General features: G+C 46.8%; 1 protein-coding gene across 1 annotated transcript; it reads right to left on the reverse strand.

The window, feature by feature from the left end:
* Nucleotides 1-7740: 7740 nt before the first annotated feature.
* On the reverse strand, nucleotides 7741-115607 carry ITGB3 (integrin subunit beta 3). The gene is made up of 15 exons (XM_075350291.1): nucleotides 115482-115607; nucleotides 107582-107664; nucleotides 88313-88511; nucleotides 87360-87612; nucleotides 82565-82727; nucleotides 82323-82484; nucleotides 82137-82232; nucleotides 80296-80385; nucleotides 79639-79773; nucleotides 68879-69308; nucleotides 29721-29943; nucleotides 28530-28633; nucleotides 26673-26792; nucleotides 14564-14730; nucleotides 7741-10389 (listed from the first exon to the last, which is right to left on the reverse strand). The coding sequence occupies exons 1-15, from the start codon at nucleotides 115552-115554 to the stop codon at nucleotides 10318-10320; spliced, it is 2370 nt and encodes a 789-aa protein (XP_075206406.1). The 5' UTR covers nucleotides 115555-115607; the 3' UTR covers nucleotides 7741-10317.
* Nucleotides 115608-144179: the final 28572 nt, after the last annotated feature.

Consider the following 144179-nt stretch of genomic DNA (forward strand, 5'->3'; position numbering starts at 1 on the left):
GCGGAACATACACACACATAACAGCACACACACACACACATACACACAAATCAGATCACACTCACACACACCTCACACATCACATCGCACCCAAATACTCACAACATCCTGGGATATCGCTTGCTTCTCGGCCTCGATACTGTGCTGTTGTGAGCTTCCAGGACCTGCCGGGGGATCACATGGCCAGAAGCATGTGATATCCCCGGATGTTGTGAGTATCAGCGCGTATGTGCAATATCGTCAGTGTCTGTGTGTCTTTGTGTGTGAGTGTATGCGATCGGGTGTGTGTGAGTGTATGCGATCGGGTGTGTGTGAGTGTATGCGATCGGGTGTGTGTGAGTGTATGCGATCGGGTGGGTGTGAGTGTATGCGATCGGGTGGGTGTGTGTGGGTGTGTGTGAGTGTATGCGATCGGATCTGTGAGTGTCGGCAGAGGAGCACGGCGTGCTGGAGGAGGCTGATCCTGGGGAAGGCTGGGATATGGAGGCTGGGGACAGAGAGGCTGATGCTGGGGACAGAGAGGCTGATGCTGGGAGGAGAGAGGCTGATGCTGCAGGTAGAGAGGCTGATGCTGGCGCAGCATGGCGGATGGAGCACGTTTGGGAGTGCGCAGCATGGCGGATGGAGCACCTTTGGGAGTGCGCAGCATGGCGGATGGAGCACGTTTGGGAGTGCGCAGCATGGCGGATGGAGCACCTTTGGGAGTGCGCAGCATGGCGGATGGAGCACGTTTGGCAGTGCGCAGCATGGGAGATGGAGCACGATGGGGAGTGCGCAGCATGGCGGATGGAGCACGTTTGGGAGTGCGCAGCATGGCGGATGGAGCACGTTTGGGAGTGCGCAGCATAGCGGATGGAGCACGTTTGGGAGTGCGCAGGATGGGAGATGGAGCACGATGGGGGGTGCGCAGCATACGGGATGGAGCACGATGGGGAGTGCGCTGCATGGGGGATGGAGCACGATGGGAAGTGCACACCTCCCCCCAACACACACACACATACGCGCGTGCGCGCACTGCACAACACACCACACCACACACACACACTGGGAACCACAAACAACTGCCCTACACAGACACCCACACACACAGACAACGCTGCACACACAAATATATGCACATACCGCACAACACGCACATTGCACAAAACATACCTCCCCCCAAAACACACCACACACACACAAACTGCGCAACACACACAACGCTACAGACACACAGCGCTCCACAAACAACGCAACACACAAACAACACCGCTCTCACCCCCCATCACACCCAGACAACACCCAGAACATGTACAGCGCCTACACAAACACTTGGTAACTACACACAACAACATCTATAGATATAGATATAGATATATATAGATATATATATATATATATATATATAAAACAAAAATCATACATGAACTACACAATACGTAAATTCTAGAATACCCGATGCGTAGAATCGGGCCACCTTCTAGTATGTATATATATATATATATATATATATATATATATATATATATATATATATTTGTACACAGTTCGTGAGAGAAACATGCAGATGTGTCTTTTTAGATACAAAAACCCTGCAGCAAAAACGCACAGCGTGAACATAGTCTAAATGGGTTTGGTAACTAAAATTTATTTTTTAAGCTCTCAGCAGGATATCCCAGGGTTAAACGTTCAGTCCATGCATGAATCCATCTGGGGTTATTGTTCTTGTTATTTCCTTAACTAAACGGAACTTGCTGGGATGTGCAAGTATGGGACAGAGCTGATGAGCTGAGTAGATTGATAGATCATTCTTTTGGGTTAGAGATTCAGTATATTCTGTATTTAATTTATTAAAATTCCTCATCTTGTTTATGGAGTCCAGTAGGAGGTCCCATAGCTATCAATGTATGTAGAGTCTTGCAGGGAAGGGTCCCAATCACTAATTAGGACCGCCCAGAGGACTCCTTAGAATAAGCAGTGATATAAAGAAATGAAATTCAAGAATCTTTTCCCAGAAAACTAATTATTCATCTCCTCCTATTCTGAAACACAATACTTGCAATTAAGACATCAAAGTCAAAGGGATATGTTCCCCTTAAGTCAGTATAGCACCAGGATGTGCTGCCAATTTTTAATATTGCAATGGGTAGGAGAAGCAATTTTTTTTTTTTACATAGGAGAAAATCACAAATGGAAAGACAAAAACAGCAGAGGCTAATGAAAATTAGATTCAAAACACTTTTCAAGATCACATTTTATTTTGCATGTGAAAAAAATAACATGTCTGATTGAGGCATTAGGCTCATATATGAAGTTAGCTTTGGCCAGCTCTTCCACAGCAAGAAGACTCCTTGTTTGTGGGTTATATGAAACCTGTCCTTACATGACATGTGAAAAGCTGGACCCCCTCCCACACTGCGGCTGTACGACATGTGTGGTGGACTGCTGCTGCTGTCACGTTCTTGACCCTGAAGACACCAGTCGCGTTGTGTAGTCTAATGTGAATAATGTCTTGCGTCTTTTGTAAGTATTGTAATATGTGAACTATTATGATAATGTGTGGATTGTAATGTACTGTGATGTATAGTAATGTATAGTGCAACCTGTGATATATAGTGTAGATAGTGTGTAATGTGAAGTATGTCATAGCACTTGGCAGCAAGTAACCATACCATAGGGTAAGCAACAGTTAAGTGTTGGGACTAGCCCACAATGGGAACAATTAGTGTTCATTCTGGAAAAGTCAGTTCAGTCGAGTCAAGATCTAGTTTTGACAGTTACGGACGGATAGTCTGTAGGTCGCGTGGTTGCATGCAGTGGGTGACTTGTGACAGCAATGGAAGAAAGAAGAGTGGAGACAAGATGGCTTGAATCTTGAAAGCTGACTGAAACACGGTGTGTGAACAGCGTTGAAATGACAGACCGATCCTTGAATGGGCGGCCCTAGATGACAGGAGCTGGAGAACAGGCTTCTAATGGCCAGGCCCATTACTGTAATGTGTTTATCCTAACTGGCCTATGTCTGAAGTTGGCTTATCGATGCAGATTCTCCCTGAGCATCTGAGAGTTCAAGGCTCTACTCTGACCATGGTGATTGGACCCCTGATCCTCAACTCCATAAGGAGACATGACGTAGAGCTACTGCAAGAGTTAATGACTGTCAAGAGCTGTACTGTAACACTGGGCTGGGACTCACAGGACCAGTAATATCTGAAACAAATCAGAAGAAACTTAGACTGCATCTGAATATGCCTTGTAGAACTGTAATGTGCCAGAAGATATGTGCCCACTAATGGAAGTGTAAAGTTGTTGCAGAGAATGAACAGTTAAGTAAAGTGTTGATTGAAACAAACTGTTGGTCTACTTGTAAGTATGAGTTGTCATCTCGTCCTGGCCAATTGACGTCAGCCGAAGTATGCGGCCTACATGGGCGAATGGCCCACATGACACAAGTCCACACACCCAGCTATAACTGTGTATTCCGTGTAGCATTCCGGGGAGTCTGGAGTCAATCCCTCACCGATGACTACCTACACATGGTCCAGACATCTAGCAGCACATGCAGTGGATTATTGTGACACCCTGGCCTATCAGGTCATCACAGGATATTGTGCAATCTGCCCTTCTGCACGGTATGCACCCTCCTTGGTTACGAATCCTGGCCCTTTGGTGTTGCTAACAGCTTAGCCAATCAAAATCCTAGGAACACTTCCCACTTTAACCTACCAGACACACCATTGGGGGGCCTGAAGGGAATAGGGCCGCTCACATGGGGGGTTGGTGAGGGGAAAGTGAGGAATGTGACAGTTGAGCTGGGGAGTGGAGTTTGGAGAGTGGAAGGAGAAGGAGGTGAAGGGACTCTCTGAGAGGGAGAAGTCACGGAACAGGGCTCCTGAGTACTAGGTGGCAGAAGTTGGTCTGGGCCTGGTAGGAGCTGGAACCCCGGTCGCAGGGGACAATGTCAAGGGGCACGGACTGCCGAGGAGGGCGGCTGGCGGCCTTGAGCTATCACCGGGCAGGGGCCAGGGCACGACTGGGTACATGGACCCCAGGCCGGAAAGTAGCTTCACGCGTTCCGGTAATTTACCCGACGAGGGTAAAGACATCAAGATTCTTCCCCAACCCTCTCCAAAATCGGGGTACTAGCGCACCGATGGGATAGGACTTTCCCAATACAGTCCAAAGAAATCCTACGAGTGAACCCTGAGAGCAAGCTCACTCCGTTAGCCAAACGGGTGAGCGGGACCTTAAGAGTTTTATACCCATGGGTCCAACAGAGACAGAGGTGCCAAGAAAAGGGCCACAGGCTAACAGCAACACCAAGGGCACGAACCCAAGCGTGCTCCCTACAAGCTGCAGTGGTGCTCAGAATTCTGGTTTACAAGCTGTCGGTGTTGTTATTCCTGGACTGAGTGAGTACATTGCAATACCCCTGTTCCTACCCCAACGGCATCCAATCACCTACCATCCGACGGGCCTCGGGACACAAACCCCCTACCCACGGAGGGGTTAAACATCAGGCTGCCACACCATCGTCACCGGGCTCCCCAACCGCAGCGGTGGTCCCTCACATTACCACGCACCGTGGGTGGCATCACAAACTTTCCAAAAAAAAACCCTGTACATAAGCCCCCTTTAATCGAGTGGCCGTGTGACCCAGGGGTCCGGAGACCCCTCGAGCCACCGCGGATCCGGATCCGAGCAGCAGCCCGGCTGCTGGCACGGGGGCGGCACATTATCACAAGTATGTGAGATTAGATAGGTACAGGTTCCCCCTTGCCCAATCAAGTCTTCATGTTATATGTTGGGACAGCTCATAGAGTCACACGGCTTTCAGTATCATCTTTATGCCGATGATACGCAGATTTACCTATCTGGACCCGACATCTCCTCCCTACTAACCAAAATCCCAGACTGTCTCGCTGCTATTTCATTCTTCATCTCTACGTGACTTCTAAAACTTAACATGGACAAACTGAATTAATTATCTTTCCTCCTCTTCTCTCAACTCACTCAGCAAGCCTATCCATCAAAGTTGGTGGCTGCTCACTATCCCCAGTCTTGCAAGCTTGTTGCCTCGGAGTAACCCTTGACTCTGCTCTATCCTTCAAGCCACACATCCAAGCCCTCTTCACTTCCTGCCGACTACAACTCAAAAATATCTCCTGGATTCATGCATTCCTTAACCAAGAATCAGCAAAAACATTAGTGCATGCCCTCATCATCTCCCGCCTCGACTACTGCAAACCTCCTCCTCTCTGGCCTCCCTTCTAACACTCTTGCACCCATCCAATCTATCCTAAACTCTGAGGCCCGATTAATCCACCTCTCCCCCCACTATTACCTGGCCCCTCCTCTCTGCCAATCCCTTCACTGGCTTCCCATTGCCCAAAGACTCCAGTTCAAAACACTAACCATGGCATACAAAGCAATCCACAACCTGTCTCCTCCATACATCTGTGACCTAGTCTTCCTGTACCTATCTGCACACAACCTCCGATCCTCACAAGTTCTCCTTCTCCACTCTTCTCATCTCCTCTTCCCACAATCACGTAAAAGATTTCACCCACGCCTCCCCAATACTCTACCCCAGCGTATCAGACTCTCGCTTATCGTGGAACGCTTCAAAAGAAACCTGAAGACCCACTTCTTCCGACAAGCCTACATCCTGCAGTAACCCTCAGTCCACTGCACCATTGCACAACCAGCTCTGTCCTCACCTACTGTACCCTCACCCATGACCTGCAGACTGCGAGCCCTCGCAAGCAGGGTCCTCCCTCCTACTGTACCAGTCTGTGCCTTTGTTTTTTTTGGGGGGGGGGGGGTGTTGCATTTTTTTGCATGGTTTACTTATTGCTTTTGTGACTTTTTTTACTCATTTTCTGGACGTTTTCTTTTTAACTTCATTGAATAATAAATAAACCTCTAGCCTTTTTATTTCAAGCAAAAACGATGGTGGAATGTTAAAAAAAATACACAGGCATCTTCTAGGTGTCTTTTGAGTTTCCCCTTTGACTTGTATTGTAAAGATCAGAGCTTCTTCCAAGCAGAACAAGCCAGAAGAATGGTCGGGTCACGTCTTGTAACCCCTTGGCGTTTTTTAGAAATTTGAAGAGCTTGAAAGAGGTTCCAAAGCCTGAACTTAGCACAGCAAGTTGTCTTTACATAGGAATGCTTACATTCTTTCTTTACAGCTTTATTTTTTTTATTATTTTTTTTTTTTAAACCGCCTGTAAAAAACTAACTAAAAAAAAAAACAAAAAAAAAAAAACATTGTGTGCTTATACCCAGGGCACTTTATTTAATGTAATAGGACTTTTAATAATTGAATGACTCTCTTTAAAGTATTGTAACGTTATGTTGGTTCTGTATTAAGGTTTTTGTCCCAGATTCCTATTGTGGAAAAAAAAATTGCAAATTTGGGGACACGTAATTTTTTTTCCCCCAAAATTCTGTCACTCACTGTTTTCTATTTTCGAAAAGTGGCAATGGTTAATTATGCAAATAAGCTTTAACCTAGACTTATGAATTGCTATTTTTTTTTTTTTATAAAGTCGCAAACTAAGGGGGATGGCATAAAAAGAAGAGTAACATTTTTGGATAGAAGTGTGCGCTCAACTAATCAAACATTGCAAGGAACATTGACTTTAAAAATTCACCCCATTATCTTTATCCATGGCGTTGCAGACTGCACATACTGATGTGTATGCATTTAGGTAGAAATACAGCATATCTTAACGTCACAAACAGTTGCAAATTTTCCATGTGGAAGAGATTGTCTGCAAATTGTCCACTGGGTGGCAGCACAACCAAAGGCAGGATATCCTCTCACTAGTAAAGCTTCCTGTTCACTATTACCCGGCAGAAGCCGCTAGTGCGGAGGTATTATATTATTCAGTCTTGATATGCATAAGAAAAACCTGAGTAACTTTTCACAGAAAACAGTTTATCATTAGACATCAGAAATAAACTGGTACAGTGAAAATGAACTTTTGAGTGATAAGGAAGCATGGAGGAGCTGACCGATCACCAGAGCAGAATAGCCGTAAGATGACACTCACTAAGGCTAAGTTCACATTTCCGCTAAAATGTATCAGTCACAATCCGCTGCTCTTGTAAACAACGGAATCCGTTTAGCGGATTCCGTTGCTCCCATAGACTCGTATGAGCAGCGGATTGTGACTGATGATGCTGCGTTGCACCCTCCGCCCGACTGATCAGTCGTGGAACGACTGACCGCCGGGCGGGAGGAACGCAGCATGTAACATTTTTTGAGCAGCGCGATCCGTCAGATTTCGCTGCGCATGCTCTCTGGCTCCCTGCACACGTCACCAGCTTTGGTTGGTTACCCGATATTTACCCTGGTTACGGTGCAAGGAGCCAGCGCTAAGCGGTGTAGGCCCGTAACCAAGGTAAATATCGGGTAACCAAGGTAAACATCGGGTGCTTTGCTACCCGATATTTAGTCTGGTTACGTGTGCAGGGAGGCCGACACTTCCCCGCTCGGCCCCGCCCCCTCCCGCACTCCGCACATGTGTGTACACACACACACTCACCTGTCCCCAGCTATGCAGACCGCAGCACTGCCACTGACATCCTCAGCGCCTGGCCCCCGCCCCCCACTCGGCTCCGCCCCCTCCTGCATTCAGCATGTGTATACATACACACACACACACACACACACCTGTCCTGCAGTCCCTGCGGCACTGACGTCCTCAGTGCCACGGCCCCGCTCGGCTCCCCCCCCCCCCCGAACTCCGCTCCCCGCACACAACGGAATCCGACAAAGAATTCTGTTCTTTGTCATCCGTTGTACAGCGTTGAACAGCGCATCAGTCACATGCGTCAAGCGACGCATGTGACTGATACAAAACAACGGAAATGTGAACTTAGCCTAAGGGTGAATCCACACTAGCCGTTCTCTTTATGATGCCTTGACATGTAAGCAATGGTTCTAACCATATATCTTGGATATACAGTTGTCAGCTATGGATATATGACACAGCTCATTGCTATATGTCAAGATTGTTGCTATGGCAAAATTACTGTTTTATGAAAGGAGGTAGCTCATTAGGCGCTTGTTCCTTAAAAAAAAAAAAAATTTTTTTTTTTGTTTTACAGATCTGATGTGCCAGTCATGACAAATCTATCATAGAAGACAAATAAAAGTCAGGCACTGGGGGCATGTAAGAGCAATTGGAAGAAGCCATCTAAGTGCACTGACACGCCCCTGTGCACTTCCAGCCTGATTTGTATATGGCATATATTGATGATTTCTTATGATTGGTACATACAAAAAGCTATTCTTTTATCCATTATTGGGGGGACAAGCGCCTGCCTATACAGCCGTACCACTATTTTTTTTAAAATGTGCTGGTATGTTCCATTTAAAGGGAACCGGTCACCAGGTTTTTCTATTATAAGATGAGGAAACCACCAGTGAGCCCTTATATACAGTATTCTAGAATACAATATAAGAGCCCAGGCCACACTGTATAACATAAAAAAGACCTTTATAATACTCACCTAGGGCGCGGTCCGGTACGATGGTCATCAATGCTCTCGGTCCAGTGTCTCCTCTATCTTGTGCAAACATGGCCCTCCTACCCAGCCCCGTGTGCATGATTTGTTCTGAGTCATTCTCAGAGAGGTCTTTACTGCGTCCCTGCGCATGGGCACTTTGATCTGCCCTGCTGAGGCAGAGCAAAGTACTGTAATGTGCAGGTGCAAGAAAAGGTCAAAGACCACCCGCGCATGCGCACTACCATACTTTGCTGTGCCCTCAACCGGGCAGATCAAAGTGGGAATACACAGGAGTGCAATGGAGACCTCTGTATCCATGACAAAGGACATGTAATGCACACGGGGCTGAGCAGGAGGACGGCGGTCGCACAAGTTGGAGGAGGTGCCGGACTGACAGCGACACCCATAGGACCGGACCGCCCCCCTAGGTGAGTATTATAAAGGTGTTTTTTACATTATTGAGCGCGGGCTGGGCCCTTATATACTGTATTCTAGAATCCTATATGTAAGAGCTCACTGGCGGTGGCCGCAGGTCAAAACCTGGTGACAGGTTCCCTTTAGGAAAATTACAGAAGGCAAGGGAGACTTATATAACACTGAGAAAACTGTTCATCAATTATCTGTACAAGTAGTAAAATAGAATATTACCCCCATAGATCTAGTCAGTGGCAGGAGTGTAACTATAAGCGGTTGCAATTGCACCTGGGTCCTGGAGTTTACGAGGGACACAAAAAGTTCCTTTGGCCAATATGACACGACCAACACTATTTACCCTTATTGTTTTTATTTTTATTACTTAAATGCATGTAATTTTAGCTTAAAATAATTTTTGTAACTGGGTTTCATTAACAATTTTGCATTGTTGCTGATTGAAGAAGGCGTTAACTGACACTATCAGTGAGTTTGTTCTGATGGTCCAATGTGAGAGTTTTTAGAGCTTTTATCTATCTTTTTCTGAGCTTCTTTCAAGCTTACATTAATTAGTAAAAGCCAAATAGTGCAAAATCTTTAATGAAACTTAATGGTAAAAATGATTTTTAGCCACAAATGCATGCTTTAAAGTAAGAAAAAAAAAAGTGACCCCCAGAGGGGGACAACCCCTTTATAGGCCCCCGATAGTTAGGAGCCCCACTGGAGTATTTGGATTGGGTCCTGCTTTTAGTTACACCACTGGTCAATGACTTTTGGTACCTTCTTGTTCTCGGCCTCTATTGATGCACATCAAGTTTACATCCTAAGGATACTTCCACTTTAATAGGTAAAATGTCGGAACTCTGTAGCTTCATAGAAACCAACTTAAACAATACGGGATACGCCATATATTGGTGAATCCAATGTGAGTGGACATTTTACAAATTCTATGTCCCATTCAAAGTTTGTTCTTTTAGCTAAGATATGAAAGATGTAACAGTTCGTTATTCCGTTGATAAGTCTTATGGGTGGAGTGAATACGAGTTTCGTCCTGTTTGGGCAGGGGTCTGCCGTGTGCTGCGAGGTTGGCATTCCTGAGATACCTGTTGGATTTAGCTACAAAAAAAAAATCATCTTCTGATCTTGCTGAAACAAATAACGTTTTAGTGCTCAGAGCTGGGATGTGTCAGCTACTCAGGGCCTCTGACGTATAGACACAATCAGATTTGTGCAGGGATGTAACATTTCCAGCAGAGCCCTTTATATATGGTACAATGGTAGAAGCAGTGCAGAGGAGCACATGGCGGTGGCACCTGCTCCATAGTAGCCCGTGCATGTATGGGCTTCACAGTAGGGGCTCTTGTCCTTTTCCAAATTAGTCCATTCATTCTTCAGTGACTTTGATCACTCCGGGTTCCCGCGATATGTTATGTTGGTGAAGGTGGACGTGGCACCCTTGTATAGCGGGTTGTGAGCCTGAAACAAGAAAACTGTTAGTAGGCGGTAACTAGCTCTTTCAGTTATGTGGTACATATCATAGACGACCTCTAAACTCTCCTTAGGCTATGTTCTCACTGAAAAATTTGAGGCATTTAAAAAATAAAAACATTGAGTTTTTAAAGGAGAAACTGCTTCAGAAAATGCACTATTTTTGTGAGTTTTTGGAAAAGTTTCTTCTCCTGAAATATTTTGAAAGAGTTATTTTTCCTAACAAAACCCAAGAAATAAAAAAATAATATGGACATACACCCTGCTGTAGACAAGTAAAAAGCAATAGTGCATATAAATAAGCTTAGTAAGCACTATTTTTGATAAAAAAAAAAGTGTAAAGACATCCCACCGCAACGATGTGTACCCAAATCAGGACGGTACCTACCCTATCTAGTATTAAACCTTACCATGTGTCAGAACAGACCTCAATCTGAATAAGGGCAGAGTTTCAAGAGTTATTTTTCTTGTAGTGTTTGCAGCCTTTTGATTGGCCAGTACCTAATTTGGAGCGGATTCTAACAGTAGCCACTTTAAATAAGTGACATACCCTTTCTTTTTCTTCCATTAAATGTTTTTCAAAACCTCAGAAAAAACTAAGCTCAATAATTGAATGAATGCGGGTCCATTAGAATTATCAGCATCCCTGGAGGTGCTTCTGATTTGTTGACCTGACCACGTCAATCGTGTGTTAATGGTGAAACAATAAAATTGGGCCAAGCCTACTAATCAAAAAAAGCACTTGTGATCTCGACAAGTAGGAGGAGATACACAGGCGCCTCTGATCACTACCAAAGTGATAATTGGACTAGGGTCCAGTGAATCTTTTTTCTCAACTCTAAACTGTATCCAAATATAGAAGACAGAAGTGATAATAAACCTCTCCTGTCTTCTCTTTGTTGTCCCTGGTTCTGTCTGATAGCTGGATACTTGACCTGCTCCTGTTAGGCTGCTTTCACACCTCCGGTTTCTGCAATGCGGCACACTCCGGCACTTTGCAGGAAAATCGCAACCGTTTTTTTTTTGCTGCCGGTTGCGATTTTCCTGCATAGACTTTAATTAGTGCCGCATTGTGCCGCATGGCCTTGCGTTCCATCCGGTTTTTACCGCATGCGGCAGATTTAGCCGATGCGGCGGCCGGATGGAACGTTGCCTGGCACGTTTTTTCGTGCGGCAAAAAAAAACCGCATCGCGCTGCATTCGGCCGATGCGGCGCATTTTTCAATGCATGCCTATGGCGGCCGGATGCGGCGCGATGCGGCAATAACCGCATCCGGCCGCCGCATGCGGTTTTTGCCACTGCGCATGCTCAGTAGCATGCCGCAAGCGGCAAAAACCGGACGGGCCGCAAAGGAAAAACTTATGCAAAGGATGCGGTGTTTTCACCGCATCCGTTGCATAGCTTCCACAGCCGGATTGAGCCGCAGAGCTCAAGCCGGATGTGTGAAAGCAGCCTTACATGGCAGGAGCTTTAATCCTGTGTCATAAATTCACAATGGCAAGTGATTAAAGCCCTTCACTGGTCGTTATCAGGTTAGTAAATACTTATATTCTTCCTACTAATCTGTATTGTGCTATATCCATGTTATTCTTCCTGGAAAGGTAAGAATACATTGACAACTAGGTTTTACTACCTCCCTTGACAAAGAGGTGTGTTTCTACACAGTCTGACATGCTGAACATTGATTAGACAGTATCAGTTTGTATACAAACACATACGGATTTGCTGGAAGCTAAGGGGTACTTCACACACAGCGAGATCGCTACTGAGATCGCTGCTGAGTCACGTTTTTTGTGACCTCATTAGCGATCTAGCTGTGTGTGACACTGAGCAGTGATCTGGCCCCTGCTGTGAGATCGCTGCTCGTTACACACAGTGCTGGTTCGTTTTTTTATTGTTGCTCTCCCGCTGATAAGCACACATCGCTGTGTGTGACAGCGAGAGAGCAACAATCCTGAATGTGCAGGGAGCAGGAGCCGGCATCTGACAGCCTGCGGTAAGCTGTAACCAAGGTAAACATCGGGTAACCAAGGTGGTTACCCGATATTTACCTTTGTTACCTTGCTCCTCAGCTCTCACACTGCCAGTGCTGGCTCCTGCTCCCTGCACACGCTAAGCTAAGCGGTGTGAGCTGGTAACTAAGGTAAACATCGGGTAACCATACCCGATGTTTACCTTAGTTACCAGTGTCCGCAGCTTCCAGACGCCGGCTCCGTGCAAGCGCAGCGTCGCTTGCACGTCGCTGCTGGCTGGGGGCTGGTCACTGGTCGCTGGTGAGATCTGCCTGTTTGACAGCTCACCAGCGACCATGTAGTGACGCAGCAGCGATCCTGACCAGGTCAGATCGCTGGTGCGTCGCTAAAGTGTGACGGTACCCTAAGGAAATATGTGACCCCCCAGCGATCAGCTGTAATCTGTAAATTTATCAACAAGTGTTTAATTCCTTCACAGCACTCCTATAGGAGAAATGAGGCATTACACAGTTTAAATCAATAGGCTATCCATATAATGCATGGACACACTGAGTTCTCCAATTTGAGATATCCTCTTTTTATCTGCCATTCATTCTGGCTATTAGATAAGGGACCTAAGCTGGGGACCCTCCTCTATTAACTCAAAATTTCTTACTACGGTATTAGGTAATGGCTTTAATAATGCAGGAGACCCTTTTAATGTTGTGCTTTGGGACTATTAGTAATACCCCACATGATAATATGGTACCCCCAGGAATGTAAGAAGGGCACTCAGAATTATTTAATTACATCTGATGTGCCAATCATCCTGGTACATTTATTAGGTAGTAAATCCAACATGTCTGATGACAAAGAAGCGTATGCAAAATTTCCAATTTCTTAAAGGGATTTTCCCATAAAGTTTTTTTTCATTTAAGCCCTAGCAGGAATTTTCACCTTTTCCAGACTACAGCTTAAATATAAGCCCTACCCCGAAAATAAGTCCTAATTGCGGTTCAACAACAAAGTGTCCGTGCAGAAAAAAAAATTAAAGAATACTGCATGACATTTCATTAAAGAAAGCAAACAACCCCAAAAGAAGACAGACCCTGCAATTATACTTACCAGACCCCGAACAGGAGGCTGTGGAACAGGAGGACCTGCGGTGGAACATGCACACACGCACGCGCACCCAGATACTGTGCTGCTCTGGGTACCTGGGACACAGTGGCACGCGAGGCCCTGCGGTGGAATGCATTGAGGACATGCAGTGGAATGTATCGATGCGTTCCACCACAGGTCCTCGTGTGCCACTGAGCTGCTGGCTGGCAGCAGTATGGTACTAGTAGATCTTTCTGTGTGTATGATGTTCCTGCAATCTGAAGTGTGTCTGTGTGAGTGCTGGCTGGAAGCGGGGGAGAACCGCTTTGAAGCACACAAGGACCTGCTGGGAATGCCTGCTGTGGACTGCAGGAGGATTGCAGAAAGACCTGGGAGCGACGCAGATATCTGAGGTCTAATAAGTATCATTCTCTTGGGAGGGGTCTGCCTTTTTTTGGGCTTAAACTTACTTCCAACCCGTGTTTCCCCAGAACTAAGTCCTAGCACATTTTTCAGGGCAAAAAATATTATAAGACACAGTGTCTTATCTTCAAGGGAAACAGGGTAGTCATATGACTGCTGCAGTCAATCACAGGCTGGAGTGGTATCATGTCTTCCGAACATAGCAGGCATCACTTTAGCTGGGGGAGCCTCCAGAGCAGACTGCGCTGGATCCATAGGGGCGCCGGTAGGTTTTACTTTAAGTGTATATAAGCCTTAAAAAATTTTTTTGTGCATCAGACATTCCCTTTAAATGTCAATATTGACTAGAGAGCTAAAATTACCGTACGTGCCTAACTTTCTGGAGAATTTTCCCTTGAAAAATCTTAATGATCTTAATTAGCAGCATAAAGGACATTTCCAAGTAACGGCAGGAAGTCTTTATACCCCAAGGGCTGAGCCCTGACCTTACGTTTCCCAGTTCATCTCTCTTCAGAAAATGTGCTTCTGCCACCCAAGAGCATTTGCAGAAGAAAATCCCATCATACTGCGCTATTTGCACAGATTCATTGTTACAAAGCTGCCGCTGTTATCAGACTATGCCTGCCATATAGGTTTTTTTTTTTAACCATCAATTATTTATTATCAGTAAGGTTCCCATTCTCACCGTGTCCCACTTAGCTTTCGACCTCTCCTCTTCAAATTTGGCAAATTCACGACGGTCATGGATGGTAATGAGCAGCTTCCAAATAAGCAGCGCCACCAGTCCCACAAGCAATATGGCACCCATGACAGACATTAAAACCACCAGGATGTCAGGACCCTGAGGACATTCTGTGGGGAATAAAAGTGATAATACATTTCATATTTTGCATATTTAATATCTTATCATTGCTACACAGACGCTTTACCTTCCTTATGAAATGTATATAAAGAGGAATAAAAAATTGTTTAAAAGAACTGAAGTCCTCAGTGGTTGATACCTTTTAATGGCTAACTGAAAAGATGGTAATAATAGCAAGCTTTCAAGGCTACATAGGTCTCTTCTTCAGGCTCAATATAGCACAAAATCTGAAGAGTCACATATTTATACACAACAGGACATAGAATGCGGTAGTAAATAAAACAAGTTATGCGAAGCAGAACTATCACTATGGCAAGAGGACAAACTGTTGTGGCCATAAATATTGCTGCAGTTCAAAGATAAGTAGTGTGAAAGATTTATTGTCCTCTGATTAGGGTCTGGTCCAGAGCTGTGATGCCCCCAGATGGTCTGAGGAGCACATCTCTTAATTGATGAAAAAGACATGGATTCATGTCTTTTTACATCAATTAAGAGATGTGCTCCTCAGAGCATCCGGGGGCATCACAGCTCTGGACCAGACCCTAATTAGAGGACAATAAAACTTTCACACTGCTTATCTTTGAACTGCAGCAATATTTAGGCTATGTGCCCACGTAGCGTATTTTCATGCAGTTACGCTGCACTCTGCACCGCAGCGTAACTGCATGCGTCCTGCGTCCCCAGTACAATCTATGAAGATTGCGCGTAATCCATGCCCATGTGGCGTATTAGAACACAGCGCGTCGGCTACAGCCGAAGTGCTGCGTTTTAAAAAGCAACATGTCACTTCTTTCATGCGCTTTGGATGCAGGTCCCGATCTGTCTATGGGAGAGGCTGCATCCAGAGCGCATGAAATCGGCTTTTCATTCCGGACTGTTTCTGCAGCGATTTGAAGTGCACATGTGCTGTTCAAATCGCCGCAGAAATTTCTGCAGGGACAGAACGCAACGTGGGCACATAGCCTTATGGGCACAACAGTTTGTCCTCTTGCCATAGTGATAGTTCTGCTTCACATAACTTGTTTTATTTACTGCCCCATTCTATGTCCTGTTGTGTATAAATATGTGACTCTTCAGATTTTGTGTTATATTGAGCCTGAAGAAGAGACCTGAGTAGTCTCGAAAGCTTGCTATTATTACCATCTTTTCAGTTAGCCATTAAAAGGTATCAACCACTGAGGACTTCAGTTCTTTTAAACATTTTTTATCTCTACTGGCTAACACGGTACAAAGATATACTTCACCTGCTTTAAAAAGGAATGTAACTTTTTTTTTTTCTTTTAATACATTTGCATGGAAACTTGTGAAACTTTGAGAATCACTGCATTGGAGTGAATCTGTCAGCAGGTTTTTGCTCCCCCATCTGAGCACAGCATAATGTAGAGACAGAGACCCGGATTCCAGAAATGTGTCACTTACTGAGCGGTTTGCTATCATTTTGATAAAATCAATGTTTTCTCTGCTGCAGACTTAACAGTTATACAGAACTCATGAATATGCTGGACTACCTGCAGCACGCCAAGTAGTATTCTAATGATAAAATCACTGATTAATCAGCAGTAGATTATCAAAATTACACTAAGCAGCCCAGTAAGTGACACATTGCTGGAATCAGGATATCTGCCCCTACATTATGCTGCTTTCATATTACGTGGCAAAAACACTAGTGACAGATTCCTTTTAATACCAGAATGTTTTCATGTAGCAAACATGGTGAACCCCTGTGTGTCAGTAAGGGCTCGTTGACCAGACCTATCTTGGATCACAACAACTTCATGGAAATATATGAAAATGTCACGCTCGGGTTGGAGAGCTGTGACCAGTCCGTGCATTTTGATCCAACATTGTATCAAATTACATGGCTGTGTGAAAAAGCCTAATTCTGGGAATAAGCTGCTGCAGGAGTCTGTTCTGATGAGCCCAACACTCAGAGGATAAGACAGCTGCTGATCCTTCACTGCCATCATCTGTACTCCAAATCAGTAAGTTCTACTATCAATGTAGGTAAAGGCAGGCAAAGAGACCTGGGAATAGCAGGGATTTGGAAGTCACTTACAGGAATGAAGTCAAATTTTTGCCTAATAAAGTTATTTGAAAAGTTTCATAAAGTTCCATACTGGACAAATATATATTGAAGAAAAAAAATAAAGATTAGTTGATTCTGAAAATAGCCAAACTATATTGTGATTGCAGTGATGTGTTGGTAGCATCTTAAAGGGTCACTCCACACGATTAGGAATAATGTTCTGATTGTGGAGGTTTTGATTACTGAGACCCCACCATATCCCTCTGATTTGGACTGAAGCTGCGGCTGAGAATGCACACCTCTGACCAGATTCATTCTCTATGGGCCTGCGGTTAATAGTTAATAGCCTTATTTCAACAAGAATCTTATTCTCTGCGGTTAAATATGAAGAATTTAAATCTTGTCCGCACTTTTTCCTGCCTTGTTACAGCTTCACCCATACTAGTATAGTTCTAACAGATCTCCCATATGAGCCAATCTCTTTCAGCAGGTCAAGGGTTAAAAATCTCTGCCTCTGGATTTTAGTTGCAGCCCATTAGAAGGGGCAGGATAAATTCCAGTAAAGTTTGTTTTTCTCACGCACCTCCCTCCCAGCATCTGGGACATGTAAGAGAATGCGGCAGTGGGTGGGAATTAGAAATTAAGCAGGAAATTAATTCTGAGTGAAAATCCTTTACAACATCGCCAGCCCCCTGCTAGTTGGATATTTATAGGAGCTCTCCGGTGATTTTTATTTTTTTCCCTTTATTAGCAATCTTGGATGTGTAATGAGTCCAGTAATAGGGTACGTGCCCACGATCAGGACCCGCTGCATCCTGGACGTGGCTGGTTCTGACCTGTGGTGCTACGAGCCTCTTCCGTAGGAGACCGCAACCGTCTATGCCCACGATCAGGATTTGGGGCGCTGCAGTCTCTCGCTTGTGTTCTCCTTATGGAGGACGCTTGCGACTTTGCAGCAAAAAAACTGACATGGTTACTGTCGCAGGCGGGGAGGACGCCGTCGCTGCTGCGCTCTCGCTAACGCTCGGGTCCGGCGCTGCTGCGGCTGCTCGGTGGATCGAGCGGTGGGCCGGATCCGGGGACTCTAGCGGCGCTCCTCGCCCGTGAGTGAAAGGGGTGGTTGGTTTGGGGGATTTAGTCCGTGACGCCACCCACGGGTCGTGGTGAAGATAGGCAACACCGCTGCTGATGACGGGGATCCCGGGAGCGATGGTAAGGAGCAGCTGGGATGTTGTTTTCCCCCTCCGTGGGTAGGGGGTCGGTGGTCCCGGGGCCCGATGATGTGACGGGGAAGCAGGGTCGGTGAGGTGCAGGGTTGCAGGGACAGCGCGGCGCGGTGCCGGATGGCACGGGTGTACTCACTCAGCAAGAAAGGTACAAAGTCCTCGGTAAACCAAACGGCTGGATGGACGAGTCCCGCAGCCGGCTGCAGTGCTTCTCCCCGGACAGGTGATGGCGGCTGTCTTTCCCTGCACCTTAATGTTCTCTTTCTGACTACTATGGATTCCAACGGTAGTCCGCTCCCCGGTGTATGGGTACCGGAGGAGCCCGTTTGCCCGCAGACGCTGGCACTTGGGTCTCTAGCCTTATGCGGTAGCTGTATACCCTCACGGTGTGGGCTGTTGCCTTCAATCGGGACTTTTCCTGTTGTGAAACCCCTGGGGTTCCAGTCACATTCGGATTTGACTATTGTCGGCGGCTCCAAGCCTGGTCGGGGTCCGATGGCCCTGCCTGTGTGTGCTGGCTTCACTTCGCTCCCCGGTCGGTAACGGCGGGCCGTTGCCCATCCCCGGTCCTACGGTTCCGCGTTGCTCCACCACTCCTGCAGACGGCCACCACCGTATGCCAACCTTGCTGTCAGTGCCTGGGCCACAAACCCAGACACCCAAGTGCTTGTTCCTTTCACTTCAACTCCTAAAACTCAACTGTCACTTTTCCTGCCTCCAGGCCTGTGAACTCCTCGGTGGGTGGAGCCAACCGCTTAGCTCCGCCCCACCTGGTGTGGACATCAGACACTGGAGGGAGGCAACAAGGATTTTTGTTTGGCTGGTGTCCCTGTCTAATGGGGGTGGGGGTGTTTGAGTGTTATCTGTGACTACCTGGCTAGGCCAGGGCGCCACATTACGACTCGGAAAGTCGCACCACAGGTCAATTTTCGCTGCGGGCAGTACACGCACAGGGAACATGGAATTTCTAGAAATCCCATCCACTATGCTTGTACTGTCTATCTAGGAGGCCGCATGGCACATGAAATACATAACATAGAGTAGGACCCCCTATTGAGATTTGCCATGACGTGGCAGGGGTGGCTCAAAGAATTGATCAATTATTTGCTAAAAATCTAATTTTGTATTTTGGTACAGTTGTAATAAATCTGTGAATTTGCACTTTTATATGATGCTGGCCACTCTCAGATCGTGCTGGCTCCCCTTTCTATGCTTGTACTGTACAACGCAGTGTTTTGGACATAGTGGAAACACGCTACATAAAAAATGCTGTAAATACTGATCGTGGGCATGCACTCATATACTCACTAGTGACTGTCTTCTGCTGTTTTTAGCTGCACTCTGGTCCGTACCAGCACCACGTGACTGCATTTGTGGCCTGCCGGATCACACAGTATCTGCTGTGTGGAGCCATCGTTACTTACTCAATGGAAGTCTATGAGACTGAGAACAGGGTCTATAGCCGCGTTATGATTCTTTTTAGGTTTGCATCAAGAATATTTAAAAAGTGACATTCACTCTACCCAGCAGGTCACAAATGTGGTCATGTGATGCTGCAACGGACCAGAGTGCCGCTGAAAACTACAGAAAATGGGCAGCACAGTGGCTCAGTGGTTAGCACTGCAGTCTTGCAGAGTTGGGATCCTGAATTCCAAACCCACCAAGGACACAATCTGCAAGGAGTTTCTGTGTTCTCCCATGACTGCGCGAGTTTCCTCCAGGTTCTCAGAGTTCCTCCCACACTCCAAAGACAATGATAGGGAATATATATTGTTTGCCCCAATGAGGACAGTGATGACCACATCTGTAAAGTGCTGTGGAATTGATAGCACTATATACCGTATTTTTCGCTTTATAAGACGCACCTAGGTTTTAGAGGAGGAAAATTTAAAAAAAAAATTGAGCCAAATAGTGTGCTAAAACATTTTAGTGAAATAAAAAAAAACCATTATTTTAACAATTTAGACTCAACAGGAGGGTCTGTTATGGGGGGATCTGTGGATGATGCACTGCTGTGGGGAACCTGTGGATAACGCACTGCTATGGGGGACCTGTGGATGACACTGCTATGGGGGACCTGTGGATGACACTGCTATGGGGAACCTGTGGATGGCGCACTGTTATGGGGAACCTGAGGATGATGCACTATTATTGGGGACCTGTGGATGACACTGCTGTGGGGGGATCTGTGGATAACGCACTGCTATGGGGGACCTGTGAATGACGCACTGCTATGGGGGACCTGTGGATGACGCACTGCTATGGGGGACCTGTGGATGACGCACTATTATGGGGGAAATGTGGATGACGCATTGCTATGAGGGACCTGTGGATGACGCACTATTATGGGGGACCTGTGGATGACGCACTATTATGGGGGACCTGTGGATGACGCACTATTATGGGGACCTGTGGATGATGCACTGTTATGTGGGATCCGTGGATGACACGGCTATGGGGGACCTGCATGATGCACTTTTATGGGGATCTGGGACTACCACCCCCCTCATCCTTAGGAATACACCCATGTACTGTATACCATACATGGCTGTATTCTGAAAGATGAGGGGGGTGATAGTCACATTTACACTTTGGCCACTACATTAGTCTCTCCCTGGAGTGTTTACACTAAAGGACTACAGCCCCCATCATCCTTCAGAATACACCGATTGATACAGTATATTCTGAAGGCTGACGATGGGGGTTGTGTTCCCCTTCAGTGTTTTTTGCTCACCTATTAGGACCCTTCGTTCAACTGATAACATTTGTCAGGCTCAGATCACTGATTGGTGGAGGCAGCTCTGCAGAAGTTGTCTCCACCAATCAGCATCCAGCCCTAGCGAGGAGAGGGAGAATCGTTCTTCTCTCTCTCTCCTCTTTCTTATGATAGTCTCAGTCTGCTGTGGAGATCTAACATGGAGCCCGCGCATGCGCAGATCGCGATCTTCGAGAGCCGCGATCTCTATCTGCGCGATGGACTTCAGGAAAATGGCTACGGAAGGCAGCGCATGCGCAGATGGAGATCTCGCTTCTCCGAGATCTCCATCTGCGCCTGCGTCACCTCCGTAGCCATATTCCGGAAGTCGCGTTGGAGGCAGCGCAGGCGCAGATAAAGATTTCGGCTATGGTGACCGCCACCGCAGCCGATTGCCGGGGGATCCATGGCGGCCGCCACCGCAGCCGATTGCCGGGGGATCCATGGCGGCCGCCACCGCAGCCGATTGCCTGGGGATCCATGGCGGCCGCACCAGCCTCCTGTGACTCACTCCACCGCCGCATTACTGCCCGGTAAGTTACATTCACTTTCTAAGACGCACCCCTGTTTCCCCCACAATTTTGGGGGAAAAAAAGTGCGTCTTATAAAGCGAAAAATACAGTAAGTGAGTAATACAAGTAAAAAAATAAAACAAAAAACAAATATGGTGACCAGAAGGCAGAAGTTATGTCACAAGCTCTCAATGTAACTCTATGAATGCCAGAAAGAGGCTCTTATAGACTCCATGAAACACTGGAGCCGCCCGTAGGTTACAAATTGCCAGATACTGACCGGAGCAACATTGTAAATGGATGAAGACGGTGGCAGGTGAGTATAAGACAGAAGGCAGGGGACTTCTATCCAAACACTTTTCCAATGGTGAAATAGAAAAAAAAACAACTTGAGTGGTGCTTTAACAATGTATCCATTAAAAATAGATGAAACACTGAAGTACAAAGTCTATCTCTGTGTTATCCAGTTTACCAGAGAGTAGTAGAGAATGGGTTTCACAGCCGCGCCAAAAGACTACTGGATTCTTCTCAGATTAATGTTTCTTTTATTTCATAACAGGTCAAGTCTACGCGTTTCAGAAGGACACAGCTCCCTTCTTCAGGACAAACCAGCAAAGAATCATCAAATCTGATCAAAAATTTGAGATTTGATGATTCTTTGCTGGTTTGTCCTGAAGAAGGGAGCTGTGTCCTTCTGAAACGCGTAGACTTGACCTGTTATGAAATAAAAGAAACATTAATCTGAGAAGAATCCAGTAGTCTTTTGGCGCGGCTGTGAAACCCATTCTCTACTACTCTCTGTTATCTGCCTCTTGGGGACCGCTGCCGGGACTTGGTGTTACATGCTGCTATAGGTGTTGTGACTGTCACAACCCGAATTGGTGAGTAGGATTATTCTTTGCTTCACCCTATATATATTGGGGTAAGACCCTATTGCGCTTTCTTTTTCCACAGTTTTCACTTATCCAGTTTACCGGCTCCTCATAGACTGTAAAGGGGTTGGCCAATGAAGACAAGTTATCAGTTAACCACAGGATAGGTTATAACTTGTTGATCAGTGGGGATCCCAGTGCTGGGACCCGCATCAGTAGGCATCATGGAGCACGTTTATCCCCATTAGGCCAAAGTCACACTTGCGAGTGACTTGGTGATTCTCGCATTGGCATCACCCGGCACGGTCACACACTCTCCGGATAGGAGCGTCTCAGCTGCATAGAAATATACAGCCTCCTGTCAGGAGAGTGTGCGGCCGTGCCAGTTGATACCGATGCGAGACTCGCCAAGTCACTCGCAAGTGTGACTCTGGCCTTAGAGTGTATTGCACTGCACATGCTCGATTGCTCCTCCCTTCATTCCCTGTAGGATTGAGGTGTGCTTTCCGGCGACCCCACAGAGAAGGAATGGAGCAAGGCCTGGAAGTCCGACCTCTCATTCTGTTTTGTAATAGAGATAAAAGTTCCCACTTCTGCCAATCGGTGCAGTTTCCAGTGGTGGGACACCAATCAGCAAGTTATTACCTATCCCATGGATAGGTAATAACTTGTTTTCAACGGAAAACCTCTACTATGGCCAGTTCTGCTTCTCACGGAATGGAGCACTCAATCACGGAATGGAGACATGGATCCATTTTTAAAACTGATGTGTGTACGGATCAATGAAACTCTGTGTGTCCATGTTCTGCTCAAGAAAAAAAATGGACAGTATGAATGTAGCTTAATATGTACAGGGGCTTTAAGTAATAAATGTCACTACAATAAAAAATAATTTTGGAGAAATTTTAAAACCAAACCCTATTTAGTGATATTCCTCTCTTATTCCTCCTGGTAGTACAAGATTAAACAAGTCATGATATGACAGTCAAGTGTGGCGCCCTGGACAAGCCAGGGGCCACAGGTAACAACACACACACACACACACACCCCCACCCTCAGCAGTGCACAGCAGTCATCCCCAGTGAGACCTGATTTCTTCCTCGGGTTCAGACAGACACACCAGGTGGGCGGAGTCAGGCAGATGGGCACGCCCACCGAGGAGTTTAGCTGGCCTGAGGCAGGAAACAAGCCAGACAAGTCCAGGCAGAGGAAGAGAGAGGAGGTCTGCAGAGAGGCAGACGCAGACTGGGGCCTAGGTTGGAGCCTAGGGCCCTCGTGTAGCAGTCAGGCAGACGGTAGTGGCCGTCTGCGAGAGCCGGGAAGACAGTCTGGTGGAACCGTAGGTAGCCGGGGCTGGGCGGTGGCCCACCGGTACTGCATCGGGGAGCCGGAGCGTACGGAAGGTGCAGGAAAGGACTTACATTACCAACCTGGGGTCAGGGGAAAAACATCGCAGCCGTCTGTGGTACCTGTCCATCCAGCCGTTTGTTTCATCAGAGACTCCGTGTGTGTTACTGGCTGAGTGAGTACCACCGTGCCGTGCGGCACAGCGCTGCTCCTGCGACCCTGCACCTCACCAGGCCCCGTAACCCTCCTGCCATCCATCCCTACCTCATCACCGGGCACCGGGACAACCAACTTCCCTACCCACGGAGGGGAGAATTAACATCCAGGCTGCTCCCTGTCATTGCTCCCGGGATCCCCGTCCAGAGCAGCGGTGGTGTAACCAATCTCACCACAACCGTGGGTGGCGTCACGGACAATATCAAATCCCCACAATCAAAGCCCCTTTTCACTCACAGGTGAGGAACGCCGCTCGAGTCCCCGGGATCCGGCCCACCGCTCGAGCCACTACCGAGCAGCAGCAGCCGGACCCGAGCAGTGGGAGAGCGCAGCGTCCCCTCCTCCGCCCGCGACAACTTGGCGTCACGAACAGGATCTTACCGCTCTGCCGTTTGGTAGAGGTGCGCCTTGTGACCGCCGGAGGTGTCCTGCCGAAAAACTTGAGAAGCCGCCATTTTGGGTGCGAAAAGTCCCCGCTCGAGCGTCTTCCCGAGAAGTGGAGGCGCGAAAGCCAAAACCCCGCCCCTGTAGAGGAGGTGCCAAAGAGACACTAAGGGGGGGGCGGATGGCGTCCGGCCGCATGTGAACCGCGGCTGTGAAAGCAGGGACGCCAGGACTCTGCCAGTATTTGGTTCCTGGAACACCGCTGCGCGAGATGTCCCGTCCGTCCGGCACCGCTGATGACGACGGCTCCGGCAGTCCGCCCGGCCACAACGGCAGCGAAGCACCCATCCCGTTAAGGAATCTGGGCCCGTTCTTGGACTGGGGTCAAGGGGTGCTGCCCACTTCTTAGGGGCAGCATCAGGGCCAGGTTGTTTGGGTGGGTGACTGAAGGACCCGTTCCGTTGCCGTTATTAAAAGTCTTATGCCTCCCGTAAGGGCAGTTGTATAAAAAAAAAAAAAATGCATGCGTGAAAATGTTTTAAAATGTTTTATCTTTTTCAGTTTGTGAAAATAAAACCGGTGATGGACGGGCAGCCCGCGGACGGTCTGTATTTTACTAAGGGGGAATGTGGCGCCCTGGACAAGCCAGGGGCCACAGGTAACAACACACACACACACCCCCACCCTCAGCAGTGAACAGCAGTCATCCCCAGTGAGACCTGATTTCTTCCTCGGGTTCAGACAGACACACCAGGTGGGCGGAGTCAGGCAGATGGGCACGCCCACCGAGGAGTTTAGCTGGCCTGAGGCAGGAAACAAGCCAGACAAGTCCAGGCAGAGGAAGAGAGAGGAGGTCTGCAGAGAGGCAGACGCAGACTGGGGCCTAGGTTGGAGCCTAGGGCCCTCGTGTAGCAGTCAGGCAGATGGTAGTAGCCGTCTGCGAGAGCCGGGAAGACAGTCTGGTGGAACCGTAGGTAGCCGGGGCTGGGCGGTGGCCCACCGGTACTGAACCGGGGAGCCAGCTGGAAACCGGAGCGCAGGAGAAGCGTACGGAAGGTGCAGGAAAGGACTTACATTACCAACCTGGGGTCAGGAGAAAAACATCGCAGCCTTCTGTGGTACCCGTCCATCCAGCCGTTTGTTTCATCAGAGACTCAGTGTGTGTTACTGGCTGAGTGAGTACCACCGTGCCGTGCGGCACAGCGCTGACCCCGCGACCCTGCACCTCACCAGGCCCCGTAACCCGCCTGCCATCCATCCCTACCTCATCACCGGGCCCCGGGACAACCAACCCCCCTACCCACGGAGGGGAGAATTAACATCCAGGCTGCTCCCTGTCATCGCTCCCGGGATCCCCGTCCAGAGCAGCGGTGGTGTCACCAATCTCACCACAACCGTGGGTGGCGTCACGTGGGTGGCGTCACGGACAATATCAAATCCCCACAATCAAAGCCCCTTTTCACTCACGGGTGAGGAACGCCGCTCGAGTCCCCGGGATCCGGCCCACCGCTCGAGCCACCACCGAGCAGCAGCAGCCGGACCGAGCAGTGGGAGAGCGCAGCGTCCCCTCCCCTGCCCGCGACACAAGCGTTACCATTCCCCATATCAATAGGGCAGGGATCACCGACCTTTGGCTTTCCAGCTGTTGTATAACTACAGCTCCCAACACCCTTTTTTTATGCTCTGCCACGTTGCCACGTTGTTGTTTGTTGTCACCTATTCACCATTTCCAACTTTCAAAAATCACAATTCCCCCGCCCCCCCCGCAGATGTACTCCACTCCCCCCCTGGCATATTTTTTGTAGTATTTTTGTTTTCAACAGTTTAATATTACAGTGCAGCATTTTAAAGGATTATGTGACTTTTTACTCTAAAAAGTGGCCAAACAAGCAACAGAGTTAAAAAACTTAAAATTTTTGAATTAGCACAAAATTTACATTTCAGGCCATTTCAATTAATTTGGCATAAAATCAACCAGCGCAAAAAGAAAGACAAGACAGAAAAGTGACTAAGAAAAACCACAAAAGATCAATTGGGGCCAAAGATTTAGATTTTACCAATCCAACAACTTTTCTAAGGACACCTAACTTAGTTGACGAGAACTCTACTTTGTACTGATGAGGAGCAAAAACTCAGAAACACTGCTGTCTATTTTTTCGATTAATATCACAAGTTGTGTTTTCAGCATTTTCTTTGGTCGGACATAGACTTACAGGGTGGCTACCTATATGTTGCACTAGAGAGACAATTTTCTTTTTTCTTTAGAAGATCTAATTTGACTTGTTTTCCCAAGGAGCATTGCCTTCCACACCTCCCTACATCAGCTGGATCTTCTCAAGTAAAACCGTACTTTCCAAAAGTAGATTTTACCCACAAGACTGTCACACATGTGAAGACCACCCAATGTCTGACTATAATAAACAACATAATTTGTTTGCTGGACAGCAACATGAAAAACATGCCAAGGTCGTCACGTCCAACTGTAGGTCAGTGCATTATTAATTATTATGTTGTTATCTTCCGATGCTCAAGGTCAAATATGGCTGTTCTGAAGGACATTTGTGGAAAACGCTTACTAGCTCTCACATGCTTACCTGCTTCATTAATAACATACAATACGGACTTCCCACTGGAGTCCTCATGGTACTGGAACCTGACCACGCAGTCATCCTCGTCCTTATAGGTGCAGTTTACTGCATTCTTCCCATTGTCAACTGAAAAGGAAAAAGGAAAAAACTAAACACCAAAAAACACGTGTCTGCAAAAGGAGTTTCTGATTTGGCTTCTTATACTAAGTCATGTGGCAATATCCTTTAAAGGGTCGATCTTGACTTTTAGAATTACTTCCTGGAATAGGTGGTACTAGAGTTTTTGACTTCTTCCTCTCTGAAGAAGTTATTTGCATATTTAAATTACCATAGGACCATCGTATGGCCTATAAGTCTCTGTACGCCAGTGTGGTGCTTTCCACAAGGAGATCCCAGTCAGAGGTTTCTCATCCATCCAATTCAGATGTCCTGCTTTTCCCTGATGAGGGACAAACATCCCAAAACCAGTCTGCAAACTGAGTTTCTGGTTTGGCTTCTTCTCTCATGTGGAAAAGCTTATTAAAAGTTCAACATTGACTTTTAGGATTGATACATCCAATAGGCGGCATTTGAGTTCTGTCCTCTTTAAAGAGGCAATATGCTTGGAAGGGAAAAAAAAACATTCAGCTTTGAGCTGTATATCCAACTTTGGGTCTAAACCCTGCGCGAGTAGTTTACAGTTCTATACAGATAGGAACCCCCATCTTAACATCAATCATGCTGTAGCTGGACCTTACTTAACGGGTTTTCCAAGATAAGAAAAAAAGTTTGGCTGTACAGTTTTGTCTATTTGTAGTGCTAGGTCAGCTTTAATCAAGAGAAATGGGCTAAGCGTAAATACAAGATATGGACCATGGGCATGAGTGGTGCTGTTTCTGTGAAAATAAATCAACTATAAATTTCTAATGCCATCTATATAGATTACACCCCTTAGGTGGCACACAATTTACTTCTAACAACATAACCCCTGTACTATGACCCCTGTACTAAAAGGTAACCTGTCACCAGGATTTTCCCTCATGAGCTGTGGCCACCAGCAGTGAGTCCTTATGTACAGCATTCTAGAGTACTGTATATAAGAGCTGATACCGCACTATAGAATGTAAAAAAACACCTTTATTATACTCACCTAGGGGGCGGTCCGGTTCGATGGGTGCCGCTGCTCATGGTCTGGTGCCTTCTCCATCATGTGCAGTCACCGTCCCCCTTCCCAGTCTCGTGTCAATGACGCATCCTGCATCATCCACACAGAGTCCGCGATTGCGATCCTGCGCACTTTGATCTGCCTTGCTGAGGACAGCACAAAGTACTGAAATGCGCAGGCGCGAGGAAAGGTCAAAGACCGCTCATGCATGCGCACTACAATACTTTGATCAGCCCTCTGCAGGGCAGATCAAAGTGTGCATGTGCATGAGCACAATGGGTGACTCTGCGTGAATGAGGCAGGGCACGTCATGCACACGGGGCTGGGAAGGAGGATGGTGATTGCACAGGAGGTGACGGACCGAGAGCAGCGACACCCATCTGACCTGACCGCCATGCAGGTGAGTATAACAAAGGTGGGTTTTTACGTTATACAGAGAGGCCTGGGCTCTTATATACCGCATTTCAGAATGCGGTATATAAGGGCTCACTGGTGTGGTGGTCGTGGCTCATAAAGGAAAAACCTGGTGACTGGTTCCCTTTAAGATAGGTTTTTGTATACTGGGTAAATGAAAGGGAACCCAACAGCTGATTCAGCCTGCCAAAGTCATGCAGCATAAATCAGCTGTCTGGCTCCATTCAACGCGACAGTATATCTTTATGTCATTATAATGGGGATATCAACATTTCTTCTGAATTCTGAAAGCACAAATTACTTACCTAGCTCTGTCACAGATACGATCTCATCACGGCATATTCTCTTGCACATCGATTCATCCTCAAACCAGGGACCACGCTCAAACTTCTTGCATTCCACACAACCCCTGATTTACAATGGTAGATATCAGTGACATATAATATAAATACTACATAGGATATCACTCAAAATAAATAATAATTGTCTGTGTCAACTCCTTTGTGGATTAATAGTACCATTCAGTTAGCCCTCACCATACACATAGAACTGTGTGAAGCATTTCATAAAAGTGAGTGTAATGTACGAAAGATAATTGATAAAGTTTTGTATGCCTGCAGCTGCCACTAGAGGGAGCACAGGAACTTATTGCATACTCCTTATACAGTATGGAACGAGCGCCATAACTCCTCTTAGTGGTGAAAACATGCAGCCAGAATTTTATATTCCATTTCTTTGGATATAAATAAGGCTTAATTGAGTTAATTCGCTATAAACATTTGTTATGAAATTCATCATAACAAAATATTTGCTCTATTTTGTTCTTAGTTCAAGGCTGGACATTCCCTTTAAGGCTATGTGTCCATGGGACAACGAACTCGCAGATATTTCCGCAGGTTTGTCAGCAGATTTCCCGCAGCTGATCCCCGGAATCCGCAGCTGATCCCCGGAATCCACAGCTATCCATTGCTGTGGGTTTCGAGCTTTTTTGCTGCGGTAAACCTGCGGGACAAGTGCGGAAATACCTGTGGAAGTCCAGTCTTCTATGTCCATAGTGGAAAGGCAGGAATTCCGAAGATATTTCCGCATGAATAATTGACATGCAGTTACCTGCGGCTGCAGTACATCTGCAGCATATTCCGCAGCCGCACATACAGCAGCATTGATACAGCACTACCCAAATCCCATAGGATAACATGGGGAGTGTCTGTACTTGCTCAAACCTGCGGCTTTATCTAGAAAATCTAGATAAATTTGCAGTTTTCCGAGGCAAAATCCGTGGGTACGTTGTCCCGTGGACACATAGCCTAAGGAACCAAACTAGTTAATATGAGTAATGAATAGGAGCGGCAATACTCTTCTTTCCTAGAGGCACTAATATGTGATTTATATCTGCACGCCAGTGAAAAATTGCATCACTGATAAGGAGTGGGAAGATGCTAGGGGGAATAGTTATGTAAACTGTTTACCAAGAGGGTGCAAGAGCTAAAACTCACTTTTTAAAGGTACAGGCATCTGGACAAGTTGGACATTTTTCACAAGTGTCTCCATATGAACCAGGCTGGGTGCAGTCGCATTTCCCGCAAACACATTGTCCCCTTCCGCTGCACAGGAGCCCACTGCTGGACATACACATGTCTGTGCGGGTGGTGCAGTTACAGTAATCCCCCGTCCAGTCAGACTCACAAATACAATCCCCGCAGTTACACTGTCCATGTCCTGGAAGGTAGAAAAAAAGACAAACAAGAATGTATGGGCAGTCCGATATAGGGGAAGGAGTGAGACATGCGAGCATCACATGAACGCTACAAAATGACTTCCAGAATGACATTTGTTTAGCTCAAATTCATGGTCTACACTCTATGTTATAAGTATCACTATTAAAGGGGTTTGTCCGGTCTAAATCCATAAATCTGTAACTAGAGACTTACGAATCCTCACATCGTGCACACTGCAAGTGTATTGAACAGTATTGAACTGGCCCCTCCAGTCAGATTCTGGCCTACAGTATGTATATTGCTTATTCCCAGCCACATGACTGCCGTTGCCAGCTCTGAAACCGGCGAATCTTCACAGTGCACAATGTGCACAATGTGAGGATTCACAAGTTTGCAGTCACATAGCATGACACTGATTGACTGCAGACTGATGGATGTAGACTGGACAACCACTTTAAAGCTAAATGAAGAATTTGAGACATTACTAAAATAACAACAACCCAACTTTTGTATTTTTCTCTGTATCTTTGTCCATTGTCTTTTCAAGCAGAAGACACCTCACAATTCCCTCCTTTTTTTTCTGAAGTTTTGTAATCCTGAAGTATCTTTTTTCTTGATTGTTTACTGAACACTTTTTCTACACATTTTTTGTCAACTTTTTAAAATAGTTTTCAGAGGTTTTCTTGTCTTTTTATTGGTGATTTCCAGATTTTTTTTTAAACCCCATTAAATTCTGAAAATAACTCGTATTTTTTACTGAAAAAATATTGACATAACGCTAAAAAGCCCCGTGGTCGTTTTAGACTTCCCTATGATTTCTATTGGACACTACTGTCTTATTAGTGGATATCCCAACGGATGGGCTTTTGGCATCTTTTTAATGCCTAAAGTGTTTAACCCCTTAACGACCGCGGGCCGTAAAATTACGTCCTAAATGACATAATCTTACTGCCCGCGGTCCTCCGGCGGCAGCATGCCGCGATCGGCACACATCTCAGCTGATTTTCACAGCTGAGATGTGTGCCTGCTAGGCACGAGCAGAATCGTTATCTGCTCGTGCCGATTAACCCCTTATATGGCGCTGTCAATACATGACAGCGCCATTATAAGCGCGATTGCGGTAAGCATTTACTTACCGCCCGAAACCGGAAGTCACGTGACGCGATCACGTGACTCCCGATAGTTGTCATGGTAGCACAGGGTCATGTGATGACTCCTGTACTACACATGACTTGGTTTCACTTTCGCTGTGCCCGGGGCACAGCAAAAGAGAAAGACAGCGTATCTGCTGTTTACAGCCTTCCAGCTGTGATCAGCAGATACTGCAGAGCGATCGGAATGCTGATCGCAATAGCCCCCTAGGGGGACTAGTAAAATAAAAAAAAAAAGTTAAAAAATAAGTTTTAAAAAATTAAAAAAAAACAAAAAAACCTAAAAGTTCAAATCACCCCCCATTCGCCCCATTGAAAATTAAAGGGTTAAAAAAATAAAAAATATACACACATTTGGTATCGCCGCGTTCAGAAACGCCCGATCTATCAAAATATAAAATCAATTAATCTGATCAGTAAACGGCGTAGCGGCAAAAAAATTCCAAACGCCAAAACGACGTTTTTTTGTCGCCACAACTTTTGCGCAAAATGCAATAAGAGGCGATCAAAACGTAGCATCTGCGCAAAAATGGTACCGTTAAAAACGTCAGCTCGAGACGCAAAAAATAAGCTGTCATTGAGCCTAAGATCCCGAAAAATGAGAACGCTACGGGTCACGGAATATGGCGTAAAACGTGCGCCACTTTTTTCGGACAAACTTCCGATTTTTTTTTAACCCCTTATATAAAAGTAAACCTATACATGTTTGGTGTCTACGAACTCGCACTGACCTGAGGCATTACACCCACACATCAGTTTTACCATATAGTGAACACAGTGAATAAAATATCTCAAAAACCATAGTGCTATCGCACTTTTTTTGCAATTTTTCAGCATTTGGAATTTTTTTGCCATTTTCTAGTACACAATATGGTAAAACTGATGGTTTCATTTAAAAGTACAGCTCGTTCCGCAAAAAATGAGCCCTCACATGACCATATTGACTGAAAAATAAAAAAGTTACGTCTCTCAGAAAAAGAATGGCGAAAAAAAAAAACGGAAAGCGAAAAATCGGCCGGTCGTGAAGGGGTTAAAAGATGTTTAAAAGCTGAACATATGAACAGCAAGTCATTTTCCCATACAAATTAATAGAAACATTCTTTTGATTATTTTGTTAGTGCTTTTTCCAACATATTTTTAAAGGGAATCTGTCACCGTTTTGCGTTCTCTAGTTATTAATATGGGCATACAGGTGGCACAGAGGTGAAATAAGGCATACCTGTATGCCTCCTGGTCGTTTTGGAAAATTCCTCTTTTAGATCTTTTATCTTCCGGGCTATGGGGCGTGCACTGCCTGGAAGATAAGCCTGCCTCCAGTGCTCATTATACAAGATTCTTCCTCCCTTCTTTTCCCTGGTGTCCTTGTGACGTCAGGTGTGCAGCTGGAAATATCACGCCTGCACATTATGCCTGCCCTCCCTCCCTGCACTGTTTCGCCTTTCTGTGGGCACAAGCTTCAATTTTGATTTTTGCAGGCGTTGGGGAGTCACTGCAGCTTCACAGTGCAGGAGAGAGAAAGCAAGCAGAATGTGCAGGATTTCTGGCCGCGCACCTGACGTCACAGTACTCTGAAGAGAAGGAGAGGAAAGACCGGAGGCTGGCTTATCATAGCCCAGAAGATAGAACATATGAAGGAGGATTCTTGCCAAATAACCCCTCATCCAGGAGGCATACAGATATGGCTAATTTCACCTGTTTTCCATCTCTATGCTCATATTAATATTTTAAAAAAAAATGCAAAAGGGTGACAGATTCTCTTTAAGTGGACTCACTCAACAAAGGCGGAAAAAGTCACCATATGATCATACCCTTCCTTAATACATGTAGGATTGTGGCAAATATTAGGTCTCCCTCTACATAAATATGTGACGCCCCTGGACTAGTCATGGCATCACAGGGTACTGCACTTTCTATTCTTTAGTGCAGGGCTCAATCCCCCATGGTTCTGGGTTCCCAACCTATGGTACTGCCTCCATCAGCATCCAAATCCCAACCACACCTCACACCACACCCTGTCAGAAACACCAGTGGGCTTCTGAGCTGGAAAAGGGCCGCTCACCTAGGGGTCAGGCAGACTGGTGGGAGGGAAGTAGAACAGAAGAGTGTTAGCCCTCGAGAAGTGAGGAGCTAGGGGAGTGTGTGGCTCCCTGGGTTTTAGAGGTTAGGTCGCAGAAGGTGGTCTGGGCCCCGAGGAGTCGCAAGGTATTGAGGCTGGGTGCTTAGACCTGGTCTTAGAGGACGGTCAGCAGCTCGAGTCTAATAACCGGTCGGGACTGAAAGCACGGCGGGGTACTGGACCCTAGGTCGGGGAGTAGCTTCAGGCAACCCGGCAATTAACCTGCGGAGGATAGTGACTTTATGGACTGTCCCCAAGAAGCTCAGAGATCAGGGGCACTAGCGCAACAAGGGGGATAGGGCTTTCCAACCCACGCAGCCCACAGAAATCCCAAGCGTAAGCCCTTGAGAGCACAGCTCCACTACCAACAAGTAGGGAGCGGGGCCTGGACAGCTTTATGCCAACGGGCTACCAGACCACTTCTAATTTGTGCACAGAGGCAGGCTCCGGACCACCCGGTAGTACTATATGGGACGGATACCCGCACGAGCTCCCTCAAGAGGGCAGTGGCACCCAGTGACTTGGTTTACCTTGTTGTCAGAGTCTGCTTTGCGGTCACATCATCACCAACAATGCCTGAGTAAGGACATGGTCCTCTCCTGCTCCCAACCAGCTCTGCACTCCCCTACACCAGCATTCCCACCATCCAGAGTCTCAGGGCCTCCCCTACCCGTGGAGGGAACGTCATCTGGCTGCCCCACTCCTTCTCCCCCGGGTACTCCCATCGGCAGCAGCGGTGCTCCCCTTACCGTGAACCAAGGGTGGCTTCACAAACTCTTATCCCCTGTAAATAGTCCCCTTTACATTTGACGTGGCCGCGAGCCACCGGGTCCGGAGACCCTTGAGCCACAGCAAACCCCGGATCCAAGTGGTTCGACCGCTGCAGTGGCGGCTCCTGTGAAGCTCTAGTGATATCCATGCCCAAGAGAGTAAAGGCAGTGCTTGAAAAGAATGGTGAGCACACAAAATATTGGACACTTTGAGCACAATTTGCCAATTTTACTTAGGGGTGTACTCACTTCTGTTGTCAGCGGTTTAGACATTAATGGCTGTGTGATGAGTTATTTAGAGGACACCAAATTTACACTGGTATACAAGCTACTACGTTACATTGTATCAAAGTGTCATATCTTCAGTGTCGTCCCATGAAAAGATATACCGTAATAAAATACAGTATTTACAAAAAAGTGAGGGGTGTACTCACTTTAGTGACATACTGTAGGATATTCTTGGAGCGGGAGGGAGATGAGGAAACGATAATAGAAATTTTTATGTGTTTGCCTCTTTTGATGAGAATATTTGCTGTCCGGTCAAACATGAAATTCTGCCCAGTGTACAGTATAAATTGGGATCACAGGAGTCATAGCAGTGTACATATTGGATCACCTTGGTTTGACAATGTAACAATTGTAATAAGTACCAGTATATACAGGGGGACAGAGATGTCTGCCCGGTGCACGATTCATTGTACTATGAAAATTGTTGCATGATAGATCCAAATACAATTTTGGCAATGGAAGCAAATATAATGTTTATAGACGAGCAGTAAAACAATTTCAGTGGTTTAACCTTCCCACATATCCCACACAGTCTGCCTGCTACATCCTGTTTTAAAGCCAAAAATTACACTCTTGTCCTTTACACATCCAATTATATTATATTATTCAATTTAAGAAAGAAAATCCCCAAACATCTCCCTTGTACATTCTACTAAATCAGTAATATCTTTCCCCTGTATCTCTTATTACTGCATATAAACTCCCCTGTATTATTATTATTATTATTATTTAATTTATAGAGCACCATTAATTTCATGGTGCTGTACATGAGAAGGGGGTTACATACAGAATACATATACAAGTTACAGTAGACAGACTAGTACAGACGGAAGAGGGCCCTACCCTTGCGGGCTTACATTCTATAGGATTATAGGGAGGAGATAGTAGGTGGGGTGTAGATTGGGCGGCAGCTCCGCACAGTGGTCGGGCGGCAGCTCCGCACGGTGGTCGGGCGGCAGAGAGTTCATTGTAGATTGTAGGCATTTCTGAACAGGTGGGTTTTCAGGTTCCGTTTGAAGTTTGCAAGGGTAGGGGATAGTCTGACGTGTTGAGGCAGCGAGTTCCAGGAGACTGGGGATGCTCGGGATAAGTCTTGGAGTCGGTTGCGTGAGGAGCGAATGAGAGAGGAAGATCTTGGGAGGACCGGAGGTGACGTGTTGGAGTGTAGTGGGAGATTAGTTCGGAGATATACGGAGGAGAGAGATTATGCACAGCTTTGTAGGTCAGTGTTAGTAGTTTGAATTGGATACGGTGGAAGATTGGGAGCCAGTGGAGGGACATGCAGAGGGGAGAAGCGGGGTGGTATTGAGGAGAGAGGTGGATTAGTCGGGCAGCAGAGTTAAGGATGAACTGGAGAGGGGCGAGCGTGTTGGCAGGGAGGCCACAGAGGAGGATATTACAGTAGTTGAGGCGGGAGATTATGAGGGCATGCACTGGCATTTTAGTATCTCCTCCTATTACTATATCCTCTCCATAACTCCTTGTATTATTCCATAAATACTCCCATATATCTCCTCCAATTACTCCATATATCTCCTCCTATTACTCCATATAACCTCCTTACACCTCCTACTATTATTCCATATATCCACCCCTATTTCTCCTCCTATTACTTCATATAACCTCCCCTATATCTCCTCCGATTACTCCATATAACCTCCCTATATCTCCTCCGATTACTCCATATACCCTCCCCTATATCTCCTCCTATTACTCCATATAACCTCCCTAGATCTTCTCCTATTAATCCAGATTACCTTCCTGTATCTCCTCCTATTACTCCATATAACTTCCCCTATATCTCCTCCTATTACTCCATATAACCTCCATATATCTAATCCTATTACTCCATATAACCTCCCCTATATCTCCTCCTTTTACTCCATATAACCTCCCTATATCTCCTCCTATTACTCCATATAACCTCCCCTGTTACACGTCGTGGCTCTCTTATTGCAAGGAATGAGGTGGTCCCCCATTCCTTGTCTGCCACGAGCCCTCCTGCTCAGCAGCGCCAAAGGTCTGGGAGACTGCAGGAGTTGCCTTCTCAGAGACACAGCAGAAGGGTGACACCTAGTGGTTCTCCCCTTGCAAGGAATGGAGCGGTCTCCCATCCCTTGCCTGCCACGAGCTCTCCTGCTCAGCATCACGGAGGCTCTGGGAGGTTGCGCAGTGTGCAAAGAATAGATGCTCAGGGAAGCAGCAAGACTTCCCATGTCTCTGCACATTGTGAAACCGGGGACCCCGCCTTTATGACCCAGAGGCAGGAAGATGAGCATGTGCTCCACGTGACGTCTTCTGATTCGCTCACTGATATCACACGGCCCGATGACGAGGCTGGTGATGTGCTGAATCCTGACTGGCTGTGCCAGGACGTCACAAATCCTGATTGGGTCACGCCCGTCTCGCGCCCGCCCTCGGGTGGAGCTACACCTCCTTAAAAGCTCCCCCTGCCATCATGGCGGTGCGCGACCGTCCTTCTATGTTTGGATGTCAGGCAGCGTGCTGCCACGCCACTGCTCAGGCATCATTGTCTTTTGTGGGCTTGGCCCTTGCTGCTTAGGCAGCACCTGGTTTGCAGGCCATGTTCCTGCCTTGCTGCTCCGGCAGTATCTCCTTCAGCAGGCCGTGTTCCTGCCTTGCTGCTCCGGCAGTATCTCCTTCGACAGGCCGTGTCCCTGTCCCAGGTGAGCTCCTCGAGTCTCCACCGGACTCACCTGGTTATTGAAAGCACACGTGCGTGGGCACCTCTGTGCTACCCTCGTGCCATATCTTGTGACTCCCGCTGGCACACGTGCGTAGGCACCTCTGTGCGTCCCCGTGCAACAGGTACACCGATCGAGAAGCCCCGAGCCATACAACCCTCACGGGTTAGGGCGGACTGGTGTACATAGATCGTCTGTGACATTCCAGACGATCACTAGTAGCAACCCGCTCACTCTTTCCTGACCATAGCAGCGGTCCCTTACACCGCACAGTGGACCTTGACCGGCGGAAGCTGTCCATTTCCCATCTTGGCACGCTTCCCCGGGTCCCCCTCGTAACATTACGGTCGCGCCAAAGGTCTGGCTATGGCGGAAGAGCAGCAGCAGTTGCTGCGTTATGTGCAGCAGTTGGAGTCACGATTGGCAGCAGTGGAGCGGTCTTCCCCCGATAAGGCTGCTCTAGCAACAGTCGCCACCCAGGCGGCTACTCAGGCTGTGGAATTGTGCGGAAGGTCGCCTCGCCTTGCGCTCCCAGAGCGCTTCAGCGGGGACAGCTCTGAGTGCCGTCGTTTCATAAACCAGGTTACCACCTACTTGGAGTTGTCCGCGACTGATTACGCTACTGAGAAGGCGAAGGTAGCCTTCGTCCAGTCCCTGCTCACAGGGAAAGCGCTAAAATGGTCCACTCCGCTGTGGGAGCGCGGAGATCGGGTAGTGAATCACCTTCCAGTTTATCTTGAGGCCATGAGAAAGGTGTTCCTTGGGCCTCAAGTCACCCACGACTCCGCGCTGCGGCTCCTACGTCTTCGGCAAAGTTCCACTTCAGTCGGGGACTTTGCAGTACAATTCAGGACACTCGCCGCAGAGCTGGACTGGCCAGATAAAGTCCTGGGAGGGTCTGGCAGGGTTCGTCAAAGACGCACTGGCCACGCGTGACGTGCCGACCACCTTAGAGTCCTTGATTCGGCTTGCCTCTCGCATGGACATCCGCCACGCGGAGCGGAGGCTCGAGGTCTCTTCGGCACCCACGTCTACCTGGTCTATAGAGCCTCTGACTCCCCTTCCCCACCAGACCGGTCTCCCAGCCAGCTCTGTTGATGACTCTGTGGAGCCAATGGAAGTCTCCAAAGTGGTCTCCTCTACCACAGGTTCTCGGCCGTCGGCCATTTGCTTTGCCTGTGGGCAGGAGGGACATGTAGCTACCCGATATTTGAAACCTTCGGAAGAAAGTCAGTGTCTTGTTTCACCTTCAATCAGCGTGAGGAGGGTCATTTCCACTTCCCAAGACCAGGTGCCACCTGGTAAGACCCTCACTTCCTCTGACTCACGGAACGGTGTGCTGTCATGGGATCAGGCCTCCAAAGTTGGGGCCCACTTCGGGGTCGACAGGACCAGAGACCTAGGGGTCAGGCATTATTGGGGGCCGGCGGTAGCCCAGGATGTACAGAAGAATATGGGAGTCCGTACGTCGTGTGCGTATAATAAACCGTTCAGGCCGAGACCTGCGGGTCTTCTTCACTCTGCGCCATCTTTCGCACCTGGGGACCTAGTGTGGCTGTCTTCTAAACATATCTACCTTCCGGTACAGACAGTCGAGTTCGCTCCTAGGTACCTGGGTCAGTTTACAGTAATAGAGCGGGTAACCCCGGCGGTATATCGACTCCAGCTCCCTCCATGCTGGGCTATTTCTAATACTTTTCATGTATCTCTTCTGAAACCCGTACGACCTAAAACCTCGGGGTCTCTGCTGTCCTAGGTTGGCTTCTCGTCCGACGACCCTGAAGTAGCGAAGCTAGTAAGAACAAAAATTGTACAGGGCAAGAGGTACTTCCTCGTGGAGTGGGTCGGTCGTGGCCCGGAGCATAGGTCCTGGGAATTGGAGGAGCATGTCCACGCCCCCGGTTTGGTGGCGGCCTTCAGGTGCAGGAGAGGGGGGGACCCTAGACGGGGGGGGTAATGTTACACGTCGTGGCTCTCTTATTGCAAGGAATGAGGTGGTCCCCCATTCCTTGTCTGCCACGAGCCCTCCTGCGCAGCAGCACCAAAGGTCTGGGAGACTGCAGGAGTTGCCTTCCCAGAGACACAGCAGAAGGGTGACACCTAGTGGTTCTCCCCTTGCAAGGAATGGAGCGGTCTCCCATCCCTTGCCTGCCACGAGCTCTCCTGCTCAGCATCACGGAGGCTCTGGGAGGTTGCGCAGTGTGCAAAGAATAGATGCTCAGGGAAGCAGCAAGACTTCCCATGTCTCTGCACATTGTGAAACCGGGGACCCCGCCTTTATGACTCAGAGGCAGGAAGATGAGCATGTGCTCCACGTGACGTCTTCTGATTCGCTCACTGATATCACACGGCCCGATGACGAGGCTGGTGATGTGCTGAATCCTGACTGGGTCACGCCCGTCTCGCGCCCGCCCTCGGGTGGAGCTACACCTCCTTAAAAGCTCCCCCTGCCATCATGGCGGCGCGCGACCGTCCTTCTATGTTTGGATGTCAGGCAGCGTGCTGCCACGCCACTGCTCAGGCATCATTGTCTTTTGTGGGCTTGGCCCTTGCTGCTTAGGCAGCACCTGGTTTGCAGGCCGTGTTCCTGCCTTGCTGCTCCGGCAGTATCTCCTTCGACAGGCCGTGTCCCTGTCCCAGGTGAGCTCCTCGAGTCTCCACCGGACTCACCTGGTTATTGAAAGCACACGTGCGTGGGCACCTCTGTGCTACCCTCGTGCCATATCTTGTGACTCCCGCTGGCAAACGTGCGTAGGCACCTCTGTGCATCCCCGTGCAACAGGTACACCGATCGAGAAGCCCCGAGCCATACAACCCTCACGGGTTAGGGCGGACTGGTGTACATAGATCGTCTGTGACATTCCAGACGATCACTAGTAGCAACCCGCTCACTCTTTCCTGACCATAGCAGCGGTCCCTTACACCGCACAGTGGACCTTGACCGGCGGAAGCTGTCCATTTCCCATCTTGGCACGCTTCCCCGGGTCCCCCTCGTAACACTCCCCTATATCTCCTCCTTTTACTCCATATATCCTCCCTATATCTCCTCCTATTACTCCATATAACCTCCATATATTTAATCCTATTACTCCATATAACCTCCCTATATCTCCTCCTATTACTCCATATAACCTCCCTATATCTCCTCCTATTACTCCATATAACCTCCCTATATCTCCTCCTATTACTCCATATAACCTCCATATATTTAATCCTATTACTCCATATAACCTCCCTATTACTCCACCTATTACTCCATATAACCTTCCTATATCTCCTCCTATTACTCCATATAACCTCCCTATATCTCCTCCTATTACTCCATATAACCTCCATATATTTAATCCTATTACTCCATATAACCTCCCTATATCTCCACCTATTACTCCATATAACCTTCCTATATCTCCTCCTATTACTCCATATAACCTCCCTATATCTCCACCTATTACTCCATATAACCTTCCTATATCTCCTCCTATTACTCCATATAACCTCCCTATATCTCCTCCTATTACTCCATATAACCTCCCTATATCTCCTCCTATTACTCCATATATCCTCCCTATATCTCCTCCTATTACTCCATATAACCTCCATATATTTAATCCTATTACTCCATATAACCTCCCTATATCTCCACCTATTACTCCATATAACCTTCCTATATCTCCTCCTATTACTCCATATAACCTCCCTATATCTCCACCTATTACTCCATATAACCTTCCTATATCTCCTCCTATTACTCCATATAATCTCCCTATATCCCCTCCTATTACTCCATATAACCTCCCTATATCTCCTCCTATTACTCCATATAACCTCCCTATATCCTCCCTGTATCTCCTCCTATTACTCCATATAACCTCCCTATATCTATAGCTTGGTCCTTCTGTAAAATAATAATGATATTACTGTGAACTTTATACTCAATGTTATCAGGAGGTGCGGTTTGCTCCACCATTTCTAAACATTTCTTTCATTGTGTGGCATATTTCAGTGACTGGTTATACTGAGATTTCCTCTCTAATTTGTCTATTAGAGTGGTGCCAGCCATTCATTTACACATGAATCTAAGATCCCAAACTGATACCGATCTATGCTCAAAAATGAATGTTAATTTGGCTGAGAAGTCTTCTAGTTCTATCACTTTGCTGTTTTTTTCTTTATTAACCATTTATGCTCCTGAGCCCTGAGCTCGTGGGATTCTCACATTATTAGATTACGTTTTACTCTATGGTATGTATAAATGACATGTAATATTCCGGGGTTTTTTTTTGTTAAATGTAGTGATGAGTTGAGTGATCAAAATTTCTATTATATATTAATAGTAAAATGTCAGGATCTTCAAGGGAGAAGCTAAACTCGTCCTTATCTGACTAATTAATGTCTGACTAATGTACATGAATGTGTCCATTCTCAAAAATTCCCAGTGGAACAACAATTTTGCGTTGGAACAAAACTTACTGCAATTTGGAAAAACTTAGTCATTTCCAGCCTATAATTAAGATTAGTTCTTAAATTTACTTAAAAGTCGTAGTACAAAGAAAACCAGTGAACAGTAGTAAAATAAATCCAGAGAGTAGATTTTAGAGAACATAACATCTCCATTATTAGTGATGAGTGTGGACACCAGGGCCCTTGTGTTTCCCTCCTGCTCACCCTTTCTATGATGGTTAAATTCACCACCCCTTTGTTTTCTGTAGTTCATCCATAGAGAAAAGCCCTGTGTAGACACACTCCAACAGCAAAAAGGATAGGACCAACCAAAACTCCAAGAGTTGTGAAGCCTTTGCAAATCAGTTTGTAAACTATGGTAAAATGCCTATGATAACCCCTTAAAGATGCGGCAAACTTTAGTTTCTCTACTCTTAGGTTAGTTTCACACTTGCGTTGTGCGGCATCCGTCGCATTGCGTTGTGTGACGGATGTAACGGACGCATTGCATATAGTGGCACAACTGATGCGACGGATGCTGCAAAACGGAATCCGTTGTAGCCTTTTTTTTTTCAACAATTACTCAATTGAGCATGCTCAGTTGAGTAAAAACGGATGCCTCACAGGAATCTGTCAAATGACGGATTCCGCCACCATAGGCTTCATTATAAAAATGACGGATGTCGACGGAATCCAGCACATTGCGTTTTTTTGACGCTCTGGAAAGCGCAGAAAAACGTTACATGCTGCGTTCTTTCCGCCCGGAAGATGCAACGCAGCGTCGGCCGGCGGATGCAACGCAGGACCATTGGTCACAATGCGTCGTCCATACAAGTCTATGGGAAGCAGCGGAATCCGTTAACTGATTCCGCCGTTTTCCAAAACGGCGGATTGCAACTGAAAGAAAAAAACGCAAGTGTGAAGCTAGCCTTAGGCTTTTCTTCCTAGAACGGTAACATTTTTATTTTTCCGCTAACACAGCTATATGAGGACCTGCTTTTTGTGGCTGAGTTATTGTTTGGAATGACACTATTCATTTTACCATATCAGTTGCTGAAGAATGAACAAAAAATGAAATATTGTTATTGGTTTTTGAGTTTAGTTTTTACATCATTCATTGTCCTGTACAAATGAAGGGGCAACATGGTTCGTCAATTCAGTATGATTATGGCGATACCAATTTAGATCAATTTTTGTTATTATTATTAATATTATCACTATTGGTGGTTTAAATAAATTAGAACTGTACAAGAAGAAAATAAATTTGTTTTTTGTCACCACTTTGTGAGGTCCATCATTTCTTTAAATTTCTCCATTAAATGAGCTTTGTGAGGGCTTGCTTTTTGGGTGTGCCAAGCTACAATTTTAGTAGTACAAATTTGAAGTTTTGATTGCATTTTTTAGAATAGGTGCGGCGACCAAAAAAGCATTCTGGCATTTATATTTTTTCTTTCTCTACATCTTATACCGGTAGTTTAGTTTAACAGGAGTTGCGATGGGGGCCCTCAGCCAGGCATTGACTGTAATGGTAGCCCATAGGCACCCCACAATCACATTGTGTGAGGGTGATGGGCACGCAAACTAACATCCCACCAGAATTGCTCCACACCATATATAGGGTTATTACATAAATATCCCACATTTACATGTTAAAAATAAAATCTGTAGGCACAGACTGTTACCAGGAATCTAAGGATGATCCATCGGCCTCTTTGGCTTTAGATGGTAGATTTTGCCTCGTTCTTCAGCAATATACAGATTTACATCATCTTAGGTTTTGTCTCTTAAGCGGGCTTTACACGCTACGATATATCTAACGAGATGTCGGCGGGGGTCACGTCGTAAGTGACGCACATCTGACCTAGTTAGTGATATTGTAGCGTGTGACAGCTATTAACGAGCAGAAATACTCACCTTATCGTTCATCGCTGACACGTCGCTCATTTTCTAAAAATCGAACGTCCTGTTATTCATTGTTCCCGAGGCAGCACACATCGCTCCGTGTGACACCCCGGGAACGATGAACACAGCTTACTTGCGTCCCGCCAGCAATGCTGAAGGAAGGAGGTGGGAGGGATGTTTACGCCACGCTCATCTCCGCTCCTCCGCTTCTATTGGCCGGCCGCTGTGTGACGTCGATGTGACGCCGAACGTCCCTCCCCCTTCAGGAAGTGGATGTTTGCCGCCCACAGCGAGGTCGTTTGGAAGGTAAGTACGTGTGACGGGTGGTTACAGCATTGTGCGACACGGGCAATTTGCCCGTGCCATACAAACGATGGGGTCGGGTGCGATCGCAAATGCGATGGCACGATTAATTGAAGCATGTAAAGCAGCCCTTAGAGTTCAGCAGTTCCAGTTTCCAATGTCGTAAATAAATGTTACGCTACATTTCAGATGTAGACTTGGTTGTGGTAGCAATAATGTCTGGTGGCAAATTTTACTCCAGGCAAAACGGTGCTAATGTGCCCCAAGTACTGGACGCTAAGGCTACTTTCACACATCAGTGTTTTGCCATCAGGCACAATCCGATTTGTGCCTGATGCGACAGATCCATTGCAGATTGTGGCAAAATTGATGCAACGGATCCAGTAAAAAAAAAACAAAAAGAAAAACGGATCAGTCTCATTTTTTCCCTTTAGGCCAAAGGACACTTTTTGTTACCAGAAGTGAATTTACACAACGTCTGGGCATACCGAGAAACAAAAAACAGATCTGTCACCTGATTCCATCATTTGACGGATGACGACGGATCCGGCACCCATAGGTTTCAATTGTAAAAAAAACGGACAGTGCCGGATCTGTCGCCTTACGTTCTTTTGCCGGTTACAAAAAACATTCCTTTGGACATTGCTTCCGGCGGGCGCACAGACAATTTTTGCCGGATCCAGCGCACACCGAAGGAAACGCAAGGCCATGCAGCACAATCCGGCGCTAATACAAGTCTATAAGGAAAAAAATTGATCCGGCAGCATCAGACGCCGGATCAGTTTTACCCGCAATTTGCCGGAAGGCAAAAAATTGATGAGTGAAAGAGGCCTTACATGCCACCCTGATTGAACTGGGTATAACAATACAGAGCTAGGGCAGGGTGCTGATTTGTTTCCCAGCGTGAAGAAAAGCCTACCTACAACTATATCTATGTCTTAGGTCGCCCTGCTCTGCTGGATCTGTTGCAGGAAGGACACCGAAGGAGCCAGAAAGACACCAATGACTTGTAATCGGTTCAGTGTCCATTACTTTTGCAGAAAAGACATCACTGCATGCTATACTATATATCCTGTAAAATGTGGGTAGTTAGGATAGTTAGTTTTTTCAGAAGTGATGATGGGGGAAGAGTGGGGAGAGCCGCTGACTTGCAAAATTGCGAGCACAGGGTCAGTCCGGTCATCCTACTATTACACCATCTCTTGTTTGCATTATAAACTTTTCCTCTAATCAGTCACTGAGGAAATTCCACTAGAAAATTGCTTCTTGTTAGTTCACAAACACCATAAGAGGTGCCAACAACGTAACACAAGAAAACAGTCCACAACATTCCCAAATAGAGAGTGGGTAGGAGGCTTTGCTCGACTGCAGATGCAATGTGGATTTGTGAATCTGGACAGAACCTGAAATCCCTGCAGAAGTCTATAACTGCACATCAAAGTGACTTTCATCATTCATGAAGCCCGATTTAAAGGGAAGAGATCATCATAAAATAACTACCGTAATTGTTTAAAAGTATTTTTTAAATATTTTTGTCAATTTTTTTTTTTTATTTCTCACGGTCTGTGTTAAAAAGAAAAAAGGTGTTCAGTTTTTACATTGGGTCATTTTTAGACTCTATCTTCCTGTTTCAGGAAACAACACATGGACGTAGCCACAATGGTCACCACACAACCCCATCATTTGTACTGAAGCATCTAATGAGCCTCTGCGAATGGAGTTGGAGCAGGGGGAGCGAGGACATCACCTAGTGTGATTTGTGGATCCTGTGCAATCAGAGGTGTTACCGGTCATTCTAATCCTATATCTGCGTGGAAATTCCAAGATTACACTTTTATAATTTTGTTTTTCTCTTTCATAAAGATTGTGATATGAAAGGAAAATAAAACATTGTCAACTTAAATACATGTAAAAACCCGATTTAAAAATAAAGTATTTTTTTTGATGATAGCCTCCATTTAAAGGGTAACTGTACTGTCAAGTCATTTTGCAAAATAGGTTATCCTGTTTGAGCATGAGGAATAACACTATATCTGGCCATTATATGACTTGTTTCCAGCATTTTTAAGGATTTTTCCACTCTGAGTGCTCAATCTCTTTATTTGCATTTGATTCTAAACCTATGAGAAGAGTCTAGCTGCAATGTATGCTCATATGCACAGCACAGCACACAGAGGGATTCCTGTTCTTTTGCTCCTATTTAGCACACATACAAAGGGGGCAGTAGAGAGGGCAATATACAGCAGTACTAAGCAGTGTGAATGTGAATCCAGCTCTAGGCTTTAGGCAAAAGACTTGTCAGCACAATCTTTTTATGTCTCCATCTGCCTATTTTCTCACATTAATCCTCACGCCTACTCCTTTTCACCTCTCCATAGAGCATAATAGGAGGTTTAACCTGACAGCATACAGTCTATTTTGTCTTGAGCAAAACTGAGTTGAGCTGCTATTTTTTTCCAGAATGAGTGACAAGCTCAGGAGGCAGATGAAGTGGCTCATAAGGGGAGAAAGAACCAAAATTCTCTGATAAAACATATCGCAAAAGTCTCTTGTATTGACCTGTACTAGTGATTTATGCAAAGTCTGTGGAAAGAAAGCACAGCTACCTTTTAATTTTTTTAAGTGATATCACAGAGAAATAGCCTATGTGTGCACGTTGAGTATTTGGTGCAGAAATTTTCTGCATCAAATCTGCTCCTTCTGGCAGAAAAAGGCACCAAGAAACGCAAGTGCCCGGCTGGAACCTCCACCCCCTCCCCAGGGGGTAGGTGGAGGACGGCATGACGTGGCTAGGGGGAATAGGGTGAAGGAGAAGAGGGGTGGGGGTATAGGGACCGTTAGGGCAAGCTAGAGGGGAAAGGAGCCATTGCTGCGGCTGAAGTGATTGTGCACAGCGAGCACAATCCACACGAAAAAAAAAAAAAAAATCTTTTCTTTGCCTTACCATGGACGGTCTCATGGAGGAGCTGCGGGAGGCAGCCCGGCGCCACCCCTCCGGCTGGGTAGAGGAGCAGCTGCGGGCGGTATTGGCCGGTGGCGTGGTGTCGGGCGCGTCTGCCCCAGCTAGGCCCCAGGCGCGGCCCGCCCGTTGCGGTCTGCGGTCGGGGGGAGGCTCCGGGGGCGGCCGCGGAGGTCTCTCCTGTGACTAGGGGACGGCCATACCGCAGGTCCAGGCCTCCAGAGCGTCTCTCTCCTGGCGGATCCGGGCGGGCAACGGGGCAGGCACGGCCTGCACTCAGGCCGCGGCTGGAGCCGGGGCGGTCCGGTGCAGTGCCTGCGGGACCTCAGCGGCAGCGGGGAAGCCCCGTAAGGGACCCTCCGGCAGTGGGGTAGGTGTCCAGCCTTGGGAGCCCCCTCCACGCCGGGAGGAATTAAATAATAATTTAATTTTATTCATTTATATAGTGCTATTAATTCCACAGCGCTTTACATACATTGGCAACACTGTCCCTATTGGGGCTCACAATCTAGAGTCCCTATCTGTATGTCTTTGGAGTGTGGGAGGAAACCGGAGTACCCGGAGGAAACCCACGCAAACACGGGGAGAACATACAAACTCCTTGCAGATGGTGTCCTTGGTGGGATTTCAACCCAGGACCCCAGCGCTGCAAGGCTGCAGTGCTAACCACTGAGCCACCGTGCCGCGGCTGAGGTCGGCGGTGATTAGTAGGCCTCAGCCCGTTAGGGGGGAGGGGCCTACTGCTGCCTGTCATCTGGAGGATCTGGAGGCTGCGGCAGGCCGCGTTGGCGAGGTCCCTGTCTGGCGGCCTGGCTTGACTGCAGATGAAGCACAGGACGGACAGCGGGATCCCTAGTAGGAGGTTGGCGGGCTGGGGCAGGACGGCTCTGGGTCTCAGTGGCAGCCTGGTGGTCGGGAGACAGGAGCGGCGGTTTCTGGGCCGCCTGGATGGGGTTCGGGACTGACCAATCCGAGGTTACCATGGCCAATCGGACGAGTGGAGTACTACAGGCATGAGAGGTACACGGCGCCAGTGGCGGCGGCTGGACAGCAGGATTCCGGATTGACGGCTGGCGGGATCACAGCTCCTGCGCAGTTCGGTGAGTACAGTTCTGTGTTTTGTTCGTCTCCTTTTGCTAATGATGTTCCGGGTAGTGTAGTGGGTCCGGCGGGGGCTGGGATGGGGGCTCAGGGACAGGCGGCTCCGCCGGGGTTAGTAGGGGTTGGGGAGGTTTTGTCGGAAGTCAGGCAGTTGTTGGCGCGCCTGGAGTGGAGCAGGAGTGCAGGAGGTTGTGCTTCAGCGTGGGTGGGATCGGGGGTCCCGAGTGTTGGGGTGGTGGCGGCGAGTACGGCGGGGGTACGACGGGGGTCCGAGCCAGTGTCGGTTTCCGTGCAGACGGAGAAAGACAAGGACCGCATTCACTTGGATGATAAGGCGAGGGGGGAGGTTTACGTGTGTTTTGAGGGGCCGCTGGGGTCAAATTTAAAGAAGGAGGTTAGGGAGAAGATTTGGAGGGATGAATATGTGGAAATCTTCTCTTTGTTGCCGTTAGAGAAATTTAATTTGGACAAGCTCACGAAAGACGACAACAAAAAAGAAGATGAGGAGAAGCGGCGATGGCGGCTGATCCCTCAGACATTTACAAACTGTCTGCAAGCGTTTGCAATTTTAGCCAGTGTGATAGGGGAGAAGGCACCGGACAATTGTTCGCACCTTTTCTGCTATTTGGATTCCATAGGGGAAGCCTATAGGGTGTACGGGGGGCAGGCCTGGTTGCGGTATGACGAACAGTTTCATCAGAGGAAAGCTATTTGGCCGTCTATAAGATGGGACCAGAAGGACATTGGGCTCTGGTTGCGGGTCATGGCACCGACTCAGTATAGGCAATCTTTTCCAGGGGCGGCCGGGGCAGCAGGCTGGCGGGGGAGCTGGAGGTCAGTCAGGATCCCAAAAATTAGGGCTTTGCTGGCTCTTCAATGAGGGCCAGTGCAAGTTTGGGGAGCAGTGTAAGTTTAAACACCACTGCTCACACTGTAGTGGCACCAATCACGGGGCGGCGAAGTGTTTCCGGCGTAGCAAGGTCAAAGGGGGGCCTGGTAATTCAAAAGGGGGAGACTCCAGTGAATCTTCAAGAGATGCTCCCTTATCTAAATAGGTTCCCAAGGAGGGAGGAGGCAGAGTTGCTAGCGAGGGGTTTTGAATTCGGTTTTTGTATTCCTTCGGGAGCGGGTCCGTGGCAGGGGCATTTTAAGAACTTACAGTCGGCAAGCCAGCATCCGGAGGTGGTTCGGGAGAAGTTGGCAAAAGAGGTGTCGTTGGGGCGTATGGCGGGGCCTTTTCGGTCCCCGCCTTTTCCGGATCTGGTGGTTTCGCCGCTGGGGATGGTGCCGAAGAAGGAGGCGAATAAGTTTCGGCTTATTCACCACTTGTCTTACCTGTGGGGGGGGGGATTGGTGAATGACGGTATAGATCCTGAGTCATGCTCGGTGGTGTATATGTCTTTGACGAAGAGGCGAATTGGGTGCGGCGGTGTGGACAGGGGCCCTGATGGCTAAGACGGATGTCAAATCGGCATGTCGGTTGTTGCCGGTTCATCCGGACAGTGTACGCTTGCTCGGCTGTTTTTGGGAGGGGAATTATTTTGTTGATAGATGCCTGCCCATGGGATGCTCGTTGTCTTGTTCATTGTTTGAGGCGTTTAGTTATTTTTTGGAGTGGGTGGTTAGGGATGTTTCGGGTTTGCAGTCTGTTATTCACTATTTAGACGATTTTTTCTGCGTTGGTCCAGGGGACTCGGTGGTTTGCCAGAATTTGCTTGCGACGATGGAGTGGGTGGCTCAGCGTTTTGGGATCCCTTTGGTGCCGGGGAAGACGGAGGGTCCGGCAACATGTATTTCTTTCCTTGGGATTGTTATTGACTCGGACAGTTGGGAGTTTCGGTTACCGGCGGACAAGGTGGTGGCCCTCAGGGAGGAGGTGGCAAGGGCGATGAGGGTCAAAAAACGTATCCTGAGGGAGGTGCGATTGTTGCTGGGCAAACTCGATTTTGCGTGTCGGGTGATGCCAATGGGGTAGATTTTTTCACGGCGGCTTGTGATGGCCACTGTGGGGGTGCTAGCACCTCATTATTTCGTGCGTCTGTCGGCCGACGTTAAGGCGGATTTGGAGGTTTGGGGACAATTTTTGGCGGACTACAACGGGCGGTCCCTGTTTATGGAGCCTCTGGTGGGTAATTCAGAGTTAGACCTGTTTACCGATGCGTCTGGGGGTCAGGGCTTCGGGGCCTATCTTGGAGGGGAGTGGTGTGCGGAACGATGGCCGGAGGTTTGGCGTTTGGCGGGGCTGGTGAAGAATTTGGCGCTGTTGGAAATTTTTCCGATTTTGGTGGTGGTGACGCTGTGGCGAGAGCATTTTCGGAACAGACGGGTGAGGTTTTACTGTGATAACATGGGGGTCGTGTTAGCGATTAACAATATCTCGGCTAATTCCCCTCCGGTGATTAGGGTCTTGCGGAGATTAGTGTTGGCCTGTTTGTCCATCAATGCTTGTGTATCTTCGTCGCACGTGATGGGGGTGCTGAATTCTATTGCTGACGCTCTCTCGTTTCCAGTGGGACCGCTTCAGGGAATTGGCTCCGGGGGCGATGGCCGTGGAATTGAAGTGCCCTTCCAAACTCTGGAGTGTGGTATGAGGGCCGTTGGACATTTAATCAAAGAATCGTTGGCTGAGGCGACTTGGCTTATCAGCAGGCTTGGCAACAATGGGAGGCTTGGGTTCAGTCTTTTGGTTTGATTCGGTCGGTGAAGGATCAGGTAGGCATGTTGCTCTTGTGGGTCGGGCGGTGGTCTACATGGGGTTGGTCCCAGGCGAAGGTAGGTCGGGTGGTAGCGGGCCTGGCCTTTGTGTTTAAGTTGCGTAACAGGCCAGATTTGACGAATACCTTTTTGGTGCGGCAGGCGTCGAGGGGTTTTCGCCGGGGGCGGAGTAGTCTAGATAGGAGGAGGCCAGTGTCCTTTGCTCTTTTGGAGCGAGTGGGGGCCCACCTGAGTATGGTGTGTTCATCGGTTTTTGAGGTTATTTTGTTTCGTCTGGCATTTTCTTTTGCGTTTTTTGGAGCGGTCCAGATTGGGGAGTTGGTGGCGGTTAGTCGGCAAGGTTATGGGGGGATCCAGGCGCGGGACGTGCTTTTATTCGACACTAGTGTGTAATTTTGGCTTCGGAGGTCCAAGACGGATCAAGCCGGCAGAGGACGGCGTGTGGTGCTGGGTATGGTAGCTGAGTTGGTAATGTGTCCGGTGCAGTGTTTGCGGGAGTTTAGGGGGTTGGGACCACGGGTCGATAGCCGTTGCTTTGTCACGAGGATGGTTCGTTCTTGTCGAATTATCAGTTTCGGACAATTTTTTGGAGGTGTGTGGAGAGTCTTGGCCTGGATCCTGGTTGTTATGCGCCTCATTCTTTTAGGATTGGAGCGGCGATAGAGGCGGCTGTGTGCGGGTTGAGTCCGGAAGTAGTACGGAGGATAGGTCGGTGGGAATCCAGGAGATATTTGAGTTATGTGCGCCCTTAGTATCGTTTGCATAATGGGGAGTTGTTGGATCTGTTGGGTTATGTTATGGTACTGTGATGTTTTGTTGTCTTCTTTTGCAGGGAACCTTTCCCGTTTGGTCTGGATATTGGGCCACTCCTTTGTGCACTGGACAGCGATCCGGGCGGACATTCGTTTGGATGGGCATCAGCTGGGCTTTGCACAAAGTGCGGTGGTAATCAGGTGGTTGGGTTTCCGGGGCATGCAGTGGATGCGGGTGTTGCCCGAGGTTCACAGGGCGATGCAACTGGATCGGGCGCCAGATATTCTGGTCTTGCATGTTGGGGGGAATGATGGCAGGCCGGGAGTTGATCAGGGATATCAAACATGATTTACTTCGGCTGTGGGTTTCTGTGACAGGACTTCGGATGGTCTGGTCAGAGATTGTCCCGAGACGGACGTGGCGTAGGACCCGGTCAGTGGAAAGGTTGAACAAGACCAGTATAAAAATCAATCGGGCTATTTCGGCCTTTGTGGTGTGGAATGGGGGTGTGGCGGTCCGTCACTTTGACTTAGAGGCGGTGGATCAGGATTATTGGTTGGCGGAATGCAGTAGGAACGGATTTATGGTCTTTGGGGATTCAGGAGAGTAGTGAGCGGGCCATGGCATTGTCCATGGGGGAGGGTCTCGAGCTTTTGAGGGGGTCAAAGCGTTATCCTTGTGGCAGTTGGGGTAGGGTCCTCGAAGTTGGTGAAAATTGGATTGGGGCGGTCCCAATGGAGGTGGAACCCCCCGTTAATTTACTGGTTTGGGGAGTGGTCTGGTGATCATGGGGGAACGTCGGCTTGGTGGGGGTGGGGTCAGTTCCCTTGTTTGGTGTTTTAACCCTTCCCCCTCATATTTGTTTGATACTCGCGAGTTGGTGGTTGTGGCTGGGAGTAATGGGGTTTAGGGGGAAGGTAAGATTGGAGTATTGGGTGATCACCAGATTGTTTGAGCTTAGAGGACCACAACCCCCCTTTTTTATAAATGTTATTGTAAGTTATGTTTAAATAAAGGCTGCTGTGGCCATTTCATCCATTTTTGTATCTGTGGTCATTCCAATAAGGGGTTAAGCTATTGGGGGTGGGGGTATGGTAGCAGTATAAGGGGTCACTGGGACTCCACTATGCCAACGTCAAGTGCCCGGCTGGAACCCCCACCCCCCCCTCCCCAGGGGGTAGGTGGAGGCCAGCATGACATGGCTAGGGGGGATAGGGTGAAGGATTAGAGGGGTGGGGGTATAGGGACCGTTAGGGCAAGCTAGAGGGGAATGGAGCCATTGCTGCGGCTGCAGTTGAAGTGATTGTCCCGCCACCCTCCCCTTTTTTGTTTTGTTTCGGGTCATAGTGGCAGAGGCGGTTGGGGTGGGGTCCTCGAAGTTGGTGAAAATTGGATTGGGGGGTCCCAATGGAGGTGGAACCCCCTGTTAATTTACTGGTTTGGGCAGTGGTCTGGTGTCAATGGGGGAACGTCGGCTTGGTGGGGTCAGTTCCCGTGTTTGGTGTTTTAACCCTTCCCCCTCATATTTATTTGGTGCTCCCGAGTTGGTGGTTGAGGCTGGGAGTAATGGGGTTCAGGGGGAAGGTAAGATCGGAGTATTGGGTGATCACCAGATTGTTTGAGCTTCGAGGACCACAACCCCCTTTTTTATAAATGTTATTGTAAGTTATGTTTAAATAAAGGCTGCTGTGGCCATTTTATCCATTTATGTGTCTGTGGTCATTCCAATAAGAGGTTAATCTATTGGGGGTGGCGGTATGGTAACAGTATAAGGGGTCACTGGGACTCCACTATGCCAACGTCATGTGTTTTTCTTAATAAAGTCTCTGGGTGGAAAGGTTAAAAAACGCACCAAGTATTGACCTGCTGCAGATTATTTTCTGCAAGGAAAAAATAAGCAACGTGTGCACAGCACTTCAGAATTCTCATTGACTTTGCTGGCATAAAGAAAGGCATGAAGATTTGTGACAAATCTGCATCAAAAACGCACTGTACGCACACACCTTTAAAAGGGAACCTGTCAGGTCCCTGACGCCACAGAATTGCCCCCAGCACAATGTTAAAAGTGAATATCAGCTTCCCAATAATGTCTCTGATACCTGAGCTCAAAGTGGTTACAAAAAATAAATAAATACAATTTTAATGCCATATTGGCAAATAAATGCTTTGCGCATACTGGGAGTGACTGACATCCTCCTTCTTGCTGTCTGTTCCTCTGCACTTAAGATCTTGCCCTTACGAGCAATGTATATGTGGCGCCCCTGACCTGGTCAGGCACCACTGAGTACTGCACCCATGCTGGGGACAGTACAAGACAGGTAATCCAGAAGGCTGACCGGGGTGTGGAACACAGGCGCATAGTGATCAGGTCTCACACATGTACCCATGAGAGGACCCCTGGGGAACCCAGGAGGGGGAAAAGCCTTCACCTTCACTGGAATAGTGGAGGGGGCCAAAAGCCTCCATCTCCTCTCAAGGGGTGTGGTAAGAGAGTCTGGTTGCTAGGTGACGTAGGCAGGCACAAAAGGGAAAAGAGAAGGAGGAGTAAACAGTCTAGAGTCTGCAGCAGAGTGTGGAGGAGTGAGGAGCAGGAAAGTGAGGCTCTGACAGGAGCAGCAGTGAAGGTCCCAGATGTGAGCCGGTTCAGGGCAGAGTCCAGGGAGCTCCGAGGAGAGCTGACCCCTTCCCCTGGGCTGCTGGAGTCTGACAGCGTCCGCGCAGTGGCTACCGACGGGGGAGAACGGTCAACTAGGAGTGCTACCCGAAACCCATCTCAGCTAGAGAGAAGAGCACGGAGTGGGAAGTAAGGAGACTGCTGGAGAGTACCAGGCCCAAACGGGCGGCAGATCCCGAAGCGGAGATAGATCCAGCTTTCTTTTGCTAAACCTGCCGGTGTGGGGCTCTCAAAGCCCACGCCACAACACCACAAAAGCCGCAGCCACGTAGCCACAGTTAGGGCCCATAGGTCACAGGAGGCAAGAAGCTGGAGTGGCCTGGCCCAGGCGACAAGCACACGGCAAACGAAGGGGAGAGAGGCTTCAGCATCTTCCCTGGGTGACCCCCATAGGGACTAAAAGTCGGGGTTACCCCAAACCACCAAGGGCTAAGGAAGGCGAGTTAGTAGTCACCCTCACAAGTCAGCCTGAAGGATACCTGGTTCCCACTTGGTCCATCCCAGCTACGCCCGGGTTACTCACCCTGCCACCTGAAGTGAGTAAAAACCCTGAAAGACATTCTGCGTGTGTGGAGTTATTCTGCGCCTTGTGGTACTACGCACCTACACAGGGCCCTGGGGCTTGCCTCACTCTCAGGAGGCTATTCCAACTAACTGCACATATCATCAGCCCCAGGCGTCCCTTAATCTGCAGTGGCGGTCCCCACTGACCGCAATTCTGAGAGTGGCGTCACGACAAGAAGAAGAACTCCTACCTGTGACCAGATCCAGCCGAGTGGAGTCCCTGAAGGTAATGCACCGACACAACACCTGTGGGGCTTCACATATATGCCATATCTCAAGCTTCAGAGATTTGAAAGGTTCCCTTTAAATGCTATTTTATGTTGTAAATTTTGCAGAATTATGAGGTGGAAAGTCACATTTTAAGGCTGGAAACACATCTATGCGAGTAAAATCGGTCCGACTGGGCTGAAAACTACTCGGCTGATTTTAGTTCACGTTAGGTGCGAGTGCAACGCAAGTGCGATGCTTTTTGCTCGCGTGTGTGTTGCGATTGCGATGCTAGTTTCATGCAACATCTTAATTAGATAAAAGCTATTACACATGTGTCATTTAATTAACCTATGGGAATGTGATGTCACATTCATCTGTTGATGATTTATTGAGCGAAGTTACTGCCACACTCGCAAATGTGAACGCTGGTGCGCGTGTGTGATGCTACTTTTAATCCCATTCCATAGGAAATCATTGGGACAAATGGTGCGAGAAACTCGCAAAAAAGCAGCATGCTGCGATTTTTTTCTCAGTCCGATTTGGACTGAGAAAAAAAAAAAAAAAAAAAAAAAAAATCGCAGATGAGAGCTGAATCATTCACTAACGTGTGCGATTCCAATGCGAGTTTTTCTCGCATTGCTCTACTGCGAGAAACTCGCAAGTGAGAAGCAGCCCTAAAGGTCAAAGTAGAAAGTCTGCAATATTCTGTATCACTTTCAGTATATGTGCAAGTCCATGCAAGCTGTAAATTCTTCAAATAGTCAGGAGATATACATGATAGATATCCTGCGGAAACGCCTAGCTGAACTGAATCCCTGAAATGATCCTGTATAACCCTTGATTGGTTTGTGATACTGGCAGCAGACGATATTACGTGCAACCTCTTCTCAGATCAATGCCGTGCGACATAAAGACACAGCAAGAGTTCACTGTACTAGGTAGTATTAAGGCCACATGCACACGTTGAGTATTTGGGGAGTTTTTCACCAGTATTTGTAAGGTCACATACACACTAAAGCCTGCTTTACACGCTACAATTTCGCATACGATATCGTATGCGATGTGTCCCGCCCCCATCGTATGTGCGACACATTCAATTTGTTGAACGTGTCGCACAAACGATTAATTGCTGTCACACGTACTTACCTTTCCATACGACCTCGATGTGGGCGGCGAACATCCACTTCCTGGAGTGGGAGGGACGTTTGGCGTCACAGCGACGTCACGCGGCAGCCGGCCAATAGAAGCGGAGATGAGCGGGACGTAAACATCCCGCCCACCTCCTTCATACCGTATTGCCGGCGGGAGCTGCGGGACGCAGGTAAGCTGCAGTTCATCATTCCCGGGGTGTCACACACTGCGATGTGTGCTACCTCGGGAACATTGAACAACCTCACATTCAATTTTTAGTAATTGAACGACGTGTATGCGATCAACAATTTAACGTTCAATCGCAATCGCATGTAGCTGTCACTTGTTACAATGTACCTTACAATGCCGGATGTGCGTCACTTACGATGTGACCCCGCCGACACATCGTAAGATATATTGTAGCGTGTAAAGCCCGCTTAAGTATTTTACCTCAGCATTTGTAAGTCCATGTGCACACATTTAGTATTTTACTTCAGGATTTGTAAGGCCATGTGTACACGTTTAGTATTTGGTAAGTATTTTACCTCAGTATTTGTAAAGCCATGTTCACATGTTGAGTATTTGGTCAGTATTTTATCTCAGTATTTATAAACCAAAACCAAGAGTGGGACAATCAGAGGTAAAGTATAAGGCTATGTGCCCACGCTGCGGATTTTGCGCAGATTTTGCGCGGATTTTGCCGCGGATTTGCCGCGGATTTCCCGAAAATCTGCAGCAGCGGCACTTCCAAGCCATTTCAATGGCATTTTGGAAATGCTGTGTCCATGCTGCGGATTTTTCCGCTGCGGATTTGCCGCGGATTTTGATCCGGAAAAATCTGCAGCATGTCAATTGTTTGGTGCAGATTTGGTGCGGATTTTTGGTTTTGAATGGGGAAAAAAAAAAAAAAAAAATCCGCATCAAAATCCGCGGCAAATCCGCGGTAAATCCGCGGCAAATCCGCGGGTGCGGATTTGCCGCGAAAGTCGCGGATTTTCAGGCAGAAAAATCCGCAGGTACATTCTACCGTGGACACATAGCCTAATAGAAACACGTCAGCACTTCTGTATTTATCACCCACTGCTGGTTTTGGCAACAAATACTGAGGTAATAAAAAATCTCACCAAATACTAAACATGTGCATGTGGCTGAAAGGAAATAACCTTTTTAAATATAATTAATTATGCCCTCAAAAAAGTAAAAATGTCTTCGACATGTCGACAAAATGTAATAATACCATATGGATGCCCAGTTCTAGCAACGCTACTATTAATAATAATAATAATAATAATAATATTTATTCATTTATATAGCGCTATTAATTCCACAGCGCTTTACATACATTGGCAGCTCTGTCCCCATTGGGGCTCACAATCTAAATTCCCTATCTGTATGTCTTTGGAGTGTGGGAGGAAACCGGAGTACCCGGAGGAAACCCACACAAACATGGGGAGAACATACAAACTCCTTGCAGATAGTGTCCTTGGTGGGATTTGAACCCAGGACCTCAGCGCTGCAAGACTGCAGTGCTAACCACTGAGCCACCGTGCCGCCAGTTTCATGTGATGATTGGTAAAATACACACCTTTGAATGAGTATATGAGCAAAACATTAAGGTTATGTTCACACAGGACTTTTTCGCACTGTTTTTCTCTGACCAAAACCTGATCTTGTCGAAGGATGTCTCCTGGGAGTTGTGTGTGGTTTTAGTGTGGTTTTTGCAGCGGTTATACAGCAGTTTTTCTATACAGTGGGTGGTTTTTAGTGCAAAACCATTGCAAACTGGATGCAAAGAATTGTCATGCTCATTCTTTGAAAAACGCTGCAAAAACCAAGTAGGTTGACAAAATAGTCAGGAAAAATCCGGAGGTGATTTGTGTGTGTGCGTGCATGAGATTTCTGAAATCTCAGACTTTGCCGGGCAGCATTTCATTAGCATGGATTTGCACATAACCGAGGCATAAACCATGCTAAAAAAAAGCTGCAAAATGCCCTGTGTGAAAATAGCCTAAGGCTGTGAGCCCACAATGAGTTTTTAGTGCTTTGTATTTTCGATGTCTCAAAAACGCAATGTCTTACAGTTCCAGCACAGTGGATGGGATTTATAGAAGTCTCCTACGCACTGTGCGTCTTTTTACTTAGTGTAAAGTGACCTGCGGTGTGAGTTTAAAATCCGCTACATGTCAGTTTCTCTTGCGGGTACACTGAGTTATGTCTATTTTCCTCATAGACTTGCATTAGAAGCAGAAGATCCGCAGGTAAGAAACGTGTTTTCACTGTGTTTCCATTGCAGAAATGCATAAAAAAAAACCGCATGTAATCCGCACATGACTGTATAAATGTTTTGTCAAAGCCAAATGCCAGGGAGTATTAAACACAAAGCAGCTTTAATTTAATATAGGACATACCAAAGAGACAAAAAACGCAGTGCCAAAAATGCAATAAAAAAACGCAAGTAACCTAATTTACATAATAGGCGCAGAAATACTGCAACATCAAAAACTCACCAAAGCTCATCACGGGACCAAGGCCTAAAACGGTTGCCCAGCGAAATCAATTATCCAAGGGATAGGTGACAACTTGCTGGTCAATTGGAGAGTGACCCGCCGATGGGACCAACACCAATTGGCAGATCAGTACACCTTTATCTCCATTACAAGATGGTGCAACAGATCAGATGCTGACCACTGATCCATTAATTCTCTATGTGGTTGCCGAAAAAAAAATCCAAGTGGAGCGTTCGGTGTCCCCATGGTGAATTAATGGAGAAGGGGTTAAGCATGTTCACTATTGCTCCATTCTAAAGGGGGGTAAAGGTTCCCTGCTCTGCTGAGTGGTCGGACCCCCGCCCTCACTTATCCATGAACCCCTTGCCCTCCACCAACTAACAGGTCTCAACTTTTTTTTTGCTCCTATCCACAGTTCATTTAAATTGTTAATCTTGTCTGCGATTTTGTGTTTTGTCTAATTGCTGTAATTACTCTATTTACACCCTGATCTAATATATTAATTATCTCACACATTAATATCTTTGTTGATCTCTTCTTTTTAGGAGATATCCTGTTTTGACAGCATGTTTTAGGATTGTGGGTCCTTGAGTCCAGCATTTAACTGGGGTCCTAGTTGGCTGGAGAGGGGGCCAATGCTTGGTGAACTTCTGAGTAAGGGACCACTAATGCAAGTCAACCATGGCCGTTAAACAACTGCTAATCACTACATGTAAGCTGATTGGTTAGATTTTAATTAGACCGGTCATTCATATGCTACATGATCATTCTATGTACATAAAACAGCATTTTAAATCGCCAGCACGTCTTGTTTACATAGGACGATGTGCTCCCAAAAGCAATAAATTCAAAATGAGCCTAAAAGTTGATGGCCTGACAAGATAATAATTGGGAAACAAGTTTTCTTATTATGGCTGTTCCTGATTATTGTCCCATCTAAGTGGGCCCTAAGGGGCACTTTGCACACTGCGACATCGCAGGTGCGATGTCGGTGGGGTCAAATTGAAAATGACGCACTTCCGGCATCGCAGGCGACATCGCAGTGTGTAAAGGCTGGATGATACGATTAACGAGCGCAAAAGCGTCGTAATCGTATCATCGGTGCAGCGTCGGCGTAATCCATGATTACGCTGACGCGACGGTCCGATGTTGTTCCTCGCTCCTGCGGCAGCACACATCGCTGTGTGTGAAGTCGCAGGAGCGAGGAACGTCTCCTACCGGCCTCACTGCGGCTTCCGTAGGATATGCGGAAGGAAGGAGGTGGGCAGGATGTTTACATCCTGCTCATCTCCGCCCCTCCGCTCTGATTGGCCGGCTGCCGTGTGACGTCGCAGTGACGCCGCACGACCCGCCCCCTTAACAAGGAGGCGGGTCGCCGGCCACAGGGACGTCGCACGGCAGGTGAGTGTGTGTGTGAAGCTGGCGTAGCGATAACGTTCGCTACGCCAGCTATCACCACATATCGCTGCTGCGACGGGGGCGGGCACTATCGCACTCGGCATCGCAGCATCGGCCTGCGATGTCGTAGTGTGCAAAGCCCGCCTAAGCCTTCATTTACAACCAGAGCATTACATAGCGTCTCCTGATTTCACATAACCAAGGTGGTCTTCGTGGGCCACCTTGGTTATGTGAAATCAGGAGACGCTATTCGTGGGCCAAAAACAGCAATTGGGGACCCCTATTATGGGCTTAGTGTGATATAATGAAAGAGACAGATTCATTATACTAATAGACTGCTAGCAATGACTCGGGCATTGGTTGCCACCATATGTTACCACACTGGTGAATCTTCAAACTTGCTAGTCAGTAGTATGGCAAACCTCGAGGAAAACCAACTTGGAAGCTAAAAAACTAGACATGCTAGGAAAATTGAACTAATCATCTTTCCTCCATCTCATCTACACTCTCTACCTGATCTATCTATTACAATAAACAACATCACGCTCTCCCCAGTACCCAAAGTTCGGTGCCTCGGAGTGACCTTTAACTCTGCCTTGTCCTTCATACCACACATCCAATCTCTCATCACCTCCTGCCGTCTTCAACTCAAAAATATTTTGCAGAATCCGTCCTTTCCTTAATTCTCAATCTACAAAAATGCTAGTGCAAGCCCACATAATCTCCCACCTCGATTACTGCAACATCCTCCTCTGTGGACTCCCTGCTATCACGCTTGCCCCTCTCCAGTCCATCCTTAATTCTGCTACCTGACTGATCCACCTCTCTCCTCAATACCACCCCGCTTCTCCTCTCTGCAAGTCCCGCCACTGGCTCCCACTCTTCCACCGTATCCAATTCAAACTACTAACACTGACCTACAAAGCCATCCATTATCTGTCTCCTCCATATATCTCTGAACTAATCTCTCGCTACACTCCTAAACGTAAATTTCCGGTCCTCCCAAGATCTCCTTCTCTCCTCCTCTCTCATTCGATCCTCATGCAACTACCTCCAAGGCTTCTCCCGAGCATCCCCAGTCTCCTGGAACTCGCTGCCTCAACACGTCAGACTATCTGCTACACTTGCAAGCTTCAAACGGAACTTGAAAACTCATCTGTTCAGAAATGGCTATAATCTACAATGACCTCACTGCTTCACCACCACTATCACAGCTGCAGCCTGACCCCCATGCAGGAGCTGCCGCCTGACCACCGTGCGGGAGCTGCCGCCCAACCTACACCCCACCTATTGTCTCCTCCCCAAAATCCTATAGAATGTAAGCCTGCAAGGGCAGGGCCCTCTTCCCTCTGTACTAGTCTGTCTACTGTAACTTGTATGTGTATTGTGTATGTAACCCCCTTCTCATGTACAGCACCATGGAATTAATGGTGCTCTATAAATTAAATAATAATAATAATAATAATGCTTTTAATGAAATGACTGAATGAAGGTGAAGAGAGCAACGACTAGAAAGACAATCATCAGCAACGCCGAGGGGCAGTGAAAGCGTCACAAGTCTTGTAAAAGCTTTTAGTAAGAGGGTATGGGATAATAAGTACGTGGTTCTTTATGACTTTTGGGCAGGTATTTCCTCGTTAACGCTTCTTTTATCAAACATCCAGTTAATCATAAATTCTCAGACTTCTCATCCATTTCCTAAGTCGCTCTGATATCAGGAGCGGTCAGCAGCGAATCTGTCATCTACTGTTTAGTTGACATTTGTAGATCAGCATTTATGATGAAAGGTGAGCTGTGAACCGGGCGGCAAGAATCCAAACCCTGCAGCAATAAATACCTGACACAACACCGCAATGATTAGTGAAATGTGGGTGATGGCAGTCATAGAGCTGGTGAATCAGGATCAGACTCACCGTGTTGTGTGCTAAACAATAGAAGAAATCCTGTGTCTCAGACAAATGTGATTATGGAGTTAACTATTATTACACAACACCACCACTTCCGACCTATGTTCATAAAAACAAATGGCACCACTCCCATCGCAGCCCGGGCAACACATGGAGTCCGGTATGTGCAATGAATGTACAGAGTTGCGCCATTTCCTCCAGAAAAAGCTGGAAAAACAGCAAAGAACCAACAAAAGATCAACCCTACAGATGAGGAACAAGGGTATCATAGACGCCTAAAAGGGGTTGTTCAAGTTTTAGATAAATACAACTTAAAGGGAGTTTTCTCAGAGTGGTCAGGTAATATGTGTCAGATCTACAGGGGACCTGTGGTTGGGACAGGCACGGACCATGAAAATAGTGGTTCAAGCATGGCCATTGAACGTCTAGAAACTGATTGAGATACCCAAGCTCTGTGAATTTGTGACCGGTGTCAATTCTTAAAAATGCCCTTTTAGAGCTCATTGAGACATCTGTGATTTTTCTTGAATGTAACAATATGAACTGTTGTTGATATGATTTTCATCAGTGTTTGGTCACCTTTTACAATCAGAGTTTTATCAGTGATTTCCACATATGAAAAAAATGAATAAATAAATTGAAAATCTTTTCCTATATATTACAATGTTAAAAGGAGTTGTCCAGTCTAAATCCACAAGTGTGAAGTCACTCTGTGTCGCTCTATGTGTCTGCAGACTTGTGCATCCTCACATTGTGCGCACTGTGAGGATTCAGCGGTGTCAGAGCCGGGAACGGCGGTCAGGTGGCCAAGAGTATGCTACGGGTAATTTTGATCCGTGACTCAAATCAAAAAAGGACATGTCGCTGTGAAATTTTGCAAACTACTTAGGCCTAAGTCACCATATAAAGTTACACAAATCACTAAACTATCTAAAATACTTTGTGTTTCTGTCGCGCCCAGGGTATGGGGTACTTGGTCCCAGGCAGTGTATATCTTGGGAATGTCACTTTGGTGGCCGTTGCCCGTTTCCGTGCCCTGGGCCCTTTTTGTAAAGGGGAAGTATTTACAGGGGATTAAAATAGGTGTTCACACGTGACGCCACTTACGATGTTGCGGCTATGTGTATGGAGCCGCCGCTGCACAATGTCGACTACTGGTGCTGCTGTTAAGGGTACTTTGCACGCTGCAATAATCGGTACCGATATCGCTAGTGAGAGTACCTGCCCCCGTCGGTAGTGCATCACAGGCAAATCGCTGCCCGTGGCGCACAACATCGCTAACACCCGTCACACAGACTTACCTTCCCTGCGACGTCGCTCTGGCTGGCGATCCGCCTCCATTCTAAGGGGGCGGTTCGTGCGGCGTCACAGCGACGTTACACGGCAGCCGTCCAATAGCAGAGGAGGGGCGGAGATGAGCGGCCGGAACATGCCGCCCACCTCCTTACGTCCTCATTGCCGCTGGACGCAGGTAAGGAGATGTTCGTTGTTCCTGCGGTGTCACACATAGCAATGTGTGCTGCCGTAGGAACGACGAACAACATCGTACCTGCAGCAGCAACGATATTTGGAAAAGGAGCGACGTGTCAACGAGCAACGATTTTCACATTTTTGTGCTCGTTCATAGTCGCTCCTTGGTGTCACACCCTGCGATGTCGCTAACGGCGCCGCATGTGCGTCACTAGCGACGTGACCCCGACGATATATGGTTAGCGATGTCGCAGCATGTAAAGCAACCTTTAATGGCAGCCTGGATGGTAGGCCCTTCGCAAGCAGGGCAGGGCCCCAGAGGGTAGGTGATGTGACGGGTGTCGGAAGAAGGTAGTCCACACAAGGCTTCAATGCAACTGGGTTTTTACTCACTTTCTGGTAGTAACTGGTCTCCTGAGGCCGGCTGGTTTCACCTTTGGGTCCCCTTTGTCCCAGTGCCAGTTTTGTAATCTGGTACCTTCTACCCCTGCACCTGTCTCTGGTTGGTGGGTCCCCGTAGCGTAGAGCAACTGGGGGTCCCCATCCAGTGGTGTTTCCACTGCTGTCTGCCTGATGGTAGCTTGAACCCTGTGGAGTTGGAGTCTCTGGTCCTGTCCCCGGCTCTCCCTTTGCTACGGAGTCTCGGATTCTTAGGGTCAGCAAGGTCCTTGATGGTCCCCTTGCTGTGCAGGTGTTAACAGGTATGCCTGGAGCTTCTGCCTGTCCAAGGGTCCTATACCCCGTTGGTGCGTTGTTCCGGGAGTACTCCACCGGCAACTACCCCTCCTGAGCACTAGGTTACTGTCAACTCCTTCTCAGTCCGTGTCTCCTCCTGTCCACCTTCACTGCTCGACTCCTGAGTGTCTGTCCTCAGTCCGCCCCTCCCACCCGGTCAACTAGTGGACTGGACTGGCTCCACCTCTAGGCGGCCAGCCATTGGTCCGACCCTACCCCTGTACCATTGTATGGGAGATTGTTGGGGAAAAATGGGATTACCTGGAGTTTTTGTGTGTGACTGGCACTGGTCTTCTGGGGACCTAAGGGTAAGGCCCTGCACCCTGGTGAGAATGCAGAACCTTGTAGCTCCCTGATGGCTTCAGGGGCGCTACATTTCCATGCCTCATTATTTTCAAATCTTATCTGAGGATACGGAGTTGGGATTCTTCCCCCAAAGCTTACAGCTGCCACTTTATTCATATTCACCTACCTGATCTGATATTTCCCTATATGGGCTCCCTGCTTGGGAACAGCAATATGGTAGACATATACCTGGTCTGTACATTTTGATATGAGCCTGTCTGACATCTGGAAGTCCTATATAAATAAAGGACGCATAAAAAAAAAAAAAGTCTCATATGAGTTTATGGTATTTATGTTTGTTAAGAAGAACGTCTCTTGTAGTATATGATTATGCCCTTTGTATTATTTGGTCTAAGGGGATTTATCTGATATATGTCTTAGACTAGCACCCTTCTCTAGGTATATTTAGATATAGGGCTAACTAGGGCAAGAAAAGGGAGAGCCACCATAGAGCGGGGGACCTGCATAACAGTAGGGGGGCCTCCGCTGGTAGGCAGGATCTATGGTAGATTGTGATAGGGGAAGATAATACTCCCACTCATAACATACTAACAATTCTATTCTATGGCTGGCATAATTTAATATTGTGTGTCGCAATTTTGTTTGTATGTTTTTTGTAATAAATAAAGAATATTTTATATCTTAATAATTGGGGTAATATTTTTCTTTCCAATATACGCTTTTTGATGGCCCCGATGGCAATATCTTATACAGTAGTAATACCCAGTGTGTACATTGTAGCAAGTGTTTGATCTAAGTCTGCGGCCATGCTGCTTCCTAAATGTTCCAGTGGCTTTCTCCATCATTAGAAATTAATTGATAATTACTTACCTATAGTTATCAATAGCCTAACAGCAATTAATTTCTATTAATGCAGCTTAAGGCAACATGTGCATGCTGCAGTTTTGTTGTCACAAAAAAAAAAACTACACCTTTGAGACATCAAAACTGCACCTGGTCACAGAAAGCCTGGAAATGTAAAAAAAAAAAAAAAAAAAAAAAAAAAAGCTTGTAATGATGGTGCGTTTTCAGTGTGTTATTGGCAATTCTGACTTGATGCATTTTTTCTGAAAAATAGTTATAGGTGGATTGGACTGTAAAGTCCGACCCCCGTGGGTTCAAAGGCACCCGATTGCCGGGCCTGGGCCGCAATTCTCAGGGAATTCTGGATATTGATCAGGATCGGGCACATGGGAAATAAAAAAAAAAAAAAATGAAAAATAAAACAAATAAATAAAAGGAAAAAAATAAAAAAGCGAGCGTCCTATACTTACCAAGTCACCGGCGCGGCTGTAACTGCTCCCATGGCCACTCATTCTTCTTTCGGGGCCGCTCATTAGACTCATGCATATTCACCGCTTCCCCGCCCACTGGCATCTATGATTGGTTGCAGTCAGACAGCGCCCCTTACCTGTGTGACAGCGTATCTCATGTTTCCAATCACAGACCCAGTCTATGGGTCTATAGTGTACAGTAAAAATATATAAATAAAAAAAATTGGCGTACGATCCCCCCATATTATGATTTCCAACACAGATAAAGCTTATCGCTACAGGCTGCAGGCCCCAGCTGTGTGCTTATATTGGCTGTGTATCAAAATATGAGGAACCACATGCGGCTGTTTTTTTTTTTTAATTATTTAAATAAATAATTAAAAAAACACAGTGTGTGGTCCCCCAATTACATGTGACAACTTTTTGAGTAATAGTCAGCGCTTACTGGAAAGGACGTGGATACAAACAGGACGTAAATTATACCAAAAATAGACCCAAGCCCATGACATGGATGTATGTTTCTTGACTAAGCTGAAAGATGTGCCAAATTCATTGCCGCTGAATAAATTACACCAATATATAGAACTAGAAGGTGGCCCGATTCTACGCATCGGGTATTCTAGAATTTACATATTGTGTAGTTCATGTATGATTTTTGTTATATATATATATATATAGAGATGTTGTTGTGTGTAGTTACCAAGTGTTTGTGTAGGCGCTGTACATGTTCTGGGTGTTGTCTGGGTGTGGCGGGGGGTGAGAGCGGTGTTGTATGTGTGTTGCGTGTGTTGCGTTGTTTGTGGAGCGCTGTGTGTCTGTAGCGTTGTGTGTGTGTGTTGCGCGGTTTGTGTGTGTGTGGTGTGTTTTGGGGGGAGGTATGTTTTGTGCAATGTGTGTGTTGTGCGGTATGTGCGTATATTTGTGTGTGCCGCGGTGTTTGTGTGTTGGGTGTTGTGTGTGTGCAGCGTTGTCTGTATGTGTGGGTGTCTGTGTAGGGCAGTTGTTTGTGGTTCCCAGTGTGTGTGTGTGTGTGTGTGTGGTGTGTTGTGCAGTGCGCGCGTGTGTGTGTGTGTGTGTGTGTGTGTGTGTGTGTGTGTGTGTGTGTGTGTGTGTGTGTGTGTGTGTGTGCATCAGCCTCTCTTCTCTCAGCCTACCTCTCCCAGCCTCCCTCCTCCCAGCCTCCCTCAGCATCAGCCTCCCTCTCCCAGCCTCCCCAAGCATCAGCCTCCACCAGCATCAGCCTCTCTCCTTCCAGCCTCCCCCAGCATCAGCCTCCGCCAGCATCAGCCTCTCTCCTTCCAGCCTCCTCCAGCATCAGCCTCCCTCTCCCAGCCTTCCCCAGGATCAGCCTCTCTCCTCCCAGCCTCCGTCCTCCCAGCCTTCCCCAGCATCAGCTTTCCCCTCCCAGCCTCCCTCAGCATCAGCCTTCCCCAGCATCAGCCTCTCTCCTCCCAGCCTCAGCCTCTCTCCTTCCAGCCTCCCCCAGCATCAGCCTCTCTCCTTCCAGCTTCCCTCAGCATCAGCCTCCCCTTCCCAGCCTTCCCCAGGATCAGCCTCTCTCCTCCCAGCCTCCTTCCTCCCAGCCTCCCCCTCCCAGCCTCCCTCAGCATCAGCCTTCCGCTCCCAGTCTCCCCCAGCATCAGCCTCCCCATGCATCAGCCTCTCTCCTTCCAGCCTCCCCCAGCATCAGCCTCCCGTTCCCAGCCTTCCCCAGGATCAGCCTCTCTCCTCCCAGCCTCCTTCCTCCCAGCCTCCCCCTCCCAGCCTCCCTCAGCATCAGCCTTCCGCTCCCAGTCTCCCCCAGCATCAGCCTCCCCAAGCATCAGCCTCCACCAGCATCAGCCTCTCTCCTTCCAGCCTCCCCCAGCATCAGCCTCTCTCCTTCCAGCCTCCCTCAGCATCAGCCTCCTGTTCCCAGCCTTCCCCAGGATCATCCTCTCTCCTCCCAGCCTCCTTCCTCCCAGCCTCCCTCAGCATCAGCCTTCCCCTCCCAGTCTCCCCCAGCATCAGCCTCCCCAAGCATCAGCCTCCACCAGCATTAGCCTCCACCAGCATTAGCCTCTCTCCTTCCAGCCTCCCCCAGCATCAGCCTCCCCAAGCATCAGACTCCACCAGCATCAGCCTCCCTCGTCCCAGCCTCCCCCTCCCAGCCTCCCCCAGCATCAGCCTCTCTCCTCCCAGCCTTCCCCATGATCAGCCTCTCTGCTGCCAGCCTCCTCCAGCACGCCGTGCTCCTCTGCCGACACTCACACACCCGATCGCATCCACTCACACACACCCGATCGCATCCACTCACACACACCCGATCGCATCCACTCACACACACCCGATCGCATCCACTCACACACACCCGATCGCATCCACTCACACACACCCGATCGCATCCACTCACACACACACAGACACTGACGATATCGCACATACGCGCTTATACTCACAACATCCGGGGATATCACATGCTTCTGGCCATGTGATCCTCCCGCAGGTCCTGGAAGCTAACAGCACAGTACCGCCGCCGAGAAGCAAGCGATATCCCAGGATGTTGTGAGTATGTGGATGCGATGTGATGTGTGAGGTGTGTGTGAGTGTGATCTGATTTGTGTGTATGTGTGTGCTGTTATGTGTGTGCTGTTATGTGTCTGTATTTTCCGCAGCTGCAGGACCTTGATGTGTGGATGCGATGTGATGTGTGTGTGATGTGTGAGTGAGTGTGAGCCGGTGTACACTGGTAACTATGATACACATCGGGTAACTAAGGGACCTTAGTTACCCGATGTGTATAATGGTTACCAGCTTTCACGGCCTCCGTGAAGATCCCAGCATCGCAAGGTTATGTCTGGCGCTGCCGGGATCCTGACGGAGCCGGTGTAGAAGCAAGTGATATCCCAGCATGTTGTGATGTGGGAGGTGTGTGTGAGAGTGAGTGTGAGAGTGAGTGTGATCTGATGCGTGTGTGTGTACTCACCTGGGAGTCGCGGCTCCGTGTCAGTTGGGCCAGAGCGAGCGTGCATTGCGTGAGGGGGGCGGGGCCTGCAGAGAGCCGGGGAGAGAGGCCAATCCGTGTGGGGGGGGCGGGGCCATGGCGAGCCCAGCGGCCAATCAGCTTTGTGTCACCGTAAGGACACAATTTCGGAGCATGACAGACAGACAGACAGACAGACAGACAGACAGAATAAGGCAATTATATATATAGATGCCAATTACCCCAATGTATGTTGGAAATGTGGGAAAGCTGTATAACCGTTATACATGGATTAACCCTTTAGTATGAAGCTTTTTACTTCGGCATCTTCTAAGAAGCCCTTGTCTTTTTTCTGTTCGTCCCTGTATGGGTGTAACAGGTTGAGCTGAGTATACATATTTATGTGGAGATGTCTGGAGGTCATCACCTATGTCTTGGTGCCAGATGGGTTGGAGCTGTCTGAGTCACTGTGGTCAGTTTTGCCTCCTACTCAAGATATCTTTTGGTTACTCATCATCAGTTGTGAAATATACTTCAGTAAATCTGTACTTCTTACCTGAGCACATCTCGCCCTTGAACCGCAGGCAGGAGAAGTCATCGCACTCACAGTATTTTCCCCAAACTTTTCCAAAGTCATTGTTATGACACACGCACTGGCCACAAACGCATTCTCCTCTCCGGGAACAGATGCTACCCTTCTCACTTTGGGTACAGCGGTCTTGTTTGGTAGGATCATATTCTTCCTCTGAGCACTCACAGTGGGGTCCCAGCCATCCTGCATGGCACTGGCAGATTCCACAGCTCATTGTCCCATTACCGTTGTTACATAGGTAACTGTCAGGTTCATCATATTTCTGACATTGGCAGTCACACTGAAAATGGACCGTCACAGTAAGAGTGTCCTTAAACCCTACTGGTTTGATGGTGAAAGTCTTCACCCGTTCTTGAGGACAACCCCTTACTTTGGCTTCAATGGAGAAAGTCACCTATAAACAAACATTATAGATTTAAAAGACATAAGTAGAAAGGGTCCAACTTCATGATCAGAGAATATCACCAAAAACTTGTCATAGAGCATCAATGTATCGAAAAGCCTCATATCATTGACCATTAATGCAGAAAACTGTGCATGCTCAGTCATTTCCACGTATGATGGGCCACCGTGCTTGTGATGGATGTAAGTCCAACCATCAGACATTTATGGCATGCTCTGTGAATGTGACATAAAAGTTGGAGACGGGACTGGACACAGGCAGAAGAGGGCCCTGATGCAAGAACAATATATGGGCCGTTTGGAGTCCAATATATCATGATGCACAATTCCACCTGCTTTGGAAATTGAAGTGGGCTACTGTGCAAAGGCTGCACAGATTTCATCAACGGTATGTCCGCCCCTGCTATCAGATGGGAAAATGTTTCCAAATCAAAGAAACAATACCCCTGCGCAACAATATTCTTTACGAGCCACATTGTAGACCTGCATAATAAGTGTATCTCCTGCTTCTAGACTTCAGGAAAATTTCTACTGCACCCTGGTTTCTCTTCTGTAGTGGCATCCTCGCCTGGCATCATGGACACTTGCACTTACTAAATCTTGCAACATAAAAATGATGGGGCAGGAATAGTGATGACCGAATACTAAAATGGTTATTCGTACCGAATTCCTAGTACTATTCCAGTATTCGTTATGAATAACAAACCTAATGCAAGTAAAGGGGAACCCGAGCATTTTTCTGGGAAATCTTCAAGAAAAATGCTCGGGTTTCCCATTGACTTGCATTAGGTTCGTGATTCCTGACGAATACAGTAATAGTACTAGGTATTCACGACAAGTAACCTGAACATGAATATTTCAGTATTCGCTCATCACTAGGTATAAGGCCTAGTGGTCATGAAGTCATGATTACAGAAATCCAAAAGAGTCAGCGGCACCCACCAACCGGGTTAAAACTTTGTGCTTTATGTAAGCCATCTAATAAAATCACAGCTACGGCTGTTACCGTCATGCAGCGGAGGGGGAACGAGGAGGCGCCACCCTGTTGGTGGACCTGTTAAAGCGTTTGGCAGTGCAAAATGGCCGTCGTTCGGCCTCTGGCACCTGCACCTTCTAATTCTCCCTCCCCTTCATGACGGTAACTGCCGTAGCTGTGGTTTTATTAAGTGGATTAAATAAAGCACAATGTTTTAACCTGGATGATGAATGCCGATAACTCTTTTGGATTTCTGCGATTTGCTCCCCTGCCCTGGGAATTACAAGCAGAGCACCGCCAGAAACCTGTGGAGCCCTAGACTGCAGAGATTTGCTATAATGCGCGCGGTGAGTGACACACTGCACACTACAGGTGGTGCCAACATTTGTATACCTTTTTCTCTTACTAGATGAAGTCATGATGTGGTGGGTCTTAGTAAGAGTAAGATTTAGCCAATATGTAGGGTCCAAGCATGTGTGTCAGAGAAGTGAAGACTGCCCTGGTATGGCTAACAGAGAGGGCCAGTCTGAACACTCACCGAGTGCAGCACAACTCTTAACCCAACCTGCTATTTACGAGGACATCCATTTATTTGTGTGGTTAACCATTAATTTATATGACGGGCAGGTAATACTACAAATGCCTAGTTATACTTCTGGTGACTTGTATAAGGGTACCGTCACACTTTAGCGACGCAGCAGCGATCCCACCATCGATCTGACCTGGTCAGGATCGCTGCTGCGTCGCTACATGGTCGCTGGTGAGCTGTCAACAGGCAGATCTCACCAGCGACCAGTGACCAGCCCCCAGCCAGCAGCGACGTGCAAGCGGCGCTGCGCTTGCACGGAGCCGGCGTCTGGAAGCTGCGGACACTGGTAACTAAGGTAAACATCGGGTATGGTTACCCGATGTTTACCTTAGTTACCAGCGCACACCGCTTCGCTTAGCGTGTGCAGGGAGCAGGAGCCGGCACTGGCAGCGTGAGAGCTGCGGAGGCTGGTAACGAAGGTAAATATCGGGTAACTACCTTGGTTACCCGATGTTTACCTTGGTTACAGCTTACCGCAGGCTGTCAGACGCCGGCTCCTGCTCACTGGACATTCAGGATTGTTGCTCTCTCGCTGTCACACACAGCGATGTGTGCTTATCAGCGGGAGAGCAACAATAAAAAAAACGAACCAGGGCTGTGTGTAACGAGCAGCGATCTCACAGCAGAGGCCAGATCGCTGCTCAGTGTCACACACAGCGAGATCACTAATGAGGTCACAAAAAACGTGACTCAGCAGCGATCTCAGTAGTGATCTCGCTGTGTGTGAAGTACCCCTAAAGGCCCCGTCACACTAAGCAACATCGCTAGCAACATCGCTGCTAACGAACAACTTTTGTGACGTTGCTAGCGATGTTGCTGTGTGTGACATCCAGCAACAACCTGGCCCCTGCTGTGAGGTCGTTGGTTGTTGCTGAATGTCCTGGGCCATTTTTTAGTTGCTGCTGTCCCGCTGTGAAGCACAGATCGCTGTGTGTGACAGCGAGACAGCAAAAACTAAATGTGCAGGCAGCAGGAGCCGGCTTCTGCGGAGGCTGGTAACCAATGTAAACATCGGGTAACCAAGAAGCCCTGTCCTTGGTTACCCGATATTTACCTTCGTTACCAACCTCCGCCCCTCTCACTGTCAGTGCCGGCTCCTGCTCTGTGCACATGTAGCTGTAGCACACATCGGGTTAATTAACCCGATGTGTGCTGTAACTAGGAGAGCAAGGAGCCAGCGCTAAGCATTGTGCGCTGCTCCCTGCTCTGTGCACATTTAGCTGCAGCACACATCGGGTTAATTAACCCGATGTGTGCTGTAACTAGGAGAGCAAGGAGCCAGCGCTAAGCATTGTGCGCTGCTCCCTGCTCTGTGCACATTTAGCTGCAGCACACATCGGGTTAATTAACCCGATGTGTGCTGTAACTAGGAGAGCAAGGAGCCAGCGCTAAGCATTGTGCGCTGCTCCCTGCTCTGTGCACATTTAGCTGCAGCACACATCGGGTAATTAACCCGATGTGTGCTGTAACTAGGAGAGCAGGGAGCCAGCGCTTAGTGTGCGCTGCTCCCTGCTCTCTGCACGTGTAGCTCCGTGCGGTGGTAACCAAGGTAAATATCGGGTTAGTTACCCGATATTTACCTTAGTTACCAAGCGCAGCATCTTCCACGCGGCGCTGGGGGCTGGTCACTGGTTGCTGGTGAGCTCACCAGCAACTCGTGTAGCCACGCTCCAGCGATCCCTGCCAGGTCAGGTTGCTGGTGGGATCGCTGGAGCGTCGCAGTGTGACATCTCACCAGCAACCTCCTAGCAACTTACCAGCGATCCCTATCGTTGTTGGGATCGCTGGTAAGTTGCTTAGTGTGACTGGACCTTAAGAATAGAGGAGATTGAGGACAATGACTCTGCTCTCTGCATGTGGGCATATCATTTCCAGCCAATAGTTAAAGCAAACATCCCATTAGGTCAGCAGTAGTCATGAAGAATTGGTCTCATGGTTTGTCTGTGGTAGGAAATCTAGATGGTAATCTCACTGTCTAACCCTGTCTGCACACAGCATGAGCCGGCGCTATATATTCGTAAGGAAATTCTGCACTTTAGCTGCAATTGACTCCAATTCCCATATTAAAAACACATGATCCCCTTCTAGCATTCCTGTGTTACCAGGGAAATCATCGAGGAATGTATCAGAAAACAAGCGTCAAATCACAAGACTGCATCAGGACTTCATTAGTAAATATAATTATTCATTACTTCTGTTGTTCTATTGTTTATCACAGCCTGTTATATTACATTACTCTGCTCACACTTTTTAAAACATGGATAATAGAGAATCAAATCACCTTAGATAGCGGTTGGCCTAACGCTCTTTTGGCCGACATTTACGGTATCTCTCCTGACCTCCCCATCCCCTATTTATACTGTACATGCATGCTCGGAACATCTGCACATGCATACGTTTTCAATAGGGAAAGGTGAGTAAGCTTCAACCAAACCGCTCTGGCATTGGCTTATCTCATAGCGAATCAAAAGGATTGCATTAAATGGAACCGGTCACAGATTTTACTACTTGACCCTGCTCCTGCTCCATCGCAGGTGCTGCATCCTCCGCTTATCTTGGCTAACTCCCTCTGTATTGGCTTGCTCTTTTACTCCTTGGGTTGCCATTGCAACCTGATGCACTCTTGTGATGTGATGGTTAGCTCTACCGTGGACTACCTTTTGACTCAGAACCTCTTGACAAATCCAGCAATGCTACATTGCTGAGTAACTCTATTACGCTGCTGGCCACTTCTGCCTGGACTCTGCGACAAACCCAACTCTATTATGTTTCTGGGTAACTACAACAGTACTGGACAATTCCGCCTGGATTCTGTTACAAACCCAGAGTTATGCTACACTGCTGTGCCAGCACTTCTTTGGACTCTATGGCAAACTTGGCTCTGTTACTTTAATTTCTTCTGCATCAAATTACTGCAAAAATGATATCATGTTTATTGTTATACTAGGACCTATACATCTCCATCACTAGTTTCTGTAGTAAAATCATCCTGACAGGTTCTCTTTAACATGCCTCATAGTGCTCTTAATGGACATCATCTGTCAGAATATGAGCCTTAAATGGGTTGTCTCATGAACAAAGTACATTTTAATCAATATATCTTGGAATAGAAATAAGTTCTACAATTGGATATCTTTAAAAATAAAAATGTATGCTAAGATAGTCTTATATATGTGTCCATGCTGTGTGCTGTGTAATGGCCGTGTCTGACCGTAGAAGGACATGGTCTGATTACATCACATCTCCTGGGCAGGGAAAGAAGCAAAAGAGTCTACAGTCAGGACAGTATGGGATCACAGCTGATTCTTTCTGTGAGGTAAAACATTTCTCTGCCTGTTTAAAAACAATGTTTTATCTCACAGAAAGCAGCAGCTGTGATCCTGTTCTGTAATGCCAGTATACTCTCTTTTGCTTCCTCCGCTCACAATGAGCCATGGTATGCTCAGACCATTTTCCTGTACGGTCAGACACGGCCATTACACAGTACAGAGCAGGGACACATATGTAAGATTATCTCAGCACAAAAACATTTGTTTAAACACATCCAATTATGGAACTTATTATTATTATTCCAAGGTCTATGGATTATAATTTGCTTTGTTTGTGGAATAATCCCTTTAAGAGAATTGCCAATGTGTCCGTCTTATAGTGCTGCCCAATATGGCAATCTATCATTTCTCCTTACAGTGCTATCCTTAATCCAGTTTTAGGCAGATTATACTACATATTTCCAGTGGTATTAGTAATCTTTAAAGTTAAGGGTGCTTTACACGCTACAATATATCTTAGAATGTGTCGGCGGGGTCACGTCGTAAGTGACGCACATCCGGCATCGTAAGGTACATTGTAGCATGTAACAGCTACGTGCGATTGCGATTGAACGGTAAAAAACGTTCATCGCACGCACATCGTTCAATTCCTAAAAATTGAATGTGAGGTTGTTCATCGTACCCGGGGCAGCACACATCGCAGTGTGTGACACCCCGGGAACGATGAACAGATCTTACCTGCGTCCCGCGGCTCCCGCTGGCAATGCGGAAGGAAGGAGGTGGGTGGGATGTTTACGTCCCGCTCATCTCCGCCCCTCCGCTTCTATTGGCTGGCTGCCGCGTGACGTCGATGTGACGCCGAACATCCCTCCCACTCCAGGAAGTGGACGTTCATCGCCCACATCGAGGTCGTATGAAAGGGTAAGTACGTGTGACGGAGGGTTACTCGTTTGTGCAACACGTTCAACAAATTGAACGTGCCGCACATACAATGGGACGGGTACAATCACATACGATATCGTATGCTGGATCGTATGGTGTAAAGCAGGCTTTAGTCTCCGTGGGACAGTTCTGTGTAAATGCTATTTCATGCACCCACAATTTGCAATCTCAATTTTAGGATCCATATTAAAGCCCATGTGGTTGTACTAAACTTTACTTGGATCACCCTCCTATAATAATAATAATGTCAGACCCAACAGTGAAGTGACCTATAAAACCCGCTGGAGTGTGACCTCTTCCTTACAGAATGAATGGAGTGAATGTGCAGAGTCCTATCGCTGCAGGCAGAACATTTGATTCTTGTTTTCTCTAGAGATGAATCAAATCTGACACCGCGCTCTTGTTTCTATAGAAAGATGTGGTTGGCCTCTCATCAGGAGGATGTAGTTAACAAGAAACATGTGTACAAGAGTGTTTACTGCCGTCATCTGGAAACTGATACACAAAAAATAGGCTACATATGTAGGACTCGTACAAGAATATAGGATGGCGGAAAAGCGTCAGTGACGTAAGGGGTTCTCTGACCACTGGATAGGTGATAACGTTTTGATCGGAAGGGTCCAAACACTGGGACCTGCTCTGTTCAGCAGAATGGGGCACTTAAGAATGAAATGGCAGGGCTTATGCCTGACTGTCGCTCCATTCATTTCTTATATGGCTGCTAAGCACTGCGATCAAGTATTTCCGGCAGCGCCATAGTGAATGAATGAAGCAGCATCCAAGCATCCAACCTGCCGTTCCATTTTGTAACTGGAATAAAATTTCTCCTATCGCTAATAAAAGTTCCCTGATCAGCAGATCAATACAGGACTCACTGGTCAGACAAACACTGATTAGGACATTTTCACCTATGGTGGGGTTAAATTGTTTTCAATGGACAACCCTTTTAAGTTTGACTTCAAACTATCAGGTACTATATATGAGTGACATATGGATCTGTATATTTTTGGAGCTTACTGCTTAGATGTATCAGATGTGTCAGGTAAATGTCATATATTAGCCAGGGAGAGAGAGATATGCTTACAAAGTATAAGTAATGGATGACCAAGTGCTTATATGGCCTCATAAATATCCACATTTACATCGCTGTAGCATGCAGAGACAACTAAAGTTCCTGGGCTCAAATGGAAAATCTGTTAAAGTGGTTGCACGATACTTGAAGAGCCCCTTCTCATTCCCCATGTTCGCCCCCATAAAAATAAAAAAACCTATACTCTCCTCCTCTGCCAGCGAGAATCCAGCGATGTCAGCATTTGTGTTCCTGGGACTCACGTGACAGTGTTATGAAATGTGAGCCCCATGCTCAACCAGCACACTCTTCTCTGTCCCTGCCTTCAGATAGTTAAGTAATTAATAGGGATGATCGAATACCTCAATTTTTCGACTTTGCGACTATTTCCAAATAGGTCGTCGCTATTGAACTATTTCGCGAATATTCGATTTGCAATGTAAGTCTATGGGAAACCCGAATAACAACTATTCGGATTGGGCTTCCCATAGACTTACATTGCGCATCGAATATTCGCGTAGCGGCGACCTATTCGGAAAATATTCGCAAAGCCAAATAATTGAGGTATTCGATCATCCCTAGTAATTAACATGACATTAGAGCTGCGACTGGCTGTTCACATCCTGTTAATTACCTAATCATCTAAAAATGAGGAGAAGTAAGGCAGTAGTGATTGGGCACGGGGCTCACGTGTCATTACAATGTCACATGAGCCCCGGGAACGCGAGTTCCGACACCGCTGGAACCACGCCGGCAGCGGACGGGAGAATATGTTTTTTCATCTTTTATGTTTGCGAACATAGGGAAAGGATAGTGGTTGTCCAAGTAGTGGACAACCCCTTTAATAGTGTACCCCACTTGCCAGGTGTCAAGAATAATACTGTTGCCTTATTGGGGCCATGTTTTATAGCATGAAAGGACATAGGAACAAGAAGGTTAATTGAAAACCCTCAATTAACCCCTGGAAAATAATGACTTAAATGGAGTCTTAAGCACAAAATGACTATTCAAGCAAAGCACACCAGCTCTCGGTGCACCCTAGGCCAAGAAATTCAGTGCACCTTTCCACTTATTTTCCATTTATCTCCACCCGCTCTGGTTTGTGTAAAGGCACAGCTGTCAATTATTAAAGAAAAGTAGGTGGAAAGGTGCAATGATTTATTTGGCCATGCCAAGGGTGCACCTGTGCTTGGTCATTTTGTGTTGCCAGCCCCCTTTTAACAACATAAAAGGACTTGTCCTACTGTGACGCCCTGGACTAGTCAGGTCGTCACAGGGTTCTGCACAATCTTTCTCTCCCCGTGCAGGGCTCAACCCCCCATGATTCTGGGTCCCCATCTTGCGGTACTGCCTCCACCAGCATTCACAAATCCTAGTTACACCTCACACTACACCTGTCAGGCACACCAGTGGGCTGCTTAAGCTGGAATAGGGCCGCCCACCGAGGGGTCAGGCAGGGAGGTGGGAGGTAACAAGTCAGTTCAGTGGTAGCCCTCGAGCAGTGAGGAGCTCGAGGAAGCTGGGAGTCGGAGACCCGGTCGTGGGAGATTATGACTGGGTGCTTGGCTAGTCTTGGAGAATAGCCAGCAGCCACAGTTCAATAGCCGGGCTGGGACCAAAGGCACGACGAGGTACACGGACCCTAGGTCGGGGAGAGGCTTCAAGCAACCCAGCAATTAACCTGCGGAGGACAGGGCCTTTATGAACTGTTCCCACGAAGCTCAGAGATCGGGGGCACTAGCGCAACGAGGGGGATAGGGCTTTCCAAGCAAAGCAGCCCACTGAAATTCCAAGTGTGAGCTCCTGAGAGCAAGCTCTTCTTGCTACTCATAGCAGGGAGCGGGGCCCGGAAAGCTCCAAGCTGACGGGCCACAAAGGACACTCTAAAATACAGTGCCAGGAGGCAGGCCACATACCACTAGGCAGTACTGCAGGGGACAGGACCCGGACGAACTCCCCAAGAGGGCAGCGGCACCCAGAGACTTGGTTTACTATGTTGTCAGCGTCTGCTTTCTTGCTGAGTGAGTACCTGATTAACCCCTGCAACCAGCGGGCCTGTGCTCCCCCTGCACCCCCGTCACACCATCCGGGGTCCCGGGGCCTTTCCCTACCTGTGGAGGATAACATCATCTAGCTGCCCCACTCCATCACCCCGAGTGCTTCCAACGGAAGCGGCGGTACTCCCTATTACTACTCACCATGGGTGGCGTTACGAACTATCTATATCTTTCCCTGTAAATACCCCCCTTCTTCATTTGAGTGTGGCCCCTAGCCCCCGGGTCCGGGGACCCTCGAGTCATGAGTAATCAGCCATGGATCTGAGCGGTTCGACCGCTGCAGGGGCAGCACACTACAAGCAAAGTTCTTTTTAATCAATAGATCTTGGAATAATAATAATAATAAATCCTTTTCACATGGATGAATTAAAAAATGTTCCTGTGCTGAGATAATCTTATAAATATGCCCCTGCTATATACTGTTATTTTCTGTATCCAACCATGTAGAGCTGCTCTAGTTCATGGTGAGCACATACCACAGCTCCTGGCCAAGGGAAGAACCATAAGTCACTTAAGATAAGTGAGTATACAGCTCAAATATCAGGGGCTTGCTCTACTACTTTCTCAGGTACCACATTTCACTGACTGTTTTATCATAGGAGTGAGTGCTTTTGCCAAGTCTGCAGCCCTATAAGCCCTTTATAATTCAAGTCAGTGATGTAGGCTCTTGATTTGCTTTTTGATGAGCAGACTGACATGGTGATGCAGCAGAAATACTCACTCTTGTGGTAAAACAGGTAGGGAAATGTGGTACCTCACACAAACAAACAGCTGTGAGTCCCTTCTGTTTTGTCTGTATACTCAGAATAAGTGACTTTTGTGTCCTCCCCTACCCAGGAGATGTGGTATGATCAGACCACGTACCTTATGGTCAGACACGGCCATTACACAGCACATAGCAGGGGCAGATTTATAAGATTTTCTCAGTACAGAAACTTTTTTAACACATCCAATTGTGGAAATTATTATTATTCCAAGATCTATTGATTAAAATGTACTTTGTTCCTATGACAACCCATTTAATTTTATTTTTTTTGCTTTCACCTCTCTGCTTTTCAGCAGCCATAATTTTTTATATTTTTAGTTACACGACAGTATGAGGCATTTCTTAATGTGGAATGAATTGTTACTATTTTTCGCTGGTACATAAAAATAAAAACAGTTGTTTGTCATTTTTTTTGCTTATTTTTATACTGTTGATGTTTAACACTAAATAACCTATTAAGTTAAATCTTCACGGTCATGTAGGTATCTAACACGTGTAGTTTTTTTTGTTTTATGCATTATATGTGCAATAAAATATAGTATATGCTAAATAATTAAGTTTTTTTTTATACACTCCCAGTTGCAGTCATAAGGGTTTTATAGCAGGTGGACCTTTCAAGAACATTATATGATTGTTGCAAAGCCCATAACTCACCGTGTCTCCAATCTTCAGACCCGAGCAGGACTTTAGGCCTGGCGTGACTTCATTATTTGTGCATGTGGCATTGAATAAGAGTGACAGCTCTTCTGGGAGATCACGGACTTCCAGTTCTACTTTGGAGCGGATCTTCTGTACTCGCCAAGTGGAGACAAAATACATTTCAATGGTTACATAGATAGTTTACATTCGCACCCATCTATTATGAAATATGATGACAACTGGTAAACTCCAACCTGTGGTTTTCTAGGTTTGCAAAACTTCTTACATTCCCATTGTTCTCCAATGTAAGCAATGAACCATATGGGCATGTTGGGAATCTTAAACTGATTGTTCGGCTAGGAGCTATTTTTCCCGTCTCCTCCATACAAAGTAGCACTGAGGTTGGCCATGAGTGATGAGCCTCTGGCGGAGGCTCATCACCCAGGAAAAAAAAAGGATAGGATTTTGGAAATCCAAAGTGATGGATGCTTCTCTCCCTGAGTCATTAGTTGTGGGAGAGCCTCCATATACACTGCATGCCGATCATCCAAATATTGGCATATTCAGCCTTCTTTCATCAGTGTATGGGGGTATTTAGTTTTGCAACAGCTAGGGAACCACAGACCATTGATATAAAAGTTCTGAGAACTTGGACGGCTGATGCAGTCTTACCTCATAGGAATCCACAATCAGCTGGATAACGTTGCTGGAATCTCCTGATAATGTGCCCACTGTGGCCCCCGGGATCAAGTCACTGTATTTCTAAGAGACACACATGAATGTTTAAAAGGTAGTGGAAATAAGGTAGTGTTATCATATTAGTAGGATTTATAAAATGTTAAAGGAAATGTTTTTATATACTGGGTCGATATGAGTAGTAGGTTCAGTAGACACCTGCTTTGGGCACCATTGTAATGAGGGCACAATATATAGGCAGCTAAATCTCTGTTCACCCAATAGCTATCATGTTGACTTTTTGGATTGTATTCTAAAACTTGTTTTGGGCATCAAGAAAGCTTCAATATGCACCTTCACCATCCAGCCACCCTAAAATGAATAGGTTTCTATAAGGCTTGTCACAACTTTACAATATTAACTACTGCTAAGCAACCATTTATTAATTGACACAGTGTGCTGCATAAAAAAAAAGTACACTAACCTTTCAGAGGGTGCCGCTCTTCTACTCTCCTCTGTGCTCATGTAGTCCACCCTATCACATTGCGGGTGGGGCCATTTATACCTTTTCCGTGCTGGTCTTCAGTGCTGGTTATATTCCTAAGTGGATCCTGCTTGGCGTTCCAGCCACACTGCCAAGTGTTTGCGCCTGCCAGATAACCTCTTTACTGTCACATCTATCTCTACTACTCACTTCTCTTGCCAATAAGGTGTTAGAAGGATATTCTTTCTTGCAGTAAGTTCTTCTCTTTTACCACTTTGTATAAGTGTTTTATATTTCATCACCTTGAGTTCTCTTCTACTCTCTGTATGCCTTTCCTATTCTAGGTTTCAGTGCTCTACATCTCCCTCTAGTTCCTTAGGAGGTATGAGGAACACTTGATGGCCTTTCAGGCAGCCAGGTCCGAGTTGTTATCTCCTACTTCTGTTGACAGGGTTATGCCAACTCTCTCAAGTGCCGTTAGGGTATGTGCGGTTGCAACTTTAGTCTGTACAGGAACCAGTTGGGCCAGATGCACTAGTTTAGAGATAGGCCCTATTCTTCCCTGTGAGAGACCATATCCATAACAAAATATAGGGCTCAGAGCGGAGGTTTGGGGCTGGCCCAGGAGGTAGGTATACATTTTTTTGTTTATTTATGCAGCTCACTTGTGTAATTAATAAGAGGTGTTGGCGAGTAGTGAACAACCCCTTGAAAGAACATTCAGAAGTAGGAAAACATGGCTGATTTCTTTTAGAAAGTATCACAAATGTTCATGGGTTGTGTTTGCTATTGCAGCTTAAGCAGATCAGGAACAAAGTAGATGTGGAACTGTTACGGCACTGCTGAAGATATGACATAAATCCAGGAAAGTTGAATGAAGGTGGTTTCATTCAACGTGTTTCGAAGTGTCACCCTACTTTTCATCAGGAAATCCAGCGATTTGATATCGGTGGATTTCCTGATGAAGAAGTGGGGGGACACTTCGAAATGTGTTGAATTACACATCTACTTTGTTCATGATCTGATCTGGCTTTTTTAGCACGTGGACTCTGCAGTAGCTGACTACATGCTTTAATTGTGGTTCTGTGACACACAACCCCATAAAGTGAGCACATTCCCTTATTACTCTTATATGTCCGTTGGGCAAGACCCTACTGTGCATTTTTTCCCTTCAGCTTTTATCCTGCTACTGCAGCTTAGCTCCATAAAAGTGAAATCAGGCAGCTGCAATACCATATACAGCCTCTGGACAGATACACCGCTCTTTTTCGGGGATTGGCGCTGTTTGTGGAAGAAAGTATCATTTTTATCCTTTTACTTTTTTCTTGTATTATTACATAGATGCAGCACTCACCCTGTAGAGGTCCAGGACTTTGTCTGTGACAGCAAATACAAGATTAATATTTTTCTGTGAGAGTTTGTCTGTCAAGAGTCCAATAGATGGATAATCCTTTGGGAGAGTAAAAAAAAAAAAAATACATAACATCACATTGTTTGTCAAGTGTTGAAATGCATTTATCCATCTGTCCTTCCTCCTTACCAGGGTGGTAGATTGTGTGTAATGGTTGTTTTCTCCTAAATGACAGTGCCCATCATTGGGTTGGACAATGCCAGCAAGTCTTCCATCCAACGCTATATGAGTCCTGGCATCTGTGGTAAAAACCAGTAGGTGGGAAGATTCGTTCCTCCAGCCAATTCTTTCCTGTTAATTAGTAGAGATGTTATTACGGTATAACCAGTCCGTGCCCCATGTTGTACCCCATGTTGGATATCCGTACTCACATCACACACTGAAGCCTGAATAATAGCATCAAAGCCACCCTCAGGAGCATCACGATTTCGTGAAACTTGCTGCTTTCCGACCTCCTGGTTAAATCGCTCAACTTCGTCTGTGAGCGCCAGGACGTGTTTATACCCAAAGATTGGCAAGCAGGTGGTAGAAATGCTGTGCAATAAAGAAAGGTTGTGGTCAGCCAGAAAGAGTTTTTTGGAAAGAGTCTAACCTGCCCCCACACACCAACATACCTAGAAGTATAATTTTAGGGGGTACAAAGATAGCATTTGTTACTGGACACTATCACATATGAGGATACCAATATTATAAATGACAGTGGTAGATGAATGTTCCCTTTCATTATATTTCTGGGCTCTAGAGCCCAAAATTTCTCATCTATGGTCTGCAGATGGTGGATACTGGAGCTCATACTTAAAACAAACAAAAACTCAGTCAAACAAGATCACATTTCTTTGACAGAAGCCACCCTAGCAGTAAGACAATTTGTTCTCTTCTGGCACCAGAAGAGGGTCCCAAAGCAGAAGAAACTTTTTTTAACATCCATCAATAAGGCATATCGAAAGGAGTTGTTATTAGACATCCCAATTGCAGGTAGTTGTTCTTTTGGGTGGTAAAAACCTCAAACATCCTAAAAATAGTGACTGGTGTGATTGGTGGTGCAATTCTTAGATGAGTGATACCATATTTAGGCAGTAATTCCCCTTTAAATAGGAAAGCGGGCTTAGCACACTAAGATATCGCAGGTGCGATGTCGGTGGGGTTAAATCGAAAGTAACGCACATCTGGCGTGGCTCTCGACATCGTAGTGTGTAAAGCCTTTTACATACGATTAACGAGCGCAAAAGCGTCATTACCGTATGATCGGTGTAGGGTCCAACATTTCCATAATGCCGCAGCAGCGACGGTACGATGTTGTTCCTCGTTCAAGCAGGCAGCACACATCGCTGTGTGTGAAGCCGCTGGAGCGAGGAACATCTCCTACCTGCGTCCCGGCCGGCTATGCGGAAGGAAGGAGGTGGGCGGGATGTTTACGTCCCGCTCATCTCCGCACCTCCGCTTCTATTGGCTGCTTGCCTTGTGACGTCGCTATGACGCCGCACGACCCGCCCCCTTAGTAAGGAGGCGGGTTGTGCGGCGTCATAGCGACGTCGCAGGGCAGGTGAGTGCATGTGAAGCTGCCGTAGCAATAATGTTCACTACGGCAGCAATCACAAGGTATCGCACCTGCGACGGGGGCGGGGACTATCGCTGCAGCGTTGGTAACACATTGTTACCGATGTCGCAGCGTGCAAAGCCCGCCGAACTGTAACTTGTGTATATTTCTCTGATGAGCTTGGCATTCTTTATTTTGTCATTGTTCCTCTCCAGTCATGAAAAATTTTCCATTTTTAGCTGTATATAAATCTAGTCTATTTGACCAAGTCGTTGGTGTGGTTCTCAAGAAGACCTTCATAGACAAGAATTGAGGACCATGCCCACTGGGCTAACAAGACTAGATTTGAATACAAGGAGTAGGGGGCCGTATCTCAGTAATGGAGAGAGGTAAAAGAAAAAGGGCATTTATACAAGGTTAAAAATGTATCAGCACAGAATTACAAAAATAATTGACATAATTTCACCTATATAACATTGTGTTCCTTGGGCTTGAACATCCTAGAAAGTATGAATTATTAGCTTCTAGGTTATCCTCAATGTATGGTCACTCTGTTCTTATCCCACACGTCTTAGGAGATTTTTAGGCAGCAAGCCAGCGCATGTCTTAAAATATTTACAATACCTCCCTTTTTAGAATTGGAGATTATCTAAAGGAGATTTACTTGGAGAATGTGTGAACACAAATAAACAGAAGAAATATGAAAGAAATGAGGAGGAGGGGATATGCAACTTCATGGCGGGCAATACAATCTCAGAGCAGTCAACTGGAAAGTCTTTATAAATGTATCAAAGGCTTCCCCTCGTAAAACAGTTTTTTGTTTTTTTTTAATTTACTTTACTGTGACCTGTATTGGGTATTAGGAAGGGTTTCAGTGTGTGTTTTTTATCCAAAATAGTTGTCTGTCACTAGTTCACCTGTGGTCTCTAACCTGTGTCTGTCTCAAAACTATAACTGAAAGCCTCCCACTGGGAATTAATATTTGCAGGAGCTGTAGAGCAAAATGTTGTACTGCCGAGTACAAAGCTCTATTTCAACGACAATGAAGTGAGGCCAAACATGTGCACCTCTGTTCTATTCAAGATACAGTGCCTTGAAAAAGTATTCACACCCAGTGACCTTTTACACATTTTTTTCACATTACAACCACAAACTTAAAATGTATTTTATTGGGATTTATCCAATGTACCAACACAACGTAGCAAGTATTTGTGATGTGTAAAGAGTAATACAGGGTAATATTGTGGTACCGTGTTAGTATTTCAATTGATTTTTCTGGCTATGTCCCAAGAATGACAAAAGTATTTTAGCAGTGATACCTTTATAGGCTATCCAGAAAAATTATATTAGCAAGCTTTCAGAGCACAAAGGCTTCTTCTTCAGGCATATTATCTTTGTAAATGCCTGAAGAAGGAGTCTGTGCTCTGAAAGCTTGCTAATATAATTTTTCTGATTAGCCTATAAAAGGTATCACTCCTAAAATACTTTTGTCATTCTTGGGACATAGTATTTCAATTGAAGTGTAAAGAAAATGATACATGGATTTCTAAATATATTAAGTATATAAATCTGACAATTGTGACATGCATGTGTATCCAGCACCCTGTATTATGATACCCCTAAATAAAGTCCTGAGTCACCAATTGCTTCTAGAAGTCACCTAATTAGTAAATTGAGTCCACCTGTGTGTAATTTAATCTTAGTATAACTACAGCTATACTACAGCTATTCTGTGAAGGCCTCAGAGCTTCGTTTCAGAACATTAGGGATCAAATAGCTTAATGAAAGCCAAGGAACACACTAGACATTTCAGGGATGAAGTTGTGGAAAAAGTAAAGCAGGGGTAGTTATAAAAAAAAATAAAGATTTCACAGAGCTTGGGCTGCTCAATCCATCATCTAAAAAATGGAAGGAGTATGGCACAACTACAAACCTACCAAGATATGGCCGTCCACCTAAACTGACATCCCAAGCAAGGAGAGCACTAACTAGAGAAGCAGCCAAGAGGTCCAGGGTCCCTTTAGAGGAGCTGCAGAGATCCATCGCTCAGGTTAGTGAATCTGTCCATAAGACAACTATTAGTCATTTACTCCACAAATCCGGCCTTTATGGAAAAGTGGCAAGAAAAGGATTTTTGAAAGTAAGCGATAAGAAGTTCAGTTTTCAGTTTGCAAAAAGCCATGTAGGGGCACAGGTAGCATATGGAAGAAGGTGCTCTGGTCAGATGAGACCAAACTATAACTTTTTGGACTAAATGCAAAACACTACATGTGGTGGAAAACTAAACACTGCATATCACCCTGAAACACAACCCCCTCCGTCAAACATTGTGGTGGCAGCATCATGCTGTCGGGATATTTTTCTTCAGCAGGGACAGGGAAGCTGGTCAGAGATGATGGGAAGATGGATAAAGTTAAATACAGGGCAATCCTGGAGAAAAACCTGTTAGAGACTGCAAAAGACTTAAGACTGGGGCATAGATTCATATTCCAGCAGGACAACGACCCTAAACATGCTGCCAGAGCTACAATGGAATGGTTTAGATCACAGCAAATTCATGTGTGTGAATGGCCCAGTCACAGTCTGGACCTAAATCCCATTGAACATCTGTGGCAAGACTTGAAAATTGCTATTTACAGACGCCTCAATCCAATGTTACTGAGCTAGAGCTAAGTTGCAAAGAAAAATGGGGAAAACTCTCAGTCTCTAGGTGAGCAAAGCGGAAGAGACATATCCCAAAAGACTTGCAGCAGTAATTACAGCGAAAGGTGGTCCGACATAAGTATTTGTTCACGGGGGCTGAATACAAATGGACATTTAATAATTTGTTTACACTTCACAAATACTTGATACTTATTGTTGGTATAACACATAAAATCTCAATAAGATACATTTACGTTTGTTAAAGAAATAACAGAGGAATGGCACAATGCAGAGTTCTAAGAGAAAAGGCCCAAATCATTGTTATTTCGTTGGGAATGCAAGTGTCTACAAAAAGACTTTTTTTTTTAACTTATGGATGACACAGTTTTTGCTGCAAGGAAAAAATAAACTGTTCCACAAATAGTACAAAACTAATGGGCAGCCCTTTCAGGATCAGTAACTTTTATTGCTGTACCTTCTTCTGTTATCTTGCTGTGAGCCCTGGAGAATTCAGTGTCCCTGGCAGGCTAGTCAGGCATATGTAAGTTCCATACTGATTATGCACTGCTCCCTACACCCACCTCTCTCATGCTGGGATCAGTGATAGTACATGACAGTGAAGATTTTGACTATAACTGCCAAGAGGTGGGCATTGAGAGCAGTGTATAATCAGTTTGGATTTCCATATACTTGATTAGCTGGCAAGCATCACTGAATTCTCTGGGGCTTACAGCAAGATAACAGGAAAACTTACAGAAATAAAAGTTACTGAACCCGAAAGAGCTCACCAAGCCCTATTACAGGATACCATTAGTTTTGTACTAGAAAATCACCTGACAGATTCCCTTTAAGGGATTTTTTTTTTGTTTTTTTACCTGAGGCCATTCTTTTACATGTGGCTGTATTAGAACACTGCATTTGCTTTTCCTTAAATAAAATGGAGGAAAAGCCCTAAACAGAAGGGAGAAAGACCTGTGAGTACTTACTCTTTGCATGGGTTGGCAATAACCTCCGGAGGGGAGATGTACATGTAAGGTGACATGGGCTTGTCAACAAAAGCTCCAAAACCAATGCGTAGGTTGCTGGTAACTTTACGCATTCTTTCTGCCAGTTTAGTGCCTAGTGTCTGGATAGTCTCCAAGTCATCCTTCATAGAATACGACAAGTCCATAAGATAGTAGATGTCAACAGGGTAGTCCTCCACCTGCCGCACTTGTACAGTGAACACCTTAGAATCATCTGAGAGAAAACATGACATCATCTGCTATTAATATCTCTTTTTTTAAAGACTATAAACTTCTATTGTTCACTTATTAAATCACTACTTATAATTTCCCTAATATACCGGTAATCTATTTTTCACCCAGGGGCAGACATACCATTGGAGCCACCTGTGTGGCCACATATGGTCACAGAGGTAATGGGGCTGCTACCACCTCCAAGAAAAGGTCAAAATCTGCATTATGATGAGCTATGGGACTGCAAAGGGTCCATATATTGTTCGATCAAAGGGGCCCTTTTCTGTCTGTGTCCGTTCCTGGTTTCACCCTAGTGTCTCTTGAGTAGACATGCAATATGACAGAGAAATACAAGAACATTTAAAAGGTTGTCTGGAGCAAAAATGTCTTTATTTTAGATTAAATGGCCTCAAACAACTCAGTTCCATTGTGATCAGCTGTGATCTGTGAGGAACGTTGGAAGTAAGTGCTCTATTTCCATCCACCACTCCTGCAAGGCACATGTAACTTTACATTGATTTAAACCTGAAATCATATAGCATGGTAAGCCTGGTCCTCCGGTGTAAGAAGCATTGTTTGTAGTCAATAGAAGAGAGGAAACCTGACAACCCCTTTAAGAATTCCCGACACTGAATCATATCCAAATCCGATGCCATACTACGATTTCACTATGGGTTGCGTGAAAATAGCACAAGTCTTACCTGGTCTTAGAAACAGTTCTATCTTCTGTGGTGTCATCTGGGTGATCTTCTCAGTTTCCCCACCTGAACCTTTGTTACTCAGTGGCAGGTTGGCTGCAAAACTGATTTCACTGACAGGGTATTCAATGTATTCAGGGAGACAACCATTAGCCTGAAGATCGGACTTTGTATCACAGCGGGAAGCCCCTCTTCCAAAGTCCTGAAGGACAAATGCAGATATTCAAGACACCACTTAGATTAGGAATGATGAAGGCATCATTGGATGCCGTAATTGATAACAGTATGAAACTTAAGAAAAAGAATTCAGTTATTAATTTGCCTCTATTTGCTTCCTTTTTATTATATGAATTTGTGGATTTCTCTTATAATATATAAAAATCAGTAAACATAATGACACGGTCGTTTCCCTGTTTTTGGAGACTAGTGACAGCTTTAGGCCGGGGCCACATGGGGCAGTAGTGCGATGCTCGCATGACACTCGGCTCGCGCTGGCAGCACAGCAGGAGCCGAGTGTCATGCTAGTATCCATGCGACCGAGGTCTGACTGTGTGAGCGGAGCTCAGCTGCAGGGGGCGGGCCGGGACTGCGGAGGGGCGGGCATGTGCTGCGGAGGAGTGGGCCGGCACGGAGGAGGGGAAGGAGGGATTTCTCTGCGAGTGCAGTGCGATTTTTCTCTCACCCCTTTCACTTGAATGGGTGCAAGAGAAAAGAGTCTCGCATTACACCTGCAGCATGGTGCGATTGTTTTCTTGGTCCGACTAGGGCTGAGAAAATAAATCGCTCATGTGCGCTGACACACAGGCTAACATTGGTCCAAGTGGAATGCGATGTTTTATCGCACTCCACTCACACTGATTTTCTCGCCGTGTGGCTTAGTCCTTAGGATTGGAGCCCCTCATCTTTATATGGGACTCTGCATTTAATGATTGTTTTGTTTCTTTTGGTTCTAAAGTAGTCAGTTTTTCAGCTAGCAGATCTCCAGCAGTTAAGGTCAGGTGCTGCAGCTCTTTAGCCACATCCCCCTTGTGTTCAAATATCTAGGTTTCACAGCAAGCTTTGCTTACTATACAAAGCCATTTGTATGCTGGCCCCCTTGGTGAAGGAGCTGCTGAGGATTCATAATGAAGTTGGATCTTCTCCATTGTTTGGTTGTAATTACCATGCTTGTCTTACTTACTTCTCTTGTATTAGTGCAGCGGTGGGCCTAATGCGCTGTACCACCCCACTCCCACAGTAAAGATTTTTTAGGACTTCAGGTATTCCTGCTTGGCGACAGGTGCGGAGCCTGTTTAGGGTCTAGCTAGGAGTGCAGGATACAGCGCCAGGAGGTGAACATCTACACTCTCACTAGCGCCAGGGCCCACCGATGTTATTGTGTTCCTGGTGTTTCCCTTGTTTGTGGTGTAGTTGTGGAGTGTTTTTTGTTGCGCGTCAGAGATCAGTAGGTCTGAACACGCCCGCCACGTTTTATTGCGGGACACATAACTAATTTATGTCCCATGGAGCGTTCCAATCCCCCAACAATTAGAATTGCAAATTTGGCATTGAAGACTAAAATAGCTGAAGAAACAACTATGCTAAAAGCATAATGACATACCCAAACCATCTTGCATTTGACATTTTCCATGGGGGAAAGTCAGGACACCCCACACTATCTACAAAATTTACAGGTAAGGCCAACATTCATCTAGCATATGGCCACCTTTACAAATTAACAGTAATTCCATTTGACTTTATTAAAGTATATATTGATGAAATTTTTTTTTTCCCCCCATTTCGCACCACTTTTAGAAGCATGACTTACTGTAAGCTCACCACCTCTATGATCTGTGAGGAAACCAGATTGTAACTTTTCAATTTCCCTGCAGCGCCACCACAGGGGAATATATTATTATTACCCATTCTCATGTAGATCAATTAACGGTTTGCGTAGGGCAGGACAGGACAGTATGGCTCGTATTCAGCAAGAAGTTATTTTTAAAAGTGCATTCTACTCTGCCCAGAAAATACGACTCCCCCCCCCCCTCGCTATTAGATAAAGTTAATAATCAGACAGCCTCTTTCAAGGGGTATCCGCAGGATTAGGTCATCAATATAAGATTGTTGGGGGTCTGGCACCTAGCACCCCCACTGATCAGCTGATAACTGCTCGCGCAGAGGCCGGATGTGAACACATGGAATGGAAAGCAGCTGCAATCAATGTGTAGTGGCTGCTGTTGGGTACCACTATCCTTTTGAAGAGACACAATTACAGCTGATTGTTGGAGGTGTTGGGTGTCCACTGATTTGATATTGATGACCTATCCTAGGCATAGCTCATCAACATCCGCTGACAGAACAACCCCTTTAATAGAAGATGTTCTGCGCATGTCTATCACGTCTTCTTAGTTCTGCACACTTCTTTCCAATTTGTCTTGGTTTGCGCTGGTTGATCCCTTTTATTTGGTGGTGCTATCCATTTAATACTCGTTACTGTCTGTCACTTCTAGTACAGAGCAGTTTTAAAGAGCATCTCATTGGAGGACCTGTTCATTGTCTAATGTATTATTCCCCCAGAGAGGACATTGCAAGATAATTGAACAATATTGGCTGGTCCCCCCACATAATAAATTATTTATTATGGATCCTGGGGTACTCTGCCAGCAGACAACCTGTGGTTAAATTATTGTCAGGGATTTCTAAATAAAAAGGATTGTCCAACATGGACAACCACATTATTGCTAAATCTGCTAGTTTCATGCCGCTACAAGGTACATACGCCATGCAGAAAAACACAGAAGGAAAACCAAAGGAGATGTTTAACCCCTTAGTGACGGAGCTAATTTTCACCTTAATGACCAGACCAAATTTTGCAATTCTGACCAGTGTCACTTCATGAGGTTTAAACTCAGGAACGCTTCAACGGATCCCGGTGATTCTAAGATTGTTTTTTCGTCACATATTGGACTTCATGTTAGTATCAAATTTAGGACAATATTTTTTTGCGTTTATTTATGGAAAAAAAATAATTTTGGCAAAATTTTTGAAAATTTAGCAATTTTCAACTTTTGAATTTTTATACCGTTAAACCAGAGATTTCTGTGACATAAAATAGTTAATAAATAACATTTTACACTTGTCTACTTTACATCAGCACAATTTTGGACACAAATTTTTTTTTTTGTTAGGAAGTTAGAAGAGTTCAAAGTTTATCAGCGATTTCTCATTTTTACATCAAAATTTACAAAACCATTTTTTTAGGGACCCCACATCACATTTGAAGTGACTTCGATAGGCCTAGATGACAGAAAATACTCAAAAGTGACACCATTCTAAAAACTGCACCCCCCAAAGTACTCAAAACCACATTCAAGAAGTTTATTAACCCTTCAGGTGCTTCACTTGAACAAAAGCAATGTGGAATGAAAAAAAAAGCAAAAATTAAATTTTAACTAAAAATGTTGCTCTAACCCAAATTTATTCACTTTTAGAAGAAATAACACAACAAAATGGCCCCTAAAACTTGTTCCCCACTTTCTTATGAACGCACGGATACCCCACATGTGGTCAGAAACCTCTGTTTGGACAAATGGGAGGGCTCGGAACAGAAGGAGCAATATTTGAATTTTGGAAAGCAAATTTGGCAGAAATAGATTGCGGGCACCATGTTGCATTTACAAGTCCGCTAAGGTACCTAAACAGAAGAAACCCCTCACAAGTGACGCCATTTTGGTAACTAGACCACTAAAGGCTTCTATCTAGGGGTATAGTGAGCATTTTGGATCCACAGGTACTTTACAGATTTTGTTAACGTTACGTTGTCATATTGAAAATTGTAATAATTTTCTCAAAAATGTTGCTTTAGCATCAATTTTCTCACTTTTTCAAGAGGTAATTCCAAAAATTTGACCTCGAGGTTTGTTACCCACTTTTTTATGAGCGCGGTGATACCTCACATGTGGTCTGAAACCTTTGTTTGGACAAATGGGAGGGCTTGGAACGGAAGGAACAATATTTGAATTTTGGAAAGGAACTTTGGCTGAAAAAGATTGCGGGCACCATGTCGCATTTGGAGGTCCCCTATGGTACCTAAACAGCAGAAACCCCGCACAAGTGACCCCATTTTGGAAACTAGGCACCTCAAGGAATTTATCTAGATGTTTGGTGAGTACCCTGAACCCCCAGGTGCTTCGCAGAATTTTATAACGTTGAGCCATGAAAATAAAAAAATAAAATTTTACCACAAAATTGTTATTTCAACCAGGTAGCTTTTTTTTTTCACAAGGGTAACAGGAAAAAAAATCACCATGAAATTTATTGTGCAATTTCTCCTGAGTTTGGCGATACCTTATATGTGGTGGAAATCAACTGTTTGGGTACACGGCGGGGCTCGGAAGGGAAGGAGTGCCATTTGACTGCAAAATTGTCTGGAATCAATAGCGGACGCCATGTTGCATTTGGAGAGCCCTGAGGTACCTATACAGTAAAGCTTCTCAACATGTGGCCACATTTTGGAATATAGACCCCACAAGGAATTTATCTAGATGTTTGGTGAGTACCCTGAACCCCCAGGAGCTTCACAGAAGTTTATAATGTTGAGCAGCAAAAATAAAAAAAATACATTTTTACCACAAAATTGTTACTTTAACCAGGTAGCTTTTATTTTTTACAAGTGTAAAAGGAAAAAATTCAGCATAAGATTTATTGTGCAATTTCTCCTGAGTATGCTGATACCTTATGTGTGATGAAAATCAACTGTTTGGGTGCACAGCAGGGCTCGGAAGGGAAGGAGCGCCATTTGACTGCACAATTGGCTGGTATCATTAGCGGACGCTATGTTGCATTTGGAAAGCCCCTAAGGTGCCTAAACAGTGGAGGTCCCCCAAAAGTGACCCCATTCTGGAAACAAGACACCTCAAGGCTTTTATCTAGGTGTATATTGAGCAGTTTGAATCTAAGAGTACTTCACATAATTTGATAAGCTTAGGTTGCCATATTGAAAATTTTCATTTTTTTCACAAAAATGTTGCTTTAGTATCATATTTCTTACTTTTTCAAGAGGCAACAACAAACCGTGGACCCAACAGGTTGTTATCCAATGTCTTATGAGCACAGGGATACCCCACATGTGGCCAAAAACCTCTGTTTGGTTAAATGGGAGGGCTTGAAATGGAAGGAGCACCATTTGAATTCTGGAAAAGTTTAAATAAATTGTGGGCACCATGTCACATTTGCAGGGCCCCTTGGGTACCTATACAGCAGAAACCCCCCACAAGTGACACCATTTTGGAAACTGGATTTTATTCAGGAGTATAGTAAGCATTTTGAATCCACAGGTACTTCACAAAAATGTTGCTGTAGCAACAAATTTCTCACTTTTAGGCTATGTGGCCATGATCCAGCGACACGGCGTCTGGTACACAGTGTCAGCCTTCCTGCAGAGATGTGAGTGTTGTCCATGGGAGAACGCAGCTGCCCATGCCCACGATTTGGGTTCAGGCTGCTGTGGAGCTCTATGCTACCTGCAGAGAACACTCTTGTCTCCGCAGCATAAATTGACATGCTGAGGCTCAGGAAGCTGCACCGCAGGTCAGTGTATGCTGCGGAGAAGAGAAACACAGTGGGCACGGGATTTCTAAAAATCCTTCCACTGTGCTTCTACTGCACAACGCAGCGTTATGGACGCAGGGAAAACACTCTGCGCCCAAAACGCTGCAAACCCTGATCGTGGGCGCACAGCCTAAAATGCTACAATGGATGAATGGATAGATGTCAAACAAATATAACGTCCGACCCCCTGCATATTCTAAGCTGGCGCCCTTTAGTGCCTTTCATGTGGCACTAAAGGGTGCCTAGCCTTGTATTTAGCCCCCCCAAAAAATTAATAATTAAAATAAACGATGTGGGGTCCCCCCTATTTTTGATAGCCAGCTAGGGTAAAGCAGACAGCTGTAGCCTGCAAACCACAGCTGACAGCTTCACCTTGGCTGGTGATCAATTTGGAGGGCTCCCCAGGCGTTTTTTTTTTTTTAAAAACAAACAAACGTGGGGTCCCCCCCAAATTAGATCACCAGCCAAGGTGAAGCGGACAGCTGGGGTCTGGTATTCTCAGGGTGGGAAGAGCCATGGTTATTGGACTCTTCCCAGACTAAAAATAGCAGGCCGCAGCCGCCCCAGAAGTGGCGCATCCATTAGATGCGCCAATCCTGGCGCTTCGCCCCAGCTCATCCCGTGCCCTGGTGCGGTGGCAAACGGGGTAATATACAGGGTTGATACCAGCTGTAATGTCACCTGGCATCAAGCCCTGGGGTTAGTGATGTCACGGCATCTAAACAGATACAGACATCACTAACCCAGTCAGTAATAGAAAAAAATAAAAAAAAAAAAAAATTTGAAAAAAACCTCCCCGAAACATTCCTCTTTCACAAATTTATTGAAAATAAACAAATTCCGGTCGCTGTAATCCATTTTGGAGGTTCCTCGACGACTCTGGACCTTCTAGAATATGGGGGGCACGTTCAGGGAACGTATCCCCCATTTTCTGGAAGAGCAAGCTCTCCATGAGCAGTGTGGGTGCAGTAATCTGAGAATACTGCACTCACACTGCCCCGGTCCAACCTAGGGCAGAGTGACCTGCAGTAACCTGATTCCAGAATATGAGGGGCACGCTCACAGAACGTACCCCCCATTTTCTAGAACAGCAGGCTCTCCATGTGAGGAGTGTGGCTGCAGATTACCGTACTCACCCTCCCCCGGTCCACAGTGCAGCAGCATGTGCAGCAGCGAGGTCAGCGTCCCTGCTTGCAGGGAGCCAGCTGACAGCCGCTGTCTGCGCATGCGCCTCCAGCTTTTCAGAGGGAGGCAGAGTGATTGTGGGGACGGAGCGGCAGCCAAGTAACGGGGAGGACCGGGGGGTGACGGCGGGAGACCTGGCGGGACCTGGGGACAACTTTTCTGTCGCATGTGACGTGTCACATGCGGCAGAAAGAGCAGGATGAATGCGGCCGCGCGCTACTGTGCGCTGCGCGCCGCCATCTTGCATGCTCCGGAGGGGGGAATGGGGGCGGCTCTGGAGAACCGGAGGGGGCGGACATTTCCCTGCGATCTGAAATGTTTGATCATTTCAGATCGGAGGGAAATGAATGCATAGCCGGCGGCGGCGGCAGTTTTCGGTGCGCTTCAGCGCCATTTTGACTGTTCCGGAGGGGGGGTAGGGGTGGGGGGGGACTCTCCGGTACCGGGGGCCTTGGGGGCACTAGGGGTTTATATTTCTTTCTCATCTGACATGTTTGATCACGTCAGATGAAAAAGAAATCAGTTTTACTGGCCATTTCTTTTTTTTTTATGTGATTGTCAGTATACGGTGTATACTGGCGATCACATTATCGGCGTCCAAAAAAAACACCCCGATTCATAATCTGGGGGTCTCAGCTACCCCCGGTAGCTGAAACCTGCGAGATTTTCGGTCGCTGGGGGGCGCTACAGGGTTTTTTCGGCCCGACGCTTTAAAGCGGCGGAACAGAATAAGTACCCTGTTTTGCCGCCGCTTTAAGTCGTACGGCCGTCGTTATGAGGTTAAGGAAGACCCTTGTGATAGGGAAAGGGCAGAGGCATCAACACCTGACACTCACTTGTGGCTGATCCCTGCACTTCTTAGCGTCCTTGGACAGGTCCTTCGCCCCGTGCACCATCACGTGCCTAGGCCCTCGCTGACCCTGAACTTACCTTTATTAGTGAGAGGGGCAGTGACACACTAGTCCCACTACTACAATAAGACAACACGAGGGAGGTAAGACAAACGGATGGGGAAAGACACAACAAATACCAATCCTAAGTTTATCCAGCAGTAAACTTATCAGCTGCAACTAAACGACACCTCAGCTTTTCCAGAGACTGCCGCCTTAAGGACTTCTGCACACACTGCGTTTTTACCTGCGGTTTTGCTGCAGAAATTTCTTGAGAAATGTATGTAACCTTTCTGCAGACATTTCCCAGCAAAACCTATGGGAAAAAAAATAGCTGTGCGCACACTGCGTTTTTTTCTCAAGAACAATCTTTCTGCAGAATTTCTTGAGAAAATTTCTTGAGAAAATGTGCATGTCACTTCTTTTCCGCAGGTACCTGCGGTATTTCACTGTAATGTAATCGCAAAATACCGTAGGTATACCGCAGGTAGCAAATGATGTGCGGTACACCCTCGATATAGCCGCGGTTTACCTGCGGTAATGTTCATCACTACCCTGCATTTTGCAGGAAAGTGATGTCATGCCAAGTGATACCAAACACACACACATCCCACTCACACACAGATACATACCGTGTTTCCCCGAAAGTAGGACCCCCCCGAAAGTAAGGCAGGGTGGGGGTTTCGGGGGGGTCCGCCAATGTAGGGCACCCCCCGATTGTAAGGCAGGGTAGCGGGGGGGCCCGGGGAATGTAAGGCCGCCTATGGGTGGGGTCACTGGGGACAGTATGGCCGCATATGGGTGGGGGCCCTGGGGAAAGTACAGGAACTTACCGCTCGATGCTGCTCGATACCTTCCTGCTCGATGCTGATTGGCCGATCAGCCTGTTCGTCACAGGCTCCCTGCTGGCCATCAGCTCGAGCTGTGATTGGCCAGTCAGCCGGCTCGCAGCTGATTGGCCGAATCAGCCGCGACGTCACCGCCTGCAGGCTCGCTCCGATTGGTCCAGCGTCCCCGACATCCGAATCGTCAGCCCGGCACCGCAGAGGAGATCGAAACAGAAGGAAAGTAACGGTAAGTTACACGTGTGTGTGTACGGTATGTGTATGGGTGCCGTATGGGGCTGTATGTGTCAGTGTGTGTGTGTGTGTGTACGGTACCGGTACGATATGTGTGTGGGTGCCGTGTGGGGCTGTATGTGTCAGTGTGTGTGTACGGTACCGGTACGATATGTGTGTGGGTGCCGTGTGGGGCTGTACCGGTACCGTATGTGTCAGTGTGTGTGGTGGCAGAGTGGGGGGCAGAACCACTGTATGGGGAGGCTGCAGGGGGGAGGATGGGGTGGATGCCGGACTCTCAAACAATGGGGAGGCTGCAGGGGGGAGGATGGGGTGGATGCCGGACTCTCAAACAATGGGGAGGCTGCAGGGGGGAGGATGGGGTGGATGCCGGACTCTCAAACAATGGGGAGGCTGCAGGGGGGAGGATGGGGTGGATGCCGGACTTTCAAACAATGGGGAGGCTGCAGGGGGGAGGATGGGGTGGATGCCGGACTTTCAAACAATGGGGAGGCTGCAGGGGGGAGGATGGGGTGCTATTTTTTTTTCCAATGTAAGGCCTCCCCCGAAAGTAAGGCAGGGTGGGACTTTTGGGGGTAAAATTAATGTAAGACAGGGCCTTACTTTCGGGGAAACACGGTAGATATATAATACATGGACACATAATCTACATCTAAAAAATAAAAAAAAAAAAAAAGCGTGAGCTCCGCTATATTTTTACCGCCCGACCAAGGTAAACACACAGCGGGGGGCTGGTATTCACAGGCTGGGGAGGGCGAGGGCCATGGTTATTGCTCCCTCCCTCCCACAGCCAAGAATATCAGCCAGCGCTGCCCCGAGACTATCGCATCCATCAGATGCCACAGTCCCGGCGTGTCACCGGCCCTTCCCGATTGCGGTGATGCGGTGGCAACGGGGTAATGAATGAGTTAACGGCAGCCCATAGCTGCCGCTAAGTCCACAATTAGTAATGGCAGCGTCTATGACATGCCATCACTAATCTGTCAGTGATAGTAAATAAACACACACACCGAAAAGCCTTTATTTGAAATAAAACACAGCCCCCTCTTTCACCCCTTTATTAACGCCCCCAAACATCCAGGTCCGACGTAGTCCAAAACAGGATGTCCAACGATGTCTGAGACAGAGTGCTCAATGCAGCTCCATGTACAAGGCTGCACGGGTAACTCCAGGACATTTCCCACGTTGATCACATTACCGCTAGCGAGAACTTGTGTGTCCTCACACGACCTCGTCAGCGGTAATAGCGTGACGTCACCGGCCGGCAGTGATCCTGTGAGATCTCAGATCCGAGGTCCCATAGTGTCACTGCTCTATCACAAATACTGTGGGGGGGAAAAAAAACACATACATCACAAATAAAAGCTGTAATCCATCAAACCATTATCTATCTATCTATCCATCCATTTATCTATCTATCCATTTATCTATCCATTTATCTATCTATCCCTTATCTATCGATCCAATTATCTATCTATCCATTATCTATCTATTCATTTATCTATCTATTGATTATCTAGCTATCTATCCATGTATTATTTACCTATATGTTTGTACATCCATTGTCTCACATTTGCTTGAGGTTATTTTATATGTCAATTTCTTTTTTATTAAATTACAGCATAAAAAAAACGCAAGGACCAATCTGCGGAAAAACCGCGGCAAAAACGCACCAAAAACACGGCAAAACCGCATGCATTTGTCCCGTGGTTTTGGTGAGTTTTTTTAATGCAGATGCGGTAATCTTCAACTCCCATAAGTTTCTCAAGAAATTTTCTTGAGAAAAATCACTTTTCTAGTGCGCACATAGCCTAAAAGTAGTCAGTATAGAGATTCCATCACGGGCATGGAGTAAAGCCAGGAATGGGTAAATATAACGGAAGAGTGTAAAGACAAGATACTGCAGCTGTAATAAGGCTATGAATAATCTCAGCCAGAAGGGAAAGAGTCCTTAACCCTTTCAACATCAACTGAAAGTAAATCAACTCCAGTACAATATGTAATTTGCAGACGCGACATACTCGTGACAGCCAGTTTGTGCAGTAATACATCCCAGTGTGTCAATAAGGCAGATCTGTAATTTATGAGTCTTGAATAGTGTAGCTATGTGACAGCCACCTTTATTGGTGCTTGCTGTGTTTGTCACCCAGTTTTCCTACATTTTTTTTGACAATGACAGAAGAGGGTGACAGAAAATTATATATACTTGTACTATGTATTTTTTTTAAATAATATTTGATGTGATTAATGTTTTTTGCGCAAAGATAAAAAGTTACTCATGGTTTCATCTAACAAGCAGGTTCCATGCCCCCTTATTCTCATGCAAACTGGAATTTTTGGTCGTACTCCTGTTTGGTGGGTGATCCATGTGTTTGTATATTTCATACATCATGTGGTGTATATGTGTCTGTGAATCAGTATGTGTATTTATACTTGTCTGTGTTATGAGACAGGAAGTTTTTCTTTGCAGGCCAAGTAATACATAACGTCATGTACCCTCTGAGCTAATGTCCTACCAGGCCATTACTCGTCGCCTGAATGCCTCATGATTCATTCTAACATCTACTATAAATGTTGCTACTATTCCCACATAAGTATCGATATAGAAGTTTAATAGAGCAGAATAGGCAAGACTGAAGAACAAGAAGCATGTACATGTGTTACCTGACTGACACATAACTTTACTACCCGCAGGCAGCAGGGACCCACCCTCTCGTGTTCTGGCTCAGAAATCTCTATCTACCACTGATCTGAGCAGTTGCAGGCTTGTAAACTAGATAACCTGCAGCTATATAAGTGAACAGGCAGGAAGAAGTGAAGACGGTGGGATGGGCCCCACAGACAACATTGAAATTTCATTCTGGTTTTTAAGACCAATGTGAACCATAGATTTAAAGCAATGCTCTGTAAACTACCATATTATACCAGTATACTTTGTAGGTCAAAGACAGTAAACCAGAATAATAGTGGCTCAATTGAGATTGACAAAATGAACGCCATAATAATCAAGGATATTTTATTGTTTCCATAAGTTACTTGTTTGCTGAGCTGTGTAGACTGGGATTTAGCTGGCAGAGGCATCTCAAGATCTTAAGAGACAGGTGAATTAAAAAGCTTACCCACTACTATAAAATGTTAAACATAATGGTTGCAGGGTGAGATAAGATATATATATTATATATATATATATATATATATATATATATATATATATATATACCGCCCTTGCTGGGATCTGGAACTTCTGTGGGTGGCTCGAGGGTCTCCGGACCCGGGGGTCTCGCGGTCACTTCGATCAAAAAGGGGGGTTTGTAGTGGTGGATGTAGGACGTATATGTACGGGCTGAGCCGTATTAAGTTCGTGACGCCACCCACGGTATGTGGTGAGGTTGGACACCACAGCTGCAGTGACGGGGCACCCGGGGAAGATGTTATGCAGCAAGTTTTTAACCCCTCCTGGGCAGGGATGTTGACCCCGAGACCCGTTGGGGATTGGTGCAGGGAGATGGGTGACCGCAGGATGCTGGTGTACTCACTATTGAAGGAAACACACGAGTCTCTAGTAAACCAAGGTGATGGTGGTCGATGCCCGCAGCCAGCTGCGTTCTGGTCTCCCACCCGGCTGGTGGCCTCTGTCTTTCTCCTGCACCTTTGTGTAATGGTGGACTGCCTGTGCTTGCAACTTCAGGAGTCCGCTCCCAGCTGGATGTGACCTAAGGAGCCCTTGCCCGCAGACGCTGGCCCATGGGATCTCTGAGCCCTGGCAGTGGCCTTCTATCCCCCTCGGTGGGCTGTTGTCTTCTAATAGGGACTTTGGGTGGGACAGGACCTTTAGTCCTGGCCTCAATCAGTGAATTAACCAGTTCCAGTAGCTTCTAGACTTGGCTTCAGGGTCTGAGTACCCCCCTGTGTGCTCCAGTTTCCGAGTCGGTTCCCCGGGTCGGTACCGGCGGGCCACTACCCTGTCCCGGTCCACCTCGGTTCCACCGAGCCGTCTTCCTAGCTCCTGCAGACGGAGACCGTCATCTGCCGCCTAGCCAAAGGCACCAGGGCTCCTACCCTGGCGTCGTTCAATTTGGGGTATTCGCCTCTGCTGGGAGTAGTACCTTTGTGTGATACTAGTTGGCAATTTTCTACTTAATAAAATTTATATATTTGGGAATATCCTGTGAATTTTTGACAGAAATATTCCCTTTTGACTACATGTCATATTCAGTGAAATTTCAAACCCCACTAAGGAGAGTTTGTATGTTTTCCCCATGTTTGTGTGGGTTTCCTCCAGATATGTTTCCTCCCACAGTCTAAAGACATACTGATAGGGAATTTAGATTGTGAGCCCAAGATGATCACATCTGTAAAGCGCTGTAGAATTAATAGAGCTATATAAGTGAGTACAATAAAATAGGACCTAAAAGGAAATTGAGATTGGGTCTCTGAAAAACCAAGAACAGGGCTCTGCAGCCCCATGCTGAATGCAGCCTCTACTCTATTTATAGTCTATGGGACTGCCGGACAAAGCTGAGGCCAAAGCAAACACCAGTTTGGCAGTCCTATAGACAATAGACAAGATGCCACACATGCTCACTGAACCTCCTTTCCAGATCCAGTCTATAATATAACCAATTTGACCCCCTTCTAGAGGTTCCATAGCCCCCAGTTTGGGATCCTTGGAGGTCCGAAGGGGATAACTTGCTTTTTTTCAGTAATAACCCTTTAACTTTTAAAGTAGGAAACAGCCACTTTAATTGTAGCCCTGCTGTACTGCTGGAGGTCAGAAAAAGGCAGGATAGTTTAACAAGACTTTATACACAGATAAGGTTCTTCATGAATGTGCCTTGTCATTCCTTTGTCTCTGGAGGGGCTGTAGTCCATTACTTTCTGGAGAATGTAATAAAGTATGACAGTTTCCATTTGTTGCAGCTGCCATTAATACAGACACATGCTGCTGTACTGTCTATACAGGAAGGTATATAAGTGCTATAGGGTATTTAGTGCGATGGTTTACATATAAAATTGCAAAAAGAAATTACAAGTAAATCACTGGAGGATTATAAATGCCCCAATTCCCCTGATTTAGTAGTGCACTATGGACCATTGAGATATCGTTCAACCATAACATGGACTATCGATGGTGGCTTTATAGTCATTTTTCTCCACTGACTTCATTAACGTTTTACAATCATTACTACGAGTGGTTATAAATAGAGATCAGTACTAGCTTCTATTTTATTATATCCTGCCCTTTAAAAAAATGGGAAAAACCATTATAAATGCAGTCACTGTCCCCATGTGAACCCAGTTATATCTGACCCTCAAGACAATGAAGTGATTCACATGAGGAATGGATATGACGTGTCACATGGGGGCCTTAAATCCCAATCTACATTGTAACCAAACATCAAATGATTCCTGTGAATCTCTGATTAAAAAAATGATGATGTGACATAAGCTTTCCACACAGCTGAATGTCAAATATGGAAGTACAAAACATATTATTGGAATTTGTGGTTTGTGGTTTAGCCACTTTGCAGCAAATAATATATTATTTTGTAAAAAGCGGAAATATTACAATTAGTTATGGGCATAGTGTCTTTTTTCACGTGGATCTGCACCAAAACCTACCTGAAAAGACCTTAAATGCTACAAAGAATCAACATATGCAACGTAATGAAAAAAATATTTGCTGTTCATACGTTCAGTGTTTTGAGCTTCTGTTAACTGCTGCAGGTTTCAAAAGACTTAAAATTGGAAGCCGATCACTATTTAATGTAAAAATAAAAAAAAGTTAAAAACCCACTGCTGTAGACAACGCAAAAAGAAGTTAAAGAAACTAGGAAAAGATGGAAAAAAAGTTCCACATACTCTTATTATACATCGGTATACGGTCATGGCCAAAAGTGTTGGCACCATTGAAATTGTTCCAGAAAATTAAGTATTTCTCCCATAAAATATTGCATCGACATATGTTTTGTTATACATTTATTTTTTTTTTTGTGTATTGCAACAACACAAGAAAACATTGGATATAATTACACAAAAACTACAAAAATGGTCCGGACAACATTTTTGGCACCTTTCCAATTTTATGGGTAAACAGCTTTGTTTTAAGCATGCGATGCTCGTTCAAAGTCACCTGTGGTAAATAACAGGTGTGAACAATAGGAAAATCACACTTGAAACCAGATACAAATGGGAGAAGTTGACTCATTTTTTTGCATTGTGTGTCTGTGTGTGCCACACAAAGCATGGAGAATGGAAGGAGAAGAGAACTGTCTGAGGACTTGAGAACCAAAGTTGTTGAAAAATATCAACAAACTCAAGATTACAAGTCCATCTCCAGAGATCTTGATGTTCCTTTGTCCACAGTGCGCAACATAATTTAGAAGTTTACAAACCATGGCACTGTAGCTAATCTCCCTGGTCGTGGACAGCAGAAAAAAAACTGATGATAGGTTGCAACGCAGGATAGTCCAGATGGTGGATAAGCAGCCCCAATGAAGTTCCAAAGAAATTCAAGCTGTCCTGCAGACTTCGGGTGCATCAGTGTCAGCATGAACTATCCTTCAAAATTTGAATGAATTGAACTGCTATGGCAGGAGACTCAGGAGGACTCCATTGCTGCCAGAGACATAAAAAAGCTAGACTACAGGTTGCCAAAATGAACATGAGAAAGCCAAAATCCTTCTTGGAAAGTGTCTTTTAGACAGATGAGACCAAGATAGAACGTTTTGGTAAAGCACATCATTCTACGGTTTACCGAAGACATAATGAGGCCTATAAAGAAAAGTACACAGTACCTACAGTCACATATGGTAGAGGTTCAAAGAGGTTTTGGGAATTTGTTTTTGCTGTTTTTGTCACTGGGTGCCTTCACTGTGTGCAAGACATAGTAAAATCTGAAGATTACCAAAGGATTTTTGATCGTAATGTAGTTCCCAGTGTCAGAAAGCTGGGTTTGTGTCCTAGGTCATAGTTCTACCAGCAGGACACTGACCCCAAACATACTTTACGAAGCACCCAGAAATGGATGGAAATAAAGTGCTGAAGAGTTATGAAGTGGCAGCAAGGAGTCCGGATCTATATCCCATTGAACACCTCTGGAGAGATCTTATAATTGCTGTTGAGAGAAGGTGCCCTTCAAATATGAGAGACCTGGACCAAAATTCCAGTTGAGAGGTACAAGAAGTTTGCTGATGGTTATAGGAAGTGATTGATTGCGGTTATTTATTCCAAAGAGTGTGGAACCAAATCTTAAGTTAAGGGTGCCAACAATGTTTGTCTGGCCCATTTTTGGACTTTTGTGTGAAGTGATGTCTAATTTGCCTTTTATTCTCCGTTTTTGTGTGTTGTTTCAATAAACACAAAGGAAATAAACATGTGTATAACAAAACATGTGTAATTGCAATAATTTTCTTGGAGAAATACTTAATTTTCTGGAACAATTTCAAGAGGGCCAACACTTTTGGCCATGACATTATATTGTACGTTGGGCAAAATGGATGCAATAGTAAAATTCATTCATTAATTACAATTGAAAGGGGATGTCCACTTTTTGACCATTCCTACCTATTACTCGGGTCCCAATACGACAAACTGACCACCAAATCTATTTGCTTGGAATCTCATTAATCGGATACAATTTGTGGTAAAACCTAGTTTGTAAGTCACCAACTTCCCTCCATCACTACCACTGATGAGTACCAGTGGTCACCAAAGCATTTCACTTGCAAAGTGTTATGTATAGTAGTACATTGCGGCGATTCAGATGTAATACAAGTATAGCTCATATCTGCCCGAAGGTGAGAAACTCATACATAGCAATAAAAGATTCTGATTGTTTCATGACTCAATACATTAAAAAGTTTATTACCAAAACATTACGTTATCCCCTATCCATATGACCAGGGATAACATAGTGATTCCTGGGGTACAATGTTGGGACCCCCATAATCAGAGCACTTGTCGCCAGACGTCTGGCTTTGAACAGATCTTGAATGGAGCAGAGGTGTTTATGCTTGACATATATAATAAATGGTAAAATAAAAAATGTTTAAAAGAACGGAGAGTCTTCAATGGTTGATACTTTTCAATGGCTAACTGAACAGATGGTATTATATAGCAAGCTTTCTGACTACTCAGGTCTCTTCTTCAGGCTCAGTAGCAGGAGTTGAGTAGTCACACCTCTAATCTATTCCTGGACTCCAGAACCCCTATAGGGAGACTGTGAAAGATCCCAGCAGTTGGACCCCCAGCATTTAGTACTTTTTTTTTTTATTTTTTTTTTTAATAACCCTTACACAGTGATCATTAAAATCAATTTGTTGTATGTATAATGCAGGACAGGATAGGTTCTCCAGAGCAAAAGACAGTCTTTGCAATCACTTTCTGTTGTGGCCAACCCACTTTTGAGCTTCTTACAACATTTTTGACTGGTGATTCACCTAAGGTCAATAATGACACAGATGTCATGCTGCTCTCTATGCTTTCATAGAAAACCGTGAATGCTGATTCTCATATTGCGGCCATATTTTCTCAATCATATAAATGGAGACCCTTTCTTGACTTCACTCTACCATTGCAGAGAGTTAAGTCTGGTAGTAGGCTGTAGCTTGACTTAAAGAGGACCTGTCACTTGCCATAAATATGTAATTTTTTTTTTACCTGGTGTAAATGCTTCTGTTCATCTGAATCTGGTGTTTTCTTTGGTTAATCCTCCTCTCCATTCCTGAGATATAGCCCCTTCTTCCCTACATAGGAACCTACTGAAGAAGATGCCCAAAGAGAAGAATTGTGGTCCAAGCCCACTTTTTTAACAAGACTTAGGGGTACTTTGCACGCTGCGACATCACAAGCCGATGCTGCGATGCCGAGTGCGATAGTCCCCACCCCTGTCGCAGCTGCGATATCATTGTGATAGCTGCCGTAGCGAATATTATCACTACGGCTGCTTCACATACACTCATCTGCCATGCGACGTCGCTCTGGCCGGCGAACCGCCTCCTTATTAAGGGGGCGGGTCGTGCGACGTCACTGTGACGTCACACGGCAGGCGGCCAATAGGAGCGGAGGGGCGGAGATGAGTGGGATGTAAACATCCTGCCCACCTCCTTCCTTCTGCATAGCCGACGGGAGCCGCGGTGACGAGGTAGGAGATGTGCCTCGCTCCTGCGGCTTCACACACAGCGATGTGTGCTGCCACAGGAACGAGGAACAACATCGGACCGTCGCGTCAGCGTAATTATGGAATTCGCCGACGCTACACCGATGATACGATTACGACGCTTTTGAGCTCGTTAATCGTATCATCTAGGATTTACACACTACGATGTCGAGAGCGACGCAGGAAGTGCGTCACTTTCGACATCACCCCACCGACATCGCACCTGCGATGTCGTAGTGTGCAAAGTACCCCTTAGATACAAGGAAGATGAAGCAATATCTGAGAAATGGAGACGCATTGAAAAAATGAAAAACAATGCTGTATTCAGAAGAGTCATTAGACCAGGTAAAAAAAATTACTTATTTGTGGCAAGTGATGGGCCCTCTGTAACTAAAGAGGGGTTAGTGGGGTGTTTATTCTTATGTATTAGTAAAACCTGGCCTGAAAAAGCTCTTAAAAAGAGGACCTTTCACTGATTTTTTAAAAAATTTAAACTGAGTACCTTGTCCAATTGGTGCAGTCTCGTTGATTCTGGAACAGTTTTTCCTTTTTCTTTTGTGCCCCTCCATTCAAAAGTTATACCCCATGGAAATAAAGATGCAAATTTTGCCTTCAACCATCTAGGTGTATACCACAGATCTTCTACGTGGGTGTTGCCTTTGTCTCCTCTGACCTTGTCCAATCAAAATGCAGCCCAGCCCACAGAGAAGCTCTGCACATGCTCAGTTGGTTGAAGGGAGAATTTGCATCTTTATTAGCAGGAGGCATAACTTTGGAACTTAGGTGTGCAGAAGAAAAAGTAAAACTGTTTTAGAATCAGAGGAGCAGCACCAATTGGAGGAGGTACTCTGGTTAAGTTTATATAAAATCCAGTAAAATATCCTCTTGAAATGGATTGTTAGGGATTTTCTGGTGGAGAAACCCTGTAAGTCCAGCTGGTTCTACTACTTCTCCCCAGCGGTTACAGAATATGTAAGGAATGACTTAAACATATAAACCAATAAGTCGTTCAGTAGAAGCTTCAGCTCCAAGTACAAGGATTCCCAGATGTTAGATGTGCTGGAGGAGCCGAGGGTGGGGACCTGGCAAGCTGTCAGGCTTTTCTCTGTTACATCTGTCTGGGAGACACAGCCCCACGTGTAGCATGAGCTGAGGGAAACATTGCCTTATTAGGAGGGTGAGTGAAAGCGGGAAGGATCTACAGAGCAGCGCTGGGGTAAGGGAGGGAGGGCTGCAAGGATTCTTCCAAATAACTGCAGAAAATACTATTACCATCGTGCAATATTCTCTACCATAGTCCTATGCTTCTAGATAACCGTTAAACCCAATCTTACCAAGTGAGCTGACAATCTACAGAAGAACCTACCTCCTGTGAACACCAAGCACACACAGGACTGACGGCTAGGCATTTCTGGCAGGAGCTCACCCCTCGTGAAGAGCAGATGGAGGCTGAAATATACAAATATTGTACATGTTACATACAGTAAATATACAGATCACCATTTACTTGCACAGAGAAAGTACAGGTTTTGATACATTGTCATTGTTTTAGTAACGCACACGTTATTGATGTAGGGAATAACAAATGTGATCAGAATCTGACTGTTTTATGGCAGCCTGTAGACTGAGCTCTATTGGCAGACTACAGACTTCTTGCAAAAGCAGCGTGCTGGTGAAAACAGCCGGAAACCTGGAAATTCAGGACTAGTGGAAGACAACTATTTGTAAAACATTATATTAGGGAATCACTAGTTGAGGAATTATAATTTTATGGTTACAAATTCATCCAATGGGATAAAATACATGAAAATCCTAAAAAACACTTCAACTACATAGAGAACCTCTTTCATATAACAACTTCTAGTCACGATAGTCTCCAAAGACCTCAAGTCACCACTGACAGCCAGGTCATTCCCCTGCACTTGGTCCTGCTGGGGAAATTTAGCACTACATGGCCGACATTCAGCAAGTAAGAGCTGTTGCTTGTTAATGGCGTTCCACTTTAGCGTGGGGTCCCAAGCGTAGAACCCCCATCCTTTGAATTAAAGGGGATGAGTTCATAGGACAACCCCTTTTAAACTTCATTTTTTATCACTTTTAGCCTAACAATAAGGATGTAGACAACCTTCTACAGTTCATTCTCTGCAGAAGTAGAGGGGTTTCCCATGAATATAAAAAAAATAAAGTTGATTATGATGAATGGTACTTGGAATAATGATCATTTCTACAATTGAATGCGTTTTAACCCCCCCCAAGCCCATTTTCACCTTCTTGACCACGTCCTTTTTTTTTCAATCCTGACCAGTGTTGCTTTATGAGGTTATAACTCTCAAACACTTCAACGGATCCCGGTGATTCTGACCTTTTTTTTTTTTTTTTTTTGTGACATATTGTACTTCCCGATAGTGGTAAATTTAGGACAATAATTTTTGCTTTTATTTGTGAAAATATTGGTGAAAATTTGGAAAATGTAGTAATTTTCAAACTTTTAATTTTTATGCTCTCAAACCAAAGTTTACATACGCACCATTTTTGAAACATCATTTTTTTAGGAAGTTAGAAGGGTTAATAGAAAAATGAGAAATTGCTCATAAACTAACAAGGTTTACAAAACCATTTTTTTTTAGAGACCACATCACATTTGAAGTAACTTTGAGAGGCCTAGGTGACAAAAGATACCCAAAAGTGACACCATTGTAAAAACTGCCCCCCTTCAAACTGCTCATAGCTACATCCAATACATTCATTAACCCTTCAATTGCTTCACAAGAACTAAAGCAATGTGGAAGAAAAACATGAAAATTTTAATTTTTCCAATAAAAATGTTGATTTAGCCCCAAATTTTGCATTTTCACAAGAGTAAAATGCATAGTAAAATTGGTTGTGAAATTTCTCCTGAATATGTTGATACCTCACATGTGGTGGAAATCCACTGTTTTGGAGCATAGCAGGGCTCGGAAGGGATGGAGCGCCATTTCGATTTTGAAACACAAAATTGGCTGGAATCGATAGCGGATGCCATGTCCCATTTGGAGACCACCTGAGGTGCCTAAACAGTGTAAACCCACAACAAGGGACCCCATTTTGGAAACTAGACCCCTCAAAGAATTCAATTAAATGTCTGGTGAACACCTTGAACCACCAGATGCTTCATAAAATTTTATAACGTTGAGCTGTGAAACTAAACAAATCCTATTTTTCCCACAAAATTCTTGTTTTAGCCTCAAGATTTGCATTTTCACAAGAGTAACAGGAGAAAGTGCTTCATACAATTTGAGGTGCAATTTCTCCTGAGTACGCTGATAACCCATATGGGGTGTAAATCAACTGTTTGGCCGCACAGCAGGGCAGGAGCCCCATTTGACTTTTGCAACGCAAAATTGACTGAATTTGATAGCCTACATCTTGATGCGTTTGGAAAACCCCCCGATGTACATAAACAGTAGAAATCCCCCACAAGTGACCCCATTTTGGAAACTAGATCCCTAAAAGGAACTTATCTAGATGTGTGGTGAGCACCTTGAACCCACCGGGTGCTTCACAGAATTTTATAGCGATGGGCAGTGAAAATAAAAATTAAAGAAGATTAATCACACGTGTCTTCTGGATAAAAAAAAAAAAAAAAAAGCAACTAAACTAAATAGCTACAAAAAGGGCAACAAAACTGTCACACCTGCATTTCGAATGCTGTGTTTTTACTGCCAAGAGAGCAGGTTTTGCCGGCAGAAAAAAATGCTGCATGGGAACATAGCCTAAGGGCTCGCTTACACTAACATATAAATCAGACGAGTGCAATACAATAATAAAAAAAAAAAAAAAAAAAGATACAGTACTGCACTTAGATCCAGATTATTCAATGGGACAGTGCACATCTGGGATTTTTTTCTCTGCTGTATTCAGTAGGAAAAAAAAAATCGTAGCATCCTACAAGTGGACACATACCGTAAATTAGATGAAACTCACCTATTGAAGTCTATGAATGGGAGAGAAAAAAAAAAAAAAAATCGGATGCCATATTGACCACCCAAATGGTACCCATTTTTATGGATACATTACTATTCTGTAGCACAGAACACTGTAAATGGTACTGGAAATGATTAATGGCTGCTGAGAAAATAAACGGATTACACATGGATGACAAGTGAGAAAAAAAATTGTCCTACTTTTCTGGATGAAAATCGGACCCATGTTTCATACATTCGTGTGACCCCCGCTTTATAGTGATTTGTCTACAAGACTTTGGATAAAGGTCAAATCCTGATAAATTTAAAGGAGTTATCCCTTGAAAAAAATACATTATTTGTTCACAGGATAAATGATAAATCTATGACTGCTGGGACTCCCATTAATTACTAGAGTGGAGGTCTGTAGCTCACACTCTGGAAAGGTTTGAATAGTGTAGGGGTCACAATGGAGCCCTCTCTAATCCTCTACTTATTGGAACATGGAATGAAACATTGCCAAACGCTGGTCTTAAGTATCCCAGTTACGTCTGGGTTCCACTTGCAAATAGCTTCCGAGGTGAGAGAATTGTAAGCGATATGCTAATGACCCTCTGCTGCGAGTGTAAGCTGAGGGTGATGTGACTGTGATCCGATCTTGCAATCATATCACAGCTGCGGAAGAGAGGGGGGGTGCACTTTCTCCATCTCCGCTGCCTGTCTCTGCATATATCGCACTGCAGTCGGATGACATGTGAGTGCAGTGCGATTTTACATGCACCCATAGACTTGTATTGGGGTGTGTGAGCCAAGACTCGCTGCCAAACACAGCATGCTGCGGTTCATTTCTCAGGCCGACATGGCATGAGAAATCAATCGTAGATGAACACTGCCCCATAGTTTTGCACTGGGGCGAGTGCAGTTCAATGTTTTATCAGATTGCACTCGCCCATGCAAAACGCAAGTGGAACTGAGGCCTTAGTCACATAAAAAAATCCCTTGACTGGCTACGTGCAGTTATGGCCATGTCATTTAATTCAGTCTTGAATAGGAGGAGAAATTTTCTAGTGATTGGTGGAAGTCTAAGGGGTCCCTGGCGACCATCCATTTATCACCAATCCAGTAGGCAGATGATACATGACATTTGTGGATAAACCCCTTTAAAGGAGGGTAGAATATGACACAAGGTTTTAACCTCTTCATTCAGGGGCAATTTTTTCCGTCCACGTAGCCATATGAGGGCTTGTTTTTTTGCAGAATGAGTTTTTAGTGATTAGTCAGCACTACTATTCTCAGGTGCTCGGTACTCATAACTGGTAGTCGGACGCTGGGACGGGCGCGACTCGTGTATTGAGCATAATGGAAGTCAATGCATTTTCGTGAAAGATTTCCAAGAAAAATGCTTGCGCTCTCCATTGGCTTCCATTATACTCGGTACAGGAGTCATACCCATCCGATCAACTGCTGGTTATGGAGTACCAACCACCCTAGTTTTGAATAGCATTATTCACTTTAGCATAAAATGTACTGGAAAAATTGGAAACAAAAATCTAAGTGAAATACTGAACAAAATGCAATTTGGGCACTGTTATTTGGGTTTTGCTTTTACACCATTCTTTGTATAATAATAATAATAATAATAATAATAATAATAATAATAATAATAATAATAATCTTGAAGCATTATTCTCCAGACCAGTATGATTGCAGAGATATTACACTTGCATAGTTTTATTTTTAAAACTAATTAAATAAGAAAAATGTAAGTTACTAAAAAAAAAAAAAATATATATAAAAAATTATATATATATATATATATATATATATATATATATATATATATATATATATATATATATATATATATATATATATATTAAATATATAAAAATAAAAAAAATATTTTTTTTTTGTCTTGTGACGCCATCTCCCAAAACCCATAATGTTTTTTTTACTTTATTTTTCTTCTAGTAGAGCTGAATGATGGATTGTGTTATTTTTGTGTATTGAGCTAACAGTTTTACTTTACCTATTTAGGGTAATCATGACATTTTTATCAGATTTTCATTAGATTTTTGTTTGTTTTTTAGAGAGGTGTGGTGTCCGAAAAACAGCAATTCTGGCATTTTAAATTTTGTCTCTTTACAACGTTTACAGTACGGCTCAATTAATTTTATTTTTTGGTAGACCATACTTTTACGGACACTTAGATACCAGATGTGGCCCCCCTTTTTTTTCCAGTATATAGTAGTAGTAGTAGTAGTAGTAGTAGTAGTAGTAGTAGAGTATATAGTACTCTTATGGAGTACCAAGATGGGGGCCTTCAGCAGCCCAGTGGCTACCATGGTGGTAACCTATTGGCATTCAGCAGTCACGCGGCAGAGGTCAATGGGAGCTGGTGTATAGGCGATCTCTTCATTTAAATTCCTCTATCAGGCATTGACAGCAGCATCTAAATGGTAAACAGCAGCTGCTGTTAGTGACGCATTTGCCACGTGTGTAGTGGGCTCAAGTGCTAAGCCCCCTCCACACTTGCAGACCCCATACAATTACGTCCATTTGTACTAAGGAGTTAAAGAATACTTAAAGAAATGATGTTCTGTATTACACCATGAAGCCATTTTGCCAGGACTATTTTCGGTAGTGGGGCTGCAATGTTGGCACAGCAGAAAAATTGCAGTTATTTTTCACACAAATTCCCCACCATTCATTAAAGTGTCACAATGCCGTCACAGATGGTGAGCTCAGGGCCATTATACATGTGGGAAATTTCCCTAGCAGAAGGTAGTCATTATACTAAGCCTTCAGACGTTACACAATGGATAACCAGCAGGTTGTAATCAGTAGGTGAGCATGACCCGGGTCATACGGAATTCCGCCATATTGTGCTGTGTACAGTCTGCTCATTTTAATTTACAGTATGTCAATGATTTTCAAGTGGAAATTGCTTCAGGAAATGCTCCTTTTCTGTGGGGAATTTTTGGAGGAGTTTGTCTTTTCCTAAAGAAGTTTTAAAAAATTTTGGAAAAGTTTTCTTTTCTACCTAAAGCTTTTATTTTGGCTGGACGGTGCCTAGGTGAAAGCCCCCCTCCTCATATGAGCAGCAAAGTAGATTTCCCATAGATATTAGAAAAAGTTTTCCCATTTTTGAAGCCGTATTTGATGAGGATTTTGGAGCAGATCCACTCCATCTAAATAAAACCCCTCAGTGTGAACATAGTCCGACATCCAGACCATGAGGGATCTCTGCTGCTAAACTTATAGGTAGAATATGTGAAGTGTATATAGTACATGTCCACGGCTATAATGCCTCCTTGGGACACAATAAGCCAGTGTCTGTGGTGACTTTTCCTGGGAGTGGGGAGCGTGTCATACGTATGACAGTGTCCCGCATCATATAAACCCCATTTCCTTTCCTCTACAGATGTGGTGTCGGCGTTATCCAAGGTCTACAAACACCTTGTACCATTTTTGACCCATTTGTCAGCGCTGAGGCTTCGTGCACGGTGTGACTGTTATGTCCATTTATAACGTCCTTCGTCTGGTCACGATACTTGGCAGTTTTCTTGGGTCAGCCCAGAAATGTCACTGCCCATTTAAGGCAAACCCCAGGGAATATATTGTAGGCGCGGGTGGATGTGCTTAGACCTGACATCACTGCATATGAGGGGAATTAGAGCAAATTCCCATGTAGACATGGCCCCGGGCCAAACAATGACATACACAGTATAGAAACATCCAGGGCTTGGGGAGAAGTATCTGCGTCCTATGCACGATGCTACCGCTTATGTATGTATAGGATTGTAGAACTAGAGCAACCAGCATGCCCTGACACCGCTATACCCTGTGGAACTACTACTCCCATCATTCTATGGTGAAACTACAACTCCCATCATTCTATGACAGCAAGAGTTAGTGTAGATCTATAACTCCCAGCATGCCCTAATGCCTCTATGCCCTGTGGAACTACAACTCCCATCATTCTATGATATCCTGAACAATTGCAGATCTACCACTCATCATGCCCTGACACCCCCATATTCTGTGGAACTACAACTCCCATCATTCTATGATATCCTGAACAATTGCAGATCTACCACTCTCATCATGCCCTGACACCCCCATATTCTGTGGAACTACAACTCCCATCATTCTATGACAGCACGAGCTAGTGCAGATCTACAACTCCCAGCATTCCCTGACACCGCTATGCCCTGTGGAACTACTACTCTCAATATTCTATGATGAAACTACAACTCCCATCATTCTATGATATTCTGAACAATTGCAGATCTACCCCTCTCATCATGCCTTGACACCCCCATATTCTGTGGAACTACAACTCCCATCATTCTCTGATGAAATGACAACTCCCATCATTCTATAATATCTTGAACAATTTCAGATCTACCACTCTCATCATGCCCTGACACCCCCATATTCTGTGGAACTACAACTCCCATCATTCTATGACAGCACGAGCTAGTGTAGATCTACAACTCCCAGCATTCCCTGACACCGCTATGCCCTGTGGAAGTACTACTCCCATCATTCTATAATGAAACTACAACTCCCATCATTCTATGACAGCACGAGATAGTGTAGACCTAAACTCCCAGCACGCCGTAATACCTCTATGCCCTGTGGAACTACAACTCCCAGCATTCTATGATGAAACGACAACTCCCATCATGCTATGACATCGTTCCCACTCCCATCAAGCCCTGACAACTTTCATAATGATGTGGTATCTCCAGCTGTTGATGATCTACAACCCCCAGTATGTCCTGACACCTTTTTTGACGATGGAACTACAACTCTCAGCATACTCTACATTTCCAGGTGAAACAACAACTTACTTTATTCCGTATCATCTAAGCTATTGTGGATCTACAAAGCCCAACATTTCTATTGCCTGGTGAACTACAACTTCCAGCATACCAGGACATCTCTGGCTTTAGAAGATGTAAAACTACCAACATATCTTACGCCACTATTACATGTGGAACTACAACACTAAGCATACAGTAAATTCCAGCTGTTGAGGAACTACAACTCCCAGCATTCCCTGACAACTCTTGCTGTCTACCTACAACTCGCAGTTTGCCCTGAGATGCTGGGAGCTGCAGTTTCTCAGTCTGGAGGACTCATTTGAGACATTCATTATCTTTTTATCTGTAATCTGCATCTTTAAAAGCAGAGGAAACATGAAACACTGATATTAGCTGCCCCCGAGAGCTTACAATCTATGCTTTAACCATTACATGGATACACAGACATTTCTATGGATTTTAACACATCTGATAAACTTTTCTGTCCACTTACCACAGTTTGTAGAAGCAATGAATATCATGAGGGCCAGACATCTGTATATGAGGGGCATCATTGTCCTCCACATTTGGGGTTCAGCTCTGTATACTCAGAGCCCCTCCAGTAGTTTGCTGACAATCAGCTGGGTGCTGGGGTGTAAGTACCAACTCCAGTCATCACAACTCCTCCTCCCGAGTCCCTGGTTCACACCCAGCTGCTCCTTACTCATGTCTAATAGACCCTCAGATTTAGAGATTTCATTTGCTCACTACTGCCTCTTTCTGGCCAACTAATGAAGTGCAGGTAGTAAGTCCAATTTCTATTATGTGCGAAATATTCACACCAGCCATATACTGTGTTGTATATATGTGATACTAACCCCTTCATAACCAGGCAATGATTTTTTGTTTTTCATTTCCGTCCTTCCCTGCTCTTCTTATAAGAGCCAAAACAATGATTTTTCAGTCGACTTCGCTGCATCGCCAGTTTCTGAGACCATTAACTTTTATATGTTTTATAAATGGAGCTCTGAGTGTTTGGGTTTTTTTGCGTGGCACACTGACATAATTAATTATTAATGCCATTTTGGGGTACACATGATGTTTACATTGCCTGTCATTGATTATTATGGGGAAGATACGGTGACCGAAAAGCAAAAATTCAGCATGTTTTATGGAGTTTACCATATAGGTTTATTAATTTTATTTTTTCTTTGAATGGACTTGTACGTATGCGGCAATACAAAATATGTCTTTTTTTTACTTTTGAGAGAAGATAATGATTCTTCAAAGTTTCTATATATACAGTGCCTTACGAACGTATGGTGAAGAATCAACAACAAGTGGGACACAATTTTGAAGTTGAAGGAAATTTATTGCTTATTTTAAACTTTTCTAAAAAATAATAAACTGAAAATTGGGGCGTGCAATATTATTCGGCCCCTTTACTTTTTTTTACTTTTCAGTGCAGCAAACTCACTCCAGAAGTTGATTGAGGATCTCTGAATGATCCAATGTTGTCCTAAATGACTGATGATGATAAATATAAGCCATCTGTGTGTAATCAAGTCTCCGTATAAATGCACCTGCTCTGTGATAGTCTCAGTATTCTGTTTAAAGCACAGAGAGCATCGTGAAGACCAAGGAACACAACAGGCAGGTCCGTGATACTGTTGTGGAGAAGTTTAAAGCCGGATTTGGTTAGAAAAAGATTTCCAAAACTTTAAACATCCCAAGGAGCACTGTGTAAGCAATCATATTGAAATGGAAGGAGTATCATACCACTGCAAATCTACCAAGACCCGGCTGTCCATCCAAACTTTCAACTCAAACAAGGAGAAGCTGATCAGAGATGCAGCCAAGAGGCCCATGATCACACTGGATGAACTGCAGAAATATACAGCTGAGGTGGGAGAGTCTGTCCATAGGACAACAATCAGTCATACACTGCACAAATCTTCCTCTATGGAAGAGTGGTAAGAAGAAAGTCATTTCTTAAAGATATCCAAAAAAAGGTCATTTAAAGTTTGCCACAAGCCACCTGGGAGACACACCAAATATGTGGAAGAAGGTGCTCTGGTCAGATGAAACCAAAATCGAACTATTTGGGCACAATGCCAAATGATGTTTGGCATAAAAGCAACACAGCTCATCACCCTGAACACACCATCCCCACTGTCCAACATGGTGGTGGCCGCATCATGGTTCAGGCCTGCTTTTCTTCAGCAGGGACAGGGAAGATGGTTAAAATTGATGGGAAGATGGATGGAGCCAAATACAGGACCATTCTTGAAGAAAACCTGTTGGAGTCTGCAAAAGACCTGAGACCGGGACAGAGATTTGTCTTCCAACAAGACAATGATCCAAATTATAAAGCAAAATCTACAATGGAATGGGTCACAAATAAAAGTATCCAGGTGTTAGAATGGCCAAGTCAAAGGCCAGACCTGAATCCAATCGAGAATGTGTGGAAAGAGCTGAAAACTACTGTTCACAAACGCTCTCCATCCAACCTCACTGAGCTCGAGCTGTTTGCAAAGGAAGAATGGACATGAATTTCAGTCTCTCGATGTGCAAAACTGATGGAGACCTACCCCAAGCGACTTGCAGCGGTAATCGCAGCAAAAGGTGGCGCTACAAAGTATTAACTTAAAGGGGACGAATAATATTGCACACCCCAATTTTCAGTTATTTACTTTTAAAAAAAGTTTAAAATAAGCAATAAATTTCATTCAACTTCACAACTGTGTCCCACTTGTTGCTGACTCTTCACAAATAACATCATTGAAGCCTGAAATGTGGGAAAAGGTTGAAAAATTCAAGGGAGCCGAATAGTTTTGCAAGGCACTGTGCATATATTATATATATATATATATATATATATATATACACACACAGTGCAACCTTGGTTTAAGAGTAACTTGGTTTGAGTTCATTTTGCAAGACAAGCAGAGCTTTTTACAAATTTGTAACATGGTTTAAGAGCAATGCTTTGCAATAAGAGCAAATACTCACCGTGTACACATCTGGTTCTGTCCTTTCACCGTGCTCTGCCTTGCTCTGGAAGTAACTTTCTGTGCATCTGTACTGTATACTGTACACAGTATACCCTTGTACAGTACAGTATATACCAGTGATGGCGAACCTATGGCACGTGTGCCACCAGGGGAACGCAGTGCCCATTCTGCTGGCACGCGTGCTGTGTCCTCATCCTGACGCTTTGATCTGCTGGTGCAGTCGCACCGGCAGTTCAAAGCTGTGTTGGAGTGGAGGAGACATTTCTCCTCGCTCTGACACTCCTCTCCCAGGCTGCAGGTGTGTTGCCTAGGAGACGGAGGAGTGTCAGCGAGCGGCGCCAGCGTAATGACGTCTTCTGGCCACGTGGGAACTGAGGACCCAGCGGCGCGCAGCGGGGGAGCGTGTGCAGGAAGGTGAGTTGTGTGTTGCTTTTTTTTTTTTATAACTCGTGTGCGGCTGTGCCAAGGTGGGGATAGGGGGGCCAGTGCCAGCACCAGCATGGGGTGGGGGAGAACACACATGCCAGCATGGGGTGGGCGAGGGGGAACATACATGCCAGTATGGGGTGGGGGAGGGGGAACACACATGCCAGTATGGGGTGGGGGAGGGGGAACACACATGCCAGCATGGGGTGGGGGAGAAACACACATGACAGTATGGGGGGGGGTGGAACGCACATGCCAGCATGGGGGGGTGACATGCATGCCAGGATGGGGAGCAATGCATGCCAGGATGGGGAAAACATACATGCCAAGATGGAGGAAACATACATGCCAGGATGGAGGAAACACACATGCCAGGATGGAGGAAACAGGAAACATACATGCCAGGATGGAGGAAACATGCATGCCAGGATGGAGGAAACATGCATGCCAGGATGGGGAAAACATGCATGCCAGGATGGAGGAAACATGCATGCCAGGATGGGGAAAACATGCATGCCAAGATGGAGGAAACATGCATGGCAGGATGGGAAAAACATACATGCCAAGATGGAGGAAACATGCATGCCAGGATGGGGAAAACATGCATGCCAAGATGGAGGAAACATGCATGGCAGGATGGGGAAAACATGCATGCCAGGATGGAGGAAACATGCATGCCAGGATGGAGGAAACATGTATGGCAGGATGGAGGAAACGTGCATGCCAGGATGGAGGAAACGTGCATGCCAGGATGGAGGAAACATGCATGCCAGGATGGAGCAAACATGCATGCCAGGATGGAGGAAACATGCATGCCAGGATGGAGGAAACATGCATGCCAGGATGGGGAAAACATACATGCCAAGATGGAGGAAACATGCATGCCAGGATGGGGAAAACATGCATGCCAAGATGGAGGAAACATGCATGGCAGGATGGGGAAAACATGCATGCCAGGATGGAGGAAACATGCATGCCAGGATGGAGGAAACATGTATGGCAGGATGGGGGAAACATGCATGCCAGGATGGAGGAAACGTGCATGCCAGGATGGAGGAAACGTGCATGCCAGGATGGAGGAAACATGCATGCCAGGATGGAGGAAACATGCATGCCAGGATGGAGGAAACATGCATGCCAGGATGGGGAAACATGCATGGCAGGATGGAGGAAACATGTATGGCAGGATGGAGGAAACATGCATGCCAGGATGGAGGAAACATGCATGCCAGGATGGAGGAAACATGCATGCCAGGATGGAGGAAACATGCATGCCAGGATGGGGAAACATGCATGCCAGGATGGAGGAAACATGCATGGCAGGATGGAGGAAACATGCATGCCAAGATGGAGGAAACGTGCATGCCAGGATGGAGGAAACATGCATGGCAGGATGGAGGAAACATGCATGCCAAGATGGAGGAAACATGCATGCCAAGATGGAGGAAACATGCATGCCAGGATGGGGAAACATGCATGGCAGGATGGGGAAACATGCATGCCAGGATGGAGGAAACATGCATGCCAGGATGGAGGAAACGTGCATGCCAGGATGGAGGAAACGTGCATGCCAGGATGGAGGAAACGTGCATGCCAGGATGGAGGAAACGTGCATGCCAGGATGGGGAAACATGCATGGCAGGATGGGGAAACATGCATGCCAGGATGGAGGAAACGTGCATGCCAGGATGGAGGAAACGTGCATGCCAGGATGGAGGAAACGTGCATGCCAGGATGGAGGAAACGTGCATGCCAGGATGGAGGAAACGTGCATGCCAGGATGGAGGAAACGTGCATGCCAGGATGGAGGTAACGTGCATGCCAGGATGGAGGAAACGTGCATGCCAGGATGGAGGAAACATGCATGCCAGGATGGAGGAAACATGCATGCCAGGATGGAGGAAACATGCATGCCAGGATGGAGGAAACATGCATGCCAAGATGGTGAAACATGCATGGCAGGATGGAGGAAACATGTATGGCAGGATGGAGGAAACGTGCATGCCAGGATGGAGGAAACGTGCATGCCAGGATGGAGGAAACGTGCATGCCAGGATGGAGGAAACGTGCATGCCAGGATGGAGGAAACGTGCATGCCAGGATGGAGGAAACGTGCATGCCAGGATGGAGGAAACATGCATGCCAGGATGGAGGAAACATGCATGCCAGGATGGAGGAAACATGCATGCCAGGATGGAGGAAACATGCATGCCAAGATGGGGAAACATGCATGGCAGGATGGAGGAAACATGCATGCCAGGATGGAGGAAACATGCATGCCAGGATGGAGGAAACATGCATGCCAGGATGGTGAAACATGCATGGCAGGATGGAGGAAACATGTATGGCAGGATGGAGGAAACATGCATGCCAGGATGGAGGAAACATGCATGCCAGGATGGAGGAAACATGCATGCCAGGATGGAGGAAACATGCATGCCAGGATGGAGAAACATGCATGCCAGGATGGAGGAAACATGTATGCCAGAATGGGGAAACATGCATGCCAGGATGGAGGAAACATGCATGCCAGGATGGAGGAAACATGCATGCCAAGATGGGGAAACATGCATGGAAGGATGGAGGAAACATGCATGCCAGGATGGAGAAACATGCATGCCAGGATGGAGGAAACATGTATGCCAGAATGGGGAAACATGCATGCCAGGATGGAGGAAACATACATGCCAGGATGGAGGAAACATGTATGTCAGGATGGGGAAACATGCATGCCAGGATGGAGGAAACAAATAGGAATAACGTTTGGAACACCATTCTAAGTCCGAACTGGGTGCAAAAACCTAAAAAAACATCACTATGGGGAGATAAGGTATGCACACCAGTGACTATGTAAGGGGAATACATGAAATAGCAGAAACTGCTGTGTGAATACTGACTTGAAAAATCCAATAGCTATATGCAAGAGTGAAAATGTGAAAAATGGAATCTGCATTACTGCCATGAACATATGAATCAAGAGAAATTTAGCTACTGAATTGATCAATGCAATAGAGCCCCAACACTACGCCAAAGTATTTCTCTACGTTGGGGTCCCTAGCTTGTGTGTGTCCTCTCATGCAGTTAAAAAACTTACCGTGTATGGGAAGCTGAGACCCAGGCTATATATGCGTATGATATGGATTGGCAATAGGTGTGGTTGGGAGGGTTCACAAACGAAAAAATACTAACAAATAGGAATACCGTTTGGAACACCATTCTAAGTCCGAACTGGGTGCAAAAACCTAAAAAAACATCACTATGGGGAGATAAGGTATGCACACCAGTGACTATGTAAGGGGAATACATGAAATAGCAGAAACTGCAAAGAAATACTTTGGCGTAGTGTTGGGGCTCTATTGCATTGATCAATCCAGTAGCTAAATTTCTCTTGATTCATATGTTCATGGCAGTAATGCAGGTTCCATTTTTCACATTTTCACTCTTACATATAGCTATTGGATTTTTCAAGTCAGTATTCACACAGCAGTTTCTGCTATTTCATGTATTCCCCTTACATAGTCACTGGTGTGAATACCTTATCTCCCCATAAGGATGGAGGAAACATGCATGGCAGGATGGGGAAAACATACATGCCAAGATGGAGGAAACATATGCCAGGATGGAGGAAACATACATGGCAGGATGGGGAAACATGCATGCCAGTATGGGGAAACATACATGGCAGGTTGGGGAAAACATATATGCCAAGATGGAGGAAACATGCATGCCAGGATGGAGGAAACATGCATGCCAGGATGGAGGAAACATGTATGTCAGGATGGAGGAAACATGCATGCCAGGATGGAGGAAACATGCATGCCAGGATGGGGAAACATGCATGCCAGGATGGGGAAAACATACATGCCAAGATGGAGGAAACATGTATGTCAGGATGGAGGAAACATGCATGCCAGGATGGAGGAAACATGCATGCCAGGATGGGGAAACATGCATGCCAGGATGGGGAAAACATACATGCCAAGATGGAGGAAACATGCATGCCAGAATGGGGAAACATACATGCCAGGATGGAGGAAACATACATGCCAGGATGGAGAAAACATACATGCCAGGATGGAAGAAACATGTATGTCAGGATGGAGGAAACATGCATGCCAGGATGGAGGAAACATGCATGCCAGGATGGAGGAAACATGTATGTCAGGATGGAGGAAACATGCATGCCAGGATGGAGGAAACATGTATGGCAGGATGGAGGAAACATGCATGCCAAGATGGAGGAAACATGCATGCCAGGATGGGGAAACATGCATGGCAGGATGGAGGAAACATGCATGCCAGGATGGAGGAAACATGCATGCCAGGATGGGGAAACATGCATGGCAGGATGGAGGAAACATGCATGCCAGGATGGAGGAAACATGCATGCCAGGATGGGGAAACATGCATGGCAGGATGGGGAAAACATACATGCCAAGATGGAGGAAACATATGCCAGGATGGAGGAAAAATACATGGCAGGATGGGGAAACATGCATGCCAGTATGGGGAAACATGCATGGCAGGTTGGGGAAAACATATATGCCAAGATGGAGGAAACATGCATGCAAGGATGGAGGAAACATACATGCCAGGATGGAGGAAACATGCCACGATAGGGTACATTTACCAGGAAGGGGAACATTTACCAGGAAGGGGTACATGCTAGGAAGGGGGACATTTACCAGGAAGGGGAACATTTACCTGGATGGGGGTATATTAACCAGGATTGGGAACATTTACCAGGATGGAGGACATTTACCAGGAATGGGGTACATGCCGGGATGGGGGAACATTTACAAGGATGCGCAATATGTCAGGATGGGGTACATTTACCAGCATGGGGGAACATGCTGCCAGAATAAGGTACATTTACCAGGATGGAGGACATTTACCAGGATGAGGTATATTTACCAGGATGGGGCCATGATGGGGACAAATATACCAGAATGTAGGAAATATATATCAGGATGGGGACATGTTTACCAAGAAGTGGCCCAGGAAGGGGACATAACTACACAATGAAGGGGGAGGGGAGCAACTCGCATGTCTTTATGGGATTTCAAGATGTTCAGACTTTGAAATGTAGATGTGGATTACAGGGTGACATCTGATTGCATTCCATGCTAAAATCTGTCTAATATGCTGCAATTTTTTCTAGAAAGATCAATCCAACTGCTGTGTCTGGAAAGGGCTCAGCTTCAATGTGTGGTAAGCACGCATGAGCGTGATGCCCCCTGCTGAAGAGAAGAGAAAACGGCAGATGTAAGGTTAAAATAAATTATTTACATAATAGCATTGGTTGGCACTTCGGAAAAAAAATTGGGTTTAGGGCTACAGTTTGGGCACTCGGCCTGTAAAAGGTTCGCCATGACTGGTATATACTATACAGCATGTGTATCAATTTGCATTTGTGGATACAGTATTGTACTTATTGCTAACCAGTACAGCAGATTGCTAATGTGGTGCCCTGGACTAGCCAGGTCGTCACAGGTACTGCAACACACACACCCACCCCAAGACAGGCACATCAGCCAGACACAAAATCCTTGTTGCCTCCCTCCAGGGGCTGATGTCCACACCAGGTGGGGTGGAGCCAGGCGGTTGGCCCCACCCACTGAGGAGTTCACAGTCCTGGAGGCAGGAAAAGGAAGGCAGTTGACAATGGAGTTAGGAAAGTGAAGGAGTGAGGAGTGGAGTCGTAGAGGAGCAAACTGACCGTGTTCGGGTGTGTGGCCCGGGCACTAAGAGCAAGGTTGGCAGACGGTAGTGGCCGTCTGCAGGAGAGGCGAATCAACGCGGAATCGTAGGACCGGGGACGGGCGGTGGCCCGCCGGTACCGAACCGGGGAGCGAAGTGAAGCCAGCACACACAGGCAGGGCCCGCGGATCCTGACCAGGCTTGGAGTCGCCATTAGAGGTCAAATCCGTCAGTGACCGGAACCCCAGGGGTTTCCTAACAGCCAAGACCCGATTGAAGGCAACCGTCCGACCAGTAGAAGGAAATACAGCTACCGCCACAGCTAGAGTTCCAAGGGCCAGAGCCTGCGGGCAAAAGGGCTCCTCCGGCACATATATACGCTGGGGAGCGGGTTACCGGTGGGAACCCATCGGGACTGAACAGACACAAAGGTGCAGGGAAAGACAGCCACCACCAACAGTCCGGGAGAAGCTACAGCAGCCGGCTGCGGGATCCGTCCATCCAGCCGTTTGGTTTACCAGAGACTTTGCGTACCTTTGTGGCTGAGTGAGAACAACAGTGCCATCCGGCACCGCGCTGCACAGTCCAGGCGACCCTGCACCTTGCCAACCCTGCCTCCCCGTCACCTCACCGGGCCCCGGGACCACCAACCCCTACCCACGGAGGGGCAAAACAACATCCCAGCTGCTCCCCACCATCGCTCCCGGGATCCCCGTCACCAGCAGCGGTGGTGCCCAACCTCACCACAACCCGTGGGTGGCGTCACGGACTAACTCCCCCAAACCAACCACCCCTTTCACTCACGGGCGAGGAGCGCTGCTCGAGTCCCCGGATCCGGCCCACCACTCGAGCCACCGAGCAGCTGTAGCAGCAGCGCCGGACCCGATTGTTAACGAGCGCGGCGCAGCGGCGTCCTCCCCGCCCGCGACACTTATACTGTATCTCCCGCACACCAACAATTCTATTGTAAGCTAAAGTGCAGTTTAATTTGTTTTTATGTTTTTTTCTGCACTGTACAGTATTTTGTATTAGTGTACTGTAATAATTTTATATAAATACAGTACATTATTTTGTATTACTATAATAAGTTTGTATAAATACAGCAAATAATTTTGGGTTGTGGAACATATTGTTTGTGTTTCAATTATTTCCTATGGGAAAATTTGCTTTGAGCTAAGAGTAACTTGGTTTAAGAGCACAGTCCCGGAACCAGTTATGCTCATAATCCAAGGTTCCACTGTACATTTATTTTGATTTCAATATTTCTTAAATATATAAAAAAAAACAACTTAATTTTTACCTTATTTCCTAGTCCTCATAGGGAATTTGAGATTAATTGCTTGTTTCATATTTCTATATCTCTACAGTAAAGCCCCACAGTACCACAGTATGCATCATGAAGGGTGTCGAGTGGTGCTGTAATGGTGACATTACGTGCTAGTGTGACGCCCTGGCCGGGCCAGGTAGTCACAAATAGGCCCCTACACAACACCTTCCCTCACAGGTAACAGCAGCCAACCTTCAAAACCCTAGTCACCCCCCTCAGGGCTAGATAGACACACCAGGGGGCGGAACCAGGCAGTTGGAAGACGCCCACCGAGGAGTCTAACCAGCCCGGGGGTGGGAAAAGTAGACAGTCTAGTGTTAGAGTTCAAGCTGGAGAGGAGTGTGGGCTGGAGCTGTGTCCAGATCCAGCAGAGGCGAATACCCCCAAATTGAATGGCGCCAGGATAGGAGCCCTGGTGCCACTGGCTAGGAGGCAGACGGCGCTCTCCGTCTGCAGGAGCCGGGAAGACGGCTCGGTGGAACCGAGGTGGACCGGGACAGGGTTGTAGCCCGCCGGTACCGACCCGGGGAACCGAATCGGAAAATGAAGCACACAGGGGGTTACTCGGACCGTGAAGCCGGGACCAGAAGCGACTGGAACCGGTTAATTAACCGATTAAGGCCAGGACTAGAGGTCCTGTCCCACCCAAAGTCCCTATTAGAAGACAACAGCCCACCGAGGGGGATGAAAGGCCACCACCAGGGCTCAGAGATCCCACGGGCCAGCATCTGCAGGCAAGGGCTCCTTAGGCCACATCCAGCAGGGAGCGGACTCCTGAAGTTGCAAGCACGGGCAGTCCACCGTTCTAAAAAAGGTGCAGGAGAAAGACAGAGACCACTAGCCGGGTGGGGAACCAAAACGCAGCCGGCTGCGGGCACCGACCACCATCACCTTGGTTTACCATAGACTCGTGTGATTCCTTAATAGTGAGTATACCAGCAGCCTGCGGTCGCCCATCTCCCTGCAACAAACCCCAATGGGTCCCAGGGCCACCATCCCTGCCCATGGAGGGGTTAACAACGTGCTGCATAACATCTCCCCTGGGTGCCCCGTAAGTGCAGCTGTGGTGTCCAACCTCACCACACACCGTGGGTGGCGTCACAAACTTAATACAGCTCAGCCCGTTTATATACGTCCTACATCCACCATCCCCTTACCCTTTTCATTCGGAGTGTCCATGGGACCCCCCCTTGGGTCCGGAGACCCATGAGCCACCCACCGGAAGGTCCGGATCCGAGCAGCAGCAGGCTGCTGGCACGGGGGCGGCACACTTACTCTGCCTAAATGTTCATATCAGGGATTGACAATGGTTTTATCATAATAATAATAATAAATTATTTATTTATATAGCACTTTTAATTTCACAGCGCTTTACATACATTGGCAAGCACCACTCTTCATCTTTTATTAGTGTTGCCCTGGTCAGTCTCCAGCAGTTTGTGCCCTGCTGGGTCGCTTCGGTATTTTCTGTGTTGTCCGGAAGTCACAACTCAATGAAAGTCTATGAGAGCAAGAATGAGGCTCTCATAGACTTGCATTGAGCGCTTGTGACTGTTTGGCCGGAGTCACACTTGGGCATATCTCGTGGAAGTCTCACGTCACATCACCCGACACGGCCTGATGCTCTGCAGACACAAGAGACTCGGTTGCATAGAAATACATGCAGCCGACCTGCTCCTGTTAGGAGACTGTGCGGCTGTGTCGGGTGATACGATGTGTGACTCACACAGGTGTGACTACAGCCTTACCTTTGACTTCCGGTCTGTAAGGCCACGTGCATACATTGAGTATTTGGGGAGTTTTTTACCTCAGTATTTATAAGACAAAACCAGGAGTGGGACAATCAGAGGAAAAGTATCATAGAAACACGGGCACCACTTGTATTTTATACCCACTCCTGGTTTTGGCTGACAAATACTGAGGTAAAAAGCTCACCAAATACTCAGTGTGTGCATGTGGCTTAAGACGTTGCAATCACAAGAGGTTGTCTGAGACTGGAGTGACGCCGGAAAGAGCTGAAGACAGCGGGTGATGGGTATAACACTAGGTTCAGGAACCTTACGTTAGTAGCACCACTCCAGTACTAATATAAAAAACAATGGAGTGGTGCTTTAAACAGCTGTATTCGGAGCTGACCCTGATTGATGCTGTTAGAGGCAGGTGTCGGCTGTACAACAGATTACTTTCTCTGTGGGTCTGGGGAGGTAGACAGGAGATGAGGGTTTGCAGAAGTTTCCAAAAATCTTTTGCTGCCAAGTCGCATGATGCTAAATGCCCCCATAAGAAGAGAAGAGACCAAGGGCCCAAATCATCAAAGTTGTTATGGCGGAATTCTAAAGTAAAAGTCTAAGGCTATATGCCCACGGGAGCTTGCTTCTGTGGATTTTGTCGCGGAAAACCTGCGTATTTATCTGGATTTTCCAGATAAATCCGCAGGTTTCAGCAAGTACAGACACTCCCCATGTTATCCTATGGGACATGGGGAGTGTCTGTCGCGGGCGGCGGGACGCTGCGCTCGCTAACGCTCGGGTCCGGCGCTGCTGCTACTGCTGCTCGGTGGCTTGAGCGGTGGGCCGGATCTGGGGCCTCGAGCAGCGCTCTTCGCCCGTGAGTGAAAGGGGTGGCTTGGTTTGGGGATTTAGTCCATGACGCCACCCATGGTTTGTGGTGAGGTTGGGGGCACCACCGCTGCTCTGGACGGGGATCCCGGGAGCGATGACAGGGAGCAGTCGAGATGTTTCTCTCCCCTCCGTGGGTAGGGGGTTTTGGTGGTCCCGGGGCCCGGTGATGGTGACTGTAAGGTGGATGGCGGGGTTTGGCGAGGTGCAGGGTCGCGGGGGCGGCAGCGCAGTGCCAGGCAGCACGGTGGTACTCACTCAGCCAATGATGTAGACGGAGTCTCTGGTAAAACAAACGGCTGGATGGACGGGTCCCGCAGCCGGCTGCGATGGTCACTCCCGGTAGGTTGGCGGTGACTGCCTCTCCCTGCACCTGTGATGTGTTTTCGGCTCCGATGGCTTCCCACCGGTAAACCGCTCCCCAGCGGTGTATTTGCCAGAGGAGCCCCTTTTTGCCCGCAGGCTCTGGCCCTGGGAACTCTAGCTGTGGCGGTAGCTGTATTTCCCTTCACGGTTGAGCGGTTGCCTTCAGTCGGGTCTTTGCTGCTGGGAAACCCCGGAGGTTCCCATCGCTGACGGATTTGACCGGTTTAACGGCGACTCCAAGCCTGGTCGGGGTCCGTAGGCCCTGCCGAATGGTGCTGGCTTTTCTTCGCTCCCCGGTTCGGTACCGACGGGCCACCGCCCGTCCCCGGTCCTCACGGTTGTGCGGCAATCGGCCTTGCCTGCAGACGGTCACCACCGTCTGCCAACCTTGCTCTTGAGTGCCCGGGCCACGTACCCGGACACGGTCAGTCTGCTCTCGCTCCTCCACTACCAATTCTTGCTCCTCCACTTCCACTCTCCCTAACTCAACTCCTTTCCTTTCCCGCCTCCAGGACTGTGAACTCAGTGGGTGGGGCCAACCGCCTGGCCCCACCCCACCTGGTGTGGACATCAGCCCCTGGAGGGAGGCAACAAGGTTTTGTGTGTGTGACTGATGTGCCTAACCGGGGTGTGGGGTGTGTTGTTGTTGTACCTGTGACGTCCTGGCTTGTCCAGGGTGCCACATGTCTGTGTCCATGCTGCGGAATGTGCGGCTGCGGAATATGCTGCGGATGTCCCGCAGCCGCACATAACTGCATGTCAATTTTTCCTGCGGAATTACCTGCAGAAATCCCGGCCCTCCACTGTGGAGATATAGGCCGGGACTTCCGTAGGTAAATCGCATGAAAGTCTGCAGGTTTACCGCAGCTATTCCGCTGTACTACCGGATGCCGGTGGGCAGCTGCGGTAAACCTGCAGCCGTACCTGCGGATATATCCGCAGGTACGAGCTCCCGTGGGCACATAGCCTTAGAAAATGTCCAAAATTTTGCTCCAAAGAAAAAGCTATTCCAAAATTTGGCAACTTTTGGTGGTCTCACGTACTGTAATTTTTGCCCAGTTCAGGCAAATTGGGCACAGCTGGGACAGGACAGGGACGTGTCAATCCCGACTTGTCAAATTCATGACGAGCAGCAGCGTTCCTTAGACCACAAATCTGACTGTAACCCCTTATTTAAGTAAGATTTGTGGCAAGGCACGCAGAGAGGCGCTTGCCACTTGACAGATGCACTAGAAGACAAGGTGGTGGAGTCGGTTTACTCCTGTCCCCACAATGCACTTTCCAGGTCATCCCCCCAGCTCCATCACTTTCATTCCCATCCTTTGAGGTCCACACCATCAGGCTTTTCCATCCCCTCTCCCTCAGAGTGGCGGTCATATACCGTCCACCAGGCTCACCCTCCCAGTTTCTTGACCACTTTTCAGCCTGGCTGCTGCCGCACTTCATGTCCTCTGAATTACCAACCCTTATCCTGGAGGCAAGAGAACTATAAAATATATAAAATATAATATAATATATATATTATATAATATATAATATAAATATTTAAAATATAGCTATAGTATTCTATGTACATTGTCCTGAGGAAGAGGACGGACATGTCCTCAAAACGCGTAGACCTGTAAAAATAAAGGGAAGAGTTTTACTAACATCATCTGGACTCCTGTGGTTTGGCGCGGTATTTAAACCTGATTTTCTCCTGCTGTCTGGTAAACCCTTATCCTAGGATACGTTAACATCCCGATGAACAGCCCCTCCTCCCCATCTGCATCCCAGCTTCTATCTCTCACCACCTCCCTTGGCCTCTCACAGCTCTCATCCTCTGAGACACATAAAGATGGTAACACCCTTGACCTGGTCTTTATCCGCCTCTGCTCAATCTCTGACCTTGACAACTCACCTCTTCCCCTCTCTGACCACAACATCCTCTCCTTCAAGCTCACAAACCCTCGCCCACCCCAGCACACTCCCACCTATCACACATTGAGAAACCTACAGGCCATTGACTCTCAAACACTTACAGACTCTCTACACTCATCACTGTCCCCTATCTCCTCACTTTTCTGTCCTGATCAGGCTGTAAAGCACTACAATGACACACTCAGGAGTACACTAGACCAAGTAGCGCCCCTCACCTTCAGAAAGACCAAACACAGAGTAAAACAGCCCTGGCTCACATCCCAAACTCTATTTCTTCAGCGATGCTTCAGGAGTGCCGAATGCCTATGGAGGAAAACCCGCACACCAGAAAACTTCATCTACTACAAGTTCATGTTAAGGACCTACAACTCTTCCCTTCAGCTCGCCAAACAGACCTACTACACCACCCTTATTTCCTCACTAGCCAACAATTCAAAAAAGCTCTTTGACACCTTTCACTCCCTCCTCAGTCCCAAAGTACAGACCCCTATCACAGACCTTCATGCTGATGACCTGGCCACGTATTTCACAGAGAAAATAAAAAACATCTGCCGAGAGATCAGCTCCCAGCCACCAAGCGTTGTGAATTCCATCCCTCCCCACATCCCATCCAGCTCACTTTCCACATTTGACCCAGTCACAGAGGAGGAAGTCTACAGGCTCATATCCTCTTCTCGTCCTACCACTTGTCCTACTGATCCCTTCCCCTCACCTCTACTCCAGTCCCTCTCACCAGTTGTCACCATTCACCTAACTAAAATCTTCAATCTCTCTCTCTTCTGGTATCTTCCCTTCCTCCCTCAAACACTCTATCATTACTCCATTATTAAAAAAACCTTCTCTTGATCCATCCTGCACAAGCAACTACAGACCAGTCTCCAATCTCCCCATCATCTCAAAACTCTTGGAGCGCCTGGTCTACTTTCGCCTCACCCGCTACCTGTCCACTCACTCTCTTCTAGATCCTTTACAGTCTGGCTTCCGCCCTTTACACTCAACAGAAACTGCCCTTGTCAAAGTGACCAATGACCTTTTGACAGCAAAACGTAACGGTGACCACTCTCTGCATATCCTTCTTGACCTCTCTGCCTCCTTCGACACTGTTGACCACCATCTCCTTCTCTCTATGCTCCATTCTATCGGCCTAAAGGACACTGTTCTTTCCTGGTTCTCTTCCTATCTTTCTGGCCGTTCGTTCAATGTATCATTTGCTGGCTCCACATCTTCTCCTCTTCCTCTCACTGTTGGGGTCCCTCAAGGTTCAGTCCTTGGCCCTCTTCTTTTCTCCCTGTACACTGCCCCAATTGGAATGACCATCAGCAGATTTGGCTTTCAGTACCATCTTTATGCTGATGACACACAGCTATACACCTCATCCCCTGAGCTCACTCACGCTGTACTACAGAACTCAAGCAACTGCCTGACTGCAGTTTGCAATATCATGTCTGCTCTCTATCTGAAACTTAACCTTTCAAAAACTGAACTTCTTCTTTTCCCTCCATCTCCCAACCTTCCTAAACCTGACATCTCCCTCTCTGTGTGTAGCACCACAATAACTCCTAGGCAGCAAGCCCGCTGTCTGGGTATTATACTTGACACTGATCTCTCCTTCACCTCCCACATACAATCTCTTGCCCGCACCTGCCGCTTGTACCTCAAGAACATCTCTAGAATCCGCCCCTTTCTCACAATGGAAACGACAAAAACCCTCACCGTGGCCCTGATCCACTCTCGCCTTGACTACTGTAAAGGCCACTTCACACATAACGAGATCGTAAACGAGATCGTTACTACGTCACAGTTTCTGTGACGCAAGAACGACTTCAATTGCGATCTTGTCACGTTTGACACGTACCAACGATTCACCCCCTGCTGCGAAATCGCTGATCGATGCCGAACAGCTTGGGCCATTTCTGGCTCGTTGGAGTCCTGCTGGGCTGCATGAATCTGTATGTTTGACACCCTATTAACGATTTCGTTGACGACCTAGATGAGATGCACGAAGGCGTGTTGTTGCGTCCCCGTTTCCGCGCCCCTCTCTGCACCGATTGGTTAGCTCCAGGTGCAGGTGCGGCTTCGATCCGAAAAACACACCAACAAAGCGACCGGGTACAATGGACGAAGGAATCAGGGTGGAGACGCAGGTTCTATCTCAAAGCAAAGCGCAAAAGAAGTGACAAAGGGTGACGCGATCCAAAATTTAACCGCTAGATACGCCCCCTGCATGCCCAATCAGAACGCAGTATTGGCCGCCAATGAAAGCGGAGGGGGGTATGGAAAAGGCGACGCAAATGCACGCCTACGTGACTCACTGCATTTTACTACGCCCCTAATGGGATTGGAATCGTTAACATAGTTGCTGTGTGACAGGGTCCCAGCGATTTGAAAGATCGTTATACGGGACGCATGCTCGTTCATAAACTCGTTATGTGTGACACCCAAGATGCGATTTCAACAACGACTCATAAACGATCCAGAAAGTGTGACGTAGTTGCGATCTCGTTCACGATCTCGTTATGTGTGACTGGACCTTAACTCTCAATTAATTGGTCTCCCCCTAACTAAACTCTCTCCTCTACAGTCCATCCTTAATGCAGCAGCAAGGGTCACCTATCTGGCTAACCGCTACTCGGATGCCTCTGCTCTGTGCCAGTCATTGCACTGGCTGCCCATATATCATAGGATCCAATTCAAATTGCTTGTTCTCACCCACAAAGCACCCCCCTACATCTCCACCCTTCTCTCTATCACCCCACCCGTTCTCTACGCTCTGCAAACGACTTTCGACTAACATCCACACTAATTCGAACCTCCCACTCCCGGATCCAAGACTTCTTCCGAGCTGCACCAACCCTCTGGAACACTCTACCCCAAGACGTTAGGACAAATCACAACTTACTCAGCTTCAGACTCACCCTAAAGATGCATCTTTTTAGGGCGGCCTATCACACTCCCTAATCAGATTCGATTCACATAGTCCCTCTACAACTTCTCACAACATAACTCCACATCAAAATCCATGGCACCCAAATGTATCTCAAGGCTCTGGCCAACTGGTCCAGGAAACCATTATCTATCCCCCATTTCTGTGAGATGGCTGGATTGTCATTGTAAATAAGCACTTGTACCTTGCCTCCCCCCATATCTCATTGTCGATTGTAAGCTCTCACGAGCAGGGTTGTCTTTTTTTTCCCTCTAAATATTGTATTTTCTATAACTGTTACTTGTTTGTATATGATCCTCCTGAATTGTAAAGCGCTGCGGAATATGTTGGCCCTATAGAAATAAAGATTATTATTATTATTATTAGTAGATTCATTAAGGCCTCTTTCACACATCAGTTTTTTGCCATCAGTCGCAATCCGTCGTTTTTTTTCCTCATTGACTTCTATTAGCGATGGACGGCAACTGATGGGCTCACGTTTCATCCGTCGTGCGACGGATCCGACGTAAAATGTATGTTGGGTTGATGGAGCCGACGTCCAAAGGGACATTTTTTGTGTGCGTCGAAAAAAACGGACCGCATGCTCAGATTTGTAAATTCCATTCTGGGGTCTCTCTCTATCTCTCTCTCGTCCCGGATGGGTTCATATTGGTTTTCAATAGCAAATTCACTTTGGCTTGAAAAAAAATTATACAGTTTTTTTACAGGATCCGTCGCATCAGTTTTACCACAATCTGCAATGGTTCCGTCGTATCAGTCACACAACGAATTGTGACTGATGCAAAAAAACTGATGTGTGAAAGAGGCCTACACATGCGCTTTTTGATGAATTAGGAACATCTGGTTCCAGAGTTCCTCATCATCAAGTCTGATTTTTATGAATCGGGCACCCAAAACTACTGAGTAAAGAGGCATTTTGCATTGAGATGGTGAAAGTAATTTCTTTTTTTTATTTTCACTTTGTGGATAACTCCTTGAAGTAATTCATTGAAAAATAACTTATTCAGCATTTGACTGTGAAGTTTCAGAACTCTCAAAATTTGAATAAAAAGAGACATGCACGTGTGACCACTTTGTTTATCGCAGCAAAGATAAGACTAACAAATCCAGTTAATATGTTATATTTCTCTGTTATGGGAATATCTCTTTAAGATCTGTCATGGCCCTTTGACATAGAGTGGCATGTAAAAGTTTGTGCACCCCTGGTCAAAATTTCTGTTATTATAAACAGTTAATTAAGTTGAAGATGAAATTATCTCTAAAAGGCATACATTTAAAGATGATATATTTCCTTGTTGTTTAGGGAATGCTAAATGTGGCCAATGCTAAAGTGTGGACACCCTTGGAGATTTGTGTGCTCATATATTTTTAAACAGGGTTTCAGACCTTAATTATCCTGTTAGGATTATGGCTTTTTCACTATCATCATTAGGAAAGCCCAGGGGGTGCAAATTTCACAGCTTTATAAAAAACCCAGCCTCCTTTAGCTTGTGCCAAAAAACAATAGCCATGAGTCTAAGCAGCTGCCTAGCACTCTGAAAATTAATATGATGGAAGCGCACGAAACAGGAGAAAGCCAAAAGAAGATAACAAAGCGTTTTCAAGTTACCCTTTCCCAAGTTTGAAATGTAATTAAGAAATGACAGTTAAGAGGAATAGTGGAGGTCAAGATAAGGTCTGGAAGAGAGAGCTACTCATAAGATTGCTAGAGAGGCAAATCAGAACCCCCAAAAAACCTTCAAGAAGATTCTGCAGACACTGGAGTTTTGATACATTGGGCTATTGTTCTGAGACACCTGCACAAATAAGGCCTTCATGGAAGAGTCATCAGAAGAAAACCTCTCCTGCTTCCACACCATACAATTCAACATCAGACGTTTGCAAAGAACATCTAAACAAGTCCGATGCATTTTGGAAACAAGACTTGTGGACCAATGAGATTAAATTAGAACTCTTTCACCACAAGATCAAAGTTATGTGTGGAGAAAAAAGGGCACAGACTTTCAGGAAAAGAACGTCGCCCACCATAAGGCATGGGGGAATTGACACGCCCACGAAGTCTGGTGCTACTCATTGCCGGGCCATGGTGCTTCTGCTGATGGGTTGCCGCGGTGGCCTTTCCGTCACCCCAGGTGTCAATAAAAGGTTTTGGGGATGGGGATGGTGGGGATAGTTGTTCGTGACACCACCCGTGGTGTGCGGCCAAGGTTAGCCGCCGCTGCAGGATTGCTTCTCTCTTCGGATGACCACGCAGTTCAGTTGGTACATCTCTCCATGGGCATAGCTAGGCCCCAGGGAGGATGGTGGTGGTAGTAGTAGTCTCTCAGACGCTGTTAGTGCTGGGGGCACGATGGTGAGGGTGCTGGCAGTAATGAGATGACACAAGCGGTGCAGTTCAAGGTCCCCTTTTACTCAACAGTCACAAACTGCCGCTGGACATGCCGATCGCCGCTGTGAGGGGCTCCAGCCGATCCCGGACACTTCAGAGGTCGAGGCGGGGTCTGTGAGCTCTTCCTCATTGTGCTAAGCTTAGTGAGTCCCTGTGATATATAGCTACACAGGTACTCTGGTTCTGGGTTGTTGCTCCTGTCCCATCTGGCAGGAAGCGCGAGTCCCTTGTTGGGCCTGACCGTGGTCCCGGGCTCCTGGCTCTATCTGCTGCTGTACCCTGGGCATTTAAGTGGGCTTGGAGACTTGCAATCCCCTCATGCAGCGGATTCTGGTGATGAAACATAAAGTGTTCACCACCCTAGGGTTCCGTACCCTGACTGCGCTGGTTCTGAGGGAGCAATCCAGCGCTCCCCTCAGCGACCTTGTAGCTCCTTTGTCTCACTTCCTTCCTGTCAGCCCCATACAGACCGACTGCCTAGTGTTGTGTTGTTCCCTCTTACTCAAGTGGAGGCCCCTCCCCCAGGTCTCTGAGCCAGTGGACTAGAGATTCCATATATCGTGATGGCTGTTCCCTGCTTCCCACCTCAGCTCAATCCCAGTGGGAGAGCCCGCCTTCACTGAGTGTCATGTGTGTTGTGGTTGCTACCAGCGACGACCTCCTCCGTATCCGAGATGAGTGCTGCACCTTAAGTGAGGGGCGCCATAGGATCAATCATTCTTTGAGATTGAGATGCAGCCAATGGCACGGGGAACATTTCATGATTACAGGGAAGAATGGATTCAATGAAATTTCAGCAAATTCTTGATGAAAACATAACACCATCTGTAAAACAGCTGAAGTTGAAAAGAGGATGGCTTCTACAAATGGATAATGATCCTACACACACATAAAAATCCACAGTAGACTACCTCAAAATGCACAAGCTGAAGGTTTTACAATGGCCATCACAGTCCCCTGATCTGAACATCATTGAAAATCTGTGGCTAGACCTCAAAAGAGCAGTGCATGCAAGACGACCCAGAAATCTCACAAAACCGGAAGACTTTTCTAAAGAAGAATGGATGAAACGCTATCAAACAAAAATTGTAAAACTCTTGGCTGGCTACAAAAAGCATTTACAAGCTGTGATACTAGGTACTAACCATGCAGGGTGCAAACTTTGGCATCTGCCCATTTTCCTTTTTTGTTAATTTAAAAAAATGTAAAATATGAATTATTTTTTTTGCCTAAAATACTAAGGAAATGTGCCATCTTAAACTTTATGCATTTTAGAGATCATTTCACTTCAACCTGCTTACCTCTATACAATAACAGTCATTTTGACCAGGGATGCCCAAACATTTACATCCCACTGTACATTTCACGTAAGGGCTTTCATACTATAGATGAAGACAAATTGAATAGTTTACCTGGATGGGTACTGTGAGGCAAATCCCGGGATATGAAGATGAATTATGACTCCAGTCATAATCCCTCATCACTCCCTGGCAGTGCCCCCTCCCTTCTTGTTCTCAGTGTTCCACTTACACCTCCATGGCCATGTCCTGTGATATGGAAATTAGGTGGTGTGGGAACAATGGACACAGGATGACTCCCTGCCGTCACCCTGTAGTAGGAGCTGCTAGCTAGTTAGCAAGGCTATGGAAATAGCCAGACAGAACGACTCCAGTAAAAAATGGTTCATATCTCGCAAGCCATATTTCCGATAAATATGGCAACCATAAAAATGGTGTCTCTGCATGCGGACGATGCCGGCACACCCTTTTTATGGGAGCAGGACATTGGGAAATGCCCCAGGCGTGATATCAGCCAATGGGGAACTGGCAGACAGGTCATGAGTCCCCTCGTTCTGTAGCTAAATTCATAACTGTCACAATGAGAGCATTGGCGTCCGCCTACGACGCTCCCAGGCAAAGTTATGGCCCATATTCCATGTTGGGATATTGTCCATAACTCAAGCCAGGGGTGGAGCAGTGCTCCCTGTGAGGTCACTAAGGTAGGAGGGGACCTGGATCTGCCCAGGTTGATAACCCTACTTCGGCCATTTTCCAAGGTTCTTTCCGCTGGGGGCACGTGTAGGAAACATCTGTGGGAAGGATCCTAGAAACCTGGGTACAGCGCCCCCCTGTGGCCAGACGCAACAAGGTAACTGCTGGAACTGTGTATGCCTGTTTGTAACCCATGCTTTGACTGTAACTGTACTCTGACATAACTGTATATTCTGTAGATTCCCTATTGTATATATTGTAGTTCTAGTGTGCTTTAGGCTGATTAAATTATATAATTAATCTTGGGCTGTTCTGTTATCTCGATCTTGAATCCCACGTCTGTGTGTTCGGCTAATAGTTACCGTAAATCGGTTGGTGGCAGCGAATTGTGCCAAGGATTATTGTGGGGAGGCCAGTGAGATTCGGGGAGATTTTATATATTCCGCCCGCGGAGGTCGGGGGAATATATACCTTACTCTCACCGGGGACCCTTCAATAATCGGCATAAGTAGTATAGCGGCCTCCTTGCTTATTGTCGGGCAATTCCATAATTGGCCTGACTATAAGAGGGGCGCTAGAGAGCGCGTCACGTGCTCTGTCTGTCGGTCGGGAGGTAAAAAGGAGGGGTGACCCCCACTTGTTACCCCCCCGATTGTGACGTACTGGTAGCCAGCGCGGGGGATTTATGAGTGACCCCCCCGGTGGTTTGTGACATATTGGTGGCATAGCGGTGGGATCGAGATAATAGTGTGTGTGAGTGTGAGACCCATACTCCCAGACACTAAAGACTGCCTGCAGCAGCTGTGGCTGCTGGGGTCTTCAGACCAGCTCAACACTAGAGTGTCAGAGTGCAGATACTGTAAGGTGTGTGGAGGCATCAGGTGTCAGTTCTGTGTCAGTGACCAAAAGTCTGCAAGAATGGCTGATGGCACCAGGAGCAGAGCTATGCAACTGGCCAATGCTAAGGCAGGAGCCGAAGAGAGGGAGGACGGTGCTGTGGACAGTAATGAGGAGGTTGCCCACGAGTCCTCCAGGAGCTCGACGCCAGAGAACCGCTCTGCAGAGGACATTGCACAACCTGGCACTGCTGGACAAGATGAGGAGCAGCTCACCCAAGGGTCCTCAACGAGCCAGATGCCAGCCCTCCGCTCTGCAATGGACAGTGAAGCACCAGGCTCCGCAGCGGGCCGCAGATCACCACGTGCCATTCCACCGAGCCTGGGAGGCTCGGATAGCCTTCTTCAAATGGCTATGGCCCTTCTCCAGGCTGGAGACCAGAAGGGCTACAAGGAACTCCTGGCAGAGCGCAGGGCAGAGCGGCAGGCAGCGCGTGATGCTGAGGCTGCGGAGCGGCAAGCAGCGCGTGAAGAGCGCCAGGCAGAGCGTGAGGCTGCGGAGCGACAGGCAGACCGTGACTACCAGCTGCATCTAGCCAAGCTCCAGCCCTCATCAGCCACACGTGACCTTCAAGACACCAAACTTCCAAAGGTCCGTGTTGAGGACTTCCCAGTGCTGGAGAAGGATGGAGACTTGGACTCTTTCTTGACTGCTTTTGAACGGACTTGCCTGCAGCACCATCTGGACAAGGACCAGTGGGCCAAATACCTGACCCCCCGTTTAAGGGGTAAGGCCCTGGAAATCCTTGGGGACTTGCCTGCTGAGGCAGATCAGGGCTACGACACCATCAAGCGGGCCCTGATCCAACAGTACAACCTCACTCCGGAGTCCTACCGCAAGAAGTTCCGGACCCTGCAGAAGGGACCAAAGGACTCCTGGGCTGACCACCGGCGGGCACTTGCCCGAGCTGCCGACCACTGGACCCAAGGCCTGCAGCTTTCCACCGGACCGGAGATCCTGGACTTGTTCATCACGGAGCAACTCTTGTGGAACTGCCCTGAGGATCTCCGCCAGTTCATCCGAGACCAGAAGCCAAAGGGGTCCACGGCTACAGCTGCCCTGGCCGATGACTACACCAACAATCGGGCTCCTGAAGCCAGGAGAGCAGCCACCAGCAGCACCTGGAGAGGGGGTAAGATGAACTCTGCGACTGCCCCACCTGCCCCTAGACTGCAGGGGGTGTCCCCCTCAACTCCCCTCTCCAGGCCCGTGGCAGAACCAAGACGGTGCCACCAGTGCAACCTACCTGGACACTTCAAGGCCATGTGCCCTCAGCGTCCCAAGGCCCCGGCTCCGTCCCCGTCCCAAGGGCCGCCCAAGGTGTATTGTGTGGGTGGGGGTGGTGGTAGGTCCCTGGACAGCTTCCAACCTGTCACCGTCGGCCGGTCTGTGACCATAGGACTGCGAGACAGCGCCTCGGAGGTGACTCTGGTGCGGCCTGAGATGGTGTCCCCCCAAGACTTGATCCCTGGAAAAACCCTCGCTGTCTCCGGGATTGGAGGCATTGACCCGGCGCTGCCTGTTGCTGACATTTATGTGGACTGGGGCGCAGGGCGAGGGGTGAGGGAGGTGGGGGTAACTGATCGGATCCCCGCAAACGTGCTACTTGGGACAGATTTGGGGCAGATAACCTCCCAGTTTGGGCCCCAACCAAGGGCTGAACCTTCAGCCAGTACTGACATGCCTCCGGACAATGTTAATGTGTTATCTATGAATGATGTAAGGGAGGAGGGAGTGAACTCTGATATTTCTGCTTGCATAGACACCATAGACACACACACAGCTGCAGCTGTGACAGGGGAGGGGGTCAGAGAAAGGTGTGACAATGCCTCTACAAGTAACCAGCCTGTGAGCTGGGATCTGTTGCCCTCTGCAGGGATAAGCAGAGAGCAGGGTGCTGCAGGGGGAGGACCAGTGTGTGGGGTGGGGGCTACCACAGCAAATGTGGGGTCCCCAGAGATTTCACAGCGGGGTTCTGTTGCTGCAGGAGGGGAACAGGCAGGTGAGATTGGGGCCGGTCCCGGAGCGGAAGTGCTCCCAGGTAAGATCTCGGTGCATGGTTCCCCCACAACCGGGGTGTCAGGAAGCCAGGTAGGTCTGCCTGAACCGGCGACTTGGTCAGGAACGGAGGAGGAGCAGGCACGACCCACGGTCGCAGCGGCTGTGGCCGCTGTCACCCGCAGTGGGAGTGCTGGAAGCCAAGGGGCCTCCCGGAGGTCCGATAGCTCTTCCCCTTCTGACCAAGTGGCAGCCGAGTCAGGTGGAGGCCAGGACACAGGTCCCGGGGTACTGACTGAAGATGTGACAGTCTCGTCGATTCTGGCCACATCTAGTCAGGGGTTTCAGGCAGCGTTAGAAGCTGACGACAGCCTGAAAGCTCTTAAGGAGCAGGCGGCACAGCCTCCCTCGGACTCGGACCCGGAGCGAGTGGTCTGGGACCAAGGACGGCTGTACCGGGCCACGGTCCAGCAGGGTTCACCGGAGGCGTGGCCCAGGGACCGACAGTTGGTGGTACCCTATCCGTTCCGGACGGAGTTGTTGCGGATCGCACATGAGATTCCGATGGCCGGACACCTAGGGATCGCTAAGACCAAGGCCAGGTTAAACCAGCATTTCTACTGGCCAAAAATGGGGGCCGATGTGGCTGCCTACTGCCGTTCGTGTGAAACCTGTCAGAGAGTGGGGAAGGCGGGGCCACGCCCCAAAGCCCCACTGGTATCTCTGCCCATCATCGATGAGCCTTTCAGGAGGGTGGCTGTGGATCTGGTCGGCCCGCTGGCCATCCCCAGCAGCTCCGGGAAACGCTTCATACTGACGGTAGTGGACTATGCCACCCGGTACCCAGAAGCAGTGGCCTTGTCGTCCATTCGGGCTGACAAGGTGGCCACCGCATTGCTGGAGATTTTCTCCCGAGTGGGTTTTCCCCAGGAAATGCTCACTGACCGGGGGACCCAATTCATGTCCCAGCTGATGGAGGCCCTCTGTAAGCAAGTCCAGGTGCGACATCTGGTGGCCAGCCCGTACCATCCACAGACTAATGGCCTGTGCGAGCGGTTCAATGGCACCTTAAAGCAGATGCTTAAGATGTTGGTCGACTCCCATGGGCGTGACTGGGAGCGGTATCTCCCACACCTGTTATTTGCTTACCGGGAGGTTCCACAGGCCTCAACAGGATTCTCACCGTTTGAGCTCCTGTACGGGCGACGTGTGCGGGGCCCCCTGGCTCTGGTGAAAGAGGCTTGGGAAGGGGATTTGGCCACCCCTGGAGTGTCGGTTATCGAGTATGTCATGCGCTTCCGGGACAAAATGCAGGCCTTGACGCAACTGGTACACGACAATATGGCTCAAGCCCAGGCCGATCAGAAGCGTTGGTACGACCAGAACGCTTGTGAGAGGACCTACCAAGTGGGTTAAAAGGTGTGGGTACTGGTCCCCGTACCACAGGACAAGCTTCAGGCAGCCTGGGAAGGCCCATACCTCGTGTACCAGCAGCTCAACCCTGTGACGTACCTGGTCACCCTGGACCCTGCCCGTGGAAGGCGGAAGCCCTTCCATGTGAACATGATGAAGGCACATCATGAGCGGGAGGCATGTGCGCTCCCCGTGTGCAACCTGCCCGAGGAGGGAGAAGCGGAAACCCTCTTGGATATGCTAGCCCAGGTTAGGGCAGGCGGATCCATTGAGGATGTGGAGGTTGGCCACCAGCTCTTGGAAGACCAACGGTCCCAGCTGTGGGCCACCCTCCTCCCCTTCCGGGGGTTGTTTACCAACCAGCCCGGAAGGACTGACTTGGCTGTCCATCACGTGGACACTGGGGATCATCCCCCGATCCGGCGTTCAGCATATCGGGTCTCCCTGGAGGTGCAGCAACACATGCGCCAGGAGATTGACGAGATGCTGAAGCTGGGGGTGATCCAGGCATCCAACAGCGCTTGGGCCTCGCCTGTAGTCCTCGTCCCTAAGAAGGACCGAACCACTCGGTTGTGCGTGGACTACAGGGGGCTCAATGCGGTCACGGTCGCCGATGCGTACCCAATGCCACGCATCGATGACCTGCTCGATCAGTTGGCCGGGGCTCAGTACCTGACCATCATGGATCTGAGCCGGGGATATTGGCAGATCCCCCTGACTCGCAAGGCCAGGGAACGCTCTGCCTTTATTACCCCATTTGGACTGTACGAGTCCACGGTGATGCCATTCGGGATGAGGAATGCCCCTGCCACTTTCCAGCGGATGGTCAACACCCTGCTCAAGGGACTTGAAGGGTACGCGGCCGCGTACCTGGATGACATTGCCGTCTTCAGTCCCACCTGGGAGGACCACCTAGAGCATCTAGCACAGGTGCTCAGGCGGATCCACCGGGCAGGTTTGACCATCAAGCCGGGAAAGTGTCAGCTGGCCATGAGCGAGGTCCAGTACCTCGGTCACCGGGTAGGTGGGAGAACACTGAAGCCCGAGCCTGAGAAAGTGGAAGCCATCGCATCCTGGCCCACCCCCAGGACCAAGAAGCAGGTGATGTCCTTCTTGGGGACCGCTGGGTACTATAGGAGGTTTGTTCCATGCTATAGTAGCCTGGCAAAGCCCTTGACGGACCTCACCAAGAAGAAGCTGCCCTCTGCAGTCGATTGGACAATGGACTGCGAGACAGCCTTCCGGGCCCTAAAGGACGCCCTGTCCAGCCCGCCCGTGCTACAGGCAGCCGACTTCACGCGGCCGTTTGTAGTACAGACCGACGCCAGTGACTTCGGCCTCGGTGCGGTGCTCAGCCAGGTGGACTCTGCGAGCCAAGAGCACCCAGTCTTGTACCTGAGCAGGAAGCTGTTACCAAGGGAAGTTGCCTATTCCACGATGGAGAAGGAGTGCCTGGCCATAGTGTGGGCCCTGCAGCGTCTGCAACCCTATCTATACGGGCGCCACTTCATCGTGGAGACGGACCACAATCCCCTCAGCTGGTTGCACACCGTCTCTGGGACGAATGGGCGATTGTTGCGATGGAGCCTTGCGCTCCAGCAATACAACTTCACCATTCGCCACAAAAGGAGCCGTGACCACGGTAACGCAGACGGGCTGTCCCGACAAGGAGAGGTCGCGGACGGGCGCACGGGGGAACACCGGAGTGTGCTGCCCCCTAGCGCCCTCAAAAGGGGGGAGGTGTGAGGCAAATCCCGGGATATGAAGATGAATTATGACTCCAGTCATAATCCCTCATCACTCCCTGGCAGTGCCCCCTCCCTTCTTGTTCTCAGTGTTCCACTTACACCTCCATGGCCATGTCCTGTGATATGGAAATTAGGTGGTGTGGGAACAATGGACACAGGATGACTCCCTGCCGTCACCCTGTAGTAGGAGCTGCTAGCTAGTTAGCAAGGCTATGGAAATAGCCAGACAGAACGACTCCAGTAAAAAATGGTTCATATATCGCAAGCCATATTTCCGATAAATATGGCAACCATAAAAATGGTGTCTCTGCATGCGGACGATGCCGGCACACCCTTTTTATGGGAGCAGGACATTGGGAAATGCCCCAGGCGTGATATCAGCCAATGGGGAACTGGCAGACAGGTCATGAGTCCCCTCGTTCTGTAGCTAAATTCATAACTGTCACAATGAGAGCATTGGC

The sequence above is a fragment of the Anomaloglossus baeobatrachus genome, chromosome 5 (genome assembly GCF_048569485.1).
Source record: "Anomaloglossus baeobatrachus isolate aAnoBae1 chromosome 5, aAnoBae1.hap1, whole genome shotgun sequence".
Classification (NCBI taxonomy): Eukaryota; Metazoa; Chordata; class Amphibia; order Anura; family Aromobatidae; genus Anomaloglossus; species Anomaloglossus baeobatrachus.

What these genes read in the sequence shown, in the direction of transcription:
- ITGB3 (XM_075350291.1), bottom strand. Translation starts at nt 115,554, where the DNA reads ATGTGGAGGACAATGATGCCCCTCATATACAGATGTCTGGCCCTCATG. An exon ending in CATTGCTTCTACAAACTGTG is followed by an intron (nt 107,665 to 115,481) that starts GTAAGTGGACAG and finishes TGTATATTTCAG; the next exon opens with CCTCCATCTGCTCTTCACGA. An exon ending in CAAGGGCGAGATGTGCTCAG is followed by an intron (nt 29,944 to 68,878) that starts GTAAGAAGTACA and finishes TCTACCTTCCAG; the next exon opens with GACATGGACAGTGTAACTGC.